The sequence below is a fragment of the Mytilus edulis genome, chromosome 2 (genome assembly GCF_963676685.1).
Source record: "Mytilus edulis chromosome 2, xbMytEdul2.2, whole genome shotgun sequence".
NCBI classification, from domain to species: domain Eukaryota; kingdom Metazoa; phylum Mollusca; class Bivalvia; order Mytilida; family Mytilidae; genus Mytilus; species Mytilus edulis.
Window position 1 is genome coordinate 23897651 of NC_092345.1, and position 144179 is coordinate 24041829.

Consider the following 144179-nt stretch of genomic DNA (forward strand, 5'->3'; position numbering starts at 1 on the left):
ATTAAAGCTACCGACTAATATCAGAAACTGCATAAAACAGTCAATTTAATAACAATTCATTTTTGCCTCCAAATCCATCATTCATGATTGCTAAGTAACACAAGTTGAATATCCCCCCTACAACCCATACAGATATGTCTTTATATTAAACAATAAATGTATAATTCCAGATGTTTAATAAAAAGAATCTCTCAGCGCAAACAACTAAAATAAAGCTAAAAGAGATGTACAATTTAGATAGTTTGATAGCTGTTAAAAAAATAGAAATACAACTGACTGACTGAAGAGGCTCAATTTGATAATGTGTGAAAAGTTATTGAAATGCTACATTTGAAAATAAGAATAAAGATAGGGATTTAACTGAATAATTGTTGAGCCTGCGACTTTTGTCGCAGAAAGCTCGACATAGGGATAGTGATCTTGTGGGTGTGGCTACGGCGGCAGTTGGCTTATTTTTTAAAAGCTTATATTTTAGAAGGTGGAAGAACTTGATGCTTCATTCTTTGTATATGGATGCCTCATGTTACAAAGTTTCCATCAGTCACATGTCCAATGCCCTTGACCTCATTTTCATGGTTCAGTGACTACTTGATAACTATATATATGGATCAGTGAACAAGGTTAAGTTTTGGTGGTCAAGTCCATATCTCAGATACTATAAGCAATAGGTCTAGTATATTCAGTGTATGGAAGGACTAAGATATACATGTCCAACTGGAAGGTATTATCTGACCATGACCTCATTTTCATGGTTCAGTGGTTATAGTTAAGTTTTTGTGATTTGGTCTGTTTTTCTTATACTGTATGCAATAGGTCTACTATATTTGGTGTAGGGAATGATTGTAAGGTGTACATGTCTAGCTGGCAAGTGTCATCTGACCTTGACCCCAATTTAATGGTTCAGTGGTTATATTTAAGTTTTTGTGTTTTGGTCTGTTTTTCTATATACTGTAGGCAATAGGTCAACTGTATTTGTTGTATTGAAGAATTGTTAGCTGTACCTTCCTGCCTGCCATAGTTCATCTGACCTTGACCTCATTTTCATGGTTCATTGGTCAATGTTTAGTTTTCTTGGTTAATGTTAAGTTTATGTGACAGTTGTAATAAAGTTTATATTTAGGACTATCAACATAATATCAATGATTAGTAAAGAAGGCAAGACATTACAGCGTGTGCACTCTTGTTTAAATTTAATTCTTATTCTTTTTTTTCCTTTTTTATTCATCTTCAGTTTTCACTCCACTACTATCTGTAGGAAAATTGAAAAATTAAGTTTTTGTGACTTATATACAGTTGAGAAGTTGTCCATGGTATTACTGAAAGATATATGTTGGTAAAAGAGGAAAAAACATACAAAACTTTTGCAAAACGAAGATCTTGTACCACCTGTTTATATGCCCTGACCCCCTCCTGAATGAATGCTGGTTCAGTGTAGAGTTACACTCTAGCCTGGTTTCTCAGCTTTTCCCTATTGTCTACAGGGAGCAGCTGGGAAACCAGGCTAGAGTATAGATACAGAACAGGCATTCATTCAGGAGTGAGCCAGGTATGCCACATCAATAACTCTTTCTGCCCTTAGGCCCAAAGTGAAGAAAGAGTTATTGATGTGGCATGACCATTGACATTTCATTCAATAGTCCAGTAACACTACCTTCGCAGTGCCAAACATAGTGGATTTAGATCTCCACTTACTGTTTCATTTTATGAATATTATATACATGCAAAAAATGTAGCTTTACATCACCATGAGTTAGTATATTTACATATTATGTGTCATACTTAGCAAAATCAGAGTTTTTGGCTAATGGTTTGTATGTTTAGAAGAAACATATGTTTTAGAAACTATTTTTTTGCCTATGTGTTAAAACACTACTACATTTTTTAATTGATATTTTTGTTTTTAAGCTTTTCTGTCTTTTACAGGTATTGAACAGGAACGATAACAATGAAAGTTTATAAATAGATTCTATATATTTTATCAGCTGTTTATTTATGTAAGTAGATTATATGAATATTATTCATATACGGTAGTGTTGTTGTAAGCGTTGGGAATATGTGATTGAAACATCACATAACAACATAGAAATGGTCTTTAGCTATTAGACTTGTGTATCTAAACAGTACTATATTATCAGGCAATTAATGTTCCTGAGAATAGAAAAGTAATAAAGTTATCATAAAAGATCTGTGGTATTAGAATATTTCCTGTAGGACAAATAGTCTTTTAAGATACAACCATTTCTCTGACAAGGATCAAGTCTTGCTTAACAGACACATGCACATATTGTGGAGTTAAACTAATTAATTGAGTACTCAACATTAAGAGTCAGTAGTTATGTTACTCATGGGGGATAAAGGCTTTGTATATATATATATTTGGTAAGAAGGGTTATCAACATGGCATATATATACCATGAGAGTGATGAATGGCTCTTGGAATTTCTAATTTGATTTTTTTTTATATTTTCTTCCACTGCAAATTATTTAAGGAATGATTGTTTAAAAAAAAAATGACACATACAATTAGACCAAAATTAAATTATGTACTATCTGTATCTTAATTAATAAATTACTTGATAATTACAGCAGATTGCATTAAGTGTGTAGGTAAAGGTAATATCTTTGGTTAGCTTGCTTGCTAGCTGAACCGTGAAGTCATTATTAGGTTAGGTATACTACCCTCCTTTTGAAGTATCCTAGTCCTATAGACAAATAGATTGGTTATCTGTCTGACTAGGCTACTCTTAAAGAAGGGTAATTTACTTAACGTTTCCTAATAATGACTTCACGGTTCAGCTAATAAGCAAGCTTACCAAAGATTTACCGTTACCTACACCCTAAATGCAATTGGCTGTAATTATAACCTGAAGATCGTACAAGTTACAGGATTAATACTAAATCTGAACTGACATATTTATAAAATCTTTTATAAATCTGTTCCCCCCCCCCCTCCCCCCCTCCAAAAAAAAAATGAACCATATTTGTTGGTTGAAAAAGAAAGAAAAAAACAGTCCTTAAACAAACTTCAGCAAAACGAAGATCTTTTACCACCTGTTTCTTAGCCCTGACAAGTACATTACTGAAGGAATGCTTGTTAGGTGTATCTATACTCTAGTCTAGTTTCCCAACTTTTCCCTATTGTATACAGAGATCACCTGGGAAAATAGGCTAGAGTATAGATACACTAAACAAGCTTTCATTCAGTATTGGATCAGGTATGCCACATTGACACCTATTTCTCAACTTAGGGCCCAAAGTTGAGAAAGAGATCTCAAGGTGACATGACCATTGACTTTCATTCAATAGTCCGATAACACTATCTCTACAGTGCCAAGCATAGTGGATTTAGGTCTCCACTAATTGTTACATTTTATTGACATTATATACATGCAGAAAATGTAGTTTTGCAAAGCTATAGTTTATTATATTTACATATAAAGCATCCTTCCTTTTTGAAAAATAGTGTTTTAGGCTTATCTGTTGTTTATTGAAAGGAAGCAAATTTGAAAAAAAATATATGATGTCATGTGTATAAACACTTCTTTATTTATTCTATTGATATTTTTGTTAAAAAGCATCTATTTTTATATCTTTTACAGGTACATCAGGAACGATAACAATTTAAAAAAAATTAATAAATAGATTTTATAAATAGATATTATATATATTCAGGTAAGTAGGTTATATTTGAATGTTATGCATATATACTATTGTTGTAAAACTTCTTTTGAATACTTGAAGATGAATGACATCATTTTAAATCTTGTTAAATATTTTTTTCAAAAGATGCAACCACAATCATAAATGGATGAGGGGTGAGATGGCTAAAACATTGTTTTAAAAAAAATTATAAGCCTTCTTTTTATTAGCCCACCTGGCCCAAATGAAACATGAGAGTTTCTTAGGTCTCAACTCTTTGTCTCTTCTACACAAAAAGTGTTGCACCATTGAAGTAGAAATAAAGATGTATGTTTGTAAGGGCAAAACATTTTCAAAACTTAGTAGAAATGATGATTGAAAAACCCTGTACAAAAATTCTCCTTTAGTTCATGTTTTAGCAACAATTCTCCTTTAGTTTATGTTTTAAATGAGTAGCATACATACCCCGGGTACATCACATATTGCATTAATTAAACACGTGTACCTATTGTACACTATGGAAATCAATTTGCACCCTTTCTCTGCAAGGAAGCCAATCTAACTAAACGTCCATTGAAAATGTATTGAGTGTCACCTTTGAAAATTTGTTATTTCTTATTGGTCAGATGGAAAACATGTGGCTAGAAGTAATTCATTTTCAAATCATGTATAAATTGCATGATCTTAAATTTCAATAATTGAAATGAATTGAAAAAAATAGATATGGGGATTGGAATACCTCAATGAGACACTAGGACCCAACAACACAGAAATGGTCTTCAGCTAAAGACAAGTGCCCATACAATATATCAAGCTATAACCCGCTTGGGTATAAAAAAGTAATAAAGTTTAAAGCTATCATAAAAGACCTGTCACCATTAACATATTCCCTATAGAACAAAAAGTATTGAGATACAATTATTTTTCTGATAAGGATCCAATCTTGTTACATGCACATATGGCAAAGTAAATCTAATTTATTGAGAACTAGGCATTAAGAGTCAGTAGCTACTTTTCTCAGAGGGGATATAGGTTTTGTGTTTGGTTTGAAGAGTCAACAACATTGCTTATTTAGATGTCATAAAGGTGATGCATGCTCTTTCTGATTAAAAATCTTTTATCTTCTCCTCCACTGCAAATTATAAGGAATAATTGTTTAAAAAAATAACATATGATTAGACCAAAATTAAATGATGTAATATCTATATCGTAATTCAATACTGGTAATTAATGAATAACTTGATTATTATACACTGAGGAAAGAAGTAAGTTGCAGGATTGACACTTAAACTGAACAGACATAATCATAAAATCTTTCATAAATCTGGCATTCCAAACATTTTTAGATATAAACCATATTTGTTGGTTGAAAAAGAAAAAAACATTCCTAAGAAATATTTCATCAAAACAAAGATCTTTTACCACCTGTTTCTTAGCCCTGACTTAATTCTGAATTAATGTTTGTTAAGTGTATCTCTAATGGAGCCTAGTTTCCCAGCTTTTCCCTGCTGCATACAGAGATCAGCTGGGAAACTAGGTTAGCGTAAATATACGCTGAACAAGCTTTCATTCAGATGCAGGTCAGGCTCGCCACATCAACACCTCCTTCTCAACTTAGGGCCCAAAGTTGAGAAAGATATATCAAGATGGCGATACTATTTCATTCAAAAGTCAGATAACACTATCTTTGCAGTGCCAAGCATAGTGAATATAGGTCTCTGCTAACATTTACATTGTATAAAATAAAATTGAGAATGGAAATGGGGAATGTGTCAAAGAGACAACAACTCGACCATAGAACAGACAACAGCAGAAGGTCACTAACAGGTCTTCAATGCATTGAGAAATTCCCGCACCCAGAGGCGTCCTTCAGCTGGCTCCTAAACAAATATATATACTATGTTTTTGAGATTAATATTTTATGCCTGCAGAAAATGTAGCTTTACATCACTAGGAGTTAGTATTTTTGCAAATTATGTGTTATGCTTAGCAAAATCAGAGTCATTTGTATGTTAAAGAAGATACATATGTTTTAGAAACTATTTTGTTGCCTGCGTATAAACACTACTACATTAATTGAATTGATATTTTTGTTCATAAGTTTTTTGTCTTTTACAGGTACTGAACAGGAACGATACGATTAAGGTTTATAAATAGATTCTATATATTTTATCAGCTGTTTATTTATGTAAGTAGATAATGATTATCAGAATACTATACATATAGTATTGTTGTACATTCATTCAATACCTCTGTATTATAAGAATAAGGGTGGGGAATATGTGATTGAGACATCACATTAAACAACAATTAGAAATGGTCTTCACCTATTAGACAAAATTGTGTGTCTAAATAATATGCATGCATCCGGCAATTCATATTATATTCACTGAAGGACAAATAGTATTAAGATACAACCATTTCTCTAACAAGGATCAAGTTTTGTTAATTGTTAATTGTACATTAACATATATGGTGTAGTTAAACTAGTTTATTGAGCAACTAAGCACTAAGATTCAGTAGCTATGTAACTCATGGGGGATATAACTAGGCTTTGAACTTGTTAAAAAGGGTTTACAACATGGCTTCCAAAACGGTCATATATTCCGGTCATTTGCATAATGTCCAATAAAAGTCCGACTGGGCAAAGCATGAAATGGTCATATACTTTTTAGTTTTCAAGGCTTTTTCAGTCATTTTTGTCGAGCCTGCAACTTTTGTTGCAGAAAGCTCGACATAGGGATAGTGATCCGGCGGCGGCGGCGGTGTTAGCTTACTTCTTTACAGCTTTATATTTTAGAAGGTGAAAGACCTGGATGCTTCATACTTTGTATATAGATGCCTCATGTTACGAAGTTTCCGTCAGTCACATGTCCAATGTCCTTGACCTCATTTTCATGGTTCAGTGACCACTTGAAAAAAAAGTTCAGATTTTTTGTAATGTTGAATTCTCTCTTATTATAAGTAATAGGATAACTATATTTGGTATGTGCGTACCTTGTAAGGTCCTCATGCCCGTCAGACAGTTTTCACTTGACCTCGACCTCATTTCATGGCTCAGTGAACAAGGTTAAGTTTTGGTGGTCAAGTCCATATCTCAGATACTATAAGCAATAGGGCTAGTATATTCGGTGTATGGAAGGACTGTAAGGTGTACATGTCCAACTGGCAGGTGTCATCTGACCTTGACCTCATTTTCATGGTTCAGTGGTCAAAGTTAAGTTTTTCATTTTTTGGTCTTTTTATCTGATACTATATGCCATAGGTCAACTATATTTAGTGTATGGAAATATTTGATGATTTATATATTAGTCGTGCAGGTTTTATTTGACCTTGACCTCATTTTCATGGTTCATTGCTCAGTGTTAAGTTTTTGTGTTTTGGTCTATTTATCTTAAACTATAAGTATTAGGTCAACTATATTTGTTTTATGGAAGCATTGTTAGCTGTACATGTCAGCCTGGCATGGTTCATCTGACCTTGACCTCATTTTCATGGTTCATTGGTCTTTGTTTAGTTATCTTGGTTAATGTAACGTTTAAGTGACAGTTGTAATAAAGCTTTATACTTAGGACTATCAACATAATATCAATGATTAGTAAAGAAGGCGAGACATTTCAGTGTGTGCACTCTTGTTACATAATTCACTATCTTTTTGACCCAACCTTTTGCCTTTAACATCAACACATTTCTGGTCATAAATGTGACATGATGATTAATAATTACTATCAAAACAACACCTACTTCAATACTTTCTAATTTTAATCAAGGCTAATTAGTAGTTGGACAGCTGAAATCTACCTGTTCAGGTGACAGGTGAACTATGTTCAGTACCGGACATCATATAAATTGATCGTTTATTCACATTTTTTTCTTACTTTTTAGCTGTTTGCTTCTAATTGATTTAGTCCTAAAGATTAAAATTATTAGAAATTAGTTTATAAACATGATTTGATGAAAAATTTAAAAAGGTTTTAATTGAAAAATTGTCAGAACTACGTATGAACTAGAACACGTATGCGCATGTGCACAGTTGGGAAATTTAATTATGCATCCTACAGTTCTTCAAAAATGCTAAAATTATCATTGATACCTGTATCTAACATTTATTTCAAGTATTTTGTTGAAGAAATAATGTGGAAAAAGCTTCTTCACTCAGTCGTGCTTTGTAAGCGTACACAGATTTTACACACCCGTTTATGGTCCATGTTTTACCATTGTCAAGTCAACATCCGGTTAGAACTATGTGAAAACGAAAGTAAATTTTTGACAATGTCATTTTGCACAAATAAAAAGTTTAAGGCAGATATAAGCATGCTGATGTGCACACTTTGAATGATGCACTGCCAATTTAACAGTTACATCCAAACATCAAATTCATATCAAAATTATCATATCAAAGTAAAGTTTTAAATCGTTTTTTGGTGGAAGAAGACTTCAAGCCTTCTGAAGACCTATGGTGCCGACTTTACAACCGTTACAACCTTTGTATGCCGCATCCGTTTCTGTGCATTACAATTTCATAACAACTTCCGATCCTTGACACCAATTTTTACACATGATTAAGCATTTGAATCTTTTTATTTGTAAATTAGGATTGAAAAACAAATCACTATCGTAAATATATACCCTTTTATTTATGTAAATTATTAGATTTCATCTCATCTATATGAACATTGTTTGTTTACTTGTAACCGGATGTTTTTAATGTAGATATTTGTAGTACGCATGCATGAATTTGGATTGGGTCGACTCGCCCTGTTTACATGTTCGCCCTTGGTCTGTTCGTCCTGAGTTCTTTCGACCATATAATACGTTCGCCCTGTGTTCATTCTCTTCACTCTTATCAAGGACGTTTTATAATAGGTCCTTGCATTTGTTAAAAAATATTGAAAATCGTTAAAAAAACCTCTAAAACACAATTTAGTGAAAATCATCTGTTCCTTATTTTGTTCCCAAGGTAAAACAATCGTGTTCAGCCAATCAAATTCTGTGTTTCTCATGATCAAATTAATAAGCCAATCAAAAACGTTTTCTCTGAAGATTATTCTAACATGCTAGATTTTGAACTTTGTTGTTTTCATCTTGTAAAATGGTGAACATGGCAATGCCGCAGGTCATCTGTATTAAAGAGGGTTCTTACACAGGTTAAGGATAAAAGCATGGCTGATTGACAAAATTCAATGATGCAGTACTACCATAAAGATAATACTGAATAGTATTTTTTTCACTAATTTATTGACATAATAAGTTATTTTTGTATTCAATTAAATAATTTAAAGCACAATGTAGTATTCTTTTTTTCACAAAGACCAACAAACAGGTTTGGACCCCCCCCCCCCCCCCCCCCCCCATTATCTTTTCTAAATGAGGGGTCAAATTAATAAAGAAGATATAAGTTTACAAACATCACAAAATTCTTTTGACATATTTTGACCATTTAATACTTGATAGATGCATTGTTCTTGGGGAAAGTTTCATCAACCAATATGAATATAAAGGTGCTCATTTTTTTTTACAGTGGGTTGTTATGTTCTTCCAATGAGGGTTACCCCTCATTTGGAGTGTTGTTCCCAACCTGTAAAAGGTCCATCTTTGTGCATTATTCAAAATTGGAAATTTCAACAAGCATCATATATTCTTACACAAGAAAATAAACCCTGGTCTGCTAGCTACATGTTCATCTTTTATACTGATTTAATAACTAGAATCATGCAAACAGACTTAAGAAAAAGGCATGTAAGCTCATCATACAAATATGACACTATTCTAGACAATCCAGATCGTGCAAAATACTCCGCTAAAAATTGTAACCTTTAAAATTGTTGTAGCGCACTAAAAAAACCCATGGGAACTTCAAAAGTTGGCAGCTATTTTACAATTCTTACTATTTTTATGTCCCATTATGATGGGCATTATGTTTTCTGGTCTGTCAATCCGTCCTGCTTCAGGTTAAAGTTTATGGTCAAGGTGTTTTTTGATGAAGTTGAAATCCAATCAACTTGAAACTTAGTACACATGTGTTCCTTATGATATGATCTTTCTAATTTTTCTGCCAAATTAAAGATTTTACCTAATTTTCACGGTCCACTGAACATAGAAAATGATTGTATGGATGGGAAATCCATGTACTTATGACACATTCTTGTTTGAAGAAAAAAAATATGTCATAATGATAATGGAACAAAGCAGGCCGGGTTAGTGGGGCTGCTTTTATGATAATTCAAGTTACCTTTTATTCACCTTCTTCCACCTCAGAGCTATCAGCTCTTTGATTTTTAAGGTAATGTCAATCATTGGAATAGCCATCTGATTACCATTTAATTGCCTTTTGTGACTAAATCTTAGGAATTAAAATCAGGATCAGATATGAAATGTCCGGCTGGCTCAAATATTTTTTGGAAGCAAACTTTACAACATGGCATAATCACCAGAGAGTGAAGCACGGCTCTTAGAATTTCTAATTAGAAATATTTTATCTTTTCTTCCTTCAATTATTTAAGGAATGGTTGTATAAAAAAAAGACATACGATTAGACCAAAATTAAAAGAAGTAATATCTGTTTCTTTGATTATTAAATTACTTGACTAGACATTAAGAGTCAGTAGCTACTTTACTCAGAGGGGATATAAATTTTGTGTTTGGTTTGAAGTGTGGACAACATTCCTATTTTAGATACCATGAAGAAGATTCATGCTCTTGTTAATTTCTAAATATTTTTTTTTTCTTCTCCACCACTAAAAAAACCATGATTAGACCAGAATGAAATGATGTGATATCTGTATTGTAATTAATAACTTAATACTGAGGAATGTACAAGTTGCAGGGTTGATACTAAAACTGAATAGACATAACTATAAAATCTTTCATAAATCTGTCATTCCCCAAAAAAAGAATATATTTACCAAATTTGTTGGCTGAAAAAGACAAAAACATTTCTAATTTTTTTTCAGCAAAACAGAGATCTTTAACCACCTGCTTCTTAGCTCTGACACGCTCCTGAATGAATGCTTGTTTACTGAATTTATACTGTAGTCTGGTTTCCCAGCTTTTCCCTATTGTATATAGAGATCACCTAGGAAGCTAGGCTAGAGTATAGCTACACTAATCAAGGTTTCATTCAGTAGTGGGTCAGGTATGCAACCTTGACACCTCTTTCTCACTTTTTGGACCAATGTTGGCAAGGGGGCATGACTATGAGTATTATTCATAAGTCCGATAACACTACCTTTGCAGTGCCAAGCATAGTGGATTTAGATCTCCACTAACTGTTTCATTTTATAAATGTTATATACATGCAGAAAATGTAGTATTACATAGCGTGAGTTTAGTTTATTTACATATAAGGTGTTAACACTTTGCAAAGCTAGTGCTTTGTCTAACAATTTGTATGTTTTACGGAAACACATATTTGAGAAACTATTGTATCAACTGCATTTATACTCACTACTATTTTTATGAAATTGTTTTTTTTGTTTAAAAACATCTTTATTATGTTTTACAGGTAAAAAAGAACGATAACTACTTAAGTTTATAAACAGATTATATTTTATCAGCTGTTTATTCAGATAAGTAGGTTATACATGTATATATATTTTGTTACATGTAGTATTGTACGAATTCTATTGAATCCTTAAGGATAATTGAAATAATTTTAAACCACTATCATAAAAGGGGGAATAAATTATGTATGACGTTCACATATTTAGATAAGTGATAACCCCTCTTTTTATTAGCTCACCTGGCCAAAAGGAACACACACAGTGAGAGCTATAGGGTTCACTTATGGTACTATCTGTTTGTCTGTATAACATTTTAATCTTTTTTTTTCTTTCTGAAAACTGTTGTGCGAATTAAGTGAGATTGAAATAGTAAATTTACATGGATGTAAGGTGGAAATTGTGTACAAGACTTTATAGAAATGAAGATTAGACATGAAGATTAGAAAACCCTGGACAACAATTCCTTCCAAGCTAAGGCACATAAATATATGATTGAGTTAGACTAGTTTATTGAGCACTCAGTATTACGAGTTAGGAGCTAAGTAACTCATGGGGGATAAAAGCTTTGTATTTGGTTAGAATGGTTTATGACATGACATAAGAGTGATGCGTGTTCTTGGAATTTCTATCCCTATGCAGTAGAAAACCTAATGTAAAAGGGGGCATTAAGGATGTATTCTTCTGACGTTTCAGTCTCATTCAGTCTCATTTAAATCTTGTTCTGAAATTATTTCCAAAATATGGGTCAAAAGTGGATAATAGCAATGAATTAGATAAATATCATAATCGAACTTAACTCTGAAAAAAATGGGTAGTTCCAATAAGTACTTTTTGAGAAATAAAATTTTCAAATTTTATCCCTAATCTAGTCAGTCTTTTTAGTCAAAATTTTGAAAAAATGGGTGAGGGTTACAAAAAATGATTTTACAAGAAACATATACATCCCATATAACTTTTTCTTTTCAAATTTCTTAGATATGTATTTTTTAGCTCACCTGGCCTAAAAGGCCATGTGAGCTTTTCTTATCACTTGGCGTCCGTCGTCGTCGTCGTCGTCGTCGTTAACAATTTTTCAAACATCTTCTCCTCTGAAACTACTGAATGGATTTGAATGAAACTTAGCATGATTGTTCCTTAGAGTATCCTGCACAAAGTGTGCGCTTCGATTTTTGATCCGTCAAAAAACATGGCCGCCATTACCTAAAATAGAACATAGGGGTCAAATGCAGTTTTTGGCTTATATCTCGAAAACGAAAGCATTTAGAGCAAATCTGACATGGGGTAAAAATGTTCATTAGGTCAAGATCTATCAGCCCTGAAATTTTCAGATGAATCAAACAAACCATTGTTGGGTTGCTGCCACTTAATTGGTAATTTTAAGGAAATTTTGCAGTTTTTGGTCATTATCTTGAATATTATTATAGATAAAGATAAACTGTAAACAGCAAAAATGATCAGCAAAGTAAGATCTACAAATAAGTTAATATGACCAAAATTGTCAATTGACCCCTTAAGGGGTTATTATCCTTTAATGGCAATTTTTCACAATTTGTTCATCATATTTGCTAACTTTAAAAAATCTTCTCCTCTGAAACTACTGAATGGATTTGAATGAAACTTAGCATGATTGTTCCTTAGAGTATCTTGCACAAAGTGTGCGCTTCGATTTTTGATCCGTCAAAAAACATGGCCGCCATTACCTAAAATAGAACATAGGGGTCAAATGCAGTTTTTGGCTTATATCTCGAAAACGAAAGCATTTAGAGCAAATCTGACATGGGGTAAAAATGTTCATTAGGTCAAGATCTATCAGCCCTGAAATTTTCAGATGAATCAAACAAACCATTGTTGGGTTGCTGCCACTTAATTGGTAATTTTAAGGAAATTTTGCAGTTTTTGGTCATTATCTTGAATATTATTATAGATAAAGATAAACTGTAAACAGCAAAAATGATCAGCAAAGTAAGATCTACAAATAAGTTAATATGACCAAAATTGTCAATTGACCCCTTAAGGGGTTATTGTCCTTTAATGGCAATTTTTCACAATTTGTTCATCATATTTGCTAACTTTAAAAAATCTTCTCCTCTGAAACTACTGAATGGATTTGGATGAAACTTAGCATGATTGTTCTTTAGATTATCCTGCACAAAGTGTGTGCTTAGATTTTTGATCTGTCAAAAAACATGGCCACCGTTACTTAAAATAGAACATAGGGGTCAAATGCAGTTTTTGGCTTATATCTCAAAAACAAAAGCATTTAGAGCAAATCTGACATGGGGTAAAAATGTTCATTAGGTCAAGATCTATCAGCCCTGAAATTTTCAGATGAATCAAACAAACCATTGTTGGGTTGCTGCCACTTAATTGGTAATTTTAAGGAAATTTTGCAGTTTTTGGTCATTATCTTGAATATTATTATAGATAAAGATAAACTGTAAACAGCAAAAATGATCAGCAAAGTAAGATCTACAAATAAGTCAATTTGACCAAAATTGTCAATTGACCTCTTAAGGAGTTATTGCCCTTTAAAAACTTTTTTCACAATTTGTTCATCATGTTGACTTACTTTAAAAAATCTTCTCCTTTGAAACTGCTGTATCAATTTCAGCCAAACTTAGGCTAAATGAGTTTCAGAGTTTCAGAGTATCTAGTATAAATTTTATATTTCATTTCCTTATATCAAGAAACATAGCTCCTATGGCTAAAATAGAACATAGGAGAAATTGATTTTTTTTTTGGCTTTTGAAGAGAATAGGACGATTTCAAGAACATTTAAATAAATTGAAAAGCCAAAATAATCATTGATGAGAGATTAAACCAAAAAAATTCAGGTGAGCGATTCAGGCTCTTGAGAGCCTCTTGTTTTCAATTATTTATAACAAAGAAGTGGAAATAATATGCATTTTGTTCTTTAAACTGAGAAAAATCACAAATTTACAAAATTGGCAACATGGTAAATTTGACACGAAAAAGCATCAAAATATGATAAAACTTTCTTAAATTAACACCAACTTTTTTTTTTTAGTTGAATTTATTCAGATTGGTCCATTTCATCTTTATTGAGAGTATAAAAAAAAAGTTTAATTGTGGAACTGTGGTTTTGTTAACGATAATAGCCCAAAAAAGGGTAAAAATTGATAAAAAATGGGAAAATCATCAAAATTGTATACTTTCAAAGGGCCGTAGCAAAAAAAGAAGTGCACCACCACATGATTTTTTCTTCACCAATTATTTTTTTTTCAGTCTTATAAACCCAAAAATCAGGTTTAGAAAAAAAGTTTAATTCTAGAAATTTTTGGCTCCTCAGAGGTGTACATCCTTAAGTGTTACACTTTCGGGTGTCCTGTCTATGTCCCAAACATCCCCAAAATCAGTTTGCCTCAATTTAATTTTATAAAAGCTTATACACAATGCTTATGACCAAAAAAAACTCAGAAAAAATTAGGTGGCGTGAATTTTACTATTCATGAGTTATGTCCCTTAATAAACATAAAAATTGCTGAATTTTTGTCTCTTTAACTTTAGTTTGATTTAACCAAATTTTATTAAACTTATACACAAAGTTTATAACAAAAATATTAAGATCTAGATCCAAATTGGGTTGCGTCTGAATTTTACAGTTCATAAGTTGTGCTCTTTATAAACATTAAAATTGCTAAATTAAAAATTAATGCACTTTAAGTTTTCAATAATATTTTATTAAATTCTTTGGTGTTTCTAAGATTATGAAATTATAGTTATTGGTTAATGTTAAAAATTGTCTATTGACATTTTTTTCCCCATGCCGGCCAGTCACCATGGCTTGCAGGTAAAAAAAAAATATACATGAGAACTTCCTAATTTTTGTAGGTAAGGAAACAACATAAAATCCATGGCATATTCCCTAAGAATCAAACAAAACAGAGATCTTGAATCCACCTGTTTCCTAGCCCTGATGCATGCTGAATGATTGCCTGTTCAGTGTATCTATACTGTAGAGTGGTTTTCCAGATTTTCCTATTGTATACAAGGAGTAGTTGGAATCTTTGCCACAGTATAGATACACTGAACTGACTGATTCAGAATGGCTCATGGATGACACATTAATAACTTTTTCTCCACTTTGGCCCAAAGGGGAGAAAGAGGTATTAATATGACATGACTATTGATTTGTTCAATAATCCGATAACACTACCTTTGCAGTGCCAAGCATAGTGGATATAGGTCTCCATCATCATTAACACTTTAAGAATGTCATATACATGCAGATAATGTAGTTTTGCATAGCTATAGTTTTGCATATTTACATAAAGTGTTATAATATTTTGCAAAAGTTTTGTTTTAGTCTAAATAGTTGTGTGTTTAAAGTAAGATTATGACTGAAAAAAAAAACTACTTATTTCACATGTTTAAACACTACTATAATTTTCAATTGGTATTCTTGTTTTAAAGCAATTTTTTTCTCTTTTACAGGTACAACAGGAACCATAACAATTAACGTTTATAAATATAGTTTATAGTTTATCAGCTGTTTATTTAGATAAGTAAGTTATATGAATGTAAATTATATGAATATCTATACCACTAAAATAATGAGGTCCAATTTATTAGATTGCATGACCTAAAAATGAATTAAACATTTTAATTCATATAGAACAATGGTGTTGATTAAAAATTAAACTTTTTAATTTGCATTAAGAAAAACACATTTGATTAGACAACAATTGAATGATCTTGTAGTATCTAAATAGTATTTGATAAATTACTTGATAATTGATTATAACCTGTAGATAGTTGCAGGGTTGATACTTTAACTGAATAGACATGAATATAAAAAAAGAAGATGTGGTATGATTGCCAATTTAAAAACTCTCCCAAAGACACCAGATGATGTTCAAGGTTAGCAATTATGGATCACCATACAGCCTTCAACAATGAGAGAAACATATACTGCATAGCAAACTATTAAAGCTCTTAAATGACAAATATACAACAATTCAAATGAGAAAAAAGCTGACGGATTGAATTATGTACAAAACAATGAAGGATTCAAACAAATATGAAATACAGCAACAAACAACAACCTTTGAACTACAGGCTACTTACAAGGGACAATCACTTACAGAATGGGGCTCATTAAGTATTGTAAGTTCAGAAATTATTGTGTGCATTTATTATTGCGATTTTTCAAGAATGGACAAAAATGCAAGTTTAATAAACGCGATTTCGAAGAAAAAAACTGGGTTCAGATCTATGTTTCAGTTATCAGAACATGAGTTCTTATTATTGCAATACCCATCCAGTGGCATTATTCGCAATAATAAAAACCTCAAAATAATTTCTGAATTTACACTATGCTTAATAAACTATTAATGAAACAATAAGCTTCTTTACACACTTTTATTTGTACCGTTAATCAATGATTTCTGCAATAAAACAAATAATTGCTCTATTTTCTTATAGCATTACAGTATACAGATACAATGTCAAGTGCATCAAATCATCAGAAAGACTTGTTTATATTTGGACCTTTTGGTAAAAAACCATTAAAGGAGCAGGTCACACCACACAAGATTTCATTAATGGTACTGATATATGAGTACATAGAAATGAGAAGACGTCATAAGCCTCCCGTTTTTGTGGGATTTGGTGCTCAAGATACCACTAGTGAGGAGAAATTTAAAGAACGAGAAAAGCGAGACTTCATGACATCAATACTCAAACTTATCCAGGTTAGAAACTTGCCTATTTTTATACTCCATTAAATTGGAATCTTTCTGCAAAGCTTGCTTAAAAGAATCTTTTAGGTAAGAAATAACTGGTTTCCTATGTTTTTAAAGGTTACACTGAAAGAAATGATCATAATATTTAGAAAAAAAAATATCATAGTTTCATAGTAAAGTCCTGAGTTTGGAGGAGGAAATTATTTAGCGCAATTATCTGTATTAAATTTAATAAGTTGGTATTTCTTTTCATTATTTATGTCTTATATTTTAGAGTCCTAATATGACCTTGAAAGATTTAACTGACCAAGTTCAGCCTATACTGAAACAAACACATTATGAAATATTTGCTGAAAGGTTTGTATTTGTATTGACAAAAAGGACTTCTTCTGACAACATATGTATATTATCACTATTCATAGCAGACAATGCAAATTAAAATTATAAGATATGAAATTTAAAACAATCCATCTAAATGTACCCATTGGTTTAAGTTTTTTATTTGTTATTTTTTACTGTAAGGAGTAAAAAAAAACTTTCTCATTATTTTTTGTTGAAACAAGCATTTACATTTTTTTCATTAGTAAAGCTTTATTTCTCTGTGTTTATATTTAAGGTTAAAAGGATTTTACCAGGAAGGTGTGTTACTGCTGATGGATTTCTTCCAGGACGTAACAAAACAACTAAGTGACCCATCCAATGGTGTTATCAGTGCCAGTAGTATACTAGGTAGATTATATATGAAATAGTTTTGACTCTTAGTGGGCATTTTGAAAGTAAGCCAAGAAACGCTTCTCAAATATAGTAATATGGTAATAATTTACCGTGGTTTCATTTATTTCTGTGGGCACCAATTTTTTGTGGATCTAGGAAAACAAACATGTTTGTGGAATTATAATTTCCTGGTTTTACCAAAGTCTGCATACAAGCCTATAGAAAATTTGTCATCTGTAGTTCTGTACCCACAAAATCCAAGAAAATTGCTATCCAACGAATAATAATGAATCCACAGTAACTGTTTTTCTACCTCTGGATTCATACAACTGCTGCTGGACTGCTCCTCCCTAGGGCTATCATCATCTTAATTTTTAGTAGGAATGATTTCTATGCAACTGATGGTTTACTGTGTATAATATTATTGTTTTTCCTTTAATTATAAATCTTGCATCTATGAAACTTGTGTATAAAAAGTGCACATATACTAAATGTATTTGCAATTTATATTTCTCTATACATTTGATGCATATATTTTTTTACAGGTCTGTTCCTCAGAAGAATGATAGTAGCATTTGAAAAACTATCATTCTCCCAAGTGACAAAGTTATTTACGAGATACAAAGATTATTATGAGGCTGGACAAGTAGGAATGGGAATGGATGAGAGTGATCAGTTTGGTGGATCATTAATCGACTCCATCACAAGTCAGTCTGGTAGATTTAGGAGTGGTCTAGGTCTAGGAAAGTCATTTGAGAGAAGTCACCATGGCGATGGGTATGTACATTTTTTTTTTGTATTTCAGTAAATCATTAATTGAATATTATCACAAGTCATCTTAGCAGATCTAAAAATGGCTTTAGTCTTTTGAAAATCTTTTGGAAGATGTAACCATGGCAACATGTAAATTGAGTTGTGGAACATTAATGTATCCATTACCATGGTAACTAGTAATTCTATTTTTATTAAAAAGTTGACAATATGAGAAAGTCTCTTGATGAAAAGTAACTATTAGAGGACCATTGATTGTCTTTGTAATCACTGATATGACTGTATGTTAAAATTATAAAGAATAAAAGTGATCATGATGTTGAATTTTTATGCCAGTGGATTACTGATTGACAAATATTACAAGTCAGTTTGATAGATTAGGATTGAGGTTAGATGAGTTTAATGTTGTGCTGTAGTTTATATTTTTATTGTATTTTTGAAATTTGCTAAAATTGTTAACTTCAAGAAATCTCTTCAATAGATTGAAATAATAAATTTTAGTTAGGTTGGAATAATGTGCAATGAAAAATCAAAAGAAGGCAGAATGTCAGTTCAAGTATGCAGGGTTCCAGTTTTCCTATAAAACATTTAAAACATCAGAAATCAATGTATAATAAAAAGAATTTTTCTGGTAATGGAAATGATATGAATCAGATTTATTACAAGTTATTTTCTTTTTTATAGGAAATCTGATGATGTTGATGGTGGATTCTTCTCGTACAAACAGGCAGAATACTTTATATCAAGACAGGTAAACTAATCAGCATTATCAACTATATCTTACAGCTTCCAATAGTTTATTTATTTACAAACTACTGAATCTGGGCATGTATAATACACAGATTTATACCTAAAAGTTCAAATTTGTTTCAAACAGAAAATAAGATAAAAACTTTAATTTGATATGTTAGTTACATGAACAATTATTTTTGGCTTTATGACTGAAAAGCAGATTTTGCTGTATTTTGCAAATGACACACACGATTTTAACCATACCAGAGTTTCACATTTCAACAAGTAAGGAAAAGATATTTTTCCTGAACTTCTGTGGGGAAAGGTCATGTGGATTATACATAAATATAGATTCTATTCAAATTATTATGGTAATAAATGAATCTTTTCCAATACTTAAAAACAAAAGCTGTAAAAAAATAACTTTTCACTGAGTTTAATTCATGATCAGGTAAGAATATTTTTGTAATGTCAGTGGCATTTACTTTCTGCTTTACAATGGTGATGGTATTTAAGAGTAACCATTACTATGTATATACAGCAGATACAGAAATTGAGATATGAAGAGATATGTGTTTACAGTGCTAAACTCATGTGCGATGTGTCTCTCACAACATCTTTTTGATATTACCCTAGCACTTTAGGGAGTGCTTATATGTTTATTGTCTATTTAAGTTGTCTTTTGGGGTATGTGACTCTTGTATATGATAGGTGATCAACTTTAAATTAAACTTCCAGAATGTACCTAACTGAAAAGGTTCACTGCAGGATATAAAAATTCTCACCAATAAATGATGGTAAATTCATAAAAAAATCTACATATACAAACAAACTTAATAAAATTTCTTGGATTGTCAAAATAGCTTTGTATTGCCAGCACTGGCAGCAGGTATAATCAATTTATTTGAGAATACATTTTATCAAAATCATTTAATGATTTCAATATAACTTACTGGCAATGAATATTTAGCAAAGATTGTTTTTTGTTAAAGTCCTAAAATAAAATTTTGAACAGATTTTTTTTGAATCCATTCAGTCATTGTCAAAATTGAATAAACTATTATAGTTCTTAGTCAAAATTGGTTGACATTTAAATTACTCTGTTTTTTGCTGTCTGATTAAAAGTCTAGCTGTCAGGATTAAATGTCACATTTGATTGTTCTTCGATTGTTTTCAGGGATTTTTATTGCAACATAATGAGAATGAGGCTTTATCACCAGCCAAGCTACAAGAAAAGATAACTGATATGTTAAGATCAAATCCTGACATGGCTGAGGCTGTAAGTTAAAGAATTGAAAAATGAAAACTTTTGATTTTCCTAGCTGCAAGTGATAATTTTCCTACCTGTATAACAAAATTTCTAAACAATTTACAAAGTCACCCTCCAAAATTGAAGAAAATGCTAGAATGAAAAATCATATTTTATTGGACAAATATAATGCAATATAACTATTATTTGTTCATGTTTAATTCATGTTTGTTTTTGACTAGGAACAGGATTTTCAATCTTTCTCTTTGACCACCATCATTCCAGGTGCTAAAATTTGACATTTTGTCATAATTTATAACGAATTTTAAATAAAATTTACTACTTTACATTTACCGAAGTACTTTAAATAATTCATTTGTATATTTTAGCATTTTCATAATTTATAACGAATTTAAATAAAATTTACTACTTTACATTTACCGAAGTGCTTTAAATAATTTATTTGTATATTTAAGCATTTTTTAAGTTATCTGAACAGTTTACGTGTTAAAGAATACTGTACTGCACTTCACAACCTCTATCATTACTTTGATCGGAATACAAATATTGGCTCTGATGGTAGTTCAGGCAACAAGAACAGAGAAGAGGCAGTGAGTCGACGTTATGCTGCACTCAACCTTGCGTCACTGCATTACAGATTTGGGCACAGGTAAAGTTGATTTGACTATGGGATGAATTAAAAATAACATTGTTTTTTTTTTATTTTTAAGGTAGTGTTTAAAAACTTCATTATCTTTTAAAAGATGTATTTTATTTCATTGGATTGGTTACTTTCTTATTTTGAAGAAGAAATAATGAGACCAGTGACCATTTTAAAAGTACAGTCAGCATGATTTTCATGTTTAGAGAAAGCAAATCACATTTATGAATAGTTTACAAAACTTGGTGTTTTTTTTTTGCCAGACCAAGGACTGACAGGCTGCAAACTGTTGCTAGTCCTTCAAAAAATTGGTGGTCCACCAATTGTCAATTACTTACTGGTTCCAAAATTGACACATTATGATAACATTATTATTAGGAAATCTTAAACCAAACACCAAATGTTGCATTGATAGCGGCTTTGTGAAAAACTGTGCACATCCTGCTACAAGCATTAAATAGAAGCATAGACCTTCCTCAACTATTTCTCTTTTATTTCAGATAGGGAGGCATTTAAAAAAATGTCAACTTTTTCGTGGGGAAAATCCGTAAACCAACAAATTAAAAAAAACCTGGCCGTAGTGGTTTTGAGGATAACTAGAAGCCAATAGTTTAATGACAAGCAAAAACAAAAAATCAACATTTTCTTTACATTTTGAAAAAAGTTTAATATTAAAATAGAAAATTGATATTTCTATTTCCGCCATTTTGGATATTACTGGAAGTAAGATTTTTAAAAGGATATGTCTTATACATTGTATCCATGAGAAGCACAAATGAAAGGCTCCTACACAATGTAATGATAGTAGCAATACATTAAAACACATTTCAATTACCCTCCCTAAAATATGCTTATTCTAGTACTATGTCGGCCATGTTGGATTTTACCGGAAGTAGGGTTTTTGAAGACATCTAATCTATATCATATATCCAAAAGTAGTATATAACAAAGGTTGGTACCAAATAGTATGTTAGTAGCATGATAATTACACCTTTTCACATACTAGCCTTCGATATAGGGCTGATTTAAGTATGATGTCGGCCATTTTGGATTTTACCGGAAGTGAGACATTTTTTTCAAATGCCTCCCTATCTGAAATAAAAGAGTAAGAGTTGAGGACGGTCTATGCAAAATTTCATGCTTGTAGCAGGATGTGCACAATTCGTCTGAAATATGCTTGTAGCTGCTACACTATTTATAACCTTCCACATGGCAATGTAAAGCTAGTTATTTAGATCTTAAACCTCTCCAGTTTATATGATGTCATTAGGATTAAACAACATATTTGTGTTTCCACAACAGGGGTTCGAATTAACATTTGGTTCTGGAAGGTCCAGGACCTTTGACACGCCAAACTGAAAGGTCCACAACCTAAATTCAAGGTCCTACTTTTACTTGAAATATTTCCTTACTCAGTAAGATACAAAATTGATGATGTGCTTTTGGTGTTAGGTTTAAATTAGCTTCAATGTTGCATTGTCAAAATCACTGTTGCATTTAACTTGTTTATTAATGAAATGTAATTATCTTAGCTTGTATATTAAAAATTCAAATAATCTTTTTTTCAGTATTTTGGAGGGTGTCACTGTGGGTGGGAGGATTTTCTCAACTATTTGTGATTAAATACTAGTTATAGTATTATATTATAAACAGTTCAAATTTAAAGCTGTTTGAGTGTATCATATCTAGTTGCACTATTATATATATATATAAGTATCTCTGTGAACAGTAAGAAACTTCCAGATTTTTACTGGCCCTTCAAAATTGACAAGAAATGTATTACCTCTTGAAATTGTAGTAATATTTTTACACTTTACATTTTTTCAGAAATTAAGAAGAAAATTTCTTCAAATATTGTTTTTTTTTAGAGGATTAATATTCAACAGCATAGTGAATTGCTCAAAACCAAAAAAAAAAAAATTCATAAGACCACATTCATTCTGTGTCAGAAACCTATGCTGTCATGGCTGTACATACAAAAAAGAAGATGTGGTATGATTGCCAATGAGACAACTATCCACAAAAGACCAAAATGACACAGACATTAACAACTATAGGTCACCGTACGGCCTTCAACAATGAGCAAAGCCCATACCGCATAGTCAGCTATAAAAGGCCCAGATAAGACAATGTAAAACAATTCAAACGAGAAAACTAATGGCCTTATTTATGTAAAAAAAGGAACAAAAAACAAATATGTAACATATAAACAAACGACAACCACTGAATTACAGGCTCCTGACTTGGAACAGGCACATACATTAATAATGTGGCGGGGTTAAACATGTTAGCGGGACCCCAACCCTCCCCATAACCTGGGACAGTGGTATAACAGTACAACATAAGAACGAACTATAAAAATCAGTTGAAAAAGGCTTAACTCATCAGATGGACAAAATTCAAGTCGATGTGGCCCAGTACTTGTACATCCCGACACAAAAAGACACAATGAACAGATCTGAGAGTACTCACAGTTATCTGACAGCTAGTTCAAAGCCACTAACAACTAATAAAAAAATCATGCAACTAAGACTAAACAATCAATCCGTACACATCCAAAATCCAATGGCTTTAGTGTAAAGACGTCATAAACAGCCAGAGAAAAACATGACCTTGTGCAATGCCAAGTTACAGGTATCAACAGATTGTAGATCCATGAATATGTATATACATATAACATACTAGGAATATTTAGTTAGCTTTTAATTTACCGATAACAAAATCAATATTCATACCAATAAAGACAATATTCAATGATCCAGCTTGAATGTTGTGTCCATACTAGCCCCAACTGTTTAGGGTTCTACCTCTGCGGTTGTATAAAGCTGCGCCCTGCGGAGCATCTGGTTTAATGTTGTTTTTGTCAGTCAGATACAATTTTACTCAGATTTACACATTACTGGTTGGCAATTTTAAATGATTAAATTTTTAAATCATTTGGAAATTTTGGTTTAAAAGGTAGGCAAAGTTAATTTTTATTTTCCTTCAAATCGCGGGTCCATGAGGCATAGGTAGTAACCAAAACAAAGGTCTGATTGCAAAAGTGAAGGTCGCGGACCTAGGACCACTGCTAATTTGAACCCCTGCACAATTTAATTGTTAATGGAATTTATTTCAGAGATGAATCATTAGCTGCATTACATGAGGCTATAAGAATGGCACAGGAGACCAATGATCATGAATGTTTACAGCATGCCTTGGTAAGTGTCAGTAATGGTAAGTTTACAGCATGCTTTGGTTAGTGTCAGTACTTGTTAGTTTACAGCATGCTTTTGTAAGTGTCAGTAATTATTAGTTTACAACATGCCTTGGTAAGTGTAAGTAATAATATTGTTAGTTTACAGCATGCTTTGGTAAGTGCCAGTAATTGTGAGTTTACAGCATACTTTGGTAAGTGTCAGTAATTGTTAGTTTACAGCATGCCTTGGAAAGTGTAAGTAATTGTCAGTTTACAGCATGCTTTGGTAAGTGTTAGTAATTGTTAGTTTACAGCATGCTTTTAGTAAGTGTCAGTAATTGTTAGTTTACAACATGCTTTAGTAGGAATCAGTAATTGCAAGTTCACAGCAGGCTTTGGTCAAGTGTCAGTAAGTGTTAGTTTACCATATGCTTTGGTAAGTGTCAGTAATGGTTTGTTTACAGCATGCTTCAGTACATGTAAGTGTCAGTAATTGTTATTTTACAGAATGCTTTGGTAAGTGTTGGTAATTGTTAGTTTACACCATGCCTTGGTAAGTGTCAGTAATTGTTAGTTTACACCATGCCTTGGTAAGTGCCAGTAATTGTTTGTTCACAACATGCATTTGTATGTAGAAATTCATTATGAGCAAAATTTCTATAATGCTTTTCAAATATTACAGAGTTGGTTACACAGATTAGAAGAACCAGGGACATCTTACACAGCAAATCTCATGGCTAGATCTGTATGGAAAAGTGAAGAATTAAACCTACCTGTAAGTTCTGTGATTATTTCAGTAGCTCTACTTCCATCTTACCTTTAAAATATAATATATATTTCTGAAGGCAATTGTCATGGCTTGTGTAAGATCTGAAAATGCGATCAAAATCTTTATGCAACATAGTTAAAACAACATATTGCAGTGAAGTAGACATTCTTTAGAAGCAATCCAGCCAATGTCATGTTATGTTACTCTCAAAAATTCAAGTTACAAAATGCATGTATTTGAATAAGCATACTTGTGAAGAAAACTATTTTTATTTAAAATCACATAGAATGTGCATGGCATATGTATCTGTAAAAGATTTATGATTACGAAAAAGGAAGATGATTCCGATTCAAAATATCTAAAAAATTCAGTGTTTAATTTTTATTTACATTGCAAAATGAAAGCAGCCTTTATCATGTTTATCTGAAGTGCTTTCCTTTTTCATTGCATTCTGTCCCACTTTCATTAAAATTTCTATAAGTTGAGACATATAGGTTCTGCTGTCTGCGTTTATAACTTTAGATATCATTTATATTGTAACTTATCACAGCAACCAAAATTTGTATGAGGTTGCCTTATAGTGGAACATATTTCATCTGACCTAGACCTCTATGAATAGGGTTAGGGTTTTCAGACAAGGCTTGTTTTTCAGTTACTCTGTATGACAAGTCAACAATATTTAGGGTTAAATTGTTCTGGTAAGAAGAATTATTGTCATGTAAACAGTATCTTTCGGCTGCATTGGTTCCATCTGTTTTTTGCTAACTCTGGATGATATTATTATTATTTACTTACAGAATATCACTTCAATGGGTGTTCAGTCTTTAGCAAGAAATAATGCATTTGCCACGGCAAAGCCAGCAAGGTGAATATATACTTTATAGTCCATAGATATATTAATTCAAATTGAAGAAAAATAAAGGATAAGAACAACTTGAGATTTTATTTTGATGGTAAATAGATTAGTAGCCTTTACTTTATGACTCGAAGTTAATAAATTTTTGGAAAATTAATTGTGATTAAGTACATATAGGACAAACATTATTTCAGACTGACAATCACTAAGAAGCTTGATGAACGTTAATAGTGCAGGGATACAGGCGATCCCCTCTATCTGGTAAATGACGTCATAAAGGCGTTGATAATTAACAAGTATTTTCCAGTTAAGGTGGTATATTATATCACATTTTCTTAATTTTTTAAGGTATTCTATGAAAATAGGAATATCAAGTCACAAAGCATCATTCAATGCATTTTTCTTTATATGTTTAGAGTACAAATTAATTCTGCCGCTGTAAAAGATATTACAGAAAAAAATTGTTCAAATCCTTTTACAAGTAAGAGTAATTTCCCAAAATTCAACATCCAAAAACATTTTCTTTTAAATGAAAAGCCTTTAAATTTTGAGTCATATCTCTGAATAGGTCCAGTTGAAATTAACTTAATTGCAATATAATAAAACCTTCCTCAGAAAGTGAACAAGCAACCAGGAAAATGCATGCCTTATTAGATAGGGAGCAGACCTATAAAGTATGTCTTTCATATGTACTGAAAAATAACTACTTGAACTCTTTTCAGTGTGTTTGAGTTTTTGTTGAAGAGTGACCTATTGAACTGTCAACATTCACAGTCTCACTTTATGTGTGTCAGTTATGCCCAGAAATCAGCCCTATGGGAAATGTATGGGAAGAGGTAATACAGATTTTATATTCTTAATCCAAAACTTCATTACAAGTTATATATACAACTATTTACAGGTATATAAGGCAATTGAAGATATCCTTCATTATTACTACATTGTTTCTGATGGAAAGCCTTTTTTTTTTTGCTATTTTGGCAAAACGATTCATTAAATTTGAAATCAAGTGTTTGATTTTTTGTTTTACCTTCTGCTATCTTAGGGTTAAATAATTTCATAATGTGTTTATTTCTTGGACAAAAACAAACAATCATTGTAAATGACTAGAATGCATATCACAAAGCCAACTTTAATATAAAAAAAAACTTGTAAAGAAAATTTATGTTCTGTTGTAGAGAGAGCTCTGCTATGTGTAGTCTGTTAGTGTTAAATCTGAATACAGCAGTAAATGGAATATTTCATAATGGTGAAGCTGTGTGTATAGCCCTGTGTAATGTAGCCAGGTGTCATGCTGATGATGTGAGTATAAAAGTGTGTTGTTTTACATGTAGTAAGTGTGTAATATAGCAAAATGTATTGCTGATGATGTGCGTATATGTGTGTGTTCTTGTAGTTAGTGTGTAAGAAAAATCTTTTTGTGCTTAGATTTTATATGGTTTTAGATAAAACTAATACAGTTATGTTTCATAAACTCTTCTGTGACCTTCTGTCTGAAGGTTACATACATAATGTGTAGATTCATTTATTTTCTATTTTCATGGATAACAATTTATGATTTTGCTCAAGTTTGCTTGCAAGGAATACGCAGTACATTGTATTTGAAATTTTAGGGTAACTACAGTGCAGCATTTGACATCATCAGTAGTGCTAAACAACGATTTCCAAAACATACTCAGCATGCCCATACATGGATGATATGTGAACAGCAGTTGTTATTTGACAGAGCTGTGATGAACAGGAAGTTTGGACAGGCTGAGACAAATGTAACAAACATTAGAGCACTGAATGAAGACGAGGCTGTTATTAGGTAATGTTAACATTTTAATTTCCTGTAAATAAAAAATTTGAAATGGAATAATTAAAAAAAAACCAGCAATTACATTTATTCAAACATATAAATTTAGTATTTAATATAAATATGTTCTGACTTATACTGGCTCTTTGTTCAGTCTGATAAAATGAGTTCTGCAAAAATGAAAACATGTAGCCTCGTTGCACTATTGTAAATGAATTATTTTTCAAAGGTTCGAAGCTCTTCAAACTTCATTTCATAATATGATGAAGCAGAATTTTAAGAAACAACAAACTTTTCAGCATCATTTTTATAAATGTCTAAGAAAACTGTCAATAAATTTAAATAAAAAATGCTTCCTTTCCCTATTTATTTTATTTATTTCATTGCCAGTACCACAATGAACATGAACAACCTTCGATTTTTCAATGACATCTCAAAGCAGATACCGTGCAGACCTCATTAAGTCTGTGAATAAGCTGATAGAACAAGATGTTTTGGTTTGACATGACTAGAAATTAGTCAACCTACTGTTTTACTGCTCTTGATTTCACATCGAAAACAGCTACAATAAATGAAGAGATTTTTTTAAGACTTTTTGTTTAAGATATATCTGTCCCTCAACACACTCAGGCAGTCCTTCACCAACATTGCTGCAAGTGGAACCAAGCACAAACAATCTGCAATATAAACATATATATGTTGTATTATATGCCAAAGTGGTCCATAAAAATGTGAAAAGACATTGTTAGAGAGATATTTTTTTCAAACTTGATTTCTTGTCTTCTAAAGTGTTGTGAGAGTTAGTAGCAATACAGTAATACATGGTTTATATGTCTTAAATTTCCTGAAGAAATTGATTAATCAAATGAACATAACTAACACAATGTTATTATACTTTATTTCTACATGTAGAAATGCCATACTGAACAAAGAAAAAGGGGAAGTAACTCAATCATTAACAGAATTGACTCAGTTGTTAGAGAAAGTAAAGAAAGACAAGAGAAAATATGTCCCTGATTTTCCTTGTAGGTGAGTAGGATGTTGATGTTACCATGGTTACACATAGAGATAAACCATTTTTGATTTGATAAATAACTGGTTCTAAGATATTTATAAAAAGAAATAGTAATCAAAATTGTTTGAAAAACTTTTTTTATATTTCAACTTTTTCCCAGAATCAAGAATGTTGTATTGTATTTCCTAAAGTAAAAGTTATGCTTGATAGGCAATGGAATGGATACATACAGATAGATGTGAATCTATAGCATTCCCACCTATAATATGAATTAAAAATTTCTTTTTATGCCCCACTTTTATGCCCCACCTACGATTGTAGAGGTGCATTATGTTTTCTGGTCTGTGCATCCGTTCGTTGGTCCATTCGTACATATGTCCCGTTTCAGGTTAAAGATTCTAGTCAGTCAAGGTAGTTTTTGATGAAGTTGAAGTCCAATCAACTGTCCAATTTCACAGTCGTCTGAACATAGAAAATGATAGTGCAAATTTTGAATTAAAGTTTTTGGTCAAGGTAGTTTTTGATGAAGTTGAAGTCCAATCAACTTGAAACTTATTACACATGTTCTCTATGATATGATGTTTCTAAATTTAAATGCCAAATTAGACTTATTCCCCCAATTTTACGTGAAACATAGAAAATGATAGTGTGAGTGGGGCATCCATGTACTGCAGACATATTCTTGTTTTTCTATTTCTCCACTTGAAACTTCTTGAAAGCATTTTATATTGTCAGTTGAATGGGGTGCTGATTACGAAAGATATTTTCCTTGATTATTTTGGAAATCCGATTCTTAAAAGTCTGAGGATAACAAATTCATTTTTGCTGTATAAACCCTTCAATGGAGGACAAACTCATGTTTTGAAAATGTTGCATTAATAGAATCTGTTATGCTTGTTTTGTAGGGTATATTTAGCCTTAGCTGAATTATTTGTCCAGACAGGGAACCATACCTCTGGTCTGTCCCATGTCCTGGATTGTATTACACATGCAAAGGAGCATCATCTACAATATATGGTGGCTCTTGCTACTGTTCATCTGTCTTTTATACAGGTAACGTGTTAGTTTGTAACAGAAAAAACAAATACATTATTGCTGAAATAGAATCAGATTTATGAGTTTATATTAGTATGGGGGTACATATATCATAATTATCAATCAAATACAGAATTTTTCATACTTTGACAAAATGCAGTTTATATTGTGCTTTTTACAAAAATATGAGAAATACTGTTGATCAGTGATAATGAAAAAGACAAAAAAATGAGCGTTGTCTTTAAAACTATCAATGTAAATTCAATTGACTGTCTATTGAATTATGGATTTTTTGATTGATCTGTACATAACGGTAATTAAAAAAAAATATGTGAAGGATAATAATGTATATTACCTCCCTTGGTACCATTAATTACTAGTGTCATATCATTAATATTGCTGTTCAATCATCGTCAATTACAAACAATAAATATTGAGCCATATTACTTGATTTCTTTAAAAATGAGTTGCTTATTTGCTGTTCGTGAAGTCTCCTGTATTTTAAGTATATCGTTTTATATTTTGCAGTTTTTGATGCAACTTCCACAACCAGCCTTAGAATTATTGAGACAACAGCTATTACCTATTATTTCTCATGGTAATCTGTTTGACAAGGCTAGGACAATGTATTGTTATGTACGATGTCTGGTAGCTGCTGCTAATATAGGTCCAGAACAAAAGAAAAGAGCAGGTCTGTTTGAACTATTCTAAAATGTAACTCAATTTGTTGTAATCCATTATTTTTCAGTTATCAGTTTCATAAATTCCTTTGTATATTGCAACCTAAAGATGTTAGAATAAAAAAAACAGTTGTTGGCATGACACGGGTTATGTTCTTCTCATATATTTTATGATAGTATGATACTAAACCCCTAACGGGAGGGATTGTACCTGATATTCATATGATGAAGACATAATCTTTCAATCAGTTTAATTGAGGTCTGGAGCTGGCATGTCAGTTAACTGCTAGTAGTCTGTTGTTATTTATGTATTATTGTCATTTTATTTATTTTCTTTTGTTACATCTTTTGACATCAGACTCGGACTTCTCTTGAACTGAATTTTAATGTGCGTATTGTTATTCTTTTACTTTTCTACATTGGCTAGAGGTATAGGGGGAGGGTTGAGATCTCATAAACATGTTTAACCCCGCCGCAATTTTGCGCCTGTCCCAAGTCAGGAGCCTCTGGCCTTTGTTAGTCTTGTATGATTTTAAATTTTAGTTTCTTGTGTATAATTCGGAGTTTAGTATGACGTCCATTATCACTGTACTATTATGCATATTTTAGGGGCCAGCTGAAGGACACCTACGGGTGCGGGAATTCTCGCTACATTGAAGACCCATTGGTTGCCTTCGTCTGTTGTTTGCTCTATGGTCGGGTGGTTGTCGCTTTGACATATTCACCATTTCCTTTCTCAATTTTACTGATTCGTAACTTCCTCCCCAATCAGGGCTGGAACCTGTACTTTTTATTTCTAATTCTACGACAACACCGCCTAGCATTGCACAGAGAACTTATCCCTTCCTCGAACTGTAGCTTAATAAAATAAGCTTTTATTTCGGGAGGTGTTACATCCTCATAGAAATTAAACAAGGATCTCTGATACAATACACAACGTATTTATATATATAAAATTGAGAATGTGTCAAAGAGACAACAACCCAACCATATAACAGACAACAGCAGAAAGTCACCAAAAGGTTTTCAATGCAGAGAGAAATTCCCGCACCCGAAGGCGTCCTTCAGCTGGCCCCTAAACAAATATATATACTGGTTCATTGATAATGGACGACATTCTAAACTCCAAATTAAACACAAGAAACTATAATTAAAAATCATACAAGACTATTAAAGGCCAGATGCCCCTGACTTGGGACAGGCGCAAAAATGTGGCGGGGTTAAACATGTTTTTTGAGATCTCAAACCTCCCCCTATACCTCTAGCCAATGTAGAAAATTAAACGCATAACAATACGCATAGTAAAATTCAGTTCAAGAGAAGTTCGAGTCAGATGTCAGAAGAATATAGAGAGAGAGGAAGTGCAATTATACAAACGACCTATGCTGATAAGTTTTCCTAAATTCCTTTGTATACTTTGCACTGGTACTTAATGAAATGTGAGATTTATTACTGAGATATGAGAAAAATCTGCATTCAGATCTATGTATCAAATATCAGAATGCACATTCTTATTATTGCGATAATCACTTAGTCTCATTATTTGCATTAATAATAACCTAGCAATAATTTCTTAATTTACATTAATATAAAATCTGTTTTAGAAATTGTTTTAATATTCATACATTTACTTTTTATTTTTCAGCATTAGTAAGTGCCGTTAATATGATGGACACAGTTATTGACTATTTTAAACAATTAGAGGCTCACCAAAGGATAAAAGATGCTGTGTATTATCAAGCAAGATTGTACAATGAGCTAGGAAAAACAGCAGAAAGAAACAAATGTGCTTATCAGTTCAAACAGCTAGACTCTCAGTACCCAACATTTAACAAAGTATCTGTTTGTGTATTGTAATAATAAATGTTCAAAAATATTCATACCAATTTTTATTCCGTAACTCAAGTGTATTAGCAGAGTTTAGTGTCTGTGTGTCTGTCTGTCTTTAACCCATCTCTGATGCTTTTTCCCAGAAGCTACAAATCAGAGCTACTGTGGATTCATTTCTTTTCATGGGTGCCAATTTTATGGATTAAGTACAAATTGTATTTTTGAGTGTATGTAAATTCATTGTTTAACAAAAGTGTGTATTATACACACTTGTAAGTAAATTTAATCTTTAGTTGAACATTTTAATTCAGGATTTGCTTGTAGCCACAAAAAATCAGTGTACCACCAATATTTGATATTTGATATACAGTTTATTTTTGAAAACTATTTAGCGTCATATCAGTTTGCTATGTAGTTCCTGTTTTCTTCATACATCTATGTTTGATTTTCAAACTAGGCCTTGAAGATCACCAAAGAGGCATGATGTCAAAATCTGTATCTGGTGTAGAAAATTGGGGCCATTTATGTTATTAAAAAATGTACTACCACAAGATCGAGACCGCTGCTGGTAGACTAGCTATTAGTCCTCAGGTATCAGCAGCCCAGTAGCTTAAATTTGCAAATGATAATTTGAATTGAGGGTTTGTTCCCACAATAACCCGTTGCGGGAGACATATAAATACAGGACTTCTGTCCGTCCGTCTGGTCTTGTTTAAAGCCCTCTCACGTGTTGAAATTATTGCTAGTGGGTTTTTTTTTAAACTAAAATCATTTATATCAGAAATGTCTTGGACAGGTTCAATATCAGTCTCGATCAATTTTTTCTTAAAGAGTTATGCACTTGGAAACATTAATTAAATGTAAAATTGCATTGCTAGCGCTCTCATTTGTTCAATTATTGCCAGATTTTATGAAACTTATATCAGAGATTCATATTAGTCTTGAACGAGTTCCAAAATCAGTGCTGATCAATTATTTTTAAAAGAGGAAACATCAGTCTCAATCAATTTGTTTCTTAAAGAGAAATGCCCCTGGGAAATATTAATTATTTTGAAAACTGCATTGTTAGCTCGCTTTCATATATTCAATTATTGTTCGTTTCATAATTATGAATACTTATAACAATAAAGGATTGGTGTTGCCATATTTGTTTTACAGAGACATCGAAGCCTTGAAATGCAAAACAAAAGAATGGAATCTTCAAGATTATCTACGCTTTGTCTCTATCACAATCAATATCTTCACCATACATTTTTTTCTCTCAAAATCTGACTAGGACGATACTAATGCTGATTTACTTTCAATTTATGACAGTACCACCTGTAGTGACCACGGCTTTGGTAATGGGTTGATTTATATAATACATGGTGTGTATAGACTTTTATGTTTTTCGCAAATATAGTTATTTGACATAATTTAAATGAAACAATTTTATACTAGATCTAAAATGGTATCGCCTTCAGATTGTAGTAGGTAGGACATTTTGGATTTTTTTTTGTTTGAAATGCATTTGAAATTTTTGATTTGCAAGTCTTTGTCTTTAAGCTACTTTGACCATTAGCAAAGTAGCGCGCTTCACTACCAGCATGTGTCAAGGATGTAGTAGTATTCATCTTCATTTTCATTTCGTGAAATTCTCATTTAGACGCAAAAGTCTGTTTATTTTTAAGCAACAAAACGGTTTACTATTTGCCAATTAAATTTTGAATTCATTCGAAATTAATTTAACATAGTACTAGAACACACCCGCGAAATCGCGCGGGCATTCAGAGCGTAGTTTAAAGTATCAGTATGTAAAGTGTTGTTGGAAGAATTTTGTTAAATACAGAATGACTGGAGAATTTCAGCAAAAGTATCATAAGTCATAGGTTATTGGGGACAGGAAAATGTTTTTTTTTACCCTCCACCTTTATTTCCAAAGTTCCCAATTTTTGGTTTTCTATCAATTTCAATATCAATCTAATTAAAAACAGATCTCTCATCGCTCCTGTTTCTGATATGTCGCGTGGGAGATCTAACGAAACCCGCTTTGAGGTCACATGTGAGTGACCTGGTAGGTGTGTCTTTTTCTACCAATGAAAGTGAGTCTTCCACGATCTTTGAAGTTTAACGTAAGGTAAAGGGATGTAACTCATTTTATTTACGACGAAATCATCAGTCAAAATAATGCATAAACTTTTTTGATTGGCTTATTAATAGGTCGTCAACTCATTTGCATATCATTATAAATTCATAACTTTTAGTTCACTCACATGTGACCTCATAGCCGGTTTCGTTAGATCTCCCACGCGACATATCAGAAAACGGGAGCGATGAGAGATCGGTTTTTAATTAGATTGTTTCAATATGAACATACATTTAGTATGTTATGAACATTTATTTAAGTAAGGAGCCTGTAATTCAGTGGTTGTCGTTTGTTTATGTGTTACATATTTGTTTTTCGTTCATTTTTTGTACATAAATAAGGCCGCTAGTTTTCTCGTTTGCATTGTTTTACATTGTCATTTTGGGGCCTTTTGAAGCTGAGTATGCGGTATGGGCTTTGCTCTTTGTTGAAGGCCGTACAGTAACCATTAATTGTTAATTTCTGTGTCATTTTGGTCTCTTGTGGAGAGTTGTATCAACATGGCAATCATACCACATCTTCTTTTTTTTTGTAATCAATGAATTTTGTAAAAGATTTAATGACTGGAGAATTTCAGAAAAGGTATCAAAAGTGCACATGAATAATTTTAGCGCTTCTCTGTATATTATGAACATTCACTATATAAATAAAGTGTATTTACTATCAATTCTAAGTTTTCTAATCGATCCATGGTGGTCATTGATATAGTATACAGACCCTCTCTATTTAATAAACTCTGTGACCACCGTGGATAGTAAACTTGAAAATGATAGCAGATAGAATTCTGAAAATACACTTTATTCGTAGTATATGTATGTTCAAAGTATACAGAAAAACGCAAACCGGAAGTATAATCTGACTTAAAATTTTGTCCAATGACGGGACAATATCCGGATGCCCTTTTTCTCGATTTTCTCCCAAAATAACTCAATCTGAATAATCATTTGAATGGATGACAAATGCGACTACGCACTGTACCTATAGGACACAGAGGCGTGTTGATTAATTTATTGTGGAAAGAAGAGAAGCGACACCAAAAATGAGGTCTTCTCGTTTAATAGTACAAGTACACACCCGTGATATCGCGGGTCCGTGACTGAATTAAAGTATATAACTATGCCTAAGCCTTATTTTAGTAATTGGTATTGTCATCTGATTAAGTCATGTCGATTATAAGATACACAGTTTTCTCTGCTTTCAAATCTTTCTGTTTGAACCCGTCGACCTGGAACTTATCAATTATTGAGGGGGGGCAAGGGGGGTCCCCATAACAGCAAAACAGTGAATTGATTTGGTGAAAAACAGATAACAAGGAATTGAAAAGGGACAATAACAGATAACAGTAAATGAAATATGAAAACAAATCTGTCCAGGACCAATCCAGTAGATGACTCGTAGATCTTAGTATATAACTTGTGGTATGGACCTAGAAAAATGTAATTTGTGTAAACAAGACGTTTCGGCCGTTGAGGCAGTTCTGCCTTGGTTGATTTTTTTCCGTAACTTGTACATTAAGTTATAGTATGGATGTTGAATTTTTCTGAACGAAATTACTAGTTTCTGTTTTTGATATACGGATATTTTTAATCTAGGGCATTTGAGGGTCAATTTTTAATGATTTAGGTTTTTTTATTTAATTTTTGAAAGTAGTGCAGCCATTGACACTTTATTATCAATTTGATTTTTAGATTTTTTATTTCTGAAAAGCAATATATATACATTTGTACTTTACAAGTAATAAAAAAAAACATAGATGCACAATATATTTTTTTTATTTAATGACCTCATGATAAAACTTACTTATAAAATACAAAAATACCCAGATCAGTGGAGACAGGACATGTAACTGGCACACACATGCCAGTTATGGTTATTCTGATAATAGAAATTGACTCAAGTGACAATTCTGATAGTATAATAGAAATTGGACCTAGTGAAAATTTGGATGACACCAAGTGAAACACAAATCATGCATCTTATGTGAAATTATAGAATATGGAAAATTTGGGTACAGCATTGCAGAAGCTGTAGGATTTTTAAAAGGGTATTTGTCGAAAAATTAAACTGAAGACACATCTTTATTTGCATCAATGATTTCTGAGCTTCAATTTTCGCCATGTGAAGCAGTTAAAAAGCTTTTAAAAATATGATGGTCAGGATTCTCTTTCATGTAAATGAAAAGAGAGGGAGTAGCACTTATAATATAAATGCTAAAAGAAAAAGATGTTGTATAATTCCCAAAGCCATAATTCAAACCCATACCACTTAGTAATGTAAAACGATTCAAAGGAGAAAACTAACTGCCTAATTTATCCACAAAATAGTTGACGAGAAACACAGTAACAAACTACAACCACTGAATCCAGGCTCCTGACTTGGAAATAGGCACATACAGAATGTGACTGCGTCAACTTAAGCATGCTAGTTGGTGTCCAATCCTCCCCTAATCAGGGACAGTGGTGTAATAGTACAGCATAAAGATTATTATGTGGTCATTGAATAAAAAAATCTATAGAGTGTACCAATGCTTTTTTTATAACAAAATCCATACTATAAGCTATTGTACAAGTAATAAGTGAATTATAATTTGTACAAAATGCTACATGTTCACAGACAACGGAATTTATTACAAAGGATAATAATAATATATACTGGAATGGTCCTGGGTCCAATTGATTTTAATATGTTTATGTGATGTATGTTACTGAAATTCTTCTGCAAATACTTGGCCACCCGATATTACCAGTAGAAAGACCCCAATAGATATACATTGTAAGAAGATGTGGTAAGCGTGCCAATGAGACTATTATCCATTCAAATCACAATCATTTTCAATTATCTTCAATTTCTACGGAAGATTGGCTGTCAAAATGCTAACATTCCAATTTTCAATAACAGTTAACAGCAAATAGATTCTCATAATAACAGATAACAAAAAAGATAATAGTCCTATTTAACAGCTAACAAAGAATAAGACAATAACAGCTAACAGTAAATATATTTTCAGAATAACAGATAACAAAGAATTAAAATGCCCCATAACAGCATAACAGTTAAACCCCTTGCCCCCCCTCATTATTGGAAATATTAATTATTTGCATTGGAAAACAAAAGGTCCAGGCTATCCAGGAATGGGGTATTTTTTAATCAACAGCATTGTCCTATATTAGTTATCTTAGAAAGTCTTGCTGATTGCTGAATAAAGCTACAATAGGGAACAATTTGACAATGATTGAATTTAGTAGTGTCAGCCCTTTGATTATGACCCGTGTATATAGCAAAATCCTAAATACACCGTTTGGTGGTGCGCCTGTCAAATGCGGAACGTACAGATAAGGTAATAGCTAACAGGTGAATATACTATTGGTATCGGTATCGGATTAGACCCGGAACTTGTTAATTATTGGCAATATTAATTATGTGGAAAACAAAAGGGTCTGGAGTGGTGTAATTTTTAATCTACACCATTGTCCTATATTAGTTATATATAGAGTTGAATTCTTTGATTTATCATTTTTACCCGATGACGGCTGACAAATTGGACCTCGTAATTTTAGTATTATAGATAGATGTCGTTGACATGTGGTATGAGCACAAACACCAACATTATACTTATCATACTAACACATGGTTGATACCACTACTTACGGGTTGTAAGTTCTAAATGTACCATCATGATGCTTTCTGTACTAGCAGTTACATTTTTAGCTCTTCCCATCACTTTTCCCATCACTTTGCGTCCGTCGTCGTCGTCCGTCGTCGTTAGCTTTTACAAAAATCTTCTCTGGACTACTGGGCCAAATTAATCCAAACTTGGCCACAATCATCTTTGGGGTATCTAGTTTATAAAATGTGTGGCGTGACCCGGCCAACCAACCAAGATGGCCGCCATGGCTAAAAATAGAACATAGGGGTGAAATGTAGATTTTGGCTTATATCTCTGAAACCAAAGCATTTAGAGCAAATCTGACATGGGGTTAAATTGTTCATCAAGTGAAAATCTATCTGCCCTGAAACTTTCAAATGAATCGGACAACCGGTTGTTGGGTTGCTGCCCTGAAACTTTCAAATGAATCGGACAACCGGTTGTTGGGTTGCTGCCCCGAAATAAGTAATTTGAAGGAAATTTTGCAGATTTTGGTTATTATCTTGAATATTATTATAGAAAGAGATAAACTGTAAACAGCAATAATGTTCAACAAAGTAAGATCTACAAATAAGTCAATATGACCAAAATTATCAGTTGACCCCTTTAGGATTTATTGCCCTTAATAGTCAATTTTGACCAATTTTTCGTAAATTTTTGTAATCTTTTACAAAAATCTTCTCCTGAAACTACTGGGCCAAATTTAACCAAACTTGGCCACAATCATTATTGGGGTATCTAGTTTAAAAAAATGTGTGGAGTGACCTGGCCAACCAACCAAGATGGCCGCCATGGCTAAAAATGGAACATAGGGGTGAAATGTAGATTTTGGCTTATATCTCTGAAACCAAAGCATTTAGAGCAAATTTGACATGGGGTTAAATTGTTTATCAGGTCAAGATCTATCTGCCCTGAAATTTTCAGACAAATCAGACAACCAGTTGTTGGGTTGCTGCCCCCGAATTAGTAATTTTAAGGAAATTTTGCAGATTTTGGTTATTATCTTGAATATTATTATAGATAGAGATATACTGTAAACAGCAATAATTTTCAGCAAAATAAGATCTACAAATAAGTCAACATGACCAAAATTTTCAATTGACCCCTTAAGGAGTTATTGCCCTTTATAGTCAATTGTTAACAATTTTCATAAATGTTTGTTAATTTTTGTTAATTTTTGGGAAATATTTTCCACTGTAATTACTGGGCCAAGTTCATTATAGATAGAGATAATTGTAGCAACAAGAATGTTCAGTAAAGAAAGATCTACAAACACATTACCATCACCGAAACACCATTTTGTCATGAATTTATCTGTGTCCGTTGTTAATATGCACATAGACCAAGGTGAGCGACACAGGCTCTTGAGAGCCTCTAGTTCTTAATATTTTCAGTTCTCAGAGTGACTTCAACATAGATTGCCACTTGGACAGCTTTGGCTGTTTTGTTTAACTCTCTTGGTTTATGGCAACAAACTAACAGTATCAATCTTGCCAGTGATGAAAATTCTCCAATACACATGTGTCGTTTGTCTGGTAATCAGTTTCTTTCATCACATCGCATTGAGGTTTTTAGCAATAACGCATATGAAAATGTGATATTAGGGTTTTTTTTTTTATTTTGCTATATTTTGCCTCACATCATTGCATGAATGTGTGTTTTGTAAATTTTCCAGTTTTTTTATGCAGAAATAAATCAACTGTTTCAGTTCATTTATTGCTACAGACTAAAGAGTACTACGGAAAATACAGATAAACACAAAAGACATGAAACACAAAAAAAAAGCGTAATTAATTGATTGAAAGCCAGAACTGCACACATTTATAAAATGCAAAACATATATTTTTCTTGATATTCAATCATAATATCTGGAAAAAGTGGTGAAAAAGCATAAATACAAATATGAAATATATAGCTTAAATTGAAATATGAATAAATATAATCAACAAAATTTAAATCTTGGTCAATTTATAAACTATATTTGTTTTTGTTTCAAAATCAAAACAAAAGAACTTTTATTTGAAGACAAATATGAAATACTCTTTAGATATTTCATAATAGATGCTATAATAACTTAGCAAGTGAAACTTTAATTAAGAATTGAATGCTTCTTTTTGTAAATTTATTGGGGTGTAAAAGCGTTGACCGAAGTACATTTTGTATGAAGCGCGGAAGCGCTTCATTCTAAAAATGTACGCACGGTCAACGCTTTTACAACCCTATAAAGTTACAAAAAGAAGCATTCAATACTTATAATTACATTTTTTAGCTATGATCACGAAAACACGAATTTTATATATTTCATTATTTAATTCACCTGTGCACTTTATTGTTGGAGCACCTGTTATCATGAATGAAAAGTTGTATTGAGCATTACAACTGCTTACGGAATAACACGTGATGTGCAGTTAGCCAATCAGAATAAAATATTATAATGAAACATACATCTAATGTAATTATTATAAATATGAATTACAATATAGTAAGAATTACTACAGTATGCTATGACGGGTGAAATTCTAAGTTTGAAAAATATGAAATACAATAAGTTAGAACTATTACAGTTAGGAATGATACAGAAATGCTATCACAAGTAAGTGGTCTAAAGATTGTTTACAAGTTTATCTTTAAGGAAGCAGTCATACTACATAATCATCTGTATGTCCGTGTGTTGCCTTGTATAACAGTCTGAAAAATAAAACAAAATGATATCTGAATACTGCGTTAAGACAGACTGAAGAATCATTGCTGAACAGAAATTAATGGAGCCAGTTTTTTCCTTAATTTGTAAGAATTAATTTCATTGACGTTCGAATTTGTGCATCTATTTTTTAGCGTAGAAGAATATCCATAATTGATATTAACCTAATGTTGATCTCTAGGTATCAATATTTATCTGTGTCGTTTGCTTGTAGATTCAGTACGTTTATTTCATATCTTCTTATTATCAATTGATGATGACACCATTTATTAAGTTTCTATACGATATCTTAGAAACCGTTAATCTGATGCTTTTCAAATTTTGAAATGTTGTTTCTGATGACAAAATGGAAGTCCAGTTCGATATTGACCATTGACACTTTTGCTGTTTAGTAAATATAGTCTATACAATACGGAACGAGGCACTACATTGCTTCCTTGCTATAACCTAAAAGTCCTATAACCAATGATTTTTTTTTCAATCTTTGAAAATGGAGATAGTTTGATTTTGACGATTTTCCTTTTTGCCGTGTAAGGGTTATAGTCCTTGATTGATTTGGAAATGCCACCTAATGCATATTGTGTGTGATAACTTAAGAGCTCTTGAACCACCTCTTTTCAAAAACGATGTTTGCTATGATACAATGCAAGTCTAGATTGATTTTGATGACTTTAACAACATCCTTTCAGGGTTTGTCTTTAAATTACTTTTTTAGATACAAGAAACATGCTTTTTTTCGGTTATTTTGATCGTTGTTACTTTAATTTGAGCCTTAGAGAAGTAATAACATCATATAAAAAAAAATCCGCATAGAATATTACTGAAAAAAGGAAAATAGCTGAAAACAAAACGAAATCCAAGGAGAATTCAAAACGGAAAGTCCTTAATCAAATAATAAAAATCAAAAAATCAAAAGCTCAAACACATCAAACTAATGGAAAACAACTGTCATATTCCTGACTTGGTACGAGCTTTTCCTTATGCAGAAAATTGTGGATTGAACCTGGTTTTATAGCTAGCCGAACCTCTCCCTTGTACAACAGTCGCGTAGAATTCCATTATATTGACAAGATTGTGTGAGCAAAGCAAACAAACATAATAGTTAAAGTTGCCAAAATTGGCATTCTATATCATTATAAAGAAATCTATAATCCTTAAAGGGCTATGAGCTGTCTAATTCGTGATACCGATTTGACCTAAATTCTCATATTTGATTTATAACACGTAAATGTATATCCAAATTAAAAAAAATTAGTGTAAATAAATAATTAATGATATATACTTAGTCCTTGATAGTCCTTATGGCACACAGGGCAAGGACAAAACGATACATAGACTCGATAAAATGATCAACATTTCATTAGGGTTTTTTGTCTAGGCGTCATTTCATTAACCATCTAGATGACCTCTAAGACTGATCTAGATGACCTCTAAGACTGTCGATGGTCATTTACCCGATATTAGCATAACTTTGAGTATATACAGATAGCGACCACGTGCAATTGAATATGTCTAGGTCTGATAGATTTCCTATAATAGGTTCAAATGTCTGTTTATCATTGTTTTTAAAGAATTATTTTTGTGGATCAAATTTGACCAAGTAATTTATCTTTGTTTTAGTTTTAATATTGACATTAGTTTCCTTTTTATATGTCAATACATGCGCAATCCATCTCCAGCCAAGGGGTTATATTGGAGGTCACATGAATACAGATTCATTGAGGTTCAATAATTCCCCTCATCCAACGCTCTATTATATTGTTAGGCTTTTATATAATCTTTTTGTTTTGTTAATATAAAAAAGAAGATGTGGTATGATTGCCAATGAGACAACTCTCCACAAGAGACCAAAATGACACAGAAATTAACAACTATAGTTTAAATAGTTGAAAATTTAAACTAAGGAACTAGTTTAACTTAACAAAATAAAAAGATTAGATAAGAGGCGACCACTATAATAGCGCTTTGCATGAGGGGAACATATAATTCAAATTAAAATTCTTTCCAAATGTTTTGGACTGCAAAGTTTAATAACAAACTATCTGAATTTGCATGGCAGGTGATACCATCAGATATTTACAGTCCAGCAACAGAGGTATCGATCTGGTGATACTAATTACATAAACAGTATGAAACTGACGCGACCTTGACACAATGTATTCAAAGCAATAGGTATGAAGAATGAAATTTCAGATCACTTAAAAAACCATCTTCGCTAGCCAAGGGTTACGATCCACTCCCATTCTCTTCACCCTTGGCAGATTGAGCTAACATTTGTGATATCAATGTTGCGCCATCTATCGGAAGATTAAAGTCACGCCCATTCCGAAAACATTATTCTTGACCAATGGTAGCACTTTAACTCTTCAATTTGGAGGTAAAAACATGGTAGCGTCTAGATTCTACACACTTGGTAAAGCCGGAAACGAAAATATACGTCAACATTCATGCATTTGTGCATGAAACATACACAGGAACTTCTATTAGTTGATTAAAAACATTCAAGTTGTCACTAAATATAGTCGTATGATGTAAAGACTTGTTGCACAATAAACACGTGGCAATTGTTTACAAACACTTTCTACATCTTCACGTGATCATGTTATTGGTGCTTTTTGATTGGATGCAGCAAGTTTCTACTGCAACCAATAACAATCCTTACCTTGTGCCTCCGAAATTTTATCTCAATCCGCCAATGGTGAAGAGAACGTGAGTGGATCGTAACCCTTGTCTAGCGAAGATGTTAAAAAACTGAAATGATGTGTAACCTTGTAATTCCAGGCACATAATGAGATACTAATTTTTTGGCAGTTTAATTGTGTTCGTTTGTTTAGCTCACACATTGTTCTCAATATAATAGAATAATATACAGTTGTCATACAAATGTGAGGTGCTACTAGCTGTAAAACAAGGTTTAATCCACTATTTTGACAAGATGACCATTGACAATACATTAATTATATAGATGCTTATCTGGTGCAGTAAAAAAAGTCAAGTTAGTGTTATTGTTCAAACAACCAATAAGTTTCATAGAAAGAAAACAGTCATCTCTGGAGTTAAAATGAACATGTTTTAAGGTAGCACAATACAAAGATTTGTTCACTCCCAATCGGACAACTTTAAACTGATGTAATTCATTTAATCCTGCTTTATATATTATAAATGAGGTACCAAAAGAAAGAAGAAAGATTCATCTTTCAAATTGTGATAATTTCATTATGACATAATTATTACATAATTAATAATTAATTATTATGTAATAAGTTGCTATATTGTGATGTCCACACTTGAATGAATTTAGCGTCTTTGTTCTTCATACCATCCCAAAATATTTAATAGATTCTGGTACAACACAGCTTGACCTCCAAAACTGTGTCTCAGATTTCCAAAATCATCAATAGAACAAATTTTATACCCAATTGAATTTAGTGGTCTCTTATGAATTATTGTTGCAAATTTCATTGTAGATTTATGAGAGAATGAAATACAATAGGAAAAATCTGAGACACTGTTTTGGAGGTCAAACTGTGCTGTGCAAGAATCTATAAAATATTTTGGGATGCTATGAATAACAAAGAAGCTAAATTCATTCAAGTATGGACATCACAATATGGCAACTAATTACATAACAATTAATCATGTAATAATTATGTCATAATGAAATTATCACAATTTGGAAGATTAATCCTTCTTCTTTCTTTTGGTACCTCATTTATAAAATTTAAAGAAAGATGAGTGGAATTACATCAGTTTAAAGATGTCTGGTTGGGGATGAAAAATCTTTGTATTGTGCTACCTTAATATTGAAATTAAAGTATTATCTTTTAAAATGTTTAAAACTAATAGAAGATAGCATAATGTATTCGTAAGCCATACATACATACGTTAGTATATTAAAGCATACGATGACCTTTCTGAGTTTCAAAATAGGCAAACTGCACATACAAGTAATATTGATTAGAATATAATGATAACTAGATTACATGGAGGAGTTGAGAATTATTTAATGTGTTTGTATAACCATACCTTATCCTGCCCATGCACTAAAGTCCATTTGTTTGATATTTCTCTCATTTGAACACGGTTTTCTGGAAATAAATAAAGTTTTTTTTATATAAATATTGTATCATTGACCGACATTTCCGCTTAAATCAATGTATCAGAAGTGCAAAACTGTGCAAACATGCATATTATCAACATTCACTTCAGTTTCAAACTGAAACAACCGACTTTTTGACCACATATTTAATCTTGAAAGTCTTGCTTTTGGTCTCCATGGTGTTTATCATCAAACGATAAATTAACCTCCTCCTCAAAATGAGGCATTAAGAGTAAGAGCAATGGTTCAAATGTTAGAACTGCATGTTTGGGGGGAGTTCATCTGTATCTTTTTGAACTTATTCTTAAAAAAACATACTGAGCGCGTTGTAATGGCACAATGCAGGACCTTGGATCATTGATAAAACTGCTAATGTATTTGACGAAATGAAAACGTTTTTCTGACATTATTATGGAATTAAAATAAAATCAAGTGTAAACATACCTTCCACCGGCGACATTTGCTGGATTAATAAGTGCCCTTTTGTGTATTTCTGACAAACCTGGTACATTTTTACATAGAATCCCAGCCAGTGTCACTTTTCTTATTTCCGCAAGCTTGCCTAAAACACAGATTTAATAGATATTGTGAGATAAACAGTTACAAGATGCAAAATCCCCTTTTTCATACTTTAGATGCACATTTCAATCTTTTATTTTTCCTCGGTACTGATAAATACTTAGCACTAGAGGTAATAAAAAACACACCATACTATACAAAAACTCATCAAAGATACCAGGATCAAATTTTGTATCTACGCCAGACGCGCGTTTCGTCTACAAAAGACCCATCAGTGCCGTTCGAATCCCACAAAGTTTATAAGGCCAAATAAAGTACGAAGTTGAAAAGCATTGAGGACCAAAATTCCTAAAAGTTTTGCCAAATACAGCTAAGGTAATCTATTCATGAAGTAGAAACGCCTTAGTATTTCAAAAAATTCAAAAGTTTTGTAAACAGTTTATTTATAAATATGACAATATCAATGATAATTCATGTCAGCACAGAAGTGTTGTAATAGACTGCCATAAAACTCAGACACATTTAGAGATGAATACATTTTCCATTTGAATTACTTAATTTGATATAAATAAAGGCCACAGTTCGACAGTCATAATCGATTGATAGAAGAAAATCCGGGTTACAAACTAAAACCAAGGGAAACACATGAAGATAAGAGGAAAACAACGAGACAACAGAAAGAACATTTACACTAAAGGTCTAATACCACCAAATCATGGTACGTCACATCCGGTTGTATACGAAAATAGGTCGAAAAAAAATATTCCCTTGAATTTGACAGTTGTAGGTAATTAATTCTACATTTTATTGCAGTAAAAGATTTCTGTGTCATAAACATATGTCTTGGGTATTTCAAAGCACCATTATTTTTTATTTGGGATTTCTATAGAATATTTTGTAATCTTGAGGTTACATGGTGACTAAACCTTGTACACAGATAAAATAAGGGGAGACATTTGATTGGGTAATTTCCAGTGATGGTTATTTTCTTATATGCAATGAAATGTTCTGTGAAATTTTTTTCTATAGTACTGGACAGAAAAAAAATATTCATGCCAAGTATTAATTTTCTTTATTTGAAACAAAGATAAATTCTACACATTTTTTTGAAAAGTGAAATTTAACAAAGACTAATAGGGGGAAATCAATGGTGGTATTACACCTAGACAAAATACAAAACAAAACAGTTTCTATTTTCAATGTCAGTTCTTATGTTATCCTTACGTTTTCGTTTTCTGTATATTAACGTCGAATGTTGTCTAGTTAATACTCAAATTATGACTAAGCAGCAGTGTTTAATAAAATTTTGTTTGTATATTTGTATGTTTGCTGTTTTAATATTTTTGTCATGCCGTTGCAATTTTGTCTTCGCCTTTAGTTAGAATTGCCCTTTGGTATCTTTCGCCTTTGTGTTTATTTCACCACCTTACATTATACCACTTCTCATACAGTACTTACTCTCACTAAAACCCTCTGGTTCTGCTCTTTCATACCAAAACCTGTCACCATTTCTTAGGTTTTTAAATTGTTCGCCAAGGATGCAGCCGAAAGTCTCTCCTACGTATGTAAAATCACCACCACCGTTTAATTGTGTACTTCTTAATTCTAACATGCCACCAACGTATACATCAATATCATGTACACTCCTAAAATAATGTTATATGTATATCAAATCAAATTGTTTATCAAACAGCAAAATAATATAATCAAAGATTATTTGAGCATTTTAATTTAAAAATTAAATGGTGGTTGAAGTCATTTGATGGCCACTTTTATAATGTTATATTAACTTTTATACTAAATGCATGTACCGGTGGTCCTGGGATATAAGGAGGTATTAAATGGCAACAAAAATTATGGTCGGTAAAAACTTGATCACTTATTTTTCAGAAATCTGTAAAAAGAGACATTTTTTTTAGATCTAGTTTGCCATTATTCCCCAGCATTATAATCACGTACTTTTCCTTCCAGTCAACATGAATGTGTTGCTGTAACTTCAAGGGAATAATTGAATGACAAAGAAAAAAATCTGTACCAAGTCAGGAATATAATAGTTGTTATCCATTCGTTTGATGTGTATGAGCTTTTGATTTTGCCATTTGATTAGGGACCGTCCTTTTTTACTATTCCTTAGAGTTCATTATGTTTGTGTTTTTTTTGTTTGTAATGTTCATCTCTAAAGGTCATATCAAATTTGAAAAATAAACTGATTTTTTTTCATTTACAACTTGGATGTGTTCTGCTTTTAATTTTAAAATATGCAATTGATTAACATATTTTCATGCAAATGATGAACTATTCAAAGTCTCAATGTTTTTAAGAAGAGTGTGCTTTTCTTGCAATCATGACACCTCTAAACATCCCCCTTTGCTAAATCATAGTGATATGAAAAAATGTTGAATACGCAAACTTACTTATAAATTTTCTCTAACTCTCTCCTTAGTCTACGCTTTATGTATGTCATGCTCGCCCAATCGTCATTTTCAACTGGAGCAGGAAGCTTGCACCATTTTCGCCATTCGGTGTATGATGGTAAACCATGGTCTCTTCCTCGTTGTATATTTAAACTCGTTAGATCTAAGGACGTGTTGAACAATTTGTTTCTAATAGCATCCGAAAATTGCCTGCAATAAAAAAAAAAAGCGAGCAAAATATGAGAAAACTAAGTATTATTTTAGAAGCCATTACAATTATACAAGCATATAGTCCGAATTAAACTTACTTTACTTCATATTTTGTGTATCATTTCATTTGTTTTTTACAATTAGAAAAAATGTGGCGCAACAATATCATAATTGACCAGAATTTGTGCCAGTTTGATCAATAATGACCACACGGATCCAAACATAGATCATTCATAGTGCTAAATATGCATATCGTTAGGAATTAACATCCGTGATTTGATCATTAGGAATTAACATCCGAGATTTGATTGTTAGGAATTAACATCTGTGATTTGATTGTTAGGAATTAACATCCGTGATTTGATCGTTAGGAATTAACATCCGTGATTTGATCGTTAGGAATTAACATCCGAGATTTGATCGTTTGGAATTAACAACCGTGATTTGATTGCTAGGAATTAACATCCTTGATTTGATTGTTAGGAATTAACATCCGTGATTTGATTGTTAAGAATTAACATCCGTGATTTGATTGTTAGGAATTAACATCCGTGATTTGATCGTTAGGAATTAACATCCGTAACACAGTGGCGGATCCAGAAATTTTCATAAGAGGGGGCCCGCTCCAGTCACGCTTCAGTGATTCCCTATATAAGCAACCAAATTTTTTCCAAAAAAGGGGGGGCCCGGGTCCCCTGGTCCCCCTAAATCCGCCTCTGTAACAAGTTCCTCGTTATAACAGCGATTTTAGATACACATTTGCATGTATATCATACTTGTTACTGAATGTACATGGACCAGGAAAGAGACAATTTAAATAAAGGCAACAGAAGTATACCGCTGTTCAAAACTCGTAAATCCATGGACAAAAAACAAAATCGGGTAACAAAATAAAACTGAGGGAAACGCATTAAATATAAGAGGAGAACAACGACACAACATTAAAATGTAACACACAGAGAAACGGACCAAGCATCAGACAAAATCCGATGAGAATAACAAATATGACATCAAAACCAAATACATGAATTTGGGATAGAAAAATATCTTGACACGTCTTATAGTAATGTGAATTCACACTCAAATATAAGAGAAAACAAACGGCACAACGGAAACACAACGTTAAAATGTGACAAACACAGAAACGAACTATAATATAACAATGGCCATATTCCTGACTTGGTACAGGACATTTATAAAGAAAAAAATGGTGGGTTGAACTTGGTTTTGTGGCATGCCAAACCTCGCACTTTAATGCAAGACTGAAACTCAAACACAAAAACAAGCTGGAAAAACTGTTTTCGTTAATTTAATTTCGAGTGAATGATGTAATGTTGAAATGTTTAGGAAAGTAGATCATTTTCCTTTTTACATTGTTTTCTGATAATGTTTAAGCAATGTTGTGTTAAATTAAGATTGTAATTCCATTGTACCTAAAGAGTTTATACTTATCATGTAACTTAACGAAAATAAACGTTATATCTATAATACTAATATTACGAGGTCCAATTTGTCAGCCGTCATCACGTAAAAACGATGAATCAAAGAATTCAACTTTATATATAACTAATATAGTACAATGGTGTTGATTAAAAATTACACCACTCCAGGCCCATTTGTTTTCTACTTAATTAATATTGCCAATAATTAAGAAGTTCCGGATCGAGTCCGACACCGATACCAATAGTATATTCACCTGTTACCTATTACCTTATCTTTACGTTCCGCATCTGACAGGCGCACCACCAAACGGTGTATTTAGAATTTTGCTGTATTCTGTTGAGTAAAAAATACTCCATTCCAGGCCCTTTTGTTTTCCAAATTATTAATATTACCAATAATTGATAGGTTCCAGGTCGACGGGTTCAAACAGAAAGATTTTGAAAGCAGAGAAAACTGTGCATCTTATAATCGGCATGACTTTATCAGATGACAATACCAATACTAAAATAAGGCATACGCATAGTTATATACTTTAATTCAGTCACGGTTTCGCGATATCACGGGTGTGTTCTAGTATTGATTAAAAAAGGTGAAAGAATGTCATCATAAAAAATGAGGCTCCTCGTGGGGTGTCCAAGTCATCACATAATCACAAATTGTTTTGCATAAAAAATTAATCTAATCATTAACTATATTTTTGAACAAGATAATCAAATAATCAAAAATAAAGTCCTAGATGATCAAATAATCATGAAATCTTTGGTCTGGTAATCAAATTATCCAAATATAAACAGGTATGTAATCACATAAACCCCATGATGAGGCTCTAGTCTTATACTTACTCATCAGCTTTAGCTCCTTGAACAGTTGTCATAAATCGGACTAATTCCAATACCTTGGATCCAGCTTCATCAACCAACATGTGTGGATTTTTAAGAGTTTCCTCCATTTTTGTTTCCTCTGTGATAGTAGTGTAATCGGCATCCATATGAGCTATGTGACTTGGTATCTATCAATTTCAATGTGTTTGATAATAAATTAAACATCTGTTATTAGGAATGTTGTCAAATTGTGGAATTTTACACGACTGTCATAAAAGTGAGAGGTTTAGCTAGCCACAAATTCAGGTTTACTCCACCATTTTCTGCAGAAGAACATGTCTGTACCAAATCAGGAATATAACAGTTGTTATCCATTCGTTTGATGTGTTTGGACCTTTGGTCATATTGATTTTTCTATTTGATAACGGATTATTTTTTTTAATTTCTTTGGAGTTCGTTATTTTTGTTATTTTACGTTCTTTTCCTAACTGACGATTGCTAGGAAATTGATAATTCATCAAATTATCGGCAGAAGAGAGCACTTTGAATTGTAAGGGCTAGAAAAATAAACATTTTAAATGGGTCTACTAAGTTTGAATTCATATCATGGTAGAGACAAAAAAGTTGCCTGTGAATTTATTTTTTTTAGCAAGAACCGTCGAAGATATCTGATACTACTACTTTTCGCGTTGCTTAACATGTATGTACAAATAACTCCTTTGATGTTTTGAATAACACCCATGATTGACCGATATGATGTAACTTTTTGCCTGACCCTCCAACCCTCCCTTTTCCCCCTCTTTTTTTGTCTTACCATTCAACTGTACACGTCTTTTAACGTTTTATGGAATGTTTCTCCTTTGTTTTCCCGAAACCCATACCGTGTAGAACGCAAAAATGATCCGGACGATACAAAAATTGAAACCCTAAACCAGAAAAACTGCTGCTTACTTTTAAGAGTCTTGTTTGACAGTATGTGAATGAATGAAAACGATGTTCTTAACAGACAAACCTTAGGAAATGTGTACAAATAAATTGCATATCCTAACAAATATGTTATGGAAGTACACTTCCTCAACAGTGCAAAAACTACATTGTCTGATATTAACTGAAAAGCATTCAACTCAACATTTTGATACCAAAGACTATAAATACACATTATAACCTGAGAATTTGTCAAAAGTCTAAAGATTAGAGATAGTTGCAGAAACGTTACAATGTTAGAAAGTTTGTAAAAAAAAACGGGTATAAACTGCTAGGAGAGGCATACGAAATTTTGAAAACAAAGAAGTTGGGTTATAAACTTAGCGAAGGTACAACATTCAACATTGATCTAGCTCATACCTGACTATGTCCAAATCGTAAAGCAGCTGTAGCAAATCCAACTGTTATTCCGGGATTGACTGTATTGTCGTAATGATTGAAGAAGCCTGTAGGCAACAGTCCTAAATCACGCTTTATTATCACGTCATCAATAAACACATCTAAAAAAAAATACATAAATGTGATATAAGAATGCTAAAAAGCCTGAGCATTTCAATTTTTTTTTTGGGGGGGGGGGGCATGAATTCTTAATTGTCGATGATATCTGGTACTACTACTTATAGTTTGTTTCTGTGTGTGTTACATTTTAATGTTGTGTTTCTGTTTTGTCGTAGTTCTCCTCTTATATTTGATGCGTTTCCCTCAGTTTTTTTAGTTTGTAACCCGGATTTGGTTTTTTTCCTGAATATTAATTTCGAACAGCGGTATACTACTGTTGTCTTTATATATAGCATTTAACTTTCTTATTTGATTTGCTGAAAAAGTGATTATTTTGGCATCCCAATTTGTGAATTCGAATACTTAAGATTAGAATAGCACTTTGATTGATACTTAAAATATTTATCTGATGATAATCATAAAAACGAAAGCGTTCTATGTTCGCATCATATTTGGTAATTTCATCTTTATAATTAGGCGAGATTTGTTGGCGAAATGTTGTTTTTTTACATAATATCTTACTTTTGTACATATTCTGTCAAAGATAACATTATTTTGCTTGTCAAGAGTACCGATATGGGTGCCAAAACTTGGACAGAAATGCCTTTTAGAGAAATTCCCATTTTGGTGTGATAGATTGTTCTTGTTCAATTGTTAGTTTCCTCTTTAAAACTTTATGGACTCTTTGTGCGTTTTTTGCCGTAGCATTTTTACTTTTTGACTCGGAGATAGCATAAAACTTTTTTTTCAAGAGAATTACACAACCATTGATACGAAATAAAAGTCAATATTTCAAAAACTCCTAACCCTCAATGCTATGATAAGCACAACGTTACTAGTCTTTCATCGATTCAATTTAAAGCGATTAATTCCTCATTTTTTGGTGTTTCAACTTCCGATGGATATCGGTATAATGGACCAATTTTCCTCGTTTTGTGAGTACTGTGATGGGCTGGGGTATCATCTATATTGACTGTATAGTACCGTCCTTTGCCTGTATCAATGATATGGTTTGTTCGATTGCATGGTGTTCCCTAGTAACTATGTATGATAAGTGTTGGATGTATGATATTTCTCATTTAGATTACCAAAGATATGTCGTGATGAATATTTTGTATTTTCCTGTCACTGATGACACAGTGATATAATCCTGCTGAATACATGGCATATCATCGTCAAAGATAAAAAAAAAACGTTACGCTCGGAGTTGAGTAAATGATATTTCACTGTCGATTATTGTTCATAACATGTTTATTTTATATCTATGGTACTTCCAAGTCATTGATGGTTAAGTCCATGGCGTTCCACCATTGTTTGAATTAACATTCTAACAATCTTAAAATACAATGAACCAAAAAAGGGTAGATCACCCTATCGACACAATTTCCACTTCTAGATATAGGGAATGAATATCAAACTATACGTACTTGCTAACCATTCGTTGTAGGTGATATGTTGAATAATAGCACCTATTATCTTTCTGGCTTCGTTAAACAACTTATCATCAGTCCATTGGGGTTGACGTGCCCTTAATTCATCAACTATGCGGTTATGTTCCTTCATAAAAACCAAGTGCAAGGATCCAAGTCCAGGCTGAATATTAACTCTCTCGTCACCTTCAAAACAAAAAGTTAAACCAGGTTGACGAATATGAAGTAAATTGATTATTTGTTGATTGGTGTTGAATGCCACTTTCATTACTGACATGCTATTTCGTGACGGTCAGTTTTTAATGGTGGGGGAGCTGAAATACCAAGGAAAGAACAACCGACATTCAGAAGGAAAACTGACAATATTAGTCAATTGAGATTAAACCCAACATTGTCGGCAGACTTGTGCTACAGTAGTTCGAATACTTGACCACTCGGCCACCCAAGTCCTCTAATATGAAAAAGAAATATAAAAATGTATTGAAATGACGGTGTCAAGCACTGCTTTTTATGTTTCATTAATATGTGGTGATTGCTCCAATACGTCACAACAACAGAAAAAAAAACCCAAAAGGGTGAGTTTGAGGCCCTTAACGCATATACAAAAGAAAAAACACAATTATAATAAATGTGTTGCTCTAACCATAGTGGTGCTTACAGAGTGAAGAAATATATGTTTAACTAATTTTTATGTTAAAGAGAAAGTAATTCGGAGGAACTAATCTATAAATTATAACGCTTATACATATAATAACATACCAGCTAACTGACAATAGTCATCTGAATCTTCGCCGGTTAAAGAGCAAATACTGTCATCAGAGGAGTCTTCAGGAAGCAAATTTCCATTGGCTGCTAATTTTACTTTCAACTTGCCTTAATGATAAACATTTACAATGAATTATTAAGAAAGAAATACATTCATGATTCATTATCAATGTTCCAAAATTATGGATTGCATTGCATTATACTTTCACTTTCGAGGAAGTTTTAATTCAAGAAGTTAGAACTAGGCATAGGGACATGTATACAATTTTTAAAAAATAATTAACAATTGACAACAATTTTAATGAATGTATTATGAAGTTTTAATTCACACGAATTATTGTGATTCTAATATCTAACTAGACGTCTACACTGATAAAGTATTATACAAACATCCAACCATACTATCCACACTGATCTGTGTCCACACTTGTAGTATATAAATTGTTTTCCACAGATTTAAAAAAAATCAGGAACTAGTCAATGTAATATGCTTACCACCTGCATCTCTCAGTGCTGTTACCTGACTTGGTGTACTACCATAAACCTGGCTACCATCTATGAATGAAGTTATCACATTGGTCAGCTGCTTTCCATCTATTGAATGATAAAAAACGAGAATTTTTATTAAAAACCCGATTTACTTAGTTTGAGCAAAATAAGTTGAATAATTGTTTTGGACATTTTATTTAACAGGACAAGCGATAAGTATCGCGCTATTCTTGAGTACATCAAGATACCTAAAATAGATAATATCATTTTTTTAATACTTTTCTCAACAAGTCACTTGATTAAATGTAAATAAAAGGATTTTTACATGAAACATCTATTCGTCAGTTGGAGGCCATATTTATGTGAAAAGGGCTATCATGCGTTTTGAGTCATAAAAGCAGATAAAGACCTTTGTCAGTAAATCAATCGAAACTAGTTTGATTTTGTCTTAAAATAAAAAAATAAAACAAATTCTACCATTGCTTCACATGCAATATCATATTTCTCTACTATCGATAATTCAGCTTTTCAGAATTTAAAAAATGTCTTCGGCATTCTCGTTTTAAAATAAGAAAATCTAACCACCGGTAATGGATGAATATCGGGCTCAAATGATGCAATCTTGATTAACACCCCCCCCCCCCCCCTTTTCCTTGATGGTATGGTCCCTAACTATTCAAATAAACACATTAGACACCAGATTGAAATTAAATTATCCATACCACTAAGTTTAACAGCAGCCGCAGGAGCCGATCGTACAAATTCCATACATGTTATACCTAATTCATCATTAGCGTCCACTCCTATGGCCATACATTCGGGCCTGAAATTTAATTTTAAACAAAATATTCAAAAATCACCGTTAAGCAGTTCAAGTTTGCTCGTTAACTTTTTCACATTTTCCAACTGTCTTTTTATAAAACAAATGTTTTCATTCACTTTGATATATGTGATTTCAGTTTTGTGAACTTTTTTTTACGTATAAAAATTACATAAACCAACGACGTCTCCCATTCGACAGTAGAAAACATGTAAAACAAAAACAGAGGCACGTTTAGATGTGAAAGTTATATTTAAAATACGCAGCTTCTGGTTGCAATTCGGACGTTGAATCTAACACCACATGTAGTTAGAATGTACGCTTTCTGATCGTTGGAAACTAATTGTAACAAGCGGTCCGTAAATGATCTTTGGCAAAGCAAAATTTCTGTACCTATCAAACAGGAAATCTTGTTCGAGTGACAGTCGAAATTCGCGACCTAATATTTGCGAAACTACCTTATAGATTTATTTTTAATCTACTTTTGTCTTGACTTTTCGTGAAATATTTGCCGTTGGACGTTAGCGTTAGTCAAACAGCAAATCAATCAATCATTTTACAAATTCATTGAATATTCAGATAGCTACCATTTAAATTAAAAAGAATTTTAAAATCAAATAATTTATTGATTGTTATATTTATGAAGACAAGTACATGTACCTTTCAACAGGACTATTGCCATCCACGCAGCATGATATTTCGGCGCCATCTTGACCTATAACAAAACATATTTCAACATTAATGCAAAAAAAAAAATCAATTGTGTTTTGAAATAAAATGTATATTAAATATATTTAAAACAAAATTTAATTGAAAAGGGTTACTCAAAAGTTGTTTTAGCGTGGTTGGGTTTATGTGGGCTAAGGTTTTTTTTACACATAAACACTGCCATTGGGATAATTCTCTCCATACTTTCTATAAGAAAAACGCCACCTACTTCTGTTTCCTAATCTTGAGCGTTTAGTTTTGTAATTATAGTAAATGTTTTGTAGTCTTTATTTGATTCATGATTTACTCACAAGTTACAAGAATAGATCTGGTCATATTGTATGGACAGTTGTCATATTTCTTAGAGATACCAGAATAATTAACACAGGCTTTGAAGAAGGCCAATTTACATGTGATGACCGAGCAAAAACTTACTTTATATATTTTATTCTTGTCTAAAGGTATAACGATCGACTTATTATGTCCGAATCTAAGACCCTCTCCGAAAACGTGAGCCTATGTACGTCGGGGTATCAGTTACCCAAACAGTAACACTTCGGAGCAACAGCTAATTAAACTACACTACCTATGAAAAAAGCATTGCTTTCCAGTAATCCATTACCTCACACTTTCCATACCCTTTCAATTTGTTTTGTCAAATTGACCTGTTGAAGTGTAAGCACGGTTCGTTAAACATGTTAAACTTAAAGTTGAACACCAAAATCGATTTAAAAAATCCAATAAAATGTGTTTGGAAAGTTAAGAAACACGATATTTTTATTTATTCAGTATTTTATTTTGTCATACCTGTAATTTGTGGCGTGAGTACAATATCATGGTCAATAAACTGTCCCCAGTTCATACTCATAAGGGTGTTGAAACTTTCATTAATATCATTTTCTGCGCTAGCAAAAACTGCATTACTCAATTCTCTTGGATTTGGTAGGACTTCTCCATTGATTACGCTTCTTCTGGGTTTGTCCACTACAAATAATTCACATAGACTTTTAGTTATACACTTTATTCACCTGATTAGGTTCTTTCCTCCATTTTACTTTGATAACAGACGACCAAAGGAAGATAGCACTTATAACATTATGTATATAAAAAAAAGGAATTGTCATGCAGTACTTATTGAGTATACGGAATAGTATATAAAGGATCTGGATTGGTGTAAAATTAAGTTATAAGGATAAATATGTGTGACTTTAACGAGAGTTGCAGGTCTTTTGGTTATAAAACTTGACTCTATAGTCGGAGTACAAAATTCCGACAAATCCAGAATTTTGATTGGTTGATATTTTTAGTCTGAGTACGACAATTGTACTCGAAAGTTTTATGATTGTAAGCATATATATACAATTGCATACAATAGGTACTCACCGCTATTTGTTTCGTACACTTCAGATAAAAATCTAGGTTGTTGTTCAAATTCTGCTCCCCAAAAAGGATTATTCAGGTTGTTACATTGGCCATCAATAGTTCTGTATGTATGCACATCTGGAATGTTGTTGCATTCGTCTGGTGTCATCCTTTTCGACCTTGAAGATTGATGTCTGAAATTAAAGATTTAAAAATAATGACGTAAATCAAAACTTCACAACTCATTTTGTAAGGGGATGACCAATTCACTGCAAGGGGGTTGTGGTTTGTTTAAAAAAAAAAAAAAAATCGGATCCCCAATTGAATAAAAAAATATGTGGTCAAGCAGATGACAAAAGAAAAAGTTTTAAATTTTGCGCGATTTTTTTCTAGTTTTTCATTTAGACGGAAAAAACATACCCTACCCCCTCCCTTGATGGTTGCTCCCTAAGATTATCTGCTGACTGTCAAGAAAATACTCATCTCACCTATTCCTTTAAATATGTGGCGCAGTTACTGCGATCAGTCAGAGAAATGACGTTTCCAAGAAGCAACAATATTTCTGAATTGAACTTTATACATACAATATTTATCGATATCTACGGAGCCGATAAGGGCCATTAAAAAAAAAAAAAAAATATGTCGTAATTTTTTTTAGCATGTCGTAATTTCGACATAACATGTCGTTATAACGACATCGCTATGTCGTAATTTCGACATAACATGTCGTTATAACGACATTGCTATGTCGTAATAACGACATCGCTATATATTTAAAAGAATATGTATTATGATTGCCAAGAGACTGAATGACAAAGAAATTAACAACTATAGGTCATCATAAAGCTCCCAATAATTAGAAAAGCCCTCGCATAGTCGGCTATAAAAGAGGGACGAAAGATACCAGAGGGAGAGTCCCCGAAATGCTGTGTGGCAGACAGTATTATTAATTAATTATTAGCTCCCTTGGTAAAACTCCAAATTTCATATTTGATGTATTTCATTGTTAAATAATTTAACCACATGAAGCTTAATAAGTATATATTTGTTAATTGCATAGCTTTTGCTATTTGAATTCATTGGTTAAAGATATTTATTTATATTGTAAAGTTTAATATTTGCATCGTCGCAAAATCTCTGGTACCTTCTTTGGTTACCTTCTGTAAGAAACTTATATATTTTATAGATCCCATTGAAGGTTAACAAAGTTCCGATCGTGGAAGGGCTATTTAGCCTGTCAAGGTCAATATAAACTTCTTTTTGTTTCAGTCCTACCAAGGCGAGCCAAACTGTCCACTTCCCTGTAAATAAGCGAAAACTACACGGCTTCTTGAAATAAGGGCGAACTGAAGTATTGATTGATCTATTTCTACTTTCAAACGGTGGGCACGATGTTCCTACAACCCCTAGGATTTAAAACAGAATCTTCAAATTTTCATCCGCAAAACAAAATTAAAATGTTAGAAAACACGAACCAATATTTAAAAAAAAATCAATATACTGTATGTTTTAAATTATGTTTTTACAGCTCTTCATCATATAGTAAGTATAACCTAGTTTATTTGAAGATTAAAATAACAAAGCTATGTGAAAAAAACGGATGTCCAACGTTACATTTATGAAAAACTGTTTTAACTCTTATGTAAAGTGATCCTATTTCTTATTCTCTGATCTTTTTGATTCTTGGCAGGAACAGCGACATGTGTCGGTTATTTGTGGCGTTAAAGTCGTTATTTTGCCAAATTTCAGTTGACTCGGTGGCTGCATATTAAGCTGGAATAAGAAAAATGTCAAACGACGTATTTCGTTAACTCAACGACTGAAAGTGAATTTTATAAGTAGATATAGCAGAAAATGAATAAAAAGAGTAAGACAATAATAATATCTAACAAAAGTACAAATATTTGCCTCATTGTTCGTGAGTTCAAATATTGCTGATTCAATAAAATCTTCTCTTCACAGTCGTTTTTCAAACCGTAGCCATTTTGTCCAAGTTGATATTTCATTTTCAAAGCAGTTAACGCGTATTTTTTATAATTGATCAAAACAAAAGTTAGATGCACGAAGAGTAAAAAATGCCAAGATTCTTTTCTTATTAACTACATATTTGAGTCTTCAAGGAATAAAATGATTCCACACATTACAAAACGGTAGCCAATTTGTCCAAACGTCTGAAAACGTCTAAAATCCGAAAGACGTTAATTTCCGACGTTACATGTGCTAAAGTTTCAATTAAATGTTCATGATAATTAACAACAAATCGTGTGATGAAATTTGGAAAAAGAGGTTGATGATTGTTGCCGAAAAAAAGAATAGTGCATGTTGCTATAGACTCCGCCCGGGGACATAGGTTCGACACAGGTTAAATTTTGCAATTTTTATTAATCGTTTATAGCTTTTAACGATTTTTTTAATAGAATGGGTAAATGGGGAAAAATCACATGATCTTCGTCCAACTTTTGCAAAGACAAATTGGAGACACTAAGACAGTCCTCTAAATGTAAAATGCGAATTGAAATTTATGTTGCGGAAGTACTCCGAAATAGACAATTTAAAGTCGTCACTTCAGTAAGGTGCAATCACCAATATTAAAATACTTAATACCAGTTCACGGAATGTTTTACTTCGTGATTTGTCCTGCTATTCATGTTATAACTGTCGTGATGAAAGTAATTCCTGTACTAGCGGCTGCGAAGCCGGAACTTTTCGTCAATATAAACTTGTGGACGATCCAGGAGTAGATTACTATATTTTAAAATGTATATCAGAAGTTGAACACTATAGATGACTTGGGAAATAATTCTCAAGCCAAGGTTCAAGTAATTGAAGGGGTGTATTTCGACACCTTGTGTGCCAGGGAAAATACAATTCTATTCAAATTTAACCAAGGGTAAAAATGTCCGATTTACTTGCAGTGTCAGATATATTTGTATTGGAGTTGAATTAAGATATAGAAATTTTACAATGACAGATGATATGCACCTTGAAAGTTAAACATCCTATGATAAAAGTTTTGTACATCTAAAAAAAACTTGTTTTTATTGAAAACCGTATAAATGTACTTCCGTCCCATCTTTCCTTCCTACATTACTTGCGACAGTTCTGCATTTTTAGTTGAAATAACTTAAAGGATAAACATTATTAAATCGAATCATTTCCACAACTTGAGGTAACTTATGGAAAAATGACATCACAAAACGAACAGAACCAGAATCGAACCAAGATATAAAAAACCGAATAAAACTTGCAAAAATTAATCGAAGTCAAAAACCCTCTTCGACGCCGCATTTTAAGTGTAACGTGGTGTTGTAGGAACATCGTGCCCAACGTTTGAAAGTAGAAATAGAGCAACCACCCTTATTACAAGAAGCCATGTAGTTTGCGCTTATTGATTGGGATGTGAAACGCTTAGTTTGCCTTGGTAGGACTGAATGTCAGTCCACGTATGCATATGTACTTCCACATATTATTCTTCCAATAAATTGAAGCTTTTAACGTCCTTGATTGGCTATGTAGCCCATCCATGCGTGATACGTCAGTAATTGAAAGAACTATAACGGATCTATAAAATATATAACTTTCTCACAGAAGGAAACCAAAGAAGGTAACCAAAGATTTTGCGACGATGCAAATATTAAATTTTACAATATAAATAAATATCTTTAACCAATGGATTCAAATAGCAAAAGCTATGCAATTAACAAACATATACTTATTAAGCTTCATGTACATTATTTAACAATGAAATACATTAAATATGAAATTTGGAGTTACCAAGGGAGCTAATAATTTATAAATAACACTGTCTGCCACACAGCATTTCTGGGACTATCCCTCTGGTATCTTTCGTCCCTTTTTTTTTTATAGCTGACTATGCGGGGCTTTTCTAATTATTGGGGGCATTATGATGACCTATAGTTGTTAATTTTTGTGTCATTTAGTCTCTTGGCAATCATAATACATATTCTTTTATATATATAGCTATGTCGTAATAGCTAAATCGTTATAACGACATAGTGATGTCGTTATTACGAAATGTTATGTCGAAATTACGACATAGCGATGTCGTTATAACGCCATGTTATGTCAAAATTACGACATGCTATGTCGTAATTACGACATAATTTTTTTTTTGAATGGCCCTTATCGGCTTCCGTAGATATCACATTTGATTTATTAAAAAATCGATTGTATCCTCCCTTCAAGAGCCGATGAAAATTACCTTTTTAAACTGTCTAAATGTTATCTCCTACGGTGATTTGTAATCAACTTACAAAATACGAATAGCATCAAATAATCTAGAAAGCAAATCATATTCTAATTCAGCAGCAACACTCGTTCATATTGCCAGGTGGTTTAAGTCGACAATAGGTATATAGTAAAGTAGTGCAAAAATGGGAAAAGTACATGAAAGACGTTGATAATTTAGAAATGAAATTGTATGCAAACGGTAACTCAAAACAACCATGTATTACGGGATTTTTTTGATTTTTTAGTAAGGAACACACTGCGATTTCAAAAAATTTGTTGTGTATTATCTATTCATCGTTTTTTTTGGGGGTTAAAATTCAATGAATAGCTAAAATCAGCTTTGAAGAAATTAATCTTTCTATATATGCTACTAAATATTACCTTTTCGGTAAGTTCTCGCCATTAGCGAGTTCCTTAATAGTATCTTTCCAGCATTTGGCGATTTCTACCCCATTACTTAGTTCTTTTAATGTTTTTCCTGTTCTAAAAAAGGATAACAATAACATAATACATAAATACGTGCTGTTTTCCTCTTGTCCATGCCTCATCTGAAAATGTTTGAAGGCATTGAACAATAAATAATGCACATGGTCTTTTATAAGAACACGTTGGTGTTTTGTATCATCAGCTACGTTATTATAGATATTTGTCTTGCTTGATACATAGGTTGCAAAGGCAAGACATTGCGATCCAAACTTTTCGTCGACTTCGTTAACATTTAAGTTCAGTCTGTAGTCGAAGTTATTTTATTTTACATCAATCATTTTGTTGAACCTTCATAGAATGTGACAAAACTTGAACAGAGGTTCCTTAAGATAAAAACAAATCTTTTGAAAAACTTGGACAGAAGATTCTTGAAAGTGATTTTATATATATAATTCTGAATAATCGATAAAAGGTTATTACAAGCGTTCCTGCTATTCCTACATTAAAAAAATTACATATTCCCCAAAACAAAGAATGATACGTGTTATTAAAATATGAATTGTACATGTGATAAGCTCTATAAAGTTTGAAAAACACCAATAAGAATCGATGAGTGCATTGAACTGAAATAGACATTCACAGAACTGTAAAATATCAGGCCAACTTGTCTGAGGGATTTTATGCATTAGATTTTTTTAACAGTCAATTAAAATCCTTAGCATGACAAGCCGTTTGTATTTAGTATAACTACTCACTCCTTTATCAAAGTTTTCTTGGCACAATTCAAAATATGACCAATCTTCTGAATTTCTTCTGAACGCTTACTTCTTTTGAACAGTCTGTTTCTTTTCCGTTTTGGTTTTCCATCAAGACCTGATAATGTAATTTCAACAATGATTTAAAAGACTATACATGAAGGTAAAATCAAGCAAACTATCATCAGTGCAATGTATTTTGGATAAAGGATATAGGCCCTCCCTTTTTTGCACCATCGTTGGTTCGGTATCGAATACCTTTTGTTTTTACAAGTATTATCATATCTCTGAAAGAGTCATACGAAGGTTACACCTACCTTCCATTTTAAACTGTCTCTGCCTTTCTCTGAACCTATTAAATTCTTCCATACATGTTCCAAAGGCTTCTTTCACCAAAAGCTTGGCATCTTCACTCTTCTGCAATCCATTTTCACTTTCTCTTTCTTCCAATAGTCTTTCAATTTCCTCAAGGGTTTTCAGTTCTTTTTCTGTCAATTTTTCATTGTGTTTTCCAGCAGTGCTTTGGTTGCAAACTATAAGTACTACAGCAAATACCAATATTGATCGTACACCCAGCATATTGTCTAAAATAAAATATTAATATCATATGAAACGTATTTAGTTAGTTCGAAATAGATCTGTAACGTGAACACAGTGTAAGCGTGTCTATTTCTATTTTAGAATGAGTCCGTAACCAGTTTGATACTGGATACAAAATTGCTCTCTTTACAAAATATATAACAAATAATCTTTATTCATAAATTAACGTCATTGAACCAAAATTTGTACAACTGCTCTTTGCAATCTCTAATAAACTATCTATAAACAATTCTACTTTAAATATATATACAACTGGTCAGGAACAAATTTGTCCTCCTGATACAAGAATGTAGCCTACAAGTTTACACACTTGTCTTTGTTCCGTTGGTATAATTATATACTTTACAAAGTGGTCACACAGACTCACACTTGTCCTATACGGTACAATACGGTTTTGTTTGTAAACGTGCAAGTCCGTATTTCTAACAGGCACCAACCTGTTTTTTATTACACTTAGTAATATTAACACACTATCTAATATATAAGAGACAGCGATCTCGAATATAAACGTACCGTACTTGGTCTTATGTCTCCGAACACTTATAACAATCGACCCTGAGCTAGGAATCTCTCCTGCTTATATACCCCGATTGAAGCTGTACCATTCTTGAAGGATGGGTGTTCTACCAAAGTGCCTCGTTACTCGTTTGGACAGTTTCCTGTGGAACACCCCTTCACATTTGACCTGACTCAAAGTTTACCCGCGAAACATCCAACTCTTTTATACGTTTATTAAAGTATCATATACATATATAAAATAAGGCTTCTGCCGAACTGTAACCAATGTAAACAATTTAACCTTAGATACAAAATCATCACATAACCCACGCCTCAAAGACACATGCGTCCCGCATGTCTAAAACTAACTTTTAAACATATAAAACATAGAAGTACTTTAAACACATTTTAATTCAGTTAAATAAACAAAATCTATTCAACAATATAATCTGCCATCCAAGCTGATTTTCGTCTTGTACGGCGCCCTTCCTGACTACTTTCTTGTTCATCTTCATCAGGCAACGTTGACTCGTGAACAGCAATCTCTTGTAAATAAGGAGTCTCTACTTGGTCATTTTCAGCACTTTTGTTTCCAGTGTTCAAGGGACTAAAAGTGCTATAATCCGATTCTGTCATTAATGTCTGTTTGTTCTTTTTCTTAAGTCTGTCAACATGTATCACTTGTGGGTTTCCTCTATATCCACAGTCAATTTTATATGTAAGGTCACCATATTTGTCGAGAATTTTGAAAGGACCTTTCCAGAATCTAGTCAGTTTTGAAGACATCCCAGGTTTCTTTACTGGGAAATAAACGTATACCTCGTCATCTTTTCTGAAATTTTGGTATGACAATTTGAGGTCATGATAGTGTTTTTGTCCTCGCATTTGCCCTTTAATTTTACCTCTGACAAAACTATGGGAGTGTTCTACCTTCTCTTTAAGCTCCCAAGCCCACTTATGTGCAGGGATATCTTTAACGGATGGTGGCATTTCATACATGATGTCTAAAGGGGTTGATAGTTCTCTACCTAACATGATACTATTTGGCGTTTGTCCAGTTGTCTCATGTTCTGATGCCCTATATGCCATCATGACAAAAGGAATGTATTCATCCCAGTCTCGCTGGTTCTGTTCTACAAATGAACTTAACATTGTCTTATTAAACCTTTCCACCATACCATCAAATTTTGGATGATATGGAGTGGTACGTGTTTTCTTAATGTTTAAAATACAACACATCTCTTGAAACAACAAGCTTTCAAATTGCCTGCCTTGATCTGAATGTATCCAATGAGGAGCACCAAATCTTACAATGACTTCTTCAACTATAATCTTAGCCACAGTTTTAGCTTCTAAATTCGGCATGGCAAAAGATTCTGTCCACTTTGTATAGTAGTCAGAAACTTCCAATATATATTTGTTACCACTTTCTGTTTCGGGCAACTCACCAAGGATATCTGTAGCTATCCTTTCCATTGGCCCATTAGCTTCAACCAAAGCCATTGGAGCTCTTTTGGACTTTTGTGGACTTTTTCGCTGTGTACATTTGTCACAGCCGTTTATGTAAGTCCTTGCGTCGTTTTGTAACCCAAACCAATAATAAGATTGTCTAATTTTTGCCAAAGTTTTATGGATACCCAAATGAGCAGAACATTATCATCATTGGAAAATTGTAAAACCTTTTTGCGTTCTGATAAAGGAATAATAGCCTGCATTTTAACAATTTTGGTTGCAGGTTTTCGAACCGTCTCTTAACTCTATGTTGTTTTATTGATTCCAAACTGATCTTAAGAAAAATCCCTTATCGGAAATATCTTTGTACTTAGGACATTCATCTTTTTCAACCCATTCTGTCACAATTTTTAGGTCATGATCATTTTTCTGAATTTCTTTTAAAGACAAATCATGATGTTCACTGTTATCATCTTTGTCATTACTACCATCAATACGGGTGATAGCATTAACAGTGTCATGTTGGTCTTCTGTCTCAGTCGTAATAGTCTCTTTTTTTACCGGTATGATAACCACATTTTTTGCAAGGAATGCAACTAAGTGCGTCTGCATTCCTATGTTGAACTCCTGGACGATGTTGAATTTGCATCTCAAATGAACCTAGTGTCTCTATCCATTTAGCTATCTTTCCTTCTGGGTTCTCAAAGTTAAGCAACCACTTCAATGATCCGGGATTAGTTCTTACTGTGAATTTTCTACCGTATATGTATGGTTTGAAATGTTTTAAAACAAAACAAACCACAGCAAGCAACTCCTTGCGTGTCACACAGTACTTTCGTTCTGATTTTGAAAGTGTACGACTAGCATAATCCACAACATGTTCAAGCCCTTCATCAGATTTCTGAGTCAGGACAGCTCCGACTGCCAAATTGCTTGCATCAGTATCAAGAATGAATTCTTTGTTAAAAACTGGATATGCAAGAACTGGTGCGTTTGTTAATTTACTTTTCAATTGGTCAAATGATTCTTAAAGCCTCGGTCACACCTTACCGGATAGCACGAACAAACGCCTAACGGATGAAAATAAAAGTTGTCCGTTGACAAAAGTGTTATCCGTTGGGAGTCCGTTGATGTACTGACCGAATAAAACGGACGTGTAACGGATGCATAACGGACACACACCGGATATGCAACGTACGAGAAACGGACACGTACCTGACAGAACAGATGTCGAACGTACATCCAACGGACGAGTACCGCATAAAACGGACACCTAACGGAAGCGTACCGGATAAAACGGATGAACAAGATATACGGAAAATTCAAAGGCGACAATAATAAAACATGTAAATCGCATAAATATTCAAAATGTTTCTGTGTTACTGGTTTTGGTTTGTTTTTCAAAATTCCGCCAAAGGGCAGTGTCTGCCCTGAATATGAACTGCTTGATTGTGAAGACGTGCCTATACTCTAAGATCGATTATGAATAATAAGAATTTATGAACCTTAAGAAATCTGACATACCAATAATTGGCATTTCTGACGCAAAGTTTTCAATTGGCATTTATCCGGACAGAACGAACGTCGACGGATAAAACGTACGCTTAACGGACATGCAACGAATATGGACGGACGTCTAACGGATAAGAACGGACGTCTAAAGGACATGAACGGATTGAAAAAAAGTTATCCGCTAGGCTTCCGTTCAAGCTATCCGGTAAGGTGTGACCGAGGCTTGACATTCTGAAGTCCAAACAAAGTTAGTTTCTTTCTCTGTTATTTTGTGTAATGGTTTGGCAATATGGGCAAAGCTTTTGATAAATTTTCTGTAGTACCCACAAAGACATAAAAAGGAATGAACTTCAGTTATATTTGTAGGGGTGGGCCACTCTTTAACAGCTTTAATCTTTTCGGGGTCAGTGGAAATTCCTTCCTCAGAGACAATATGTCCTAAGAAACGAACCTTGGTGATACATAAGGTACACTTCTTTGCCTTCAGTTTTAAACCAGCCGATTTAAGCCTAGCAAAAAATTCTTGTAAATTGTTAAGCAAGCAAGTAAACCAGCAAGTATGGTTTCCATCAATCGCTCAAATGTCTGTGCAGCGCAACACACCCCAAACGCATGACCCGAAATTAAAATAAACCCCTTCTTTGAAAAGTCTGTTTTGTGTTTGTCATTTTCGTCCAGCTCCACCTGCCAATATCCTGAACAACAGTCTAGAGTACTATACCATTTATTTCCTTCTAAATGATCTAACGAATCGTCAATCCTCGGTAAAGGATACGCGTCTTTATTAAGGGTCACACTGTTAAAGCGTCTATAATCTACGCAAAAGCGATAACTGTTGTCCTTTTTCTTAACTAAGACTATCCCTGCCGCCCAGAGACTTGGGAGGGTTCAATTATTCCTTTTTGCAACATTTTGTCATGGTTGTCATTTACTACTTTGTTAAAATTATAAGGTGTACGACGAGGCGGTTCTTTGAATGGCCTTGCGTTTCCCGTATTGATTTAGTGTTTTACAAGATTGGTCCTTCCCAAGTCAACATCGGATGAAGCAAACAAGTTCTGATTTTCTATCAACAAAGATTTAACTTTTTGTTTGTCTTTCGAAGTCAATTCATCTGATGTCCTGTCTTACAGATCTTGTAAATCTGGTCTAAGTCCGTCATGTTTCTGTTCATTTGAACTAATATTACCATCTAGTACTTGGTCAACACCAGACATTTGGGCTATAGTTGTACCAGGATAGATTGTCTTAGGATGTAGTTCTGTGTTCAATAATCTAACAGGGACTTTTTCGCCTGACCTTACCAACGTTCTAGCAGTCAAAATGTTATCATTTCCTGCATGATCATTTGCTTCTAACAAAGCATTGTCAGCAGGTATTTTTTTTTACCTTCTGCTAAGCAAACCGTGCCATTTATGACAATTTCTGACCTTGGCGGTATTGCAACCGCTTCTGAAGCAACCACTCGGTAACGGCCTATCGATAACTGAAAACACAAATCTACCTTAAAAACACCAATACAAAAGTGCTCGTTCTTAACATCAATTAAACAATTATGTCCTTTCATGAAGACCAAACCAAGTATACCGTCAACTTGTAGATCAGTCACAACAGCTTCAGATTGCAACATATTTGGACCGAAATGCAGATTGAACCTCCCTTTTCCACGAAGCTCTAGCTTATTGCCACACACTGACCTAACAGTTGTCTTAACTTCACTTAGATATGATTTATCTTATGGAGTCAACATATCGTATAACTTAGAAGATACCAATGTCAAAGTTGCTCCTGTATTAACCACAAACTTGGCTTTAATGTCTCCTACATTTAGTTTGACATACATACCAGCATCTTCCGATGCTGTTGTAACCGCACCTTCATTTGTCTTACGGTTATGTTGTTTCCCAGTTTTCATTAATGTTTGACAGACCCATCCCCCTTATTTCCATTATAATTGTTCTGATTTCTTCGGAGTAGGCGACAGTCCCTTGCTAAATGACCAAATTTGCCACAATTGTAACAACCCTTAGATGTCCTCTTACTTTGGGTATATCTCGTTTTATTATAAGAAGACCCCTCATTTATACCAATAGTTTCTAATTTTGCCATTTCAGTCGTAGCATCCATGATGCAATGTCAGTCGTTGGCGAGTCACTTTTGGTAATCCTTTCTTCCCTATCTAACTCGTCATCGTTCATAGTTTGCCGTAAATAACCTTGTCCCTCTCTTACTTTATTTTCGGCTTTATTGTACGCCTCTAATTCAACGGCAAGTCTCACGGAATCATTTAAACCTTTCGGTCGCGATTGTTTTTATTCTAAGTCTCATTTCCGATTCAACGAGCACGTCAATAAACTGCTCTTTCCCGAGAGTTTCATGTACGTCCAATTGGGCAGCAGGATATACCAAGTTGGACAATCTCCGAATTGACTGGCTTTATGCATGTTATTCGGGAAGCGACTCGCTGGCTTTTTGACGTCTTTCCTTAAACTGAACTCTGTATAACTCAGTTTGACTAGAAGGCGAGAATCGCTCTTCAAGTGTGCTGACTAAATCGGAATAGTTTTGTCTTTTCTCACTTGGTAAATCTCCAAGTACAGCCTGTGCTTGTCCCATTAACGATACCGCTAAGTATAACCCTTTTCGATTTTCCGACCAATTAATTGCATGTGCACACATTTCAAAATGGGACAAATAGTCCGTCCATGATGTGCTACCATTATATTGACATGGTTTGATTTTTACACTAGAATTATCTGTGTTACCAGTATGTCGGTACTTTGATTTGTCAGTTTTGTCTTTTTCCCTAATGTTACTATTATCTATGGGTAAAGGCAAAGTATCCCCTTCCTCTAAATCAATGTGGGAAAATTTAACAGTTTTGTACGTATTCGAGTTGTTGGAGGTTGGTAAATCACCTTTTTTTATTATCTCCCTTTCTTTACAATGAGGACCCTCTTGATCCCAGACCCGAATAGTTTCTTGTTACAATATCATATTTTAGACACCTTCATCTTTTGGTGTTGACGAAACAAAACTATTTCTATAAGTTGTTCCTTCTTCCATGTCATATATTTGTTTTGTGTACTCGTCGATTGTATCATCAAAAGACATGTTTGTACTTTAATTTGCGATTTAACCATGCATACACAATATCATAAATGTCAACACAATGTCATAAATGTACAATGTAACAAATGTCAATCAAAGTATTGCCTGTACCTATCGATAGTTAATCCCTAATGTAAATAATAATCGCCGTGGGAAATTTAAAAAAGTTAACAGGCCAATTGTGATCTGTGCAAAAGTGAACAGTTTGAACAAAAACGATCTGTGCAAAAGTGAACAGTAAATTCTCACAAGACAGTTTGGATATAAGTTTCACGGTGGCATTTTGTTTAACGAGAGAAATGATCGTGAACGAATATCGAACGATGGTCAAGTATTGCGAGACGATCGTGAAAGCTCTGGTACCGGATCGTGAAAGACATTTAATGTTAATCCTAGTTCAGAATCTGTGAAAATATCCCTTAATTTTCAAAACGCGGAACAAATCCGAACAAAAAAACATGTCTGTCAAAATGGTTCAACTTCCTCAACATTACTGTGCAATAAGATAAAGAAAATATGCAGTACTTTATGAAAAATCACAAAAGGCGCAATGCATGTCTATCGAATTAATTTTAAAAACCACGCTATTTGTACCTATAATGCTCATATTTCAATATGTCATGATATATTTGAAATTTTATCTTTAGTGTATCTGATAGTACAGTAAGATAAAAGAATGCTCTTTCCTAAAAAGTGTTAATTTGTTTATGAAAACCTTGAATTGTGTTGAATTTTCATCAAACTTGATCGTGAAAGATCAGACAACGCATTATTTTGATCGTGAAAGAGAATGCGTGACCAGACTTTATACTAGTAATCCAAAATCAATATTTGTTTAACCATTTGATATACCTGCAACTGGTTAAAGCCTGAAACTATTTTGATAAGAATGAACATTAAAGCTATCATTTTTTTTTAAATCAATACTTTACCTCGAAAGTTAAAAAAAAAATCTACTTAAAACGTGTCTAAATCAATTTGAAAAACTCTGCTCTGAGAATCGGTATAGTACAACTCAGGTAGACCGCCACTATTTACTCAATAATATGGGTATTCAACGTTTAAACTAAAATGTTAACCATCAACGAAAAACTTATAGCAAAAACAGCATCTTTCATGAACAATTTGAGATTGAACAATAACCAACATTTTGTGCAACAGTACTTTCTTAAGTTCTATGTATCTTTATATGCAACGTAGCAGATGTGGATTGATTTCCAATGAGATAACTATATATCACAGACTAAAGAATACCATAGTGCAAATGCTGAAATGTCTCGTCTGCTTTACTTACGATAGTTTATTTGTTGAACGTCGGTAATATTAAGGATTTTACTAGAAGTGTCAAATACGCTTACGATTGTCAATGGTTCATAAAAAGAGGCTAAGGTAAGATGAACCATGCCAAACAGATCTCAACAAACATCCCGTACACCAAATATAGGTGTTCCGATCCTTACAGTACACTGACAAATGTAAAAGTTATGTTTGGCTAATTAATTAACCTAACGATCTCATTTTCAATATAACTTTGGCAAATATATCTTTCGGTCATCTTGTAGTAAACAGGAGTGTTGTATCTGTATACTGACATGGGGCATTTAACTTCTACGGCAAATGTGATTTTTTTCTGAAGTTATCAAATTTTTCTGTAATGCTCGTATACTTCCGTCAGGGGACACATCAATGATATCACGACTTCTATTTTTCACAATTCTTATACCCATTTTGTAGTAACTTTAATTTGGAAAATATGATGATAAAACTTTGGAATGATGGGTAGATAATGCATTTATTTCATTTTCAGTTCCATGTTTTATTGCTTTTTTCTGTATATCATTAGGTTCGGGTTGTTTTTGCTGGCCTATTGCTTCCTGAAATAGACTTCTTGTTTTTTTTTTAAACCAACAAGGCCAAGAGCTTGATGTGCTTTGCTTCATGTCACTTTAAATGAGCCTCTGATTTCTTCCCATTTCTTGGTTCTTTGTTTTATAAGGTGTGTAGGGGTCTCACTTAGAATGTATTTCAACGAATTGTGATCTTTGCAAGCGAAAAACGACGGTGATGCAGACAAATCAACTTTTTTTGCAAATGTCCATGATATATTCGTTAGATTTATTAAACTGTGAAATAGCATTTAGAATATAATTGAGTGCTTTAAGTGCATCTGAAATTACAGCCTTTGTCCTGTATATATTTGTTTTTATCACACCAATAACGTAGAAGTAGTTTTTGCCAATTTCTTTTTGATCTTTCAATATAAATTTATAGAGTGCGTAAGTTGGTTTGCTAATAAATGGGGCATGTCTTTAGTCGCAAGTCTGAGATTGAAAGATACATATCTTAAGCTTGTAATAAATTCATTCTTATCTAGTTGGCTTAGAACTGAGTCATCGAAATGTTTGTTTACGATCATATAAATCAATTATCAGTTTAAACATGGTTTGAAATTGTTCCTTCATTTTCTAAAAATATTAATACTTTGAAATGCTTAAATTTATTGAGGATTTTAGCCAATCTAGTTTTTCTCAATACCAAAAACAAATATCAATTATCATATAATTGAAGAATAATTTAAACGTTTTCGTAGCATCAGATCTTTCACGATCCTTTTCACGATCTTAAAAAAGCGGTACGTGATCTTTCACGATCAGAAAAAATCAATTTTGTGTAAATATTTCTTTTTTACCAAGTTTCAAGAGGGACGAAAGATACCAAAGGGACAGTCAAACTCATAAATCTAAAACAAACTGACAACGCCATGGCTAAAAATGAAAAGGACAAACAAACAAGAGCACACACGACACAACATAGAAAACTAAAGAATAAACAACACGAACCCCACCAAAAACTAGGGGTGATCTCAGGTGCTCCGGAAGGGTAAGCAGATCCTGCTCCACATGTGGCACCCGTCGTGTTGCTTATGTGATAACAAATCCGGTAAATAGTCTAATTCGGTAGGTCACATTCATGAAAGGGAAGGGGATTGTAGTTACGACGTAAGGAACATATCCGATATCATTTGTGAAACGGTTATTCCATAACGGTCAACCAACTCGTGATGGCGTCCGTAAAATTTACGAAGGGATGATTTCAACTTCACCATTTGGAACTCTTGGTTTAATAGCTTCCTTGTGAGCAGCAATCCTCTATCAAGAAAATCATGATAGGAAATGCAAGCACGGGAATATCGTATCAGTTAGGAGATATATACCCCGTATGCAGGTGCTGCTGGAATGTTGCTACTTAGAAATGGAAAGTTCACAATTGGAAAGCTGAAATCATCTCTTTTGTCGTAAAGTTTTGTTTTCAACCGACCCTCATTGTCAATTTCTAGATTTAAGTCAAGATATGAGGCCGACTTAACTGTATTTGTAGTATCCTTTATCTCTAGCTCGATTGGATAGATGCGTTCCACATAGTCACCAAATTTTGAATTATTTAGTGAAAGAACATCATCTATGTAGCGAAAAGTAGAGTTAAAGGATATTGCTAACTTCTTATCTTTCTTCCGAAGAAGTTCCTGCAAGAAGTCAGCCTCATAATAATAAAGAAACAAGTCGGCAAGTAGAGGGGCAGAGTTTGTTCCCATTGGAATGCCGACAGTCTGTTGAAAAAAACGTCCTCCGAACGTAACAAATATGTTGTCAATCAAGAAATCAAGCATCTTGATAATATCAGTTTCAGAGAATTTTTTGTTCGAATCAGAGTGATCCTTTACAAAGTAGGATTTATCCCTCCCTAAGACAAGATACTTGTATCTACGATGGCCATTCTTTTTTACGAAGCAAAGCAATACCAACTCTTTCAATTTGTCTTTTAGTTTGGAATGTGGAATACTAGTGTAAAGAGTAGAAAAGTCAAATGTTTCAATACTGTTACACGATGAAAGAGAGTTAGAATGTATATACTCTAAAAGATCTTTGGAATTTTTAAGTATTCACATCTGATTCACGCCCCCTCTAGAATAGGCAGTTTCACAATAACTTTGAAGCCCGTTTTTGATTGCTGATAAAAAAGATGTTAATAATTTCGAAAGAGGTTTCGTAGAGCACTTGGAAGACCCAGCAATATACCGTTGTTTGTAAGGACACTTATGTAGTTAAGGTATCCAATATAGTGATGGCAGATCCAGTTCTTCATCTTTGGTAGAAATTCCAAAGGAACACAGAACAGACCTATGATTATCCAGGATTTCCTCTTTGGTAAGTGTCGTGAGGGTATATGTTGAGTTTCCAAGTGAATTGTAAATACCTAATTCGTTTATCAAGCAGTTAATGTAATGAGTTTTACACACAAAAACGATGTTGTTTGGGGCTTTATCTAACATATTTGTCATGGAGGTAGGATAGGTGCTTTGCAACATTTGGGTCTTTAAAGATTGACGTAGCATGGGCATTGATAGATCCATTCAGTTTCTTAATTCTGATTTGTATCAACGACCTCACTGCCTTAATCCATTCAGAAAGAGTGTCTACGTCTTCCTTCTCGCGCTTAGCCCATTGCCTGGCATAATCCTCAACTGAGTCCATCAAAATTTTAAAGTTGTATTTCCAATTGATGGATTTAGGCTCACGATATTTCGGACCTTTCGATAACACATTTCGTAGAGAAGTGTTATTAACAATGTTGAGGTCACCGGTAATAACGTGGCCAGCAGGATTATATGTGAATTGGGAACTAGCACAAGTGCAATCAGGAGGTTTAGACTTGAAGTCGTCAATATCGAGATCCTGCAAAACGTGTTTGTAATTGAAAATTTTAGTTGCAATAGGTTTGGTCTAGGTATAAGAAATGATTGGTACAGACTGGTCTTTGAAATGAGGAGGTATTTTCGATTGAACTAATTTATGATGAAGGATATTGCCTAAGTTGACGCCATCGATACCTTTGTTGGCAAAGGAAAGATTAAGGAAAAATCTTTTCTCTTTTTCATCTTTGCCAATGCGGACTGGCTTGAAAAGTCTGTGACTTGCAATATCCGAAATTATAGCTGTAATTTTGTATTGGTTTGAATGAGGGTTTGTAACAGTGGATTCCAAACATAAATAGAACAGAGAATGAAGTTTTGAAAGGGGTAATGAATAAAGTTTCGTGCGAATGTGATGAATACCTAACGGCTTTTGTATAAATGGCAGTAAGTCATTAATAGATACATCATGCAGAGAAGGTGATGGATAATGACGATGACCATGACTGCGTCTACGTCGAGGAGTCGAGTTGAAAATATTCATCACATTTACCGAGTTACACGAAGGACTAGATAGAATACCTACACCATCAATTTTGTCATTGCAACCATAAGGTGTTGCAGTTCCAAATTGTCTAATCCAGTAGTCTTCTTTTTGTCTACGGAGAGTCGTTGAAAGATTAGGATTGTTAGAGCTATGGTATATCTTTTCGATAATGCGAACTGTCATGGAAACGATGGAATGATCGGGCTGATTGAAATGCTGGTATAGAATGTCGTTAGCATTGAGGTTAATGTCTGATCTATGACCGCACATACGTTTGTTTAGCCTTCCTTTCGTTTCACCGACGTATACCAATCCGCAAAGGTTGCACTCTAATCCGTAGACGACATTTATCGATTTACAATTCAGATCATCGTAACTTCTGGTGAAATATGACTTCTTGGTCAAATTGCTAGTGAATTCAGCATCTGTAATTAAAATTGCACAAGTTTTGCAGCCTTTGGTCTCACATTTCGAAATGCGACAGTGTTGTACTGTGTCATCAAAAACCAAAATGTCTTTAAGGAGAACTGAACATGGCTGTATATGTGTAATATTGCTGTTGTCACTAGGATGATGATCTGAATGAGTGTGTTTGTGATATTTGTCATGTCTGGTGATGAGGGGACACCGTGTCCATGGTGACGTCTGTTTCGGACCTTTTTATACTGGGCGACGTCCGAGCGTTTCCTGTTCAAATTATGTTTATACAAGATAACTATGAGAACCATTTGATTCATTCAAATGGAATGACCTTAGGGGACGACCATTTGATATTCTAGGGGGGGAGGGGGGCAGGAGGATTTTGAAAATAGATAACTCAGCCTTGATAATCACAAAAATAAATGGTTTGTTCTGTGGTAGTTTGAAAATAAATTACCTGACTTGCAATGTGTAAAAAATAAATAACTCAGCAGGTCTAATCGAAAGTATGAGATGGCACCAGATTCTTCATAAATTCATCTTTTTTCCCAAAAAAAATCGGGAAACACTTCCCAAATTTATTAATAACAAAAGTATAAATATTATTTAAATATACTTGAAATGTCTGAAAATTGGTTTCATTTAACTTGAAGTATATTGTCTCAGGAGACCTTACCTCACCTTTATTTTAACAGGGCCGTAACTCCATGTGGGAAATTTCAAAACCAAACGCTTGTCTCCATATCAAATTGTGTTCAGGACCTTGCAAGAAGAAAGTTTTGTTTTCCCTCAGACTTATAGCCCTGATTTTTCGGGATCAATGTTTCTTATTTATTTGTCTTTTGTTCATTGATTGCCCTTCTGTATTCTGTTAGTGTTGTATTCCTTTTGTAATTTAGTAATTTTGTTATGAACTTGATCATAAGTTTAAAAAAAAACAGCAGCCACAGGATAACTATGTGAATTCCATTTTTGCTTTATCATGCACATTGGTCTTTTGATGTTGTCCCTAGAAACTTCAGTCTTACACTGAATTTATACATTTTGCTTTGAGACCAAAATATTGTCAAAAAATCATTAAAACAAAACTTCATTTTCAGATTATGAAAGGGTCTTCCGAACACCCAGAAAGCATGATTTTGCATCATTTGTTCTATAGCTTCTTTGGCCTTCAGTGTCTCCAAAACCCTTCAAAAGGTTTGCCAATACATTTAAAAGTGCCTAGTTATAACTAAACTTAATACTATGTGTATATACAGTTGGGAATATAAAAGATTCATTTCTGCAGAGGAGGATGGTTAATCTAATTAAATGGTACATAATGACTTGACTATACTATATGTGTATTATTTATAAACAAAACATTTAAAAAATTGTATGTTTTCGAATATCAAAAATATAGTTGTGAAAATGAATAATCAGTCCCTTTCTTTAATGAAAATGAACATTCTTGCTTCAATAGTGCAGAAAATGAATAATCTGTCCTCTTAGTTTGCAAAAATAAATAACCGATCAAAAACAAATACTCCTGCCCCACTCCCCCCCCCCCCCCACAGAATATCAAATGGTCGTCCCCTTATTCGGATAAAAGTAGTTTATTTTATTCGAATTTGTGAAAAAAATCATGTTTGTTTACATTTTATTTGTCATTGAAATGTCGAGAAGCAATCTGCCTTTTGTTGTTTTGTAAAAACTATGTACTTTAAAAACTGGATTTTCTCAGATACTGATCATAATGTTGAACCATTTTGACAGACAGTTTTATTTTGTTGTAAATTTGTCTGTGTAATTAATTTAATAAGATTATTTATTGACCTTTCATGCGTCTTTTCGATTAAATGTCTTTCACGATCCGGTACCAGAGCTTTCACGATCGTCTCGCAATACTTGCCCACCGTTAGATATTCTTTCACGATCATTTCTCTCGTTAAACCAAATGACACCCGTTAGTTTATAAGATGATCAATTTGGATATTATCTTTCACTATGGATTTACAAATGAACAATTTGGATCCCAACGCTGCCACCAAATTATGTAACGTGTACACAGGGTAAGCGTGTTTATTTCTATTCTAGAATGAGTCCGTTACCAGTTTGATACTGGATCCAAAATTGCTCTTTCTTTACAAAATAAAAAACAAATAATCTTTATTCATAAATTAACGTCATTGAATCAAAATATGTACAACTGCTCTTTGCAATCTCTTATAAACTATCTATAAACAATTCTACTTCAAATATATATACAACTGGTCAGGAACAAATGTGTCCTCCTGGTACAATAATGTACCCTACAAGTTTACACACTTGTGTTTGTTCCGTTGGTACATTTATTTAAGCTGTACCATTCTTGAAGGAGGGGTGTTCTACCAAAGTGTCTCGTTACTCGTTTGGACAGTTTCCTGTGGAACACCCCATCACATTTGACCTGACCCAAAGTTTACCTGCGAAACATCCAATTCTTTTATACGTTTATTAAAGTATCCTTTAAATATATAAAATAAGGCTTCTGCCTAACTGTAACCAATGTAAACAATTTAACCTTAGATACAAAATCATCACAAATCAATTAGTGCCTGTCATCAGAATTTTATCACCCATCTATGCATCTATCCATACTTTCATTCAATTAGAGCCCATTTGCTTTATTCACATGATTGACATCTGAACTCTGTTGTAACCCCATATAATTTTTCTTATCCAAAAACATTCAACATTTTATTTTATATTTCCGTATATAAAATTGATAAAAATGATAATACGCACCATTTACTGATATAAGTCTTTGTGAAAATTGGGATTTAAGTACAAATAGTTTACCAATTTTATTTTCATTTTCATAAAATATTTGATTACAAAGACACTATACACATTATTATTGAAACAAAATTTTGGTTTTGATAAATATTGACCTTCTTATACGTGACTTACATAAATACTCAATTTGCCAAAATAAACTAAAATTAAAGAGGTTTCAAAATTAACTACGGTGACCAAAAATTATTTGGCTTTCAAAAAAAGAAATTACATCTGTTGTATTTTTACTTTAGTTTTAAAATACCGTTACCTGTTTTGTTTTTTAAGAGCCATTCTCTGTAAGGACCAAAATTAGTATTCACACCTATGTCACAGAATTTTACCATTCTTTGTACACATACTACATAACTAACATAATTAACAAATAACACTTTAGAAATTGATTTTGGGCTTTGTTACTATGGAAATGGCGGCCATTTTGATTTCGGGCTTTTTTTCAATGAAAATTCTAAAAAAAATCCTGAAAATCAATGCTTATTTCCCCTGTTGTATTTTTACTTTAGTTTTAAAATACCGTTACCTGTTGTTTTTTTTTTTTAAGTATTTAACATGATATCCCTGCCTATGTGACGAATCATGGTAAAGGAAAAGAGGTATGATATTAGGCTGTGTTTTGCCTTATGAACCAAAACCAAAATCATAACTCTATCAAATGTATTACTCAGATGATAAAGTTGTTATATTTGTCAGATATCAGACGAGCATGAGTATGTTTGTAGGTATGCATTCTGTCTTCATACCCTTGTGACTTATTTCAAATTTACAGATGATTAAACAGCATAATTCTTAAATCTATCGTGTAATTATTCCACGCAATAATTTGTAAGAATGCATGCCAAATGTAACAATCATTTGCATGCATGCTTGCCAAATGTAACAATGTGTTTTTTCAAGCATTCATGCCAAATGTAGCAATCATTTGTAAGGATGTGTGCCAAATGAAACAAAATTTTCCAAAGCAGTCATGCCAAATCTAGTAATAATTTTTAAGCATACATGCCAAATGTAGCAATACTTTTCAAGCATGCATGACCAATGTAGCCATTATTTGAAAGCATGAATTTCATAATAACCAATTATTTGAAAGCATGCTTACTAAATGTAATCATTTTTTAAGCATGCATGGCACATTTAACCATTATTTGAAAGCACGCATGAAAAATTTAACTATTATTTGAAAGCATTTATGTCAAATGTAACAAAAATTATCAAGCATGCATGCCTTTACAAGATATAAACGTCAAATGTAACAATAGTTTTCAAGCATACATGCCAATGAAGCAATACTTTTCAAGAATGCATGCCAAATGTAATCATTATTTGAAATTATGCATGACAAATTTCAACAACAATTGAAAGTATGCATGTCAAATATTACAAAAATTATCAAGCATGCATGCCTTTGCAAACCGTTCATGCCAAATGTTACAATAGATTTAAAGCATACACGCCAAATGTAACAAAAGTGTTGAAGCATGCATGACAAATGAAGCAATAATGTTTAAGCATGCAAATTTTAATGTGCGTATTGTTATTCTTTTACTTTTCTACATTGGCTAGAGGTATAGGGGGAGGGTTGAGATCTCATAAACATGTTTAACCCCGCCGCAATTTTGCGCCTGTCCCAAGTCAGGAGCCTCTGGCCTTTGTTAGTCTTGTATGATTTTAAATTTTAGTTTCTTGTGTATAATTCGGAGTTTAGTATGACGTCCATTATCACTGTACTATTATGCATATTTTAGGGGCCAGCTGAAGGACACCTACGGGTGCGGGAATTCTCGCTACATTGAAGACCCATTGGTTGCCTTCGGCTGTTGTTTGCTCTATGGTCGGGTGGTTGTCGCTTTGACATATTCACCATTTCCTTTCTCAATTTTATGCCAAATGTAACCAATATTTGAAAGCATGCATGGCACATTTAACCACTATTTGAAAGCATGCATGGCAAATTTAACTACTATTTGAAAGCATACTGGTAAATGTAACCAATTTTTGAAAGCATGCATGTCAAATTTACTCATTATTTGAAAGCATGCGAAATACAACCATTATTTGAAAGTATGCATGGCAAACCTTAACCATTATTTGGAAGCATACTGGCAAATTTAACCATAATATGAAAGCATGCATGCTTAATGTTACCATTATTTGAAAGAGTGCATGACAAATCTAAAATTATTGAAAGCATGCATGTTAAACGTACAAATATTTAAAAGCATGCATGGCAAATTTAATCATTATTTGAAAGCATGCATGCTAAATGTAATCATTATTTGTAACCACTACTTGAAAGCATGCGTGGCAAATTCAACCTCTATTTGAAAGCATGCACTGCAAATGAAAAAAATCCTTATAAAAACTTACCGTCTATTTAGCTAGAAGAGCCCAACACTGATCATTGTTAACTGCTGTGTCTCTTTATACTGTCTATCTCCATTCAACTCATCAAAAATCACAAGCCTTGAAGCATGATTTTCTTTCAATCTGTTTTATTTTGAGTAACCGTATTTGAAATCATTCTTGTGTGGAGCCATTAGAAAGTATTTTTAAATTTACGTACGTCAAACATCAATTGACGTCGTGATGCTTACCAATAGTTACGTAGAATATTTATAAAGAATGTACTTGAAACTTAAATTGCACAATATTGCGGCTACTAAAAGTACGTAAAAATGTGCAAAGTAAGATGAAAGGAAAATATTTATAGTTTTACCATGCTGAATATATAAATTAAAACTTATTTAAATATTTTTCAAGTAAACAAGTTAATAAATTAATACGCGTCTGGCGTAACAAATTATAAGCCTGGAACCTATGATTACTGTTTACACCACTGGGTCGATGCCACTGCTGGTGGACGTTTCGTTCCCAAGGTTATCACCAGCCCAGTAGTCAGCACTTCGGAGTTGACATGAATATCAATTATATGGACATTTTTATAAATTTACTGTTTGCAAAAAGTAAATACTAAGGATGTTCTTATCCCAGGCATAGATTACATTCGACGCATTTGCCACAACCTTTTTGGAAATTTTGGGTCTTCAATGCTCCTTAACTTAATACTTGTTTGGCTGTCTAACATTGTTTTGGATCTGAGCGTCACTGATGAGTCTTATGTAGACGAAATGCGCGTCTGGCGTAACACATTATAAGCCTGGTACATTTGATTACTAAGCACCTTTAGGTATTCGTATGACCCTCAACAATTACCATAATATAAGTAGTACTATAGACTGTTACATATTGAATTGTAAGATTAAACTATTATGTTCTTTTGTTAAACTTTTAACAGTTACATTTACAAGATTTCAAAGAAATAACATTTCCTATCACATATTACAGAACACTAAGAGTATCCAATCTAAAAATGTAAAATAAACATAAATTTTCCACTCCATCCTCTTGCTGCTACTACCTCTCTTCCTTCTTACCCTTCCTCATCACCGTCCTCGTTATCACCAAGTATACTGCCTTTTCATGGATACGTATTGAGTTTTTAAGGATTATATTATTAATACTTTAAGCTACGTGCATTGCATTGAAACTTGTGCAGTTATATTAAGAATTAGGTATTGTCTGTTAAGTCATGAAACTTTTTTTATACATGTCGTAGGCAAAATACAATATTTGACACGATTTAAAATGTCAGCGAACAAAATATCCTTTAAACATTATATTACATTAAAATCTTTTATCACTTTATTCGGTAATTTTAATGTTTGTTTTGACGACAGCTTTACCCTTTCGACATAAATCACTGATAATTAAAAGCGGAACTATTTATATTATCTGGGAAAACAAACAAACTTGTTGTCATTCTTGTTTTGAATTCAGAAAAAAGGTCAGGACTTTTCTGGAACACACACCTGGAATAAATAAAAATACGAAACAAAAATTACTTTTCGTTTTTGCAACACGTATTTCAGATAACAAACAAAAACTTTTGAAAAACAACAAAGAAATGTGTCTTTTCGTACTTGCAACATATATAACAACAACAACACAAACAACAACAACAACACAAACAACAACAAAAACACATCTAAAACGGTTAAAAGAATGGACGAAACAAACTCATGTAATTCTTAATTGAAATATATCATTAAGGACAGCAGCTATTTTTTATTCGCTCTAATTTACCCCTTTTTATTATATTAATGTAAAATCTTGTTTTGAAGTCGATATATTGGTCACAAGATGGTAAAAATATCAAACTCTTCAAGCGACAACATTTCAAGGAAGCACCATGGATGCATGAACCGATCTGCGATCCGTTTGAATTTAAAGCATACAGATATTTTGTTTCGTATACGAGGAAAACTAAAGTTGACGGATGGTAAACTATTTTTCTCTCTCCACATTTTAGTCTGTCTATTGACTGCTGCTGTAACTCTGACCTTTGACATATGATGTGGCATGTTTGCCAATGCGACAACTCTCCACCAATGACCAAATGACATAGAAGTTTTAAACTATAGGTCACCGTACAACCATGAGCACAACACACAGCGGATAGTCAGCTATAAAAGGCACCGAAACGACATATGTAAAGCAATTCATATGAGAAAACTTAACGGCTTGATTTTTGTAAAAAACAATGAAATAAAAACAACTGTGATATGCACATACATGAGACCAGTTAAATTCATTTATATTTGAATATATGTACTGAATTCCTCTTGTAACACTATATGCGTCTGAGAGTTTGCAATAAAGAATTTGAACTTGAACGTGAACTAATTTATGAACTCTCCTCGAAAAATTATCAAGGTATACGTCACTTTATTACTATAAATATAATTTCGATGCGAATGATTGAATTTGAGATGTTGATTTAAAAAAAAAGAACTCTGTTTGAAAATGTTAATGTTCATTTTGAAATAACAACTTCGAAAAACGTCATGACATGCTTCCTTGATGTTTAGAATTTTAAAAAAATAATGATAAGTAACAGTTAAAGTTTTTAATTGTAATGTGAAATATTTGAAAAACATTTTTAAAGGGGTTTTGACGTTTGAAAGTTTTTGAAGAAAGAAAATCCAGAAAAGCGTGTCGGTTATAAAGATTATTTCCATTTTACAGTTAACTACTTTCCACCAGCAAACACCATCAATATTTTGGCCCATTTAATTAGAAAATTATATATTTATCATAATAGTATTATTCATTTATCTGTCCAAGGGCAACAACTAAATACTAAAAAAGAAATGTTTCATTAAAACCTTTCACTTATATCTTACAGGAGACTTACATTGTTTACCAGTATTGTAACCAGCCTGATCATTCAATTGTTTCTTGTTTCAATTGAAGAACCAGGGGTTTGTCAACATCTCGTCCTTTTTCTAAAAAAAAAATTAAAAAAATTTCGGAAGATACCAATAACTTGTTTATAATTTTCCCTATCAACTTCACTAATAATACACGATGATCTTGAAGTATAGATTCTGTGTACTGACGTTGTTTATCATCTTAATAACGTGTTATGGTATTCCTTTATTTGTCCTTTTGAATATTACGTTTACTGTTCAGTCTATGATTGGTGATATTCATATGACGTGGCCATGTTCTTATACATCCCGTCGTTATGGTATTGTTCTATGATAACATTGTGTATTCATTCTTTCATTATTGCTAATGTGCTTTATCTATATGCCTTTTTGTTTCTTTATTACAGATTTGTTTGTTATTTTAGTGATAAAGATAATAACACAATGTTGACTGTTATACCTGATATTTTGACATTTTTACCTATTGTGTCTGTTTGTTTTATTCACCCATCGTTGTCAATGTTGTGCTATTTTATGCGACTGTCATTTAAGTGATAGGTTTAGCTACATATAAAACAAACTTTAATCCATCATTTGATAATTAAGATATTGCTTGTACCAAGTCAAGAATATGACAGTTGTTTGATGTGTTTGGACATTCCATTTGTCCATTTCATTACGGACTTTCTGTTTAAAATTTCTTTAAAAATCGATATTTTGTGATTTTATTATTTTTTATGCAAGTTCGCCTCAAATCACAGTACTAACAATCCTCGTCTTGCAACACCTCTCTGTAGAAAAAACGATGACTACTGGATTCGTCAATTTTGAACTGCGACACCATATGGTTGTAGTGACCAAATTGCTGGTAAAGGTATTCTGTTAGTCCTTAATGTAGCTTTGTGAATGTGATGAACATTTTCAACTATACTCCTAGACGTATCATCGTCATTATACATAACCTACTCTCCATGTTCTATCTACTAATGACCTGCTTGTCATTATACTCTTCCGGAGCATTTGAGAAAAACCCCAGATTTTGTTGGGGTTCTTGATGTTTAGTCTTTAGTTTCCATTTGGTGTCTTGTGTACCATCATTTGTCTGTTTGTCCTTTTTTTTCAACCATGACGTTGTCAGTTTTTTTTTTCAATCTATGAGTTTGAATGTCTCTCTGGTACTTTTTGCCCCTCTTTTATATAAAAGCAGTTAGTCATTCGTCACATTCGCACGCAGCTGTATTCATAACTCCTTTCAGACCTTCATTTTTGTTCAACCACTGTTACAAACCCCTCATTCAAATTACATTTGCATTGTAATAGTTTCATGTGTGGAAGTTGAAATCATCCTTTCGTAAATTTTATTGACGCCATCACGAGTTTGTCGACCGTTATGTTTCTAAAGTCGGAACAACAATCCCGCTCCCTTTTCCCGACTATGACCACCGTATTAAATTTATTACCGGGTTTGTACTAACATGTGCAACACGACGGGTGCCATATGTGGTGAAAGATCTGCATACCCTTCCGGAGTACCCGAGATCAAACCCATTTTTCGGTGGGTTTCGTGTTGCTCATTTTTTAGTTTTCAATGTTGTATTTTGTGTACTATTGTTGGTCTTTTTATTTTTTAGCCATGGCGTTGTCGGTTTATTTATGACTAATGAGTTTAAATGTCCCTTTGGTAGTATTCGCCTCTCTTTTAAAATGTAATTTTCGATAAAGATTGTCAATATAGTTGGTCGTCTCTGACTATTGAAATCTAGCAGGAAAGGTACATTTGTAGGCTGATTACAATGCAATGTTAAATAGCTATATAAATAACACCTGTAAAAATAGCTCATTGGGGCTTATTTTTGAAATTAAATGTTCTGCAAAGAAATGTAGGCCCGACGGCGCTTGCAATTGTAATTTGTTTAATAAATTCACACTTTCCATAGATATTACCTCTCAAATGTAGCCGAGGAGACTTTCAATTTAATTTTTATGATTTATATTTCCAAAGTACAACTTCTTTAAAAATATGTTATCATCACTGATTTTCGAGCTCGACCGAAACTTTGCTGATGTTAACCTTTAATAGATATGTCATAGAAATATACATATCAAACAATCAATATCCAAAACTACATAGAAGACACTATAAAGCGTTAAGAATTCTACGAAACTCCGTTCATATAACAGTGCTTACAAGACTGAACTCACTAATTACATCGTTTTCGTTTATAAATAAAATCTTAACGATTTTTTTAAGGACAATAGCAGAATTTTACTAAATTGAACAGTATATCAAACAGTGGGTTGCACTTGTACTTTTCAAATTAAAAATCTAGGTTTGAACTTAAAAATGAAATCGATCTTTCAGATTTGATGGGTAAAAATTAACAGGGTTTCAACTAAGTTATCATGAACTCTTTCATGTTTAAGGTTAATACTATAAATTTATTATTTCGTTGCAGCTGGTTAATCATTAGGATAGTTATTTAGGATATTTATACATTTACAAAACATTTACTTATCATATTTTGAATTTAATGTGTTGATATATATATATCCAAACTATACAAAAAGATATTTCTTTATTTTTTTTGAATACCCTGTACGTCATCATATTTATAAAAAAACAATACGATTATCATGGTTAGATATTACACAGCTACTTTTGCATATGCACTTTTAGGTACTTGTAAAAATACTATTATTTCGCAGTACCAATTGTGAACTATGAATTTGAAGTACCAATTTTAAAATGTTTTGTATTCAAGTAAAATAACAAAATGAGGCGGAGAAACCTATGCACATTAACAAATCATAAGTCAACCAAGAACTACTAATAAATCCACAAAACACTACATAGAAAACTAAAAAATGAACAGAACGAACCCAACCAAAACAGGGGTAAACTCTGATGCTTTTAAGTTAGGATGAGGACAACTAGTGTAACAAGTAGACAAATAATATATTTTTTGTACTATTGCACGAGGAAAAAGACTAAGATTGTATGAACTCTAGTAGATCAGTAGAATGTTTTAGAATCAACACCTAATTCAGTCCTTATCTTGAATCGGCAGTTTCACAGAAAGCCCGGCTTTTATTTGCCGATTCCATATATGATAACAGTTTTGGGAGAAGAGCACTTAGCAGACTCGACAATTAATATTGTCTGTAAGGACACGTTTACTGTTTGCAATAGCATAAATTGTTCTAAATAATAAGGATGTTCTTATCACAAGCAGAAAACCCTTGCCGTATTTGGCACAACCTTTTTCAACTTTTGATCTTCAGTGCTGTACAATTTTGTACTTTTTTTTACTTTCGAACTTTTATGTCTGGGCGTCACTGGTAAGTCTTTTGTAGACGAAGCGCGTTTTGGGCGTATTGAAGTTTAAACCTGATGCCTTTTGTTATCTATTAATCATGTGTTTCTTTGCCTAATACGTTCTCCTATTCATTTGTATTGTAGTCCTGTAATATTATGTTGTCATTTTAATGTTATATTAATATTGCCATTAAAGTGCGAGGTTTGGCATGCCACCAAACCAGGTTCAACCCACCATTTTTTTCTTTAAAAATGTCCTGTACCAAGTTCGGAAAATGGCTATTGTTATATCATAGTTCGTTTCTGTTTGTGTAATATTTTTACGTTGTGTTTCCGTTGTGTCGTTTGTTTTCTCTTATATTTTAGTGTGAATTCACATTACTATAAGACGTGTCACGGTACTTTTCTATCCCAAATTCATGTATTTGGTTTTGATGTTATATTTGTTATTCTCATCGGATTTTGTCTAATGCTTAGTCTGTTTCTGTGTGTGTTACATTTTAATGTTGTGTCGTTGTTCTCCTCTTATATTTAATGCGTTTCCCTCAGTTTTGGTTTGTTACCCCTATTTTGTTTTTTGTCCATAGATATACGAGTTTTGAACAGCGGTATACTACTGTTGCCTTTATTTATATTTTTTTATGAAGTATAGCCAATGGAGATATATATAGAAAGCACACGAAGTCTTGCCATTCAAACCATAACTCGTAATTCTAATTATAGTAAACGGAAATATGTGTTTGACACATCCAAAAAGCTTTTTTACAACTTATCACTGTCAACCTACTGGCTAAATATAGTCATATAAGTCATCATTGTTCAGTAGTTTTTATTAAAGTATAAGTATTTGTTATACAGATGACTTCAATATAGACAACACTTTTATAGTAGGCTCGAGTAATGACAATGTATAATCTTATAGAACTATTTGTTTAAATGTTTCACTGTGCAATTATACGTGTGAAGTAAAGCGGTACAAGATAGTTTCAATAGAAATACAAATAAGTATTCTTAACATTGAGTGAAATCCATTTCTAAAGTTTAATTGTACTAACGAAGTGTGCTAATTTTGGAGTACTAACAGAGTGACGAAAGATACCAGAGGGTTAGTCAAACTAATAGATCGAAAATTAACTTACAATTCCAAGGCTAAAAATGAATAGATCGAAAATTAACTTACAACTCCAAGGCTAAAAATGAAAAAGTAAAACAGACAAATAATAGTACACATGGCATAACATAGAAAACTAAAGACTAAGCAACACGAACCCAACCAAAAACTGGGGATGGGGGTGGGGTGGTGTCAGTTGGTCTGGTAGGTTAAGCAGATCCTGCTCCACATGTGGTACCGGTCGTGTTGCTAATGTTATTACAAATCTGTTAAATAGTCTAATTCGGTAGGTTACATTCATGAAAAGGGAAGGGGATTGTAGTTACGACGTAAGGAACAATATCCGATAATATCTGTTAAACGGTTATTCCATAACTGTCATTCAACTCTTGATGGCGTCCGTACAATTTACATAGTATTGTATAATAAAACCCCATTTTCAGTAAGTTTTAAAAACAAATAATATGTGCAAAAGTTGCTGTTTAGAATGGAAAAGAATATTAAAAAAAAATGCCCCTGACTTTAAAATAGTAATTGAACGTTGGATTTAATCTAGTGTTGATATCGGTTAATTTAGCGAAAATGAAAATTAATTATCGGCGCTTGTCCCAGGTTAATGATATGAAGGAGTATTGCATATAATCATTGTACTCGTTAACAACATAAACGGTATCAATTATTCTGCACCAAATTCGCATTTCGACAATTAATGTCTCTTCAGTGTTGCTCGAGGCCGAACTATTTGAAAATTCAAAGCTTATGTAAAGGAGTGATTGATTGATTGTTGGATTTGTAACGTCATTTTAAGCGCCACTTTTGGGGAATTTCACGGTGGTCAGTTTTTATTGGGGGAGGAAATTGAAAACCACTGACCTTCGATAGGAAAACTAACAACCCTAAATAATTAAGATTGAAATGGAGTACATCTACAAGAGTTCGATTTCACAACCTGTGAGTTGACTGTCTAGTGATTACAGTAATAACTACTTAGACCACTCGGCCCCCGAGACCCCTTCTATTCAAAGGACGAAGAACTATGACTCTGTTAGAGTGGCAAAAATAAATAGCCTTCAAACCTTTTTATCTGACAATGGAAAGTAAGAATATATATCAGGAAAGGAATCGCAAAAATAAACGTATTTGTACATGCATTAAAAGTACAATCGTGTCTATTAATACTTTGAATGTTTCACGATTAAAGTTTTATTTTTTATAAGTTAGAAAAGGTTTAAAAAAAATAAGTATTTTGGGATTGGCAATTATATTTTAGTAATTAAATGAAAGTATAAACCACTAAAATGTTAACTCAATTATGTTATAATTTTTATTTTTATTTTTAAAGTGTTTAAAATATCTTATCTGGAAAAAATAAACAACAAAAAGTCCATTAAAAAGTGTTAATCAGTGCATATAATTCGCATTAGTAATAAATTATAGCAGAAAGCCAAACGTTCAAACGTGTAAATATACTATTAGTTTAATGAAACGAAAAAATAAATAAAATCACGATACTGACCATCAAGGAAATTTCAAAACGGGAAGTCCTTAATCAAATGGCCTTAAACAAAAGCTCAAATACATTAAACGAATTATTCCTGACTTGGTACAGGCATTTTCGTATGTTGACAATGGGGAATTAACCTGGTTTATAGCAAGCGAAAAGCTTGTATGACAGTCGTATACAATTTCATCATATTGACAACGATGTGTGAACAAAACAAACAGACGTTATAGGTAAACATGTCAAATACAGGGTACATCAGTAAAGATTGTGTTATTATCTTAATAACTATAAAACAAACATATATACAAACAAACATTTACCATGACATAATACCACAATGACATGATGTATAAGTACAGAGCCACGTCACATGCAAGATTGAAACACTAAAGTCACACAGACAAATCACATTAGCAAAAACGAAAGACAAGAATGCAGATATTATCATAAAACAATAACATAATGACAAGATGTATATGTACATAACCACGAAATATGAAACAAAAAAAACACAAAAAGGCATACAGAAAAAGCAAAACCAAAAGACACGAATACAAACATTATCAGATAGAACAATAACACAATGGCGGGATTTATCATTACAGAGCCACGTCAAATGGATACAATCAAATGATCTAAGCAAACAATAAAAGTAATATTCAATAAAACAAATAAAATATAAATAACACGTTACTAAGATGATAAACAACGTCAATACCGAGAATCGTTTCTTTAAGACCATCGTGTATTATTTATGAAGTTGATACGAAATATTTATCAACAAGGTCTTGGTACCTTGAAACAGACTATTCTGCCCCAGATATAAAAAAACTTTAACTGTATATGGCAAAACCTTTCGGAATAAGTGATCCTCAATGCTCTTCAACTTTGTATTCTATTTGATAAATTTTTTTCGAGCATTACTGATGAGTCTTTTGTTTCTGCGTAACGCACGTCTAGCGTATACTATTTTAAGCCTGTTATCTATGATGGCTTTATTGTATATTGAAATGCCTAAAATGTATACATGATTGAAGTATACCGTAAAATTTGGAGTCTTTTTAAATGATTGAAAATAATTTTGAAAAGGAATTCAAATTTAAAAGAAAGCTTCACAGTCAGTGATTCTTCATATTCAAAGAATCCAATAACACATTAGAGGAATCAAAACATTGACAATGGAATGTAAGTCACAAACTAAGGACATATAGACTCGTGCACAGTGACAGACATAACGATACACATAGACTCGCGCTCTTCCGCATGATTTTAAAAATAAGAAAAAGAACAGAAAAGGACAAAGAAAAACACCAAGGGATACAATGGAGATAATTATCTGGCTTGAACAAAACAAACTATGCTTTGCTATGTCAGCAGGTAGATACATGAAAATATCGTTGTGTCTATACAAGTGTCATAATTAAAATAACATGTTTATCATTCAATGTTTTCAAGGTCCAATGAAAGTATCATATGTACCTTTTAATCTATATTTTGATATAATTAATGGATCACATATACTTTTTAAATTATATTTTGATTTAACTAATGGATTGGAATGTATATCTATCAAATTAATCTCAAACTATTTTTATTGTTGGTCAATAAAATTTTTAATTAAAGTGTAAAGAAATATTAATGTTTATGTTTGAATGATATTTTGTAAAATATTTGAAAACCTGAGTAGGGAGCGAAATGACACAAAATCCATTTAAATTCTTTAGTATACGTATGTTTCTAAAATAATAAAGGTTAGACGTCAACTTGTGAAACACAAAGCAAAATCAAATATAAGTATGGTATTATAAAAAAACTCCGCAGCGATTTCAATTAAAGTGAGAAAAGTTCAGTAACAAAATGTGACCGTATATTTAAAAGTCGACAAAAATAAACTCTTTCTACCAGAAAATAAAAGTTTAAAAGATTATAAAATAGATTGACCCTTTCGTACCATTATGCTCTACTTACTGATAGATAGATTTGACGTGATGTTTCTATATTATTTATTGGACATTAAAACACTACTATTCAAAAGAGAGACGAAAGATACCGAAGTGTATTTCAAGCTCATTAGTCCACAACTATTTAGGACTATGCAATGTCAAAATCTGAAAAACAAACAACAGTTTACAAAAACACAACAAAGAAAACCTAAAAATAAGCAACACGAACCCTAAGTATAATCTGGGGGTAATTTCAGTTTCTCAAGAACGGTTTGCAGATAATGTTAGTCAAGGTATGAGTTAGACTAAACTGTATTTGTTGCATTCTTTATTTCAAGTTGGATTGGATAGATGCAATCAACATATTCAACCCACTTTGAATTATTTAGCGAGAGGACATCAACTCTTTAGCGGGACGTAAAGTTAAATGATAGTGTTGCCTTTGTTCTAAACTACAAAAATGCTCATTGAATATACTTGTATCTTCCTTGACAATTATTTTTATTTTTGTGAAACAAAGCATGACCAAATCTTTAATTTTTTCTCTTAGTTTGGAAATGGGAACACTTTTGTAAAGGGTAGAAAAGTCACATGTAATAATATTATTCCACAAGGAAAGAGTCTTTGAAAATATGTACTCTTAACAAATCTTTGGAATCTGATTCACACCCCCTTCAGAGTAAGTAGTTTCACAATAACGTTGAAGCCATGCTTTGATTGTTGATAAAATTGATGTTAATCATTTTGAAAGTTGTGTCATGGAGAAGTTGGCATCCCACCAATATTAAGTTGTATGTATCAAAGGACACTTATGTAATTAAGTAATACTATCAAGTGAATTAACGATTCAGTTTTCCATCTTTTATTGAAATTCCGAATCATAAAAAGACAAGACCTATGATAAATGATGATTTCTACCTGGGTAAATGTGGTGGTATATATTGCGTTTACAAATGAACTTTCACAACCTAATTCCTCTATGAAGCAACGTATGTAATCTGATTCACAAAAAAAACTTTGTTAAGGGCTTTTCTGTCCAATTTTGTTCAACCGTTATTAAGTTGCCGATGTCTTTATGACCCTCTTTAAGATCTATTTTGTTTGTTTCAACTTTTTACCTTTTCCTTCTGTGGATAACTTTTAATGTTTCATTTTGACTTCAGATTTCATCCCCGTCCTTGCACTGCTATTTGATTTGGATATTGCTCTTTCGTGATGTTTTCATTCATGTCACTTCCAAACACCAAATACCCTCGCATAGATAAATGTTCATTACTTCAGTGGTATGATTGTGCATCTTTTAGCCATGGCGTTGTACGTTTATTTTCGATCTATGAGTTTGACTGTCCCTCTGGTACCTTTTTCCTATCTTTTGCGAAAAATCACTTTTCTCACCTATCTCTCTCTTCAAAATTAATGACAAACATATGTTTTTTTTTATATTTACTATGTAAGAAATTAACTACAAAAATTCAAGTACATAATTACAGAACGTTTTAGAAAAAAAGAGTGTTTAATTATGCCCACACGTTAAAGTCAATATGAGGATTTCTTCTTTCATCACTGCAGTCGTTTCTGAAACAAATATTAAGACAAGAGTAAATCATCACATGATAAAAATATTAAAACTAGTGTAAATCATCCGATAAAACAAATATTAAGACCAGTGTTAATCATCCGATAAAACAAATATTAAGACCAGTGTAAATCATCCGATAAAACAAATATTAAGACCAGTGTAAATCATCCGATAAAACAAATATTAAGACCAGTGTAAATCATCCAATAAAACAAATATTAAGACCAGTGTAAATCATTCGATAAAACAAATATTCAGACCAGTGTAAATCATCAGATAAAACAAATATGAAGACCAGTGTAAATCATCAGATAAAACAAATATTAAGACCAGTGTAAATCATCACATGAAACAAATATTAAAACTAGTCTAAATCATCAGATAAAACAAATATTAAGACCAGTGTAAATCATCCGATAAAACAAATATTAAGACCAGTGTAAATCATCCGATAAAACAAATATTAAGACAAGTGTAAATCATCCGATAAAACAAATATTAAGACCAATGTAAATCATCAGATAAAACAAATATGAAGACCAGTGTAAATCATCAGATAAAACAAATATTAAGACCAGTGTAAATCATCCGATAAAATAAATATTAAGACCAGTGTAAATCATCCAATAAAACAAATATTAAGACCAGTGTAAATCATTCGATAAAACATATATTCAGACCAGTGTAAATCATCAAATAAAACAAATATGAAGACCAGTGTAAATCATCAGATAAAACAAATGTTAAGACCAGTGTTAATCATTCGATAAAACAAATATTAAGACCAGTGTAAATCATCCAATAAAACAAACATTAAGACCAGTGTAAATCATCAGATAAAACAAATGTTAAGACCAGTGTTAATCATCCGATAAAACAAATATTAAGACCAGTGTAAATCATCCAATAAAACAAACATTAAGACCAGTGTAAATCATCAGATAAAACAAATATTAAGACAAGTGTAAATCATCCGATAAAACAAATATTAAGACCAGTGTAAATCATCCGATAAAACAAATATTAAGACCAGTGTAAATCATCCGATAAAACAAATAGTAAGACAAGTGTAAATCATCCGATAAAACAAATAGTAAGACAAGTGTAAATCATCCGATAAAACAAATAGTAAGACCAGTGTAAATCATCCGATTAAACAAATTTTAAGACCAGTGTAAATCATCCGATGAAACAAATATTAAGACCAGTGTAAATCATCCGATAAAACAAATATTAAGACCAGTGTAAATCATCCGATAAAACAAATATTAAGACCAGTGTAAATCATCCGATAAAACAAATTTTAAGACCAGTGTAAATCATCCGATGAAACAAATATTAAGACCAGTGTAAATCATCAGATAAAACAAAAAATGTTGAAGTCACATATACGATACTGTGGACTCGTTATTATTTTGTGGATTTTGTGAGTATAGGAAAACCACGAAATAACATGTTCAACGAAAATTAATTTTCCCATAGGCTTGTTTGCAGTTTTCTGCAAAACCATGCAATTAAATATCGACATACAAATAAGTTTTCCTTAAATCCAATAAAATTGGTACCCACAAAAATAAAGGAATCCACAGTATACGTTCATTATATTGTTGACCGGTTATCATTTTTTTTATATATACTTTTTCTTGGTTAAAGGTTGAGTAAGGATTTTAAATGTAAATTACTGTTGAGATCTATGCAGATTTTGATACATGTTTTATATACACGAAATAAAGTGTTCGCGCTTGAAATTACCCTGTAAAAGTAATGTCATTATTTTTCCGTAACAAGTACATAACTTTTAATTTTAAGAGCAAGGGCGCAACATTATATTGTTATATAACGGTTAACTGTACCTGTTTGTCTGTTGTCTTAAAGCACTTCTTTGAATTTCTGTTAAGTTGTCTATATTTTTGCAAAAGACACTTGCAAGCGTCACTTTTCTGATTTCCTGAAGCTTGTCTACAATCAGAGCAATATTATTGGAATGCATCTTTTATGAAAATCTTATATATATTAATTTATATACTTGATACAACAGAATCTATGTGGTAAAAGGGCGACAATTCAACAACAATAAAAAAAAACCTACACAAAAATATTTTCATATTGTGTAAACATTATATCCAGTGCACGACTGCTTTTGTTTTTTACTTTTTTTTTATAGAATTAAACCAAGGCAAAATAATAATATGTGTAATAAGTATGCCCTACATCTATACGAGCAGCTGGACACCCAGATGGAAATTGAAATTTTGGAACGTACATTACCACCTAATTTGATTTAACTATGTTCTTCAAAAGCGATAAAAACTTCTACTATCCAAAAACAACTTGCTTTGCAATTTCACACTAAGAAGTAAGAGTGAAAAACGTGAACAATTTGAAACTTTCATGAACTTAAATACAACATACAATAAAAAAACCTACGAACAGATAATGGGATTATCAAACACTACATGTCGACAAAAGCTCAAAGAGAAATGTACTGAGCGATGAAAAAAAATACTCAGATTTAGATCAGACTTAATTTCAGTTTCGTTATCAAATCTTTAGTATTATCATTTTGTATTATATCTTAATCAACAATTTATTCAAATATGTGTACCCTTAAATTATTTTTCCTAAAGTTCATACATATATAGCTAATGGTCAACTTTTTGTAATAGTAGCAAAAACATGTTATAGTTTACATCTGAAGAAATCCTGTCTTTGCAAATTTTGGTAAAATTGTAATGACATATAAGTAGTTAGGTTTTAAGGATTTTTTTTATGATAGTCAATTGACTTTCTGAATAAGACGTAGTTTTTTTGTCATTGTTTTGTCGACTTAAAGTGTGTGTTGTTTTAGATCTTGACTTTTGTCCTAGACATTTGTCAAGAATGCTTCTTATGTTATCTTGTGGTTTATGTTTCAATGTGATTGTACAGAATATTTCCTGTAAAATTAATCTCTGATTATGGAAAATGTCTTTTATGCGTAAAAAAAAATCACTCATGAACTTGGATATGTCCGTAAAACAGAAAGAAAAAGCAAAAATAACAAAAAGAATTTTAGAAACCAAGATGAGGATAAAAAAAAAAGAGTTGCTTTTAAAATAAATGAAACTATTTTCATTTATACAGACCTTGACTGAATCCCTCTGGTTCTGCTCTTTCATACCAGAATCGGTCACCTTGTTTTAGATTCTGAAATTGTTGACCAAGTATGCAACCAAATGTCTCTCCAACATAAGCGGCATCGCCAGATAAGCGCTGTTCCAACATGCCTCCCACATACAAATCAATATCATATACGCTTCTGTAAACAATATAGAAAATAGTATGGTGATTCAGAAAACATACAAATCAATATCATATACGCTTCTGCAAACAATATAGAAAATAGTATGGTGATTCAGGAAACATATAAATCAATATCATATACGCTTCTGTAAACAATATAGAAAATAGTATGGTGATTCAGGAAACATACAAATCAATATCATATACGCTTCTGCAAACAATATAGAAAATAGTTTGGTGATTCAGGAAACATACAAATCAATATCATATACGCTTCTGTAAACAATATAGAAAATAGTATGGTGATTCAGGAAACATACAAATCAATATCATATACGCTTCTGTAAACAATTTAGAAAATAGTATGGTGATTCAGGAAACATACAAATCAATATCATATACGCTTCTGTAAACAATATAGAAAATAGCATGGTGATTCAGGAAACATACAAATCAATATCATATACGCTTCTGCAAACAATATAGAAAATAGTATGGTGATTCAGGAAACATACAAATCAATATCATATACGCTTCTGCAAACAATATAGAAAATAGTATGGTGCTTCAGGAAACATACAAATCAATATCGTATACGCTTCTTCAAACAATATAGAAAATAGTATGGTGATTGAGGAAACATACAAATCAATATCATATACGCTTCTGCAAACAATATAGAAAATAGTATGGTGCTTCAGGAAACATACAAATCAATATCGTATACGCTTCTTCAAACAATATAGAAAATAGTATGGTGATTCAGGAAACATATAAATCAATATCATATACGCTTCTGTAAACAATATAGAAAATAGTATGGTGATTCAGGAAACATATAAATCAATATCATATACGCTTCTGCAAACAATATAGAAAATAGTATGGTGATTCAGGAAACATACAAATCAATATCATATACGCTTCTGTAAACAATATAGAAAATAGCATGGTGATTCAGGAAACATATAAATCAATATCATATACGCTTCTGTAAACAATATAGAAAATAGTATGGTGATTCAGGAAACATACAAATCTATATCATATACGCTTCTGCAAACAATATAGAAAATAGTTAGGTGATTCAGGAAACATACAAATCAATATCATATACGCTTCTGTAAACAATATAGAAAATAGTTAGGTGATTCAGGAAACATACAAATCAATATCATATACGCTTCTGCAAACAATATAGAAAATAGTATGGTGATTCAGGAAACATACAAATCTATATCATATACGCTTCTGCAAACAATATAGAAAATAGTTAGGTGATTCAGGAAACATACAAATCAATATCATATACGCTTCTGCAAACAATATAGAAAATAGTATGGTGATTCAGGAAACATACAAATCTATATCATATATGCTTCTGCAAACAATATAGAAAGTAGCATGGTGATTCAGGAAACATACAAATCAATATCATATACGCTTCTGTAAACAATATAGAAAATAGCATGGTGATTCAGGAAACATACAAATCTATATCATATACGCTTCTGTTAACAATATAGAAAATAGCATGGTGATTCAGGAAACATACAAATCAATATCATATACGCTTCTGCAAACAATATAGAAAATAGTTAGGTGATTCAGGAAACATACAAATCAATATCATATACGCTTCTGCAAACAATATAGAAAATAGTATGGTGATTCAGGAAACATACAAATCAATATCATATACGCTTCTGTAAACAATATAGAAAATAGTATGGTGATTCAGGAAACATACAAATCAATATCATATACGCTTCTGTAAACAATATAGAAAATAGTATGGTGATTCAGGAAACGTACAAATCTATATCATATACGCTTCTGTAAACAATATAGAAAATAGTATGGTGATTCAGGAAACATACAAATCTATATCATATACGCTTCTGTAAACAATATAGAAAATAGCATGGTGATTCAGGAAACATATAAATCAATATCATATACGCTTCTGCAAACAATATAGCAAATAGTTTGGTGATTCAGGAAACATACAAATCAATATCATATACGCTTCTGCAAACAATATAGCAAATAGTTTGGTGATTCAGGAAACATACAAATCAATATCATATACGCTTCTGTAAACAATATAGAAAATAGTTTGGTGATTGAAGAAACATACAAATCAATATCATATATGCTTCTGCAAACAATATAGAAAATAGTTTGGTGATTCAGGAAACATACAAATCAATATCATATACGCTTCTGTAAACAATATAGAAAATAGTTTGGTGATTCAGGAAACATACAAATCAATATCATATACGCTTCTGCAAACAATATAGAAAATAGTTTGGTGATTCAGGAAGCATATAAATCAATATCATATACGCTTTGCAAACAATATAGCAAATAGTTTGGTGATTCAGGAAACATACAAATCAATATCATATACGCTTCTGTAAACAATATAGAAAATAGTTTGGTGATTGAAGAAACATACAAATCAATATCATATATGCTTCTGCAAACAATATAGAAAATAGTTTGGTGATTCAGGAAACATACAAATCAATATCATATACGCTTCTGTAAACAATATACAAAATAGTTTGGTGATTGAAGAAACATACAAATCAATATCATATATGCTTCTGCAAACAATATAGAAAATAGTTTGGTGATTCAGGAAACATACAAATCAATATCATATACGCTTCTGTAAACAATATAGAAAATAGTTTGGTGATTCAGGAAACATACAAATCAATATCATATACGCTTCTGCAAACAATATAGCAAATAGTATGGTGATTCAGGAAACATACAAATCAATATCATATACGCTTCTGTAAACAATATAGAAAATAGTTTGGTGATTCAGAAAACATACAAATCAATATCATATACGCTTCTGCAAACAATATAGCAAATAGTTTGGTGATTCAGGAAACATACAAATCAATATCATATACGCTTCTGTAAACAATATACAAAATAGTTTGGTGATTGAAGAAACATACAAATCAATATCATATATGCTTCTGCAAACAATATAGAAAATAGTATGGTGATTCAGGAAACATATAAATCAATATCATATACGCTTCTGCAAACAATATAGAAAATAGTTTAGTGATTCAGGAAACATACAAATCAATATCATATACGCTTCTGCAAACAATATAGAAAATAGTTTGGTGATTCAGGAAACATACAAATCAATATCATATATGCTTCTGTAAACAATATAGAAAATAGTATGGTGATTCAGGAAACATATAAATCAATATCATATACGCTTCTGCAAACAATATAGAAAATAGTATGGTGATTCAGGAAACATACAAATCAATATCATATACGCTTCTGCAAACAATATAGAAAATAGTATGGTGATTCAGGAAACATACAAATCAATATCATATACGCTTCTGTAAACAATATAGAAAATAGTATGGTGATTCAGGAAACATATAAATCAATATCATGTACGCTTCTGTAAACAATATAGAAAATAGTTTGGTGATTCAGGAAACATACAAATCTATATCATATACGCTTCTGTAAACAATATAGAAAATAGTATGGTGATTCAGGAAACATACAAATCAATATCATATACGCTTCTGCAAACAATATAGAAAATAGTATGGTGATTCAGGAAACATACAAATCAATATCATATACGCTTCTGTAAACAATATAGAAAATAGTTAGTTGATTCAGGAAACATACAAATGAATATCGTATACGCTTCTGCAAACAATATAGAAAATAGTTTGGTGATTCAGGAAACATACAAATCAATATCATATACGCTTCTGTAAACAATATAGAAAATAGTATGGTGATTCAGGAAACATACAAATGAATATCGTATACGCTTCTGCAAACAATATAGAAAATAGTATGGTGATTCAGGAAACATACAAATCAATATCATATACGCTTCTGCAAACAATATAGAAAATCGTATGGTGATTCAGGAAACATACAAATCAATATCATTTACGCTTCTGTAAACAATATAGAAAATAGTATGGTGATTCAGGAAACATACAAATCAATATCATATACGCTTCTGTAAACAATATAGAAAATAGTTAGGTGATTCAGGAAACATACAAATGAATATCGTATACGCTTCTGCAAACAATATAGAAAATAGTTTGGTGATTCAGGAAACATACAAATCAATATCATATACGCTTCTGTAAACAATATAGAAAATAGTATGGTGATTCAGGAAACATACAAATGAATATCGTATACGCTTCTGCAAACAATATAGAAAATAGTATGTTGATTCAGGAAACAAATGTTATAAATACCAGTACAATAACTGGTAAGATTTTGATCGAATGAGATTTAAGCTTGTAATGTTCAATCCATCTGATGATCATATACACTGAAGTTGATACACGAAAATTGTAACACTTTTTTTTATTCTTCAGAGTCTACAGTTTGACTTTTTTCAGATAACTGTATTCTTTTTCTCGATATACTGTTGAACAATTTGTTCAATATATTCCAAAGAGATATATATCTTCAACAAAATACCATTCTTACTGGTTTGTGTTCGATCAAAATATATATATATAGGTAATGTATAGTGATGTATTGTGATATATTGTGACGTCAAAATTATCAGTATTCATGTATTTCGTACAACTGTCTACTGCACTGAATACTAAGCTTATGACATCCTCGGTGGTTGCATTCCTTTTGTCTTCTATCATGGTACTTATCGCAATCGGAGTTTTGTATGCATAGCTTTAGTTTTCAATAATGTATTACTGTGAAATTAAGACAATGTGAATAAAAGTGAATTCTCAGTTATATCCCTAAGAAACTTAAATGTGAAAGATTTCATTTCAAATGACATTTTGACGAAAGTGTAGAAGTATATTATTTTATAAATTCAAGTGAATTAGTCAAAAATTGAACACTTGATTTGACATCTAAAGGGTTATGCAATTAAGATGGTACCTAACACTACAGGGAGATAACTCTGTAATATCAGCTAAACGTTTTAATTACGTTGCGTTGTGAAGGCAATATAAAGCTTCTCAATGATCAAAATTAGTGTTTGTCAAACTGCCATATAACCAGTGTAATTTTTCTGATAAAACGCTAGGTTCAAATTATTTTAATTTTTTATATTTTTGTAAAAGAGTCAAAGTAAATACTTTGTCAAAATTTTATGAAAATTAAACGAGCCAAATTAATTTTAGTGAAGGTGTTGGGTACCACCTTAAGACATTTTTTTGTCTACAAAAAGCAATAGAAAAGAACATTCAAGGTAATGAAAAAGTTGATACTCCGGTTCCATCTTCTAATTGTTGCAGTTAATGACACAAATTAGGGTCGGGTATCTTGTGTAATAGATGACGTGTTTATTGACGTAATATTTTTATCCAGTAGCAAACGTTAAAAAATATCTATATTCACATATATTGTATAATGATTTTTAAAGTGTAAATCACCAAATCTACAAAAAATATCAAAAGGATGGTCGAAAAAGTAAATAATATCTTAAGGTTATCGTATACTAATACATACGCATATAAGTCTCTCAAATCCCGTGTTCCTCCTCTAATATATGTCATTTCTGACCAAGCATCGCCGGAGGATGGAACACTAAGACCACATGCCTTTCGCCATTCTGTGTAAGAAGGTAAGCCATGATCTCTTCCTCTTTGTATGTTTAAACTCGTCAGATCTAACACAGTGTTAAACAATTTATTTCTGACCGAACCAGAAAATTGTCTGAAAAATAAAATAGATATACAAGTTGATGTTTAAAACATATCTATACTGGTCCATAAATTAAATGCCAGTCTTTCATTAAGTAATGCGGGAAGATACATTGAATATACTTGAGCTTAAAGAATTGTTATCCGATTAGTTTCTATGTTCGTAGAAAATGTCAGTCCAAACAACGCAAAAGAACATAACTGGACTCCGAGGGTATCTGTAATAGCTGACAAAGAGAGACATAGAATAATGACAGTAGGAACTCTATAGATGAATAATAACGAATAAAATAGGAGTGGTGAACAGTTAGGAAAAAGGCTGATATCTCATAAACAGGAGTGGTGAACACTTATGAAAAAGGCTGATAATTCATAAATAGGAGTGGTGAACAGTTAGGAAAAAGGCTGATATCTCATAAATAGTAGTGGTGAACAGTTAGGAAAAGGGCTGATATCTCATATTGGACTAGTATAACAAAACAGCTAAACAAAGACAAACACTTTAGAATCAATCAAAATGCACTTTAATTAACAGTTAAATAGGAAATTAAAGAAAAAGAAAAAACAGGATCTTTACTGTTTCCAGGGTAATCATATAAAAAAAAAATAATTAAGTGACCAGGCGAAAAAAAAACCATTTAAATTCACGTATCACGGTTCTAAAAGTTTACAAAAGAAAACATATACCTGTGTTTACATTTGATTACTTTCTAATGTAAGCATACTAAACACGCAAATAAAAATTGAGCTACTTACAAAATATGAATTCATTCTGTTAAGTATTATTGCAGAATAATTTGGGTATAATTATTCGGCGAGTTTGTTCTTGTGTATCTGGTAAGATACGAAAATGTGATATGGATGTCTAGGACAAAACTATTAAATCAATCAAACCAGATGTGTTATTCTGGAAAATGATTACTAGTGATTAAGACCTTCTTCAACTTTCAGTGAACTGTGAACGGTTGTTCAAAAATGAAGGCCTCACAGTATTCATTTGCCTAGTTTTTTGATGGGGTTCGTGTTGTTTATTCTTTAGTTTTCTATGTTGTGTCATGTGTGCATGTTTGTCTTTTTCATTTTTAAACATGGCGTTGTCAGTTTAATTTAGATTTATGAGTTTGACTGTCCCTTTGGTGTCTTTCGTCCCTCTTTTGCAATACTTAATCAAGTTTGCGGAGTGAAATTATGTAATTAGTTAATATACCATATCGTTTTCTTTTCCATTTTAATGTTCCCTGAAAATCCAATTACATCTAATCTTAACTTAGTTCACCTACCTATCTGCATTGGATGCCTGAATAGTGGTCATATATCTAACTAAATCTAATATCTTGGAACCTGCCTCATTGACTAACATATGTGGATTTGTCATAGTCAGTTCCATATTTGTTTCCTCTGAAGTGGTAGCTAAGTCTTCTGCCATATATGCTATTTTATTAGGAATCTGTCAAATATTGTAATATTATAAGAATAAATGCATTTCAATTAAAACTGCATGATAAACATGCATTTACTGATCTTCAAACAAGCGGAAAGATAGCCTAAACAAGTTTGGACACAAAAGAAAAATATTTTCATTCTTCTTTAACTCCGAAATTTGTTTAGTCAACTAACTGTTTTGATTTGGACTCACTGAAAAGAATAATGTAGTCGAAGACCTTATCTGGACTATTTTTTAGCAATATACAAAAAGAAGATGTGGTATGATTGCCAACGAGACAACTCTCCACAAGAGACCAAAATGAAACAGAAATTAACAACTATAGGTCATCGTACGGCCTTCAACAATGAGCATAAGTCAAAGCCTGTTTTATTAACTAACAGTTTTCAAATATAAAACAATGCTTAAGAAGAGGTCATAAAAGTTTACCGATAATGAAGTCACATATATACAATAATAATATACAAGTAAAGGGAAAACACACAACAAACTGAGGAAATCGCAGGAATTTCAAAACAAAATGAGTCGAAAGATTTTAAAAGAACGATACCCTAGGAACTTTTTGGTAAATAAAGAAGTATCAAAATGTTAGGAAAAGTCCAGCACGGTTATTACAGCATATAATAATATTCAAAACAAAACGTTCACTCGAAAGAGACTATGTACCTAAAATATACTAGTAAATATTCTTTACTTTTATTTGTCAGATATGTAACCGATATAATGGACTTTTGTAAACTAAATCGTAAAACACATTTTCGATTTTTCGCCTATGATCGACATTTTTTATTTACTTGAGACGCAAATTGATATGTTGCTATTTATACATCAAATGAGAAAATAAGATGTGGTATGATTGTCAATGAGACAACTCTTTACCAGATTACAAATGTTATAGACCTTTTAGAAGAAGTTTCAATTTTTCTGTAGATACAATCCAACAGTGCTTGCATATATGGAGTATATATTTCCCTGATGAAAAGCTTATGGACCAAGGGTTCTAAAAAGACAAAATAAAGTTCTTTTGAAATTTATAGTACGCACTGTAATGATTTGATTGACTGTAATACAATGTTTATGTACATACAAGCACGAATGTTTCTTAGTTATACTCCGGTTGTTTATTTCTAAAAGGGACATCTCCGAATACCAGTCCCTATTGACTGTTGACTAGCAATCACCAAACACAACAGGTATACATTATCTCTGACTAATTTGCCCCTTTCGTACCCTCTCAATAACAATTCACTGAAATAATTGACGAGAGAGATATGTTTGAAAGGTTGGTTCCATTCGTTAAATATTCAGTACGACTTTGGATTATTGGCAAAATTGTCAAAAAACCGGATGGGTACCTGTCTAATGTTAAAGTAGGTCTTACCATAGAATGGCCGAATCTCAAAGCAGCAGTGGCAAATCCCACTCTAATTCCGGGGTTGATTGTATCATCATAATCCAATGAGTTGCCAGATGTCAATAATTGTAAATTGTAGTCAGTAATGGTTTGGTCATTAAATAAATCTATCAAGAAAAACGTATAAAATTTAACTGTAGTCGCTCCCGTTTTCAAATTATTGTGAATAAATATGATAGTAACGATATTTACAGATCAACATAAAATATAAATATTGAGCCGTCTTACTTTTTATCTACGAGCTGAGGCAAAAAAATTTTTAAAAATCGGACAACAGCAGATAAATCTTACATTTTAATCAGTTTTGTTTTTCATTATTACGTGTTGTTGCTCCTTAACTTGTTCAGGAGTCAAGATATAATTGTTTTACGGTCAAACTTACTTTGGAGCCATTCGTTGTATGTGATGTGTTGTATAAGAGCATTGACAATCTTTCTAGCTTCGTTGAATAATTCATCATCTGTCCAAGATGGCTGAGCTGCCGCAAGTTCGTCAACAATACGGTTATGCTCTCGAACAAATAATGTGTGTAACAATCCAAGTCCAGGTTGGACGTTTACTCTTACATCACCTAAATATAAGATTCTGGTATGAGAGATACATATCGCATTTGCCCAATGAAATTATTCCATTTTCTAATAATTTTTACAATTGATTGAACACATGAAAAAGAAGATTATATATGTTAAGCTGTATTTAAAGTGTAGTCTCTATAAATAAGGGCAACAGTAGTATACTGCTATTTAAAAGTCATTGTTTATGATCTTTTTTTAAGAAAGCTTTGTTATATGTTCTATTCTAGATTGGAATATTGGGGTGAAATATACTTTAAAAGATTCACCGACTTAATTGGATAATATATCACACTTTACAAAAAACAAATACCGACAATAATTCATCTTCCGAGTAAATTAAAAGCCGATAACAACATATGCTAATAAAATGTACGGCTGCCTTGATGAGTATAAGTTGTATCATTTTTAAAAGGTGGCTCATAACACTACAAGGAGATAACTGTAAAAATCAGCTGAACGTATTTTTTTTCTGATAGTGTGTGTGGTTCAAGTGTGTTTTTTTCTTTTTTTTTGACAAAGGTGCAAAGTAAATATTTTGGCAAAATTTTATGAAAATCAAACATGTCAAATTAATTCGAGTCAAGGTAATTTGTTCCAACTTACATTAATGTGTTTTTATTATAATTGACACTATCATGATGTTTTTTAGAATTGTATATATTCCATTTCTGAATCTATTAAGTTTTTTTTTAAATGTTTATCATATAATACCAGCATTTTGACAATAGTCATCTTCTGGATCATTGCCATCCAAAGAACAAATGGCGTCTGAAGACCTGTCTTTTGGCAGCAAGTCCCCACCTGCTTCTGATCGTACTTTCATTTTCCCTTTAATAAAAACAAAGCTGATGAAGATCATAAAGTTCCATGATACAATACTACGATCGCTGTTCAGTAACGTCTTTTATATTCAAGTTGATTATTTGTTCACCCTAAATAGATATGACTACTAGTATATGTACACAAAATACTCTCTATGGTGAACAAGTACATAACAAATGTTTTACGATCCTGACCTACCTCACAGTATATTCTTATCAGACTGGAGTTAATAGTTATCAAAAGTACCAGGCTTATAATTTCATACGCCAGACGCGCGTTTCGTCTACATAAGACTCATCAGTGACGCTCAGATCAAAATGGTTAAAAAATCAAACAAGTGCAAAGTTGAAGAAAATTGAGGACCCAAAGTTCCGGTTAAGGTAATCTATGTCTGGAATATGAAAATAATAAGTATTTCGAAAAATTCATATTTTTGTAAGCAGGAAATTTATAAAAATGACCATATAATTGATATTCATGTCAACACCCAAGTGCTGGCTACTGGGCTGGTGATTCCCTCGGAGACGAAACGTCCACCAGCAGTGACATCGACCCAGTGGTGTAACTAGTCATCAAAGGTACCATGCAGGCTTATAATTTAATACACAACGTTATGTATTCATACTTTGACAAAACGTACCAAATCATTTTTTTCAAACTAAAACATTGTCAAACAATACTTTCCTCAAGACTATACATGTAAGTTTAGGACAACAAATTTTGAAATGCATATTTTAACTGTTATCCTCAGGGCCAACGTGTTACCCGAATAATATTTATCAACTCGACTCGAGACCAAAAGGAAGAAAAGTCAGATGATACAAAACGTTTAAGCTTCAACAAAGATTACTTAGTCAAGCACGCTTTGAACCTTTTAGAGAATAAAATGAAGTTGAAAAAACATCTAATTGGTTCTCAAGACAAAAACCCATACAATACAATTTTAAGTACACATTCCATGAAGATTTAATCCGTCATTTAGTAACACATATACTGTGTAAAGATCTGTAAATGAATCTAATGATTTACTCACCTCCGTTGCGAGCCCTCAGTGCTGTAAGTTCGTCCTCTGAACTGCCATACACCATGCTTGCATCAATAAACGATGATATATCATTCGTCAGTTGATTACCTATATAATATACGAAGTAAAGTTCAGTTCTAACAAGAAGTATTTTATATACATCAAGAAGATATCTGATTTATATATTTACTATTTAAAACTGTAAAAAAATAAATAATTTAGGATTGTATTTCCAGTTTTATAATCTAAGTAGAGGATATATATAATTTTTATAAGAGATTGCAAGGATATTTCTGGATTTGTTAAGTTAACATCTTTAATTTTAAAAAAAAAAAGAGAAGGAGACAGTAGTTTAACGATGTTTAAATGTCGTAATTCGACTTATAAGAGTCAAATCATGGTAACAAACAAAAACAAAACTCATACCACTAAGACTCAAATCAGGTGCTGGAGCTGATCTGACGAATTCCATACACGTTATAGGTAAGTCATCGTCAGCTTCCATTATTATCGCCAAACATTCATCCCTGTTAATAAAAGCAAAATTAAAATTTTCGGAATTCTGAGATATAAAATCATGTTAGAAATCATTTTTAATCAACTCTGCTATTTTGTTTAAACATTTATGTTTGTAGCTTCTTCAGTTATGGAATATTTGTCTGTATCAACGAACAGAATTTTGAATGAAATTTTAACAAAATCTCAGACAAAGGGTTTTGACCCCTACCAGTATCGACCACATGCCTACAAAAAAGACCAGGATGTCAAACATGGTTATAACAATATTTTCACAAAACTCCAAAACTTAAAAAAAATGCTCATTCTAAAAATTGATAAAGATATGAGTAACAGTTATTAAAATTGTCTTTACCTGAAATATAGACGAAAGCAAACATGAGTGTTGTAAATAAATTATCATTGTGAATTTGGTTGTCGTTATGTTATCGAACAGTATTTTCCGAAAGGACATTGTTTTATTTTCTTAGTTATAAACTTTAATTTGGTAGTTCAAAAAAATGGCAGACATTTTCTTAAATAGGACGAAAAATATAAGCATACACTTATACTTGGTTTACTGAACTAAAGACATTTAAAATATACTACTGTTATGATTGTTATCGAATCAATGTGTTCCTGCTTAAAAGATAATACTGCAATTGACACAAAAGGGGTCAAAAGAACACAATTTGAAAAATATTACCTCTGGATGGGAGCCGTGTTATCTGTACAACATACAATATCTGCGCCATCTTCACCTAAAATAGAAAAGTTGACAACAAACATATCGAAAAATCGTGAGACAAACTTGTATTATGTGACTTAGGATGACTTGTTACAGTGTTATTTTTCTTATCACAATGGTTCTATATAGATTTAACACGATAAAACAAAAGAATATACTTTAAAAGTATTTTTCAAAGAGAATGGAGTTTTGCCACCCACACCTCATTTTTTTTTATTGTAAGATTTTTAAAATCTACTTCTATTTCAACCTTCTAATTAATTAAAAACACACATACAAACGCATACACATATAGCTACTTATACAACTAATCAAATGGCAAAATCAAAAGCTCAAACGCATCAAACGAATGAATTGCATTTTGAATGTTCTTGGCTGTGCGTGTAATGATTTTGTATCTTGAATAGGTACTCAATCTCCTTTGTTTTTTTCTCTTACATACCTGAATATGTTGGTGTGAGAACAATATCGTGATCTATAAACTGTCCCCAGTTCATGCTCATCAATGTGTTGAAGCCTTCCAGAGGAGTTTCTCCGTCTGCACTAGTTGCAGCAAATACTGCATTACTAAGAGCCCTTGGACCTGGCAATTCTTCATTCGGAACAACGCTGGTTCTAGGTTCATCCACTACAAAACATATCAAAATGTTGAGAAACTAAACGAATAAATGGCATATTTTACAAAGCTGTTATACTAATGCTAGCAAGTTAACGGTTTGGTTGGCTGGTTTGCTTGTTTTGTTTGTATTAATATTTGCTCTAGCATTGTAATTAAGATTGTCATCTGCAAACGATATAAGTAGGCTGAGTTGAACCTGTTTATTCGTAAATTTGATTATTTGATAACGTTTAATCAAATTTGAATATAATGTGTACAAGTTTAACTCCACAAAATTACCAATAATACAAACAAAACAAGCAAGCCAACCAAACTTTAAAATTGCTAGCACTAGTATACCAGCTTTAAAGATATGGATTATAATTGTTTTTACAATTTTTCTATCCAGTATTATTTCCACAATTTGCTCACCGCCATTGCTGTACACCTCATGTAAAAATCTAGGTTTTTCATAATTTGCTCACCGCCATTGCTGTACACCTCATCTAAAAATCTAGGTTGTGTCGAGAAAGCTGCTCCCCAGTCAGGATTGTTTATGTTATTACATGTACCATCTAAGGTTCTGTATTGGTCAACATTGGAAATTGCTTGGCATTCACTAGTTGTTGTTCGTTTTCCTTTATTTTTAGAGAGTCTGAAATATCGAGAATAGAGTTGTACGTGGACATGAAAGTAATAACCTCCATTGGTAACGGGTACCACATGAGATCAGGCTTTGCTTACTCTTCCGGAGCATCTGAGATTACGATGTAAGCCCTGCGTTATCTCGCTTACTTTTTGCATCCAATGTTAACCAAATGTGATTACACAGCACAGTCACATATCGTATACTTTATATTTACGTGCAAAAGAAAAGTCACGTCTATATACTTTAGAGCAATACGCAGGTTGGCAGAAACAACATGTTGTTTGTTGTTGTTGTTTGGTACTTGTACGTCGAGTTGTTGGTCGGTGTGGTCTAAAGTGTTGTCCTGTTTTTATTGTAATTCCTGTTATCTTCTTTGATTTTCAGAATAATGATAATCAGATTCTTATAAAGCAATAATTTTATCTCGTGTTTATTTTTTCTTGTTCGTTTCGCCAAAATACAAATTTGAAATAAGGAGCCTGTTGTTCAGTTGTTGTCGTTGTTTCGTGTCTGTCATATTTGTTTTTCGTAAATTGATTTGTTATACATTAGACCGTTAGTTTTCTGAATTGATTTGTTATACATTAGACCGTTAGTTTTCTGAATTGATTTGTTCATATTTTTAAAGCCGAATAAATATTATTTGTGTCCTCATTGTTGAAGGCAGTACGATTGCCTAAAATTGCTGATATTCACTGCATTCGAACTTTGATAAACAGATGTCTCATTGGCAATCATTTGTTTATTATTAAGTTTTTACCTTTTCTTGTTGCCTCCGATAATTTGATCTGTTATGGAATCCCAAGCATTGGTGAATTCTGTATCCTCTCTAAGCTCTTTTAATGTCAAATCGGTTCTATAAGAAAACAAATAAATAGCCATCTTTAACCGAAGTATTAATACATTGAAAGGACATGGATGGATTGATTGATTAGTTAAACTGTTTAACAATTTATTGTGAGTGTATCTTAATACTCACTGGTAAACGTGAATACGTATACTGAATGAGACGCTCAAGTGGAAAATGACTCGTTAGTGGAATGTAACTTGTACATCTTAAGTGGAATGTGACTTCTAAGTGAAATTTTTAATATACAAGTCAATCCTTTATTATTTCTTAGACCAGTCACACACAAATTTAACACTTTGTGTATGTTGTCCCTTATCAGAAAGCTGTAATTAAATGATTGTTTTTATTTGATGTCTGTCATTTATGTTGTATTTGTTGGTTTTTCAGGTCGGTGTTTTTAAGGTCGTACTTTGACCTATGGTTGCTTGAATCAACGTCATTTTGATTCTGGTAGATATTTGTCTAATTGGCAATCACACTTCATATATATTATTATATAATATTATTATTCTTCACGTTAAAATACCATATTTTGATTGCATGGCTAATACGAGTGTGTTTATCTACTCTATCACATGGCTGAGCGGGTGACAATTTTTTGAAATGTTACCCTCTCGTCCAGACCAATCAAAAATCGATAATTTGAAGGTCAATGAATTGCATTAACATCAAGTAATTTAATACAAGTTATACCTTTTGGCTCAGATTTTATTATTTGACTGTTAAAATAAAAAAAAAAACATCTTGCTTACCTTTTTCTAATATCGGGACGAAATCCCCAATTACGGTAGAAAAAAAAAAAGTAAATCTAAAATTTCGGCGCGGTTGACAATGTTTTCTCGGGGTAACAATCTGCTCGATCACCCTCTTAGCTATGTGTTGTTTATATACTGGTTTATTGTAATTCAAAGCAATGGCTGATGACAAGAAAATAAAAACAATAAAAAGTTGAGTCTTTTTCCCATGAATACACCACCATTCCCTACAATGTACCTGAGTTGGCAAACGTTTTGACAAATAGTCAATATCTATGAAAATCAAGCATTACAATGAAAACACAATCCAATGGACAGAGATTCTAAAGCACCAAAACCAGTGCTACTTCATGTAACTTCAATAATATGCATTCATTCGAAATTAAGGTGATACCTAACACCTACACTAAAATTAATTTGGCTCGTTTAATTTTCATAAAATTTTGAAAAAGAATTTACTTTGACCATTTGACAAAAATATTAAAATTTCAACAAATTTGAACAAACCATTTTATCAAAAAAAGTACACTGGTTATATAGCAGTTTGGCAAACACTAACTTTGATCATTGAGAAGCTTAATATTTTCCTCAACGACACAACGTAATTAAAACGTTTAGCTGATTTTACAGAGTTATCTCCCTGTAGTGTTAGGTACCACCTTAAGGATGTACTAAGGTGAGGTTTTGGAATTTGTATCAAATGTTCGGACTCCTTGGTGTTTTCCATACAATACAATGTAAAATATTTTGCCCCATAACACCCATTTATTTTTTCATACAAGACTTAACAGCTCATGAAAGGTCATATACCAAAATTTTAGAAGATTCTTGATTTTCTTTCTTTTGATTTGAGACCTAAATAATACCAATGCAAATATAAGGTAAAAGTCCAAGTCAGCCTTTTCCCGCCATATTTTAAACCTCAAATATTTCGAAAAGGAGGTCCATGAACTATCAATATTTTTAGCTTATCTTTATCCTTAATTGATGCTCTACCAGCTTATAGTATCAATTTTAGTTTCTTAATTTATTAATTTTTACTTAACCTCACCTAAGTACATCCTTAAGGGATAATTATTCTATGAATACTCATGACAAAAACTTTGTATGAACACTAGATTGCCGTAAACTGAATTGGGTCTCTGCTTATATATTTCAATAATATAATTTAAATACTCACAATTTCACAAGTTGTCTTTTAGCACAGATAGACAAAAACCCTAGTTTCTGGCGTTCTATGGATTCTGGGGTAATTTTGAATAGTCTGTTACGTTTGCCTTGCTTCCTTTGTCCATCAACACCTAATGATACAATAGCAACTATATATATTGGCATTTTAACCAAGATATTTAAGTCCACAGGATATTAAGTTTTATGTCAATCAGACCTGTTAAAATCATTCAAATAATAAAACCTGTTTTATTTATGTTATTAAACACCTCAAATGAATTAAAATGTTGTGTAATCTCAGTATCTGACCATCATCTATTATAATATTAATTTGTATATGCTTTTGAAAATACATATGTTTTTCTTACTTTGCTTTTTTTTTTTGGGGGGGGGGGGTTATTTGTTAATTCCACATTTGAAAGAGGTACTACGATATCACAAAAAACTGTTTTACTCCGCTGCATTAAGCGTTTGACCCAAATCTGGAACCAATAGCCTTAAAGTTTGTTAGCATTATTTGTGGTTTTGTTTTTGTGACTTTTGTTTCATTTGTTTGTATCTGAGTTTATATATAGATGCTTAATTTTATGTTCTTTGCGTAATAGCTTTGACTGAAGCTCATTTTGTATAAAGCACACGCTCTATTAAAATGTGCGCATGGTCAACGCTTATAAAACCATATGAAATTTTAAAAAAAATAGCGAATCAAAATTAATGATTTTAACGAGTAATTTTATTACGAGAAAACGAAGAATAACTCTGCTGTTTTTATAAATAGTTATGTAAAGTTTCAATACAACCGAACGCGGATTTCTTTCTAGTCGTTTCGAAAAGAAAAAAAAGATGAAAGAGTTATAATCGTTTAAACAAATCATTATTATAAATACAATCTCTCTGTCGACTATTGATCTGTATATACCTTTGTGTATAAAAGTGTCAACTTTGCAGATATATCACCGATAATTTACAAAACAAGTAAGCTTATATCGATTACTGGTATGTAAGATGGTTTTAAGATATCCATAGAAGGTTTATGATTCCCCTGCTATACATTTAACATGTCAGAAAGAATTTGTGATTGTAATCGAAATTTGAAATTGTATAGTAATGTTAAGATGGCGAAGACCACAACGTTAAAATAAATCGTGGCTTTGCCCTGTAATTCAAAGCTACAAAATCAAGATAATTATTCACATGTTATATATAACCTTTATTTTTGAACTCCTTTTGCTTTTCTAAAAATGAATCGTATTTGTATAAACAATTTGTAAAAGCTGTTTCCACTACTGCAGTAGCATCTTCTTTTTTCATCAACTGTTTTTCTTTTTCTCTTTCCTCCAATAGGTCCACTATGTCTTCTATTGTTTCTATTTCTTTCTTCGTAAGGCTTCCTTCATGTTTAGATAGTCCTTCGCTTTGATAAAAAATCACCAGAAGTACAATGACAACCCCAATTTTTCTTGATACCGACATCTCGTCTGAAAACACAAAGCCACACAATTGTATTTATTATTCATGATTGATAACTGTCATTGATTCTCAGAAAGACCACTGATTAATGTCATGGATTCTCAATAAGAACATTGATACATGTCTGAAATCCGGACATAACGTACAAACATATAGATAACAAAAAGTGCTTACCAAAACCAAACGACATATACAGATCAAAAACAGTATATTAGAAACAGTAGGACTCAAGGCCTCAACTTTTAACCATACGACTTAAATTTGTAAATAACTTGTTCATTACATAGTGAAGGATTTTGGGATTTGAGCATTCCTGGTGAAGGTCAATCCTGAATCGCGCACCAAATTTATAAAGTGTAATTTTCATTCACACACAAAAAGACAGATTAGAATATAGACTTTTGTCAATAGAATAACTCCAATTAAAGAAGAGCTTCATTGAAAGGTAAATCCTCCCATGCTACGCATCATACATGGTCCATCACACCAGTCCACAGTAACATATAGTACCAAAAACAAGAAATACAAGTATGACAAAACCAGTTATAATGTCAGGGATATGAAGTAAAATCACAAAAATACTGATCTCTGAGGAAAATTCAAAACGGAAAGTCCTTAATTAAATGGCAAAACCAAAAGTTCAAACACATCAAACGAATGGATACTAAGTATATTCATGTTGATGAGATCGCCATTATGAGACCACACTGTGGCTGATTGTGTTTACTGAGACACAATAGAGCCAGAGACTTAAGCAGATCGAATAGTATTGTTGTACTCAAGAATTGGATATATATATAGTAAAGAGGAGCTAGACTCATCGTATTTGTTTTCAGGCGACTAATAAAATAGCAAGGGAAGATTTTACAATTTAGGAAAATGCTTTATCTTCATACATAAATTAAAAAAAAACTTTGCCGAATGAAAAATATTTGTCAACACAAAGTCTTACACCACGTCAGTGTTCGAACTGTTTTTGTTCCGATCTTAGAATGAAATTCAAAACAGTGTGGCTGTGGCCATTGATTGACATATTAAATTCATCCATTGACTGGGACAATTTAGGTGAACGTTTGTATGTAACGACCACTGCTCACTATTATACTTTTTAAAGACACTTAAACTATGGGGTAACCAAAGGTTCTCAACACCTTAATAAAGTAATTCGAAAAATTAATCAGAAATAACACGATGTTTTGATTTATATCAATTATATAAATCAAAACATAAAGGTTATTCCTGATTAATTTTTCGAATTATTTTATAATTAAAGGCGTTAAGAAACCTTTGGTGACCCCACAGTTTAAATGTCTATCGTATGTACGTCGTGAACAGTGGTCGTTACAGACAAACGTTCACGTAAATTGTCCCAGTCAATGGATGGATTTAATGTGTCAATCAATTGGCCACAGCCACACTGTTTTGAATTTCATTCTATTAGTTTGCCAGCTATATTAATCGATGGAACATTTATCATATGGCTAGTTTTTTGGACTTTTTTTATTTATAAAAATTGGACAGTGATTATCTGTCAGACATTCCCGTCAGACTATCAAAAAAATATTGATTTTGTTAAACATCATTGCGCTTGCAATGTATATATTTCTAGTTTGTCTTTTAAATCTGCCAGCAAGTCTTATTCCAATAGATCGTTATTGTTATTGCTGTTCATATTCTATTGATCCAATAGTTATCACAGGTACCAGGATTATAATTTAATACTCCAGACGCGCGTTTCGTCTACATAAGACTCATCAGTGACGCTCAGATCAAAATAGTTATAAAGCCAAACAAGTTTAAAGTTGAAAAGTTAGGAGTAAAGTTTCGTTGCAGTTCCATTTTGTCAATATACAAAAGATCTGCGAACTTTCAACTCAAAATCATTTTTTTTAATAATACTGCAAAATAACAAAACAATGTTTAGAATAATATTTGCTAGTATTTTTTTCAAAAGGTAAGCAACAATATTTGGTACGGTTGAAAATTAACTAAACTAGTTTGTATTAGTTGTCAAATTACAAAGGCATTTTGGTTATTTTTTATGTGATGGCCATCCTTTAATTATTTTCATATCGATGAATAGTATACGGTTTAAGTATAATAAAAAAGGATTTCGGTGTAAAAGAGAATAAAAAAAAAAACTTGAAACTTCTTACCTTGTAATTTACACCAAAGAGTGGTATTGCCCTAAACAGATTATTTCATCTACATATATATATATTTAGTGTTCCGCTTGAATTAGGATTTGTTAGAAAATCACGATATCACTTAAAAGCCTTTTCTTCTTTCCCAAATAATATTTATAAATCGACCCGGTTAATGTTCTTATGTGTTATTATAAACAAGTTTTGTTAAATACCCTTTAACTCGCTTGGACGTTATTATGCACACTAGGACAGTGTCAAAAACTATATCGATCACGGACAACAAATTCATTGTAAATCTTGGACAATTTCGTGATGCTCTTTATCCCCGTGGGTGTTGGATCAAAAAATAGTCGCCTATATATATATAAAAACTCATCCGAAGACAACAAGTACAGTTCTTTGTTTGCCTCGTACCAAGTAGGGTGACTGAAAGTAAGTGTATGCAGTTGGTTGTTGACTACTCATATTTGTTTTTTGTTTACTGTTTTTGTACATACAATACTGGTTTTCTAGTTTGAAAAGACATTAAAATGTTAATGTTTGTCCACTTTCGTGGCATTTCTCTAGTGAATCAAATAGAAATGAAATAGAAATAAATCAGCAGAGGGCTCTTAAATATATATACAACTATTATATTTCGCATTATGATACATTGATGAAATTAACTCAATTGCTCTCCCTTTAGACTCACGAGAAGGATAGTGTTAGAGTCTTTTAAGATCATCGGTATCTCCTCCAAGTCTGAAAGTTCTTGTTACGACATCGGGCAGTTTTCCTATGTGATTTAACAAGTAATTTGTAAGAGCCCAATAATAAATATATATATATGAAATGTTAGAAGGGACTTTTTGCGACAACTAGAAAGTATACACAGTTAAAAAGGTGAGCTTGGTTTAAAAATATCAAGTATCAATGTGATATGATAATAAATATGATACTTTATGTAGAATATGATATGAACACTTGTATAAAATATAGAAACATTTACAATAATAAACATAAAGAAATATTTCATGTGGTGAAATCATTATAAAAACACAAAATTTATTTCATACATGGTCATGTCGCGAAATTCATCAATTAGAACAGCTGTGTTTTGGAAAGAAAACTGATATTCAGTACCCATATTATGTGTCTGTTATATATGAATTATTTTTTTTTTTACTTTTTCTTACATTTACATTTTTTTTGAATACATGTACCTGCAAATTGTAATGCTTTGATATTTTTATTATTAGACAATATATATATGCTTGATATCTGGTATATGTTTAAAAATTTGCAAGGATTGTTTCACTGTTGATGTATATGTGTTTATTGTCGGGTAAAAAACCTTTTCAATGCTTTAAAAACCTGTATTTGTAGTTCTCTTTATGTGTTTTCCAATCGCCTGTCTCTATGCTTTTGTTTTATATAATCGGTGGTCGTATATTACCATGTCTTTCTATGTTTTTCACGCACAATGTTACCTCGATGCTTTTGTTTTATGTGTTGGCTGGTCATATGTGACATTGTCTTTGCATGTTTATCCTCGCATGGTTTCGATTCATTTGGCTTTTTTTTGTTGGTTGCTCATATATACCATTGTCTTCAATGATTGGTTATAAATCTGTCTTAATGTTTATGTGTTATGAGTCCGATAATCGTATATCTTTAGCTTCACATGTTTGTCTATATACCTGTCTCAATGTTTATATATTTTTAGTCCAATGGTAGTTTATTACTATGGCTTTCCATGTTTGTCATGGTAATTACCTTTGTGCCTTGGTTTTATGTGTTGGCTTGTCGTAGTTGATGTTTGTCTTTCAACCTGTTGGTTTTATTTAGTACTGTCTTTCCATGCCTGTCCATGCACCAGTTTCGGTGCTTTTTGTGATTTTTGCATGTATATTTCGTTCAGATTTTGGTATTTGTAAGTTAACTTATGCAAATATAATTTATAAATATAATAAAAAATATTAATGTGTACATGCATTTTCTTACTAATTTGATGAAAAAGTCACGGATATTTTCGAGCTTATCAATAATATGCATAATACTCGTAACTTTCACTTGAATACTTTTTTTGTCAAATATATACCAATCTGAAGAGTACTGAAATTTTGAAACGTCTGATTATGTTAGTGCTTGATATTTAGTTTTAATAATTATAGTAACATCGCCTTTTGTTCGTTTTTATCTCAGCTAGATCTACACATAAGTCAAAATCTAACGAAATAGTTGGTAGAGTTTTATAAGAGTTATTGCCCTTAAATAGCAATTTTTGCACCTTTTATGCTGTTTTGGGCCAAAACAATAGGAGATACAGAGAAAATTTATAAATAAGAAGACGATTGTCAATGAGACAACTTTCCACCAGAAACTGGATGACATAGATTTTAACACCTATTGTTGACTACCGTACGGCATTTAACAATGAGCAAAACACATTCATGTAAGTCACCTGTAAAAGGTCCAGAAATGACAAATGTTAACCAATACAAACGAGAAAACCAACGACGTGACGTGAGCACAAAACAATAAACGAAAAACGAATATGATATACAGCAACAAAATTGCAGGTACGTATATTTGTTTGTAAATTTAACGCGGTAGGTTTACATTTCAATTTGCGTTTTAAAATAAGCAAATATATACTAGATATACTAGATATATTATCATCAATACACGTATTCAATTTCCCGTTACTGCTAAGCCTTATGCGTTTAGAACAGTGATTTTGTCATGATTTGATAAAGTGTGAGATATCAATAGTTAAGTGGTTCAGAATGGAAATATAAAAGATAATTAGATTTTTGTTTTCAAATTCAAGTTATGAAGATAAAATCAGCTTCTAAGTAGGTTCTCCAAAAGCTATTATGTCTGTAAATGTGAACTTTGTATGAAACAGGTAAATTAAAAGTTGTTAACTGCTTATCTTAACTTCAAAAAGGATATTTGTGTATTAATATTTTTATATATTTAATGTGTATTGCTTCATATTAATTTTCATAATATTGCTTTTAAATAGTCTGGAACATATAAATATGGTCAATGATTTAACGAGTTCAATGAAAGTTTCTGTGTCATGGTCTGAAGTATTGTCATGGTTTAGTTAAAGATGGACATGTTCATTTCTGTCATTGTAATTGTTTATACAAACAGTTATTTATATACGATTTAGTAATTAGTGACGTTGGATTGCTTTGCCTTATTCATTTTGATTAAGACAAAAGCTCCATGTCATAATCTAACAAAAGCCTTTAAAATCACTAACGATGGTCGCTTAAAGCATACGTACTGGTAAATTCATTTAAACTGAAATTACAAAAAAATACGCGCAATTTTTTGTTATCTTGAATATTATTATAGATAAAGATAAATTGTAAAGAGCAATAGTGTTCAGTAAAGTAAGATCTATAAATAAGTAAACATGACCAAAATGGTCAATTGTCGCCTTAAGGAGTTATTGTTCTTTCTAGTAATTTTTTAATGTATTGTAGTCTTACAAAAATCTTCTTTTCTACTGAGAAAAAATCTAAATAAACTTGGTCACAATTATTTTTAGGGTATCTAGTTTAGAAAATGTGTCTGATGACCCTGTCTGCCAACCAACATGGCCGACATGGCTAAAAATAGAACATATCTGGTAAAATGCAGTTTTTGATCTATATCTCTGAGACTGAAGCAAAAGCATAACGGTTGCTTATTTCATGCATCAATTGTAAATGAAAATATCAGGTGAGCGATATAGGCTCTTGGAGCCTCTAGTTTATATTTCTTACGCACCTATAACGAATTGTCCACAAATAATATTTTATTGATCGCCAGCTTATTAACTTTCGAGTGTGTTGCCGAGATTTACCGGATCGTGAAATTGATAAACAATAAAATACAATCAAAGTACTGAAGTACTGAACATCGGATGACCGCAGGTTCTTGTGGATGGTCAAAAGCGCATGTCACAGAAACAGATCACATCTCTATACCTGAAACTTGTGTTAATTTACAGAGATATTTTTTTCTGATAGAAGTTCGTGCTTGGATGATGAATAAATGACAGGAAATTCAACCTCACCGTAATAACTATTATATTGTAGTGCAAGAAATCAGTATACCTTGGACTATTATACCTATATAATAATAGTTGAAGAGAATACACTGGTTTGTTGTTATATATATTATTATGTATATATAATTTTCATCTATTTGTATATGATAATTGTATTCTACTATTATTATAGTGCAGTGCAAGTGCATGGTGGACACTCTTCTGTAAAAGAAACCAAAGCCTTAAAGGCTGTAAAGCAATTGCTGCCATGTTAATGTTTTGGGGACTTTTATTTTTCATCTACATATATAAGAATTAAACCTGACAGGACATGGTTGTCTAGTGAAAAGCAAGAAGGTTTTGACTTTATATCAATAAAAGACTTAAGCAGGAAATCATTTCTAATATGTTTTATATTTCACAAGGAGACAACAAGTTTACCAGGCTAAAGTTGGGGATAATTATGGATTATCCCCTGGTAGTAATTGTAACTGGGCAATAATTACTTTTATTTATTTAATTTTAACAATTTTCATAATTAATTTAAATTAACCATTCAGTTAAAACATTTCACCTTTCGAGACGCTAATGTTGAAAAATGGGACAGAAATAAAATAATTTACAAGACATAAACATGTAAAAACTAAATATATATTTCAGCTTTCTAAAAATATTTTCATAGTGTTACTTTGACATCATTTCTTAAAACTAAGTCCCACACATAATTGTTCATTTGATATGTGTCATCCTCATGCGATACGAGAAGTTTTCATGTCGCTAAATAGTCTTCTTGTCGCTTAATTTATTCTTCTTGTCTGTTCTTGACACTTCTTGTCGCTAAAATTCTTCTTGTCGTTATTAGTAAGACCGCTATTTTTAGATTACAGGTGGTCATTTACACTACACGTATAACCTGTGTAGTGATTTTTATTTTACGATAAATTTATGAATGGACGATAATTTTATGAATGAACAAGAGCACCTGACCTCTTTCTGAAACACCAATTAAACATATAAAATCGTATTTATTAAGATATAATTCAGTCAAATTTTCACAACTAAATCAACAACTGAAATGATTCCATATTTTGTTGAAACATCGTACAACCGGAGAACAGAAATCGCAGGTATGAAAATGCACTTTTTTCACTGGTGTTGAAAACCCAAAACTAATTTGACTATAATTTATGAATGACGGAAATTTAAGCGATAACAATACATCGGAGTGACCTCAAGGTCATCCTCTGTAAAAAGGCATGTGGAAAGTGTGACAAATAGTCATGATATATGTTTTTATAATTTCGATGCGTTTCCATTTGTTTGTTATTCTTTGGCAGTTGTTAAATGATTTGTTGTACTACATTAGCTTTTTAAGAATATTTTATTTCTATTAACTTCAAGAGCATTTATTTTTTCATTTTTTCATCACGGGTTTCCCCCTCACACTTCGCTGTGCAGTGGCCGACGATATAACGAGAGGTCAAATAGTTAAGGTCATTGCATACGGGAATATATCGGCGAATTAGTGTATTGGAAGTCAATAATTTAATAGCGGGACATTTATGAAAATTTTGATGATAAAAAAGATTTTCTCAGTTTTAACAGTTTTCAATAGCAAAGCACTTACGTGTGTCAAATATATTTATTTATTTTTGCCTACATAGGAAATAATGTTGAATATCCGGGGACCGGTGAAACGATATAAGTATTTACATAAAAAAATGGGGGTTCCAATAGAAGTCTTGATATTGTAAAATCGCTTAATATTTATGAAAATGAATTTGCTCTTAGAGTTAAATTGAAATATAAAAGTCTGAAATAACGAACAAACAAAATATATTCCAAATTCTCTTGACATTGTAAAATCGCGTAGCATTTAAACAATTGAAGTTGCTTTATAAGTTTGAGTGAAATATAAACGATTTAAAATTAAGAACGAAAATAAAACACAATCAAGAGTATATTAAAATATTTAAAATGGGTGTTTATTAGTTCTATAGTACCTTCAATCTTTCATTGAAAGGAGATTCAATTGAGTTTCGCTTGAAATCAGTAGTTTCGACTCGTTAATAACGTTTTACTTTCAAATTCCTTGTGCTCTTAAAAGACAATATTTTACATATTAAAATGGACTTCAGTGACTACTAAATCTACGTGTGGGATTTTAACACAACAAGAGTCATTCACCAACGGACACTTATAATATTTCAATTATTTAACGGTTTATTGTTGCATAACAAAAATTTGGTGATCTCCTTTAATCTTTTAAGGTGAATAGGTCATCGATTAAATGTTTTTAGTATAAAAAAGGATGTGTTTATAACTTTCCAACATGTTATTGTGATGAAAAGGCGGGAACTATTTGGTACTGAACGTTTAGTAGCCAGTAATCAATTATCCAATGCGAAACATATACAAGTGCAGCCTTTTTTATATTAAAATATAGAATAAGTACAGAAGTGGTATGATTACCAAGGATACAATTTTCCATAAGAGTTCAAATGACGTGCATTTTTATTAAGCAATAACAGGTCAAAGTACGTCCTTCAACAAGGATAAAACCCGTATAGTCGGGTATAAAAAGAACCGACATGAAAATTGTAAAACAATCAAAACAATATACGAAAAACAAATACAACAGATATACAGAAACCCACAACAAGTACTGAATTAGTCTAAAGATCTGGGACATGAATATGGAGGGATCAAACATTTTTCAACTGATTTTGATAGCTTGTTTTTATATTATGCTGGTACATCACCATGATCACTATCTCGAGTATATTTTTTTTGTACATAAATACATAAATCAGACTTTAGTTTTCTTGTCGATATTATTTTACCGTTTGTCATGTCTGGTCTTTTTAGAGCATTCTTTGCTGAATGGAATTTGAAAACAGTTCGGTGCTAATAGTTTCGTGATTTGTTCTCTGCTGGAAAGCTGTTTCATTGTTAATTGTATCACGCCTTCTTATTTTTATAGTGTATGTAAAGGAGACCGTATTCAATACAGACATCTATTTTTAAAATAAAATCTTTTATACATCAAATTTACACGTTTCTTTTGTCAATCTACATGATTGTACTCCTCCTACGAGAAGTTCCATTTAAACTTTGTTTTTGTGGGTATGTACTTATACATCCCGTCATTGTGTTAAAGTGATATAGTTAATTTTTGTATTCTTGTCTTTCAGTTTTGCTAATGTGTTGACAATGTTGACTAATGTACATCTATTTTTGACATGTTTACCTATTATGTCAGTTTGTTTTGTTCACACATCGTTTCCGATATAATGGATTTATATGTGACTATCATACAAGTGAGAAGTTTAAGTAGCTATAAAACCAGGTTTCATCCACTATTTTCTAAATAAGAACATGTCTGTACCAAGTCAGGAATATGACAGTTGTTATCTGTTTGTTTGATGTGTGTGAGCTTTTGGTTTTGTCATTTGATTAAGGACTTTCCGTTTTGAATTTCCTCGGAGTTCAGTATTTTCGTGAATTTACTTTTTATAAATTATGCTATAAAAGCTCCCCCCGTTGTAACACATATTCAATTCCATATTCTGAAAATATCCAGTTCCTTATACGGTTAGGAACAAACATCCAGTTCCCTATTGTGTCAGAAACAAATACTGTTATATTTCTTACTGTGGATACAAGATAAATAATTATAATTTAACAGTTAACAAATGATGGATCGGGGCTCTCTGTATTTACATTATTTGTATATATTTCCTTTCTCTTAAAAAATAAAGGTGTATTTTGCGACTCAAATGGTTCGTCTCAAACAAAAGTATTATCATGTAATACATATAATATTCATAAATATTTCGTTCATTTGAACCAAATATTTTATTCAGATTTCTATTCCTTGACACTTTCGGGACCTTTAATTTCATAATAAAATCAAGCTGAAATATATTTATTAGAGTTATATGTCAGGGTCACAAATGAGGACTAAATAGACTAAAATCTTGATTTCTTTTTAAGTTTTGTCAACCTTGTAGTTGATTAACTTTCAGCCTTTATTCAAAGAAAAAAATATTTCTATTTGAGATTAACCTTTAGATCCACCCATCATGATTTCTGTTTAATTTTCGTACGTCGATTTTTAAAATACAAAATAAATATTATTCATTAACGGAGACGATATTTATATAATATTCTTTCTTTACAATATAAACAAAATCGTAACCTCCAGTCATTGCTTTAAAATTACGAATGAACGAACGAACGGACAGGGATAGATCAATTTTCCCTCAAACATTTAGTTGCAGGGGCATACAAAATGAATGGAAAAATGTTTGACAGTGTTATTCTAAAGTGGTATTATAGTAATTGTATATTAGCCATTAAAGTAATCTGATATATTCTTCGCTGTTGGACAAGCAAAATAAAAACTAACAACTGAGAGAAAAAATGTAAAAAAAGCGTTCAATCGGACTAATAAACAAACAAAAGAATGAGCAAAAATACAATCAAGAGGATGATCAAGGTATACATGGTATACAAATATTTGTTTTAAAAATTGTAATGAAAGTCCGAAGCGTTATACGAACACATCTATTATAAAGATGACTGAGACATACAATGTATTTGTTTCTATTAAAATGTCCAACGTCATCATTTTTCAAGTGCTCTTTTGTCGCGAACTTTTAAAACTACACATAGTAGTATTAGAAACTGGCGATATAATCTATCGTAGTAACTTGTAGTTTAGAAATATTTTAAACATCGTAAGTGATACATGTAATTATTACCATACAAAATAACATAAACATATCAGCTAGTTTACGAGAAATACAACACTGTAATGTCTTGAACTCACACACGTCAAATAATTTTAGTGTATTATAACTTTAAAGATAAAAGATATTTAAATTTTAAGTGTCAATTAAATCATTTAAGTTAATCTTGATGATTTAAAAATATTTTCTCTATGATATATGGTTAAAAAATGCACTTAAGTTGCGATTACAAGACCATTATAAACAGTTGTGGAATACGCAATTACAAGAGTCTACAAAAGCAGTAAATTATAGAATTTTTAAGTTAGAATTGAAGTTTGAAAAATATTTTGATATCTTGGATATGCACGAAAGTATTATTTTATGTAGATATAGAACCACAAACCACAGACTCCCAATAGAGACAGGGAGGTGGAATAATGTTAATAGAAATGATAGAAAATGTCATCTTTGTAATATTGGTAGTATTGGGGACGAATTACATTATCTGCTAGAATGTCCATTTTTTAACGACAGCAGAAAATTATACCTTGATAAATATTATTTGGCTCGTGTTAATACACTAAAATTTGGAAAACTGATGAGCAAAGTAAACAAAAAGTCAGAGTTAAAAAGATTATGTAAGCTTATAAAGTGTATAAATAAACATGTGGGTCCTCCTGGCTAAAATGTATATTATTTTGAAACCACTGTATTTTATATATGTTTTGTAAATAGATGCACATTCATGTACATATTTTGCACTCTCTCTGTACCTATGTATCTGCAATGGTTATGAGAATAAAGATGATGATCTAACAAATTCAACAAATGATTGATAATTGCATTTTCGATGTTTATAACAGCTATTGAGTAACAAATGACGAATGACGATACAATTGAAACAAACACTTTTAATTAGTATAAAACATTCTTTTATCAAACAACATTTTAAAACGTAAATTTTCAATTAATATAGTATCACGGAAAGAAGATAATTAAAGTCATTATGAAGCGAATTTTATAATTCGGCAATCAATGGCTTAGTTTGAAACTTTAAATTATCACACGTAAGAAATGTCACAAAGACACTTGATACCACAATTAAATTTATAGGCCGGAAAATTTCATATAATGTGGGTCATTATTTTTATGTTACAAAACTAAAGTATTTTTAAGCGGCTTACTTGAAATCATAGCTTTGTCACTGAATTGGACTTCACCATGTTCACGTTTGAATAGACTTATAACGTCTAGTTTTTAACCAATTTGTATATATAAGATCTTTCATTAGGTATAGAATGAAATTCAAAACAGTGTGGCTGTGGCCATTGATTGACACATTAAATTCATCCATTGACTGGGACAATTTAGATGAACGTTTGTATGTAACGACCATTGCTCACTGTGTACTTTTTAAAGACACTTAAACTATGGGGTCACCAAAGGTTCTCAACACCTTAATAAAGTAATTCGAAAAAATTAATCAGAAATAACACGATGTTTTGATTTATATCAATTATATAAATCAAAACATAAAGGTTATTCTTGATTAATTTTTCGAATTATTTTATAATTAAAGGCGTTAAGAAACCTTTGGTGACCCCACAGTTTAAATGTCTATCGTAGGTACGTCGTGAACAATGGTCGTTACAGACAAACGTTCACGTAAACGGTCCCAGTCAATGGATGAATTTAATGTGTCAATCAATGGCCACAGCCACACTGTTTTGAATTTCATTCTATCTTATCAACAGTTTACAGTTTACACGTAAATAAAACCTGTGAGACGCATATGTATGTCATGTAAACTACGTGAAAGGATACCAATCACTTTACAAACAGTTGAATCGTTTCTTCTTTTATTTACAGACTCGTAATAACCACTTAAACATTCGTTCATTTTCGCAATTTTTATGCCTGGTCCATCATTATTAAAACTTTTACGTATGTTGAGTATCGTTTTCATTTTGTTTATGATACTGGGCGAAGGCATACGCAAAATATCGGCAATATGGAATATGGCTGTGTTGTTATTTCAATCTCATCTTTGCTAGCCAAGGGTTGCGATCCACTTTCCTCCTCTTCACTTAGGGAAGTGGATCGTACGTAACCCTTGGCTAGCGAAGATGTTTCAATCTATGTAGTTGTGTTTTGGTACATTTTTCCTTTTCAGATGCGTTCTGTAGCAGCATTTTTTAAATATATTGATTGCCTTTTTATAAAGAAAAGAAGGAATACTTAACATTGAAATAAACCAGTAATTTGATTTCATATAAAAAGTAGTGCGTTAAATTATGATTTTGTAAATCTTTTAATTTAATAATAGTACATTTTGGGTAAGTTGTGGTGCGATGTTTTTAGAATATGTTGTTGTTAATATTTATATCTCTCGTCCTGTGACAATGGGCATAAAGGATCGAAAGTATTGGCATAAATCCTGGTTGCAAGACGACAAAGAGAGGCGAGAGATACCGAAGGGATATTCATATTCACAAATCAAAAACAAATTGACGATTCGGAATTTATTTGAATGTCAATGGAAAACTACAATGTGAACATTTATATGATAGCTTCAGAAACATGTTTAAATTGATATAATCTGGAAGCGTCGAAAATGGGTATGATTGCCGATGTGGTAATTTCCAAAAAACAAATGCAGAAGATCTTTAGCAACTTAACGGCCTACAACAATAAGCCAAACTCATGCAGCATAGCAAGACGCGACACGATATATATAAAACAATTGAGATAAAGCCTGATTCGTATATTTAGTTTTTAAAGCTACAGTCGATGTGGTATACTCCAATAAGACAGTAACCCATCGTGTCGTGCAGTAAAACATAAATTCACAAAAATACTGAACTCCGATGCAAATTCAATCGAAAAGTCTCTAATCACATGGCAAATTCAAATGACAAAACACATCAAACGAATGGACAACAACTGTCATTTTCCTGACTTGGTACAGGCATTTTCAAATGTAGAAAATGGTAGATTGAACCTGGTTCGATAGCGCTAATAACATTAACGGTACCATTTTTTCTGCACCAGATGCGCATTTCGACAATACATGTCTCTTCAGTGATGCTCGTGGCCAAAATATGTAAAATCCAAAGCTTAAATAAAAGATGAAGAATCCAAAAGTTCAAAAAAGTATAGCCAAATCCGTGAAAGGAATCAGAGCTTTGCATGAGGGAGATACATAATGATTCCTTAACTTATAATAATTTTAATATTTTGTAACAGCAAATTTAATAACACAAAAAATCCGTATTTTCATGCCAGTACCGGAGTACTGGCAAACATTAACGGTACCAATTTTTCTGCACCAGATGCGCATTTCGACAATTCATGTCTCTTCAGTGATGCTCGTGGCCAAAATATGTAAAATCCAAAGCTTATATAAAAGATGAAGAGCTAGAATCCAAAAGTTCCAAAAAGTATAGCCAAATCCGTGAAAGGAATCAGAGCTTTGCATGAGGGAGATACATTCCTTAATTTATAATAATTTTTGATATCTTGTAACAGCAAATTTAATAACACAAAAAATCCGTACTTTCATGCCAGTACCGGAGTACTGGCTACTTGACTGGTGATACCCTCGGGGACTAACAGTCCACCAGCAGAAGCATCGACCCAGTGGTAGTAATTACATTAACGGTACCAATTTGTCTGCACCAGATGCGCATTTCGACAATACATGTCTCTTCAGTGATGCTCGTGGCCAAAATATGGAAAATCCAATGCTTATATAAAAGATGAAGAGCTAGAATCCAAAAGTTCCAAAAAGTATAGCGATATCCGTGAAAGGAATCAGAGCTTTGCATGAGGGAGATACATTCCTTAATTTCTAATAATTTTTAATATTTTGAAACAGCAAATTTAATAACACAAAAAATCCGTATTTTCATGCCAGTACCGGAGTACTGGCTACTGGGCTGGTGATACCCTCGGGGACTTACAGTCATCCAGCGGAGGCATCGACCCAGTGGTAGTAATAACATTAAAATTTTTAATATTTTGTAACAGCAAATTTAATAATACAAAAAATCCGTATTTTCATGCCAATTAGGAATTATAATTGTATTGCCGGATAAAAATAAATAATAACCAAAAACTATATTTTAGCAACAGGTAATTCAATAGAGGTGTGGTTGGGAGGAACATATATGTTACTTGAGGGTATGTGGATGTGGACAGACGATATGGAACTGATCGAATACACTAACTGGTTTTCGAACGAACCCAACAATGCAGGCAATAATCAACACTGTTAATGGATGATGGTGAACCATGATTACATGTGGGATGATTATTCATGTAGCCTAACGAACTATCCCCTGTGTAAAAGGATGTAAGTCTAGTTTTTAAAGTTGGCACATTTCTTATTTCCCTTCCAAGAAGTGTGAAATCTTAAATTATTGCGTTGATTTCATTTCGTAATAGTTGAAAGGACTTAAAACAACTTAAACATTTGAAATAGAAAACTTGTGTTTTCACTATAAACTTGTAAAAGAAAAAATACGGTATCAACCCCTAATTTCTTATTAAAGTTGGCGGAGTATTTAGTTGAGCAGCTTAATACGCAAATCATGCAAATTGCGATACAAGCATGACTTTGTAAGAACATGCCTTTAGATGTATGTTATCATATTCAGGGGGTAGCCATGAAAAAAATCCATCTCATCATGGCGACCATCTTTGATTTTCAAAATGACGTCTATCCATGTTAAAGAAATCAAATGTATGTTTCCTTCTGCATAAATACTGCTTTACTAGATAGTGTAAATGAAGGTTTTTGTGCCTTATTGTAGTAATAATCTAATATCGGTCGATAACTCACCACCGGTGTAATAAAATATCTTACCTTTGATCTATATCACCACAAGCCAACTCCACTAATATTGACCTTTTGATTGTTAAGTAGACTGACAATTTATCTTTAACAAATCTTATTTTAGATATTTTTTTTGTTGCACTGGAATTCAAAATAAGATAAAACTTAAAATATTTGTTAAGTTATGTATGTTTCTATATATTTGACTGTAAGAAATTATATGGTTATTAATAGGAAATTGAAAATTATGAAATAATATTTGTTAAATTCCGCATGTAACACTTTTCGTGTGTAAGAGTTTAAAGAATTTGAAGTTGCAATTGAACTTAAATGTATGTTTAGAGCAAAGAAATTAATCTTTATTACAGGCAAGACTATGGTGAACAGACAGTAATTGAATGAAATGAGTCAACTCCCTCAAAAAATAAACAAAAATATATTTTGTTTGTTATAAACCAAAATCGGTTTTGTTTTGTGGTGACTCCACTAATAAACTCATTATAGTTACCAGGATTAAAATTTTACATTTACGCCCGACGCGCGTTTCGTCTATAAAAGACTCATCAGTGACGCTCGAATCAAAAAATGTTTTAAAGGCCAAATAAAGTACAAAGTTGAAGAGCTTTGAGGACAAAAAAAAAGACAGACGTATATCTAGAACTTAACACCTATTCAGGAATTATTGGATAGAAGAACTAATCAAAAAGTAAAATGAAAAAAGTATTAAACTTCGAGGAAAATTCAAAAAGGAAAGTCCCTAATCAAATGGCATAATCAAAAGCTCAAACACATCAAATGAATGGATAACAACTGTCATATTACTGACTTGGTACAGGCATTTTCTTATGTAAAAAATTGTGGAATAAAACCTGGGTTAAATCATCAATTCATACAGTTAACGCTCTACACCACCAATTTGTTGGTCTTCACGGCTCCAGTTTGCGAGATTATCAATACTATACCAACCCTAGCGGTCATAGTGTTTTCACAACGGACATAATTGCTGGTTTTGATATGTTTCTAGCTTTGACGATTGGCGGTGCGTAAAATTGTTTATATGTCTATCACATGTGTTGTTTTACCTTGACTTGTAATAAATGAATTGTGATGTATATACTGCAGTTATATTTGGTATTCAACAGCAGCTTTCATTGCAACCGGATATTAAAATATTGAAATTTGCTTAGTAAATATTAAGTTCGTTGAAACCAATGATATTAGTAAACAGAAAACACATTTTTATGCAAAAGGTAAATCAGTCAAATCAACGTGAAGGTTGAAACAAAGCTGACTTGGTCGACATTTCCAACGTAATAAGACCACTTTGAATGCTTATTAACACTACATATATCCAAAATAAATATAATAGTTTACAGATCGAATCACAAATATGTATAAAAGACCTCCGAGACTAAAAAGATGAAAACAACTCATAATTTAGAAGAGCATAAATTTATTTAGGCTGTGAGATAAACGGACACTTCATGGATCTACTATCTGTCTATTCCTATTACTTGGCATTGCACAAGGTCAAGTTTTTTATTGACTGTCTTTTCAAAAAATCAATTGGACTTTGGATGTTTATACTGATTGATAATTTAGTCGTAGATGCTTAATTTTTTTATTAGTTCGTTATTGCCTGTCAACTAGCTGTCTGTAACTGCGAGTACTCTCAGCTCTGTACTTAGTGTCTTTTTGTTGTTGGAATGTACTAGTACCCGGCAACGTCCACTCTATGTTTTTGTCAGATGTATTTCTATTTGTAACCATCTGACGATTTGAGGTCTTTTTAAACTGATTTTTATAGTTCTTTGTTATGTTGTTATGTTACACCACTGTCCAAATAAACTCATTATAGATACCAAGATTAAATTGTGTATTTACGCCAGACGCGCGTTTCGTCTTCAAAAGTGAGCGGGAGCGTTTTGATCATGCTGACATGTTTATACTCAATTCCTTTGTAAGTATGTGCCTGTCCCCAGTCGGGAGCCTGTGATTCGGTGTTTGTCGTCTGTTGTTCTGTTACATATTTATTTTTCGTTCATTTTTTATACATTAACTAGCCTGTTAGTTTCCTCGTTTGAGGTATAGGCTTTGCTCATTGTTGCAGGACATACGGTGACATAAAGCTGTTAATTACTGTGTCATTTGGTCTCTTGTGGAGAGTTATCTCATTGGCAATTGTACTGCGTCTTTTTTTTTTTATGTCATTGATGACAGATACAAACCATCGGTACAGACTTGATTACTGGTTTCTGTTTTTGGACATATGCATCATTTTTGTAATGCTCAAACGTCCATAACACTATAGTATTTGTATAACACACGTGTAACATACGAAAAAATTGTCAAAGTAAATATAAAATTTCCCAAAAAAATAAAATAATAAATATTTTTGAAGTCAACCTCCCTCAAAACATGTTTACTAAATCTTGAAAAAAATCATATAGTACGGAATGTAACATTTAAGGTAGCACAATACAAAGATTTTTTCACTCCCAATCAGACAACTTTAAACTGATGTAATTCATTTCATCCTTCTTTATATTTTATAAATGAGGTACCAAAAGAAAGGAGAAAGATTAATCTTTCAAATTGTGAAAATTTCATTATGACATAATTATTACATAATTAATTATTATGTAATTAGTCGCTATATTGTGATGTCCACACTTGAATGAATTTAGCTTCTTTGTTCTTCATAGCATCCCAAAATATTTTATAGATTCTTGTACAACACAGCTTGACCTCCAAAACTGTGTCTCAGATTTCCAAAAACATCAATAGAACAAATTTTATACCCAATTGAATTTTGTGGTCTATAATGAATTGATGTTGCCAACTTCATTGAAGATTTATGAGAGAATGAAATACAATAGGAAAAATCTGAGACACAGTTTTGGAGGTAAAACTGTGTTGTGCAAGAATCTATAATTCTTTTAGAATGCTATGAAGAACAAAGAAGCTAAATTCATTCAAGTATGGACATCACAGAATGGCAACTAATTACATAACAATTTATTATGTAATAATTATGTCATAATGAAATTATCACAATTAGAAAGATTAATCCTTCTTCTTTCTTTTGGTACCTCATTTATAAAATTTAAAGAAAGATGAGTGGAATTACATCAGTTTAAAGATGTCGGGTTGGGGATGAAAAATCTTTGTATTGTGCTACCTTAAGTGTCGTCACCGCGTAACAAATTCAATTTGGTGTCTGTTACCAGGAGGAATCCAACATTTTGAAAGCACCATACAGGGGAATATGTGCAATTCAAACAAAACGAAAGTAAATCAGGAAAATTATTCTATTCAATTTTCTATTGCAATGCTTACTTGGTAACCTTTGCATACATTTCTCGTTCCGTCATACGTCAATTTAATTTCATAAGCTTTACATGAGCTAATTAACACAGATAAATGTTAGCTTTTAAAGATTTTTTTATGTAAGAAAAGATAGAAAAAGAATCCTTTTTACTCGACATTTTTTTGTTATATCAATTTATAAATCAATATACATTGACAACAAAATTTAATGTCACGTCTGAAATATAACTTCAAACTTTCAGTAATTAGCAACCGACAGAAAGTCAATAAATTACACAGTATCTTATATTTAATAAATGGTTGTGCCAATTAAAAAGTTATACTGAGTTCTGCCTGTAATTAGCATCTTATCCATTTGACAATGTGGCTTTGAACTGAAAGTGTGAACTATTTTTAATCATACTAATATAATCCAACTTTCACGTTGTGCGTGATTTCTGTAAAGTTTGTGTTAGAGCATTGTGTACAGACCTTGAATGGAACAATGTCAAGCTTTTTTTCTTCTGAAATTAACATTTAATATATCCTGACGTTAACGTATATAGAATATTTTATTTTGTTTCAATTTGTATAAATTCCATTGAAAAGAAACGCAAGATGGTATACTGATAAATCACTATATAATATTATGTATTTGCTATACGGATATAGTTGGACAACGAGTGACATTTGGTTTATTAATTCTTTTTATGATAATGACTACTATACCATATAGTATCTCTGACTGGGAAATAGGGAAAATGGTTTTATTGTCGGTCGCGCTATTCATGATATTTCGTCTACAGTCATATGCACTAACTGGTAAGTAATTTTTACTTCCGTACTGAACTCTTACAGTTTTAAGGAATTAATCCCCCCCCCGAAATTTCAATATTAAAAAAAAATTACCAGCGTAAAGGTAATTAAGAATACTACATTTAAATATACAGTCTCTGTTACTATTTTATTAACTTTGTCAACTCTAAAAAAAACTTTTAATTATACCAGTTTAAATTACACGGTTCTATTCATTTTGAGATGGATGTACAAGTACACAGTAACGTTAAATTATCTAACCTTAGTCAAAATCTATTATTATTTTTTTTAATCATTACCAAACTGCTATTTATTTGAGATGTTTAAATATGCAACCTCTGTTGTTAATTCTCTACTGTTTTGGTGATGTTGTACCCTTTTAGGCTTGTTATAATAATATACAGTAGTGTGGCACATTTTTCATTTCTAATATATTTTAACATTTATACCATTTACAAAATTTTAAGAAATCATAGACCTTAAAAACATAATTTTGAATACATACATACATTTTGTTTATTTTCATATTTTATTTTAACGTTCTATATGTTATCTTTTTTTTTATATATAACTTTTTTGGATTCGAGCGTCACTGATGAGTCTTTTGTAGAAGAAACGCGAGTCTGGCGTAAATACATAATTTAATCCTGGTACCTATGATGAGTTTATTCTCATCATCTGTTCCCTATTGACACTTATATCATTACCTATAATATCATACATGTATCTCTTTATTTTCGAATATCGGTAGCCATGACAGATTTGGCATAGCTTGAATAGTAAGAACATTGTATTTGGTTGCATTGGCGGGAATATGTGATTGATTGCACAGATACATTTAAAGAAAAATATAGGCACTGTTTGCATTGATAAATTTTCGTTTCAGTGATGTTTCATCGACTTTTGTATATATTTAATTCAGCTTTAATCTCAATAACAATTTTCGTAACGCGATATAATAAAATGTCTCTAAAACACAGTAATTAAATTGAATTGTTTACGCATAAAAGTACGAGAATCGGATTGCTCTACAATGATTATAGAGACATTAATTCTAAACAAATGGTAATGGATTGTATATCAATAAATAGTGATTTGATGATGTTGAGAAGACACACCACACCAACTGTCGAAATGTTCATCTGTTACTTTAAAATTGGTATTGTTACGTAAATTTTTTCGCACAATCACGATATGTGAATGTAAAATAAGAATTATGGTATGATTGCCAATAAGACAAGTTGAACGATCAACTTGAAATAATGAAGATGTCAACAACAATAAGTTACTCTATGGCCTTCAAATAGAACAAAACCCATATCGCATAGCAAGCAATTAAGCGCCCCAGAGATTTGTTACTGTCATTAGCGTGTAATGATTTTGCGTTTAATTTATTTTATAACAGTCACGACAGTATCTCGGGTATGAACATATTTCAAAAGAGGACAATTTCATGTTAAATTGGTAGTCGTTTTTGTCAATTACTTAGTGATCAACTTGGAGTTGTAACATTTCATACCAATCATGTAATCAGCCAACTATTGTACAAATAACAAGTATACAAATAAAGTCTCCTTGTATCCGGTTTCTCTGTTGATATAACGGTAATGTAAACACAATTGATTACGTAACATTTCATTTTGGTTTTCATTCCTTGTTTAAACGTTTAATAATTAAATTAAAGAAAAAAATTAATATTAATTTTAGTCATGAAACAATAAACCTAAAGTTTTAAAAACAATGTTATAAAAGAACTCTATTCCGCGAGTAGCTATATGAACAACTAGGAACTAAAAAGAATAATTAAACACATCTAAGATCAACTTTGTTGAAGCGAGTTGGAATCCTAGTTTGATAATAATTCGTACATTATCATAATAATAATAATAATAATAATAATAATATCTTTATTTAAAGAGAGTAACTCATTTGGATTAAACCAATTTTCAATAAGGCTCTCTACATGCATACAATGTTAACAATATGAATAAAAAATAATTAATCTACTGTTACACACATGTAAACAATAGACGTATATAAATTAATATAACAACAACAACAAAAACAACTATGGTATACATTGTGGCTTAACTTATAAATTCAACACTTTTAAAAATAAAATGACTTGTAAGAGTTTTTGAATGCAGATATACTTTTTGATTTTTTAATTTCACTGGACAGTGAATTCCACACTTTTGGACCACTAAAAGAAAAACTTGATTTGTATAATTCTGTATTTGATTTAGGGACAATAAAATTATCCGATGATGAAAGTCGAGTATTGTACGATTGTTTACTACTTGTAGGCACAATAAGATTGGATAAATATTTTGGTGCCAATTGGTGTTTTGATTTATACATTAATAATGATTTGTGGTAAAATATTCTCTTAGTAACAGGAATAATTCCAGATTCCTTAAATAGTTCAATAGATGGTTTACGAATATCGTGTTCGTTTAAAATAATTCTAGCTGCCCTTTTTTGCAATTTTAGTAAACTGTCAACTAAAAACTTGTTACAGTTTCCCCATACTGAACAACATATACTAAAACTAAAATATTTCAAAGCGAACGATGTATAAAGTCTTGAACATGTTTAGAGCTATATGGCCACAAGGAACACACAAAACATAAAAAAACTTTCTAAAATCAACTGTGCTTCATAAAATTTGAAAATTAGGGTGGACATACTATAAACCTCTATAATTGTCAACAAAGAAAGTTAGAGACCATGTAAAGCAAAGCGCTTACTACTGAATTTATGATGCTTTAAGGAACTATTAAATTAATAAAAAGGAGAATGAAAAGCAATAAAAGTATTTCGTAAAAAATCAAATCGTTTGATGTCTTTTAGCTTTTAATTTTGACATTTGATGAAGGACTTTCCGATTTGAATTTCCCTCGGAGTCGATTATTCTTGTAAAACTTTGTACTGGATACTAAAGAGAGGTGTTACATATCAAAGGAATACTCAAACTAAACCGGTCATGTTGCTCTTACAAGAACAAACTCGTAAATAATTCTTATTTTGGTTAAATACAATCAAAGCTCCACGATTTTCGATTTTCATTCCTTTTTGAACTATGTAAGTATATAACATACCGTAAGTTATGAATTTCAGAATAATTTTGTCGTTGGAGGGGTATCTGTTTTGTTTACACTCTTGGCGAAAATAAATATAAATTATAACATAACTTGATTAAAATAAAGCAATGTTGTCTCCCAGCAGCAAATGGTATTTGTATGTTTCCAGTTTCTAATCGGCTTAATATTTATCCTGCTGATGAATTGTTTCATTAACACTTTCAATATGTGTCGGAAAGATTGGAAATTACTGTTTGTACTTTGTGTTTATTGATTTTCTAAATAATATCTGGTGCCATCCATCGTTTCCTTTTATGATTAGATAATGGTTTTTTTACTAGTATATCATAGCAAAGTTATTAATTTCTCATCACTCATCAGTTTCATAATCATGGACCTTAAATTAACAACTGAGTAATACTGATATATCGTGTTAAGTGATGTTTCGTTAAGGATATGGCGTACTGTTACCCTACAAATACAGTTTTAAGTAAATATTATAAGATTTATTTATAACATTTTAATAAATGTGTTCCATAAACCGTGGAAATTTTATATTCGTATCTATGTCATTTCCGTGCTTGAACTGATGGAATGATATTTAAACGAATTAAAAATAATATTTTACAGATTTAAAGGTGATTTATTTCTCTCAGATACCATAAGAATAACGTCGAAGGTTGACTGACACAAACACTTCATGTTATATGGGTCATTAGTTTACCTTCTATACATTTCTAGGAATATGATTGATTTAAAGCAACGGCGTGGAGACCGGGTCTATGTCATATAAGTTAGTAGGCGGGGCTTATTTCAATACACGGTTAATAGTCTCTTTATAAAAACAGTAAGGGTTGAGGAAAAATTTGAAAGGTCTCAACAGACGAAGAAACAGGTGACGAACGATTAAAAAAATGATAAAATAAATCCAAAGCTAACAAGTTGTTATTGTAGGCATTTGGTTTTGTATATAGACATACGGGAGTAGATTCCTAATACTAATTATCGATGACTTAATCACTTTAATAGGCCCATAATCTAAATACCACATGTTAAACTACCCGATAAAATAAATTCGTTACACAATGTGCTGGTGACCTAATACGCTCTCACCCCATATGGCACTTACGGATCCAATATATATTGTAAAACTGAATTTTCAAAGAGTTTTGTGTGTGAAAAATGTGTACTATTCGATATATTAAAAGTCAATTCAGATTGTCTTTTAATGTCTAATATATAATTATTCAGTATGGTATATTATTCCGACTTTTGTTATTTCTTTATAAAAATAATTTCCGCAAAATATTACAAGTCACAAAAGTACTAGTAATAGACATTTCCGTGTGTGAATGGAGTTAATATAATCTAAAACGATACTTACAAAATATCCGAACCACTCAATGATCTTGGGACATATACGCGTTCCTTTGATTTATAGGGTTTGAATCTGTCAGTTTTAGAGACTTACCATTTTTGTATATTGCCTTGAAGTTCGGTATTTTATTTCAGACTTTTTGAATGCCTAAATATGCTAAACACGTTTTAAGCGGTAGTGGTTTTTTTTTTATGTAACTAAGTAAGCTGTTGCCGCAATAAGAACAAAATCATATATACTGATACAAGCGTTTAATTTATGATCCTGGTACTTTTGATAACCATTAGTAGTGTTCAGATTTCAGAATATAATTTTCGGTATCTTGTTTTCTGATTAAATGCAACGTTCAGTTTTGAGTTATTCTTTTGTATCGTTTCTTTCTATAAAAAAACGAAACAAATGGAACTTTAATCGACAGTATAAATGGTAGCACAAATCAAAGAAAAAATCTCACATTCAAGACATTGTACTTTTCCTCTTGTTTAGTCTAAACAGTATAAGGGTTTGATTAGTGTTTCTTATAACTTTTAATCAATTTTGGTATAATGCTTTGTTCTTTCGACTGTCTAACAGACAAAATAATGATTCATGAGATACCACTGAATCCCAACGTTCTTCTCAACCATTTTCTACATAAGGAAATTTCTGTACCCTTTTTCTATTTGATAAGGGACTTTCTGTTTTTAATCAGTTCCCTTTTCTTGATCTTTTACATTTTTTGTTAAATATTGTTTAGAAACCATCAATTCTAACTTAAAGTTTCTAAATGTATTTACAGTAATATGGACTTTATGCAGTAGAAAAAATGCTCTCAATATAAAGAAAATATATGCCAAAAAATAAGCAGAGAAATAGCAATTGATGGTCAGTACTGGTCACATGATGCATGGTTTAGAAGTAGAAATATTGATTGATGAATCCAATACATTCTGCAGCAAACGACGTTGCAATGATGGCTTGATACTCGTCAGGATTTGTTTCATTGTGATCTGAAAGTCTGTCTGTACGGTTTCAAGACAATTCACTCTATATTTGAAAAAAAACTCTCTATTCCATAAAATGTTGTCATTGAACTATCTGACATGTAGTTGATGAAAGCATGTTATTCATAACTGACAAACAAAAAAATGAAAAAAAATCTTATTTAGAAAGTCTTGTACCCCTTACACAAACAAATGCAACAATATAGTGTTAAGAAGAACGACTTGAATCGAAATGTATTAGAAATTAAGGGAAGGTTGGGTACCCACTAACATGTTTAAACACGTCACATTCTGTATGTATGGGCCTGTCCTTAGTCAGGAGTCTGTAATTCAGTGTTTGTTGTTTATTGATGTGTTACAAATTTGTTTTTCGTACATAATTTTGTTCTCAAATAATCTGTTAGATTTGTCGTTTGAATTGTATCATATTTGTCATTTCGGAGCCTTTTAAAGCTGACTATGCGGTATGGAGTTCGCTCATGGTTGAAGGCCGTACGGTGATCTATAGTTGTTAGTTTCTCTTTCATTTGGTCTCTTAATAAGAGTTCTTTCAATGACATTCATACCACGTCTTCCTTTTAATATTGAATTAGTGTTACGGTTAGCATCAACAACTGAATTGATGTTAACGATTGATTCACGTTTTCTATTTCTCAGTAACTATATTAAGAAACGTAATAACGCTTTCAAAACCAAACCTACTCAAGCTAACAACAAAGAGTGACTGGTCATCATTTCCAAATTATTTCATCTTAACCATGAATTTCTTTTAACCCACAGGTGAATGATAACTATGCCATATATCATTCGTGTCCTTTTATGTCGACTTGTAAGGCTTTATTTAGATAAGTTTGCTTATTTGCATAGTATCGATATTAACTTCAATTTCAATACATATATTTCAATAAGAGCATATATACCATTCATATAGATATGTTCTTCTAAAGAATTAAACGAAATGTTTTAAAAATATCCTCCAATTCTAAGACCTGATTATCTGTGACGTTGCAATAATAAATATCATTCGTGATGCAAATCTAACACATTAAGTAACCCGGAAATTGATATAGAAGACAATATAACCTCTTAATTGATGTTCCTGATCTTAACACTAACTAATAAATTGGTGCATCATATAGCTTGAAGACGCACATCGTTTGATTCCGTCTGTATTTTATGCGACTTCGTTTGTTTTTGCTTCAATTCTTTTATGTTCTATTAGCCGCCAGTAACTTTTACTTTCAATTAAAAAATCTAGAAACAAAAGACATCAGACTTAAAATTTTGTACGTTAGACGCCGAATTTGATTACTTCAGATTTCAGACTCAAAAATGGCACCCAGATTTAAACAAAAATCACCAAATCATAATCTTTTACAAACTACAGTTCATATTTACTTTTTGTCATATATATATATATATATAGCTTCGCAAATAGAAAATCGTTCAGAGCTTTTACATTTTTGGTTTGAGGCTGTCGGTGAAAGGACATTCAGAAAAGCTCTTCGAGCGTACATAGTCATAGTGTTAACATTTTTATTTCCATTTCCTGTTGTAGTTGAATGATTTAAGTACAGTGATCATTCATTTGAAATAAAAATGCAATTTATCAAGGGTTAAATCAAAAGGAAAGAAAAACATAAATCGTGTGACAGAATAAGAGAAATAAGTTTTGTATGATTGCAAGTAACAAAATTGATCCACAAAAATTGAAGCCCAAAATCACACTTTACTTCAGCTAGAAATTCGGATCGTGTATCAAATAAAAAAGCGTTGTCCGTCTTTCCTACATAAATAGCCTCAAAATAATGACATGCGCTTAAACACTTAGAGACACACGTACATGCATCAGCGTAATATAGATTATTTGATTACTTTGGAATTGATATTTTTTGTTCTGAGTGAATTTTAGCGACGGATAATTCAAGACGTATGTATATGTTGTATTTCCATCTAATTTTACGTGAATCTGAAACTATAAACTTTTTAATTTATTTTTATTTTCAAGAATTGTATAAATAGGTAAAAAAAAATTAAAAGTAAGCCCGTAAAATCGGTGTCAAACATTTTCAAAACTATAGAGGAAATCCAGATTTCCAAATTATGTGAAAAAGATAGCGTTATAAGTCATAAACGAGGCTGGTGTGTCAATTGTTTAAATTTCTAAATTAAAAGCTTATTTCTAGCCTTACATGAAAATAAAACCTTGATAATATATTATATGTTTAATTGAAAAGAAGGATATTTATTTAATTGAATTGTTTGCCATTGTTTCTGGTAATACGGAATTACATTTATCGAATATCGGATATGTTCCTTACGTCGTAACTACAATCCCCTTCCCTTTCATGAATGTGACCTACCGAATTAGACTATTTACCGGATTTGTAATCACATAAGCAACACGACGGGTGCCACATGTGGAGCAGAATCTGCTTACCCTTCCGGAGCACCTGAGATCATCCCTAGTTTTTGGTGGGGTTCGTGTTGTTTATTCTTTAGTTTTCTATGTTGTGTCATGTGTACTATTGTTTTTCTGTTTGTCTTTTTCATTTGTAGCCATGGCGTTGTCAGTTTGTTTTAGATTTATGAATTTGACTGTCCATTTAGTATCTTTCGTCCCTCTTTTATGTGAAAATGCAAAAATGTTTGGGTACTCGTTTGATTTTATTATGTAATAAGTTAACATGATTTCATTGAAATATGGACTTTTCCGTATTGAACAAGTTATCATCCCGCGACTTCCACACCAGCCGTTGGCGATAACCATGGAAATGGGGAAAAAAAGTTTAATTAGTAATGTAGATTTAAGATTTTTTTCACGTTTTATTGGGAAAACATTACAAATATATTCTGTTTGTATTCTTTTGATTTATACCTAAACTGGTAAAATAAATATCCAAATTAACATTTATTGATAATAATTAAGCAATTCTGCTTCACAACAGTAAACAACATTTGCATATTTCCATGTGTTAATCGGCTTAATATTTATTTGAAACATAGATATTTTCTTTGACACTTTCAGTATGTGATTCAAAGGGTTACCAATTACTGTTCGTAGTTTGATTTTATGGATTTTTCAATCATTTCTGGCTCCGTCCAGCTTCATCTCTTCTGAATATACATTGTGTATAATGTTTTTGTACTAATGTAGCATAATTATTACTTTCTCCCCATTCATGGGTTTCATAATCATAGACCTTGAAACCCATTTGAATAGACTGAGTAATACTTCTATATCGGGCGAAGATATTATGCGATCAAGATACCACGCTCTGAATCCTTACAAAAGATTGTTTGATTTTATACATTTATATCACTTTTGTTACTAAAGATGGTGATATAAAATTAATAAGACAATTAAATGTTTTAATAGTGATATTTCAAATTTTTTTACTGACTGACAATTAGAGTGAAAACAAAGAATTATTGGCTATTGCCAATAATGGCAAGTATAAATGGACATCAACGACACTTTAATATATCTAAATAGAGTACATTTTATTCTCCTTTACTGACATATTGCTTTAATTTCCGCATTATTCGATATATCTTTCAGTCACTTTGGATGTTCGTTTCATGTTCAAAAATATAAATGATTCAGTATTGAATATCTATATCTTTAAAACAATAAATCAGAGAAACATGTGCCAAATATGATTAAAGTCATGTATCTTAGAGGGTATACACGCTTTGTATTAACTAGATAAAGACATTAAATGCGGCAATTATTTTAAGGTACATATATACGAGCCTATTTAGTACAAATATTTATTGTTCTAAATCAAAAAGACAGGACAGTAATTTCCCCATCATCTTTTTTTTTTGTATTCTTGTCTCTCATTTTTGCTTGAGTGCTAAAGTGTCTATACGACATTTGTTTTTTTTATTGTTGAGATAATTGTTGGTTGACCGAATTTTGACTGGTAATCCCAATTTTTGACATTTTACCTTTTATGTCTGTTTGTTTTGCTCTACATTATTATCAATACAATGGAAATATATGCTACTGCCATACAAGTGACAGGTTTTATAACCTATAAAACAAGGTTTCATCCACCATGTGCGACATGAGGAAATGCTTGTACCAAGATAGGAATATGACTATTAATTTCAGTTCATTTGATGTGTTCGAGCTTTTGATTCTATCATTTAAAAAGGAACTTTCAATTTTGAATTTTCCTTGGATCTTTTTTAAAATTTTACATCTCAATTGGTAGATGAATATATTTTTACAAAAGCCAATAAGACAATGATTTCTCGAAAAAAAACTTAAAAAAAACGATTACTTATATATCAAAAAGTAAATTACAGATATACCGAACTCCAAGAACAATTCAAAACAGAACGTTCCTAATCAAATGGCAAAATCAAAAGCTCAAACCAATGAATAACAACTGTCATATTCCTGACTTTGAACATACATTTTCTTTTTTTCAGAAAATGGAGGATTAAACCTGGATTTATAGTTAGCTAAACATCTCGCTTGTATTACAGCCACATAAAATTCCATTATATTGACAATGATGTGTGATCAAAACAAACAGACATGAAAAAATAAAAAATAGGGGTCCATAAGTCAACATTGATCTCAATCACTACAAACCCAATCAAACATGTAACAAGGAAACACAAAAAGGCATTAAGACAAAGCATATTAGCTTAATTAGCAAAATAGAAAGACAAGAATACAAAAACTTACATATTGTGATGTTTATTTATGTGTTTCTCTGTCCTGGATGTTCTAGCATGTATTTGTACTGTAGTCCTGTCATGTAATATTGTCATTTTAGTGGTATATTTAACATTGCCATAAAGGCGCGAGATTTGGCTAGCCGCAAACCCAGGTTCAACTCATCTTTTTCTTAAAATAT

General features: G+C 32.0%; 4 protein-coding genes across 6 annotated transcripts; 1 reads left to right on the forward strand and 3 right to left on the reverse strand.

Annotated features, from left to right (window-relative positions):
- Positions 1-5758: 5758 nt before the first annotated feature.
- LOC139511786 (anaphase-promoting complex subunit 5-like) lies at positions 5759-32180 on the forward strand. Of its 2 annotated transcripts, XM_071298844.1 has the most exons (19): positions 5763-5827; positions 15597-15667; positions 16587-16855; positions 17121-17203; positions 17463-17575; positions 18106-18337; positions 19016-19082; positions 20241-20342; positions 20789-20982; positions 24092-24173; positions 24834-24926; positions 25718-25785; positions 26499-26612; positions 26955-27078; positions 27390-27586; positions 28487-28603; positions 29495-29642; positions 30153-30315; positions 31950-32180. In XM_071298844.1, exons 3-19 carry the CDS (start codon positions 16607-16609, stop codon positions 32159-32161), a joined length of 2358 nt encoding a protein of 785 aa, XP_071154945.1. In that variant the 5' UTR covers positions 5763-5827; positions 15597-15667; positions 16587-16606; the 3' UTR covers positions 32162-32180. The 2 variants fall into 2 exon arrangements, with proteins under 2 accessions (XP_071154946.1, XP_071154945.1); XM_071298845.1 differs by lacking the exon at positions 15597-15667 and having other exon boundaries at positions 5759-5827.
- Positions 32181-40380: 8200 nt separating this feature from the next.
- On the reverse strand, positions 40381-80724 carry LOC139511788 (salivary peroxidase/catechol oxidase-like). Its single transcript, XM_071298848.1, has 18 exons — positions 80612-80724; positions 62918-63184; positions 62601-62718; positions 61801-61902; positions 57190-57362; positions 56614-56790; positions 55759-55813; positions 55001-55101; positions 54285-54383; positions 53784-53897; positions 53022-53210; positions 51457-51596; positions 50134-50300; positions 47639-47848; positions 46683-46870; positions 45150-45267; positions 44633-44694; positions 40381-40593 (listed from the first exon to the last, which is right to left on the reverse strand). The coding sequence occupies exons 2-17, from the start codon at positions 63177-63179 to the stop codon at positions 44634-44636; spliced, it is 2274 nt and encodes a 757-aa protein (XP_071154949.1). The 5' UTR covers positions 63180-63184; positions 80612-80724; the 3' UTR covers positions 40381-40593; position 44633.
- On the reverse strand, positions 66856-67879 carry LOC139510769 (uncharacterized). The gene is made up of 2 exons (XM_071297298.1): positions 67794-67879; positions 66856-67171 (listed from the first exon to the last, which is right to left on the reverse strand). Exons 1-2 carry the CDS (start codon positions 67877-67879, stop codon positions 66856-66858), a joined length of 402 nt encoding a protein of 133 aa, XP_071153399.1.
- Positions 80725-92816: 12092 nt separating the features above from the next.
- On the reverse strand, positions 92817-116290 carry LOC139511774 (salivary peroxidase/catechol oxidase-like). Of its 2 annotated transcripts, none has more exons than XM_071298826.1 (17): positions 116140-116290; positions 113722-113991; positions 112524-112644; positions 110499-110594; positions 109575-109744; positions 108934-109119; positions 108450-108504; positions 107675-107775; positions 107258-107356; positions 106114-106230; positions 105210-105398; positions 104795-104934; positions 103250-103416; positions 101776-101982; positions 96093-96265; positions 94821-94926; positions 92817-92963 (listed from the first exon to the last, which is right to left on the reverse strand). In XM_071298826.1, exons 2-17 carry the CDS (start codon positions 113984-113986, stop codon positions 92906-92908), a joined length of 2250 nt encoding a protein of 749 aa, XP_071154927.1. In that variant the 5' UTR covers positions 113987-113991; positions 116140-116290; the 3' UTR covers positions 92817-92905. The 2 variants fall into 2 exon arrangements, with proteins under 2 accessions (XP_071154927.1, XP_071154926.1); XM_071298825.1 differs by lacking the exon at positions 116140-116290 and adding an exon at positions 114649-114683.
- Positions 116291-144179: the final 27889 nt, after the last annotated feature.

Excerpts from the sequence above, each read along its gene's own strand:
- LOC139511786 (XM_071298845.1), top strand. The coding sequence starts at position 16,607 with ATGTCAAGTGCATCAAATCATCAGAAAGACTTGTTTATATTTGGACCT. Across the intron at positions 24,927-25,717 it reads GTGAAGAATTAAACCTACCT|AATATCACTTCAATGGGTGT; the intron begins GTAAGTTCTGTG and ends ATTTACTTACAG. Across the intron at positions 30,316-31,949 it reads AGAACAAAAGAAAAGAGCAG|CATTAGTAAGTGCCGTTAAT; the intron begins GTCTGTTTGAAC and ends TTTATTTTTCAG.
- LOC139511788 (XM_071298848.1), bottom strand. The coding sequence starts at position 63,179 with ATGCTGGGTGTACGATCAATATTGGTATTTGCTGTAGTACTTATAGTT. Across the intron at positions 50,301-51,456 it reads TACGATTTGGACATAGTCAG|ATACCAAGTCACATAGCTCA; the intron begins GTATGAGCTAGA and ends TGAAATTGATAG. Across the intron at positions 46,871-47,638 it reads GAGTTAGAGAAAATTTATAA|GAGTGTACATGATATTGATG; the intron begins GTAAGTTTGCGT and ends ACATTATTTTAG.
- LOC139510769 (XM_071297298.1), bottom strand. The coding sequence starts at position 67,879 with ATGTCTGGTGTTGACCAAGTACTAGATGGTAATATTAGTTCAAATGAA. Across the intron at positions 67,172-67,793 it reads AGACCAGATTTACAAGATCT|GCTTAAATCGGCTGGTTTAA; the intron begins GTAAGACAGGAC and ends ATTTTTTGCTAG.
- LOC139511774 (XM_071298825.1), bottom strand. Across the intron at positions 109,745-110,498 it reads ATCGGAGGCAACAAGAAAAG|ACTCTCTAAAAATAAAGGAA; the intron begins GTAAAAACTTAA and ends TCGATATTTCAG. Across the intron at positions 106,231-107,257 it reads ACTGAGGGCTCGCAACGGAG|GGAAAATGAAAGTACGATCA; the intron begins GTGAGTAAATCA and ends TTTTTATTAAAG.